This window comes from Dermacentor andersoni, chromosome 8 (assembly GCF_023375885.2).
Source record: "Dermacentor andersoni chromosome 8, qqDerAnde1_hic_scaffold, whole genome shotgun sequence".
In the NCBI taxonomy this organism is placed as follows: Eukaryota; Metazoa; Arthropoda; class Arachnida; order Ixodida; family Ixodidae; genus Dermacentor; species Dermacentor andersoni.
In genome coordinates, this window is record NC_092821.1 from 76,301,904 (window position 1) to 76,446,082 (window position 144,179).

Sequence of the window (144,179 nt, forward strand, 5' to 3'; positions counted from 1 at the left end):
CAGCAGCAAATGCAGCAGCTAAATCAAAAGATAGCCCTGCAAGACCAGAGCTTCCGCAACTACGTAAAGAATCAAACTACACAGAGAACAGTAAACGACGCCAGTGACCGCCTCTACAACGAGCGCAGGTTCGGATCAGAATCCCAGGGAGCAAATAACAACACCAATACCAACAACACCAACAGAACAAGCACCAGAAGTGGACAAACGACTCCTCAGGCCATGGGATGCACGACGAGGCCTAACCAAGCGGTGGAAGCGTCAGAAGCTAAATAGAAAGCTTAAGAAGAAAATTGCCGAAATAACTCAGCAAGCAGAGGAGTATGCAACGCAGCTGGCAAGGCAGGGGTGGCAGCAGTTTAGTACCTCACTGAATGGCACCCTAAGCACAGCCAGAACATGGCATATCCTCAGAACACTCATGGATCCGAGCAAGAGCAAGGCGGAAAGCAGCAAATCCATTCAGAGATTAGTCCACCAGTATGAAGGAACAGAAGAACAACTGCTCCAAGCAGTACGGGAAAAATGCTACGGAAAGATCTCGGTAGAAGGCTACCGAGGTGACTACCAGGATGAAGAAAATTCAACTACAGACCGACCTATCACAAGAGAAGAGGTCGTCGAGGCTGTAAGGGCTACAACGAAGAACATAGCAGCAGGGGCGGACAAAATTCGAAACTCGCTAATTCGAAACCTCAGCGACGAAGCAATTGATCAGCTCACCCTCTACCTCAACAAACTATGGGAGGAAGGCAAAGTACCAGCGGAGTGGAAACACGCCGTAGTGGTGATGATGCCCAAACCCGGCAAAAAACTCCAAATTGAAAATCTCAGACCAATCTCGCTTACATCATGCCTAGGCAAGCTGTACGAAAGAATAGTAACCCGAAGAATCCAAACGCACCTTGAAGACGGAGGATGGTACCCCAACAGCATGTTCGGCTTCAGGGCAAACTTGTCTACCCAAGATATCTTGCTACAGCTAAAGGAAGAGGTACTCGAGACAATGCCGAAACACGGGGAAAACGTGGTCATGGCCATCGACATCAAGGGAGCCTTTGACAACGTGTCCCACGCCGCCATTATGGAGGGGATCAACACCACTAATTGCGGGAAGAAAGTCCATGACTGTATCAGAAGCTTCCTAACCGACAGAACAGCGACAGTAGGCCTGGGAGACCTACGGAGTGACGCCTTTCAAACGCCATGCAAGGGCACTCGCAGGGCTCAGTAATCTCGCCAGTACTCTTCAACATAGCGATGGTCAACCTTACCAAGAAACTTAGCAAAATCCAAGGAATCAGTCACGCAATGTATGCGGACGACATTACGATCTGGACTACTCAAGGCTCACTAGGGAATAAACAAGAGGCACTACAAGAAGCTGCCACCTGCATCGAAGAATACACAAAGCAAAGAGGCCTCAGATGCTCCACGGAGAAATCTGAACTCCTCAGGGTGGGCAGACACCCCACTGATGCCCCGCTCGAAGTAAGGCTAGAAGGACAGAACATCCCGGAACAAAAGATGATTAGAATCCTCGGCATGTGGCTGCAAGGAAGCCGGAAATGCAGCCACACAATCTGCCTGCTAAACAAAGCAGCAGGACAGGTGGGCCGAATGATTAGCAGAGTGGCACACAAGCGATATGGCATGAAAGAGGAGGACACACTCGGGTTGGTCAACAGCCTGATAGTCAGCCGGGTCACATACTCACTGCCGTACCATGCAATCACCAAAACCGAAAAAGAGCAAGTGGAGATCATCCTCCGGAAAGCGTATAAAACAGCTCTCCACCTCCCAAGGAACACATCCAACGACAAACTCATGCAACTTGGAATCAGCAACACTTTTGAAGAACTAAGGGAATGCCAGCTCAACGCACAAGTACGAAGACTCAGCAATACAACAACAGGAAGGGCGCTCCTGACAAAGCTAGGTCGGGAAGTAGAAAAACCACAGAGTAGCAGGGCCACAATACCAGACCCACTAAGAAAGAAACTACGAATACAGCCTATCCCTCGCAACATGGACCCAAACCTCCATGCGAGTAGGAGACAGGCTAGGGCAGAGTTTTACGAAAAGACGATGGCACATCGGGACAATACGGTCTATACCGATGCGTCCCTATACTCACAAGCACACAAAAACAACGCGGCAGCGGTAGTAGTAAATAATCAAGGAGAATTAATCACAGGACTCACGGCCGAGGTGGCTAACATAACCGAGGCAGAGGAAATTGCTGTCGCACTGGCAGCGGAAGAAGGTTATAGAACAGGAATATCCCTCAATATTCTAACAGATTCGCAAGAGGCGTGCCGGAGCTATATAAGAGGCAGAATTAGTAGCACGGCGCACAAGATCCTCAGCAGAGTTCCAATCGCTGAGGGACAACCCACACATAACATTATCTGGATACCAAGCCACGCAGGGATCAGGGGCAACGAAGGGGCGGACAGCCTAGCTCGAGGGATGACCAGCCGAGCAGGAACGTCAACCGCCCCAGAGGGGCCACGGATCAACTGCGGGAACAGCTATTCAGAGCTATTAAACCTCTATAAGGGGCTAAGATATCAATATCCCCCACCACATAAAGCATTAACAAAGGAGGAGGCCGCAGGATGGCGGAGACTGCAAACGGGCACCTTCCCAAACTTACACATACTAAGTAGGATGTTCCCCACGCAGTATAGCGCAACCTGTCCGTGGTGTGGAGCTAAACCAACATTATACCACATTACATGGGAGTGTACAAGAAACCAGGCATTCCACAAACACAAAACACCAAGTGCGGAGCAATGGGAGAGCTGGCTCACCAGCCGCGAGCTAGAGGCTCAAAGAGCTCTAATAGCGCACGCGTGCGAGGCGGCCCGGCTCAGTGGAGCCCTGGACTAGGGGCCCATCCATGGCTGAAGAGGACCCAAGCTTCAAGAATGAAGACTTCGGCCTCGACCCGCTAAAACCTTAAAAGACTCAATAAAGTTTTCCCTTCCATTCCATTCCATTCTGAATAGCCGCAGGTTGCCCCATTCCAAAAGGAATAAAAGATGGCTGCCGCCGGTCGCTCAAGCACTGGCTACTCGATCCTGCCGAAGAGCATGGGTTTATTTGCGTATAATAAAACATTTTTGTGGCCGTGTAACGTTTTGGAGCACTTCCGGCACGTTTACGATCTCGTTATGCCAACTATTTTCAGCTGAGGATCCATTTAGCGTCATTGTTAGGCTTCCGTTGCATCATGCCGCCGCGATTTTCGACCAGCCAGCTCAAGCTAAGTAAGGGAAAGCGGACCAATCGCAGCCGCCGGCAGCACCCTCTTCATCCGGTTATCGATTTTCAGTGCAGTGGCTCGGCCCCATCGACTCCCTCTCCATTTGAGCGTGCTCCTCGCCTCCTGTCAGCCAATTAGATAAGACAAGTCGCTCAGTGTGAGCAATGTTATTCGTTTTTCAAGCAAACAAAAGTGAACTGCTATAAACGAGGAGAGCGTTTGATTGGTCTGTTCAGACAACCCTGCGGGTAACCGCCAGATGCTTGCGTCGACGGTTGCGCAAATTTGACTTCAGGAGATTGGAATAAAAACATATTGAAATAGTTTTACGTTATAGAGCCCAAGTTTAACAAAATACGACAAAAACCAAACGAGGTCAGTACACTAAGTATAGCGTTGTTCAAGGCGATTGAATGCCTTTTCCTGGTCTAGTGAAACCAAAAGACCACGTTTTGACATGGTAAGCATATACGTTATTATGTCGCCCATAACGAATCAGAGTCAATCTATCTCTCTGCAAGGGACCAAACATGCTTGATGGTATCCTATTAAGGAAGACATCAGGCTTCGGAAGCCTCCAGTGGTAACAGCTGTAAAGGTTTTGTAGTCAACGTTGAGAAGCATGACTGACCTCCATTCCTCTGGACGAAATGATGATGTAGCGTGCATAGGTATCAGCACAATGCCAACGTCACGAAAGCTAGCCGGGAATTCAAAGTTCTCCAAGCAGTGGCTGATAACGAACACTAACGCGGCACCAATGTCTTCCCAGAAGGTTGGATAAAACTCAACGGGTAAGCTATTCGGCCTGGGTGCCGAGCCACGTTTCATGGTAGGTAATGCTGCCTTCACCTCATCAGCTGCTAGTCGTGCACAAAGCCGATCAGCGAGCTCTGGTGGACCCTGAGGTAGCTCACTAATCATTGTACGAGATCCTTGGTAAACTCCTTCAGCAGAAAAATGAGCAAGTTATGTTAATTTACTCATTTCAGCAAATCTTCCGTTTTTGCTTAATACAATAGCCCGCTAACATTAGAGGATGATAAAAACAATGCAATTCACAATAGCCTGCAGGTATAGGAACCACTTAAGCTGGTACGTTTTGCTAGGCACTATATAGGTCCTTTCTACAAAAAAAAATTATTGTCTCTCGTTTTGCATTGCCTCTATATTGCGCTTGATATCAATATATAGCCACGATGTAAAAAAAAAAAGAAAGACAGGTCGCAGGATCTGGATGATGGAAACAAAAACCAGCTCTGTATTCAAAGACCGCAAGAGCCGACGCGCCGACTTCGTCTTCTTTCAAAAGGAGAATGGTCGCTGCTCGGGTCCTTCAATTCGTTTTCTTCTGTTGCTAGCCTTAATATGTGGAACTTGATTAGTTGTTAGTATGCAGCCTGATTTTTTTTACAATAAGTAATTGTTAAACTTTTTGGTGATTTCCGTTTTCGTACCTAAATTATTTTTTTCAATTAGCATTTCTTCGTTTTTAGCTGAGATTGTGGGATACTGGGCATTTAGCAGCAATGTTTCTAATGACGTCGCAATCATTAGGCAAACACTAGAAGATAATAGAAAGCCACTGCGCGGATAATACAGGCCGAGGCTATGTTGACTATTTTAGTTTGCCAGACTTTATACGTGCCTTGTACTTGCGCTGCTTCCTTGTAGGAGTAGAAGAAGAAGACCGTCACTGGTACCCATAGTTCGGTGGCAGTTCGCCGTGAACATTCTTCAAACGCCTGGGGACGCTCTAAGCCGTTGGAAGGCAAAAACATGGGTGAGCAAATTTCCACAACATTTGGCAGCGCCCTGTGGTGCTCCTAGCAAGTGAATGTAATCGCAAGGCATAAACCAAACTGCAGAGGAAAAAGCAGCTGGTCAAACGCCCATGCCCGGACAGTAAAGTTTGCTGTTATCTTTTGCTTTCGTTAATTTGCCGTGTTCGTTTCATAATATAACTGTAGGTGAAGCTAATGCTCCCGAGCTGTCAGCGTTTGAGGCACGGCGATGCTAGACATGTCTCTTTCACACATATCCTGATATACAAGATAGAGACTAAGCAAATAGCAGATAAATGTTTTTGAATGTAAGTGGGCATAGTAAACGCTATTTTCCCAATCACATAGCTTCCGTGGAAGAAGGTGCTCGTTTTTGTCACAATGTGTATAAAGGTGGAATTAACACGTATGAGATATGCAGGAGAGTACGATGTTTATCCTAACATATACACGTCTCTTATAGTGAAAGGGGGTTGATGCCACGTTAGTTATCGCTTGCTGGTGAGGGCATGATATGGCGCAATATGGCTTGACGTTCGCCAATAGAGAGTTCACATCTCTCCTTCCAGTTGATTTTTTCAGGCGAAGCTTGTATTGCCTCACTCGAGTCGGCGTCGGTGTTGCCGTACGACAAAACTCCCGCCACGCGAAAATAAAGATTGCTTGTCGGGCTGTGGATTCGAACTGCCACTTCCGGGTTGCGAGGCCAGTGTCGTTTTTTTTTCTTTATTGGCGACTTTGACATTATATACACGTACAATACACAAAGAACAAAACTTGATAGGAAGGAATTTGCTTTCACGACATATTAAATATTTTTCAATGCTGCCTATTTATCTAGCATGTCAATTCGTGTTGGTTGTTCAGGGAGCGCCCGATGGATATCCATGAACCGTACTACACATTGAATGAAGTGATCGCGTGTAATTCGCAATTTGACATCACCTTTGTAGAACTGCCTTCTGGCTTTGCACACACTGCGAGGGCCCAGGAGCATTATATCTTTACACTTTGTTTCTACCGGTAAGACGCTTATTCCATCTGGATCTAAAAGCAACTCTATCTTTAACGTTCTTTGTAGCACATCCCAGAAAAAGAAGGGATCCCAGCAATCTAGAAACGCATGCTCTATCGTTTCAAGTTTCTTGCATAACAAGCGGTTAATGGACCACGCGGCAAAAGATGCCTTTGTTTTTCATCCATGTTTTAACTGATAGTGTATTAGTGTGACTTTAAAGGAAAAAAAGCTTCTACCAAAGGGCGTACTGACATTCTATTAACCCTTTTGAGGACATCTTCTGGCCCTCTACGGTATGAAATACGATAAATTTGTACAGAGATCATAATGTCTTTTACGTCCTTATACAGTTTTCATGCCTAGTAATATTGGCGAGATACTACACTGAAAACCGCGCAAGCAACATATTGTACGCAAGCACGACTTCTCGTAGATAACCTTTAACGGCATCATGCATGCTTCACACGAGCCTACAACAAATCTTCGAAGGTGACGACACAAGAGCGCTTGCATGACTGTGAGAAGGAACACATCATTCTGATCGCGAAGGTACATAAAGCGCAACAAAACTTGCCGCACAAATAAATGTGCCAACCCAAGGACCCCTTTCTCTCGGAAAATGCGGCAGAAGTCATCTCACATGATGACTGTTTACGATAATCCGTGAGCTTTGGATCAATATAGCGACACAACGTATGGCCACTGTCGAAACGAGTTACGTATGAGGCGTGTGCTGTAGCGAGACTCCTCTTTCGCGCTTCCCCAAGGACACTCGGCGCGATCTATCGCGGCCGCTGCGAAGGCTGCTCACGGCATCCGAAATGAATAGTTGGCTGGTGCAAACGCCAAGAAAGGCGTTCTATCTGCACACGCTGCGCCATCTAGCGGCAATGCCATAAACTCCGTGCGTGAACACCGAAACGAGAGGCTCTTGAAGCTAGTGCCTGAGAACGCTGATAATTGCTTCTGCCCTTGCCCCACGCTTAGTGCCACAAGTTCAGTGACCCACAGTGGCGAGAGGGTCATTGATGAACTGCAGATACCCAGTGCATTCCTGGCGTAACTCGCTAAAGCATTGGCGCGAAGGGCGTTTTTTTGAAAAGTGTTCCATGCCCAGTGCATTTGTTTCACAGCCTGCTAATGTTTCGTGTTGCCTTCCTTGAGTAACCATTGTTGACTTGGATTCGATTTGGTTCAGATAGGAGAAACCTTGGGCATCTTTGTCATCATTGCAGTGTGGCACATTTCCAGGGGTACATACCTAGTTCACCAATTTGGCATCAAAGACGTTCAGTGAAGAGCGACACGCACCTTCTGGCACATACCTTATAAACCAAGTCGGCATCAAAGAGATTTTTTGAACAGCGGTGCCTAACCCGTGCCGCATCTACAGTGAGCCATGTCGGCGTGAAGAAGGTTCATTGAAGAGTGGCACGTATTTACGCAATGGTACACGGTCGTCCACTTCCAATTTGAACACGGCTCCGGGCGGCCGGCGAGGCCGGCGCTCCGCGGAGCGCCGCTCGTGGGCGCCGGGGTAACTAACACGCCGGCGCACTGGCAGCCACAGACGTGGCCTTAGCCGCGTCGTCTGCTACAGCGCGCCAGCACACACTAGACGACGCGGCTGAGGTCACACCTGTGGCTGCCAGTGCGCCGGCGCGTTAGTTACCCCGGCGCCCACGAGCGGCGCTCCGCGGAGCGCCGGCCTCGCCGGCCGCCTGGAGCCGTGTTCAAATTGGAAGTGGACGACCGTGTACATACTCAGTATTCCAAGTTGTCCAATGGTTGATTTCGTACCCTGTTATCCCAGCGTGGCAGCCCGATGCACTAACCACGGATTACTCATGACCCAAGTCATACATACATACATACATACATCATCATCATCATCATCATCATCAGCCTGATTACGCCCACTGCAGGGCAAAGGCCTCTCCCATACTTCTCCAACTACCCCGGTCATGTACTAATTGTGGCCATGTTGATCCTCCAAACTTCCTAATCTCATCTGCCCACCTAACTTTCTGTCGCCCCCTGCTACGCTTCCCTTCCCTCGGAATCCAGTCCGTAACCCTTAATGACCATCGGTTATCATACATACATACATACATACATACATACATACATACATACATACATACATACATACATACATACATACATACATACATACATACATACATACATACATAGCCGCGGAAAGTTCGTGAAGCATCCTAAGAATGCTAACACACAAAAACTATTCTCTCATTTCTCTGGCATTTACCATGTCCTTCACCAAGTCATCGCCCTCACCTACGAAATCGTACCTCTAGCTCGAACGACATCATCTGCTTGCCACCCTAAAGGTGCGTTTAGAATACGTACGTAGACCGCATATATGTCGCAAGAAACGCAAACGCTAAAAGCGCAGCTAAATTGTTCAGACTACAATTGTATGAAGCGCCAAGAGCGCGACAGTCGCCAGACAGGCTAGCGTATTTGTTCGAAGGCCCGCTACTTTTACATTTCATACAGATACGCCAGTTAAGACGTGATCAACAAGCGGCACAGTTCCGGTTCTAAATTTCTTTGACTCGACTTCCGGCATCTCCAGTTACAGCAACAGCCACGACTGCGGATTCGTATCTGCGTTGTGCGAGGTGCAACGGTGCCCGTATTTCTGTGGTGCCTTCTCTCAGGGTTTCGCTGTGGTTTCGCCATGTTCGACTCCACTAAGACGCAACTGCCAGCTCACGTTCTTATTGGCCTGTCTTACGAAGAGTAACGTACGCGACTTACAATGTGCATGACAAGCACTGTTAACGATCTTAACTCTTGCGTGCACCATAAGGGTTTACGACTGATTCGCGCTATGCTAAAATTACGATCGCAGTCTTAACATACCTTAATAGTGACGTTGTGTACGTTGTGCGCTTCAAACCATACTATGCTAGTGAAACGCATCCGCGCTAATCCTGGCTCCCAGTCCTCTAGTCCTTAACCAGCACCGAGTCCGTGCTCCTGCCGCTGAATGGATGTGTAACGAGACCGCCAGTCAGCAATACGCACAAGGACGCGACAAAGTGAAGACGATGACGGGGCGCCTAGGCGTGTGCGCGGGTTCGCCATATTGCGTGTGGCTGTAAATTATTCTTGTATATTGCATTTCAGTCCTCCTTCGTTACAATATGCACAAGAAATAACATCCAAAACATATGCGCGTGTGTGTATATTTGTGCATCCGAAAGAGAAAACGTGGGCGAGCAAAACTGCACACAGCAGAAAGCCGATAAGGCGAATGGAGCTTGTGTGCGGATTAAAGAGAGCGATCCTTTCGTGCAGGTATTTCTTCTTTGCCTTAGGCAAACTATGCCAAGCTGGTGGCTGTCAATGAAATCGTGAAGTGTTATTTATTTCTTGTTTTCTACTCATTCGCGGAAAATATGTGTTCACCGAGAAGGACTGCTTAGAAAAAAAGAAATAAAAAAAAAAGAAATGAGCTAAACAGGGCCACGCATTTCTCTTGTTTTCTTTGCTTGTTACCTTTAACATGGACTGCAAGGCAAAGCAGTAGATGTGATGTTCACTGTCTTATGGCGCCATGCTCTGCAGGATATCCCTGAGAGCACAGCATGAAAACGCTTACAGAAAGAGATAATAATATTAGGTACAATTGCGGAAAGGCACTTTCTTCAAGCATTTATCACAGGCAGCCGATGTCCATCTAAGGTGTGCAGCGTATATAATGTAAAATCAGGTCCTCGGTGGTCTTTGAATTCGAAATGGGTGAACGTGCACGTGCATTCTTATAAATTTAAGCTCTATATATGTGCTGCTGAATGCTATTCTGAGAGATACATTCTTCAGCATGTTCTGAACACAGTGCGCAGTTTAAATCACGACAATGGTAGGAACGAATGTCGAATATTTGTGGCTACATTCGTACACGAATATAACGTAAACCGATGAAGCGAATGAACCTCTGTACGGAAGCGTGCGAAACTTAATGACCGTCACTCAAACAAAATATTTCTTCATAACAAAGTACACATTGAATGTAACTCGGGTCGTCCACTTCCTGGGGAGAAGCTTGTGTTGACCGACCTTTGATTGCACACATTTACAGTGGAAGTGGACTGGAGAATGTGCACCGAATTAGTGACGACTAAAATGATTACTCTATTCAAATTCTTATGTATTCCTTGTGACGATGCATCGCACTCAAATGCACAGGCAAAATATTTGTCCAATATACGAATTTTTTTTTCATAAATGGGTACCTTGCTCACTTGGTTTCTCTATTAAAGAGAAGAAATTTGCATATGGCAAATGCATCACAAATGTTCATATAGGTTCGTCCTAGACGACCTTGGGTATAAGAAACACAACATACTTAATTCTGGACCGTAAGCCTGTTCTTAATAATCGGGTTCGACTGCAGGTCTTTTGAAGTATCCTCTAAACAAGTTACAGTTCTTTTAGGACTAGTCAAACACCTGGGCAAGTACTTGTTTATCCTTTTTCACACATAAAAGAGCGAATGACTCAGACAGTGAAAATCACAGTCATCAGCTTATATGCAAAGTGTATGAAAGTGAAGCTTGAAACTATTACTTTAAACAAACGCATAAAAAATTGAGCAGTGCAGTCCGCTCACCGTAAAACCAATTAGGAAAAGAAACTTTTTGAAGTAGAAGGTAGACTAACTATTCAAGCAGAGAATGTTCTTTTCACCAGTGGCGGCTCCAACTAAACGCTCGCCCCACAGCGGCCGCACCGAGAAACAAGCGATAAAGGTTCGAGCTTGAAACCAAAGAGGGCCTCCTATCACGGAATGCACTGAACACCTCGTAGTTCTCTAATCACCGTGATGTCGCCGCGCACAAGGCCGCAAATGAAAAAAGAAATGCGGAAGTAGAATGACCTTTGTGGCATACCATTATGCGGGTAATAGCGGTGCAAACACAGCAATCTATGATTTCATCTTTTCGTGAAATAAGCAGATGACGCGCATCGGAGAGCGACTTGGATAAACGTCGCAAGAGAAAAAGGGGACGAATGATACTCGACAGTTTTAGAATAGTGTTCGTCGTCTTACGCACGTTAAACGTAAGCCCGTTCTCCGGACGTTACGGTGCGCGTCTTTTCAAGACTTTTCGTTAACCGTACGGGAACACAAGTGAAAAAAAGGCATTATAAAGCAGGTTGCGAACTGGCGGCTACTGCCAAGCGTACCCAAGCCAAGACAATTTATTAGCAGTCGTCCTGCTGTTGCTATGCGGACGCGTCTTGTCAGGCCTACTGGTGCGGGAATCGCCGAACGATTTCATAAATTGCACGCGCTATGCGCTCGTTAATAACGTTTCAGGCGAGTTTCGAGAAAGTGAAAGCTAATTTCAATAGTTAATGGAGATCAGCGCAAGTGAGAGCGCAGCCATCACGAGTATTCACGTTGAAGCGGGAGTTCCGAGTGCCGCTATGTTCGGCAACGCTACTTGTTAACGTTCATAAACAACACGAGTAGTAAACTCGCCAAATACACGTACGTTATCATAGCGCCCGTAAACAACATAAACCGAATAACGTTTGGAGCAATCGCAGAGAAGACGATGCAATTTTTTACGTACTTAATGCGTTTATGTTTGGTTGCAAAGGCTATTCCAAAACTGTCTACTCTACCGGTTTGTTCGAAACCTTTCCGTCGTGCTTTCTTTCTTCCCGGCCAGTAGTACTTAGCTTTCTTTTTGTTTATTTAAATATCTTGGGAGCATTTCTAATTGCGGTGTCACTTTGTTTAGGCAGCCATATTTTTTTTAATTATAGTGACGTATGTTGAGGCTCCATTTGGTTTTCTTCGTTATTAGCTTCCAGCCTGAGAATTAATGTAATAATGCTTTAAACAGTAGGCATATTCCCGCTGATGTAGTTTTGTCAGCAGGCACGGTGACAGGAATGACAACTGCCATGGAATGTCAGAAATTGATCATGAAACATGCTATGTCGCTAGGCGACATGTCGTTTTCATAGCGTGCTTTACTTTACTGGTGCAAGCAGTAGATGCTGCTTTCTCTTTCAACGGGCTAATTTGTCAGTTTATTTGCTTGCAAGAAATTTCGAAGCAGCAGCAAACAGTGCTCGTTCCAGCTATGGAGCGTTCAACGTGCGTACAGTGCTCCTACTTGGCTTTTAGACGCTGCGCACAAAAGCAAGTTCTATTGCAACTGGCTCAGTTGCTTTGCAACTCGCGGATTTACACTAATACAAGTGAGTTTCACCAAGAGAAAACCTTCGCTAAATTGTGGAAACCTGTTGGAAGAAACGCAACTTGGTCCGGTTGGTTGTTATTCACTTCTCGGGTTTCACTAGGGTTTCAGAATTTTTGCGGATGCCGGGTGCCATCTGTGTTCGCAATCGCGGCCCCTGCGTCGAACACTGGGTACTGCAAGCATGAACAAGTACCAGTCATCGGACGCAGACGACCTTATCACACGTATCAGCTAACTATAAAAATAAAGGTGCGGCCGCCACTCACAAACGGAACTATAACTTATTTTTATCCCAAGACACACTCACCAAGTAACTTTACATACTTTAGCCTCATTATATCAGTTCGGAATGTCCGAATTTACCTCCTGAAAGGTAGACAAAGATTACTGCCTATTCTGAGATGCTATGTGCAATATACTACAACACAAGTCGCAGTGCAGAGTTGCCTGAAAAGGTGAAAGACAGTCAAGTGTGGTACCTACAACAGTGGAGCACTGTCGCGAACAAGTGTTAGCACCTTTCGAAGGCCCGCTACGCACAAACACCTCCTTTCTTTAACGTCCGGCTCCCTTCAAATGCTCTTTGTCTTTAAAAAAAACATCTTATGCGACTCGCTCGGCGCGCCTGACGTTGGCAGACACAATGCAACTATTTCCGCGGTTTCGTAGCTGAAATCCTGGACACCGGTCGGAATAAGGCGACCAGCATCGAGGACCCTTTCGGCTTCGAATAAACACCTCGATTTGAGGCCACAGACGAGGAACGCGTAAGCGCAGCATCAGGCGAAAGATCCTCCGAGGACCTGGATGTTGCAGCCATCTTTATTCATTTGGACAGTGTTGCCAGCACAATACCCGATTCTCCAGTTGCCAATAGAAAGTATACAGTGCCTGATACAGCGCTTTAGGTTCTTATAAAATTTGAAAAAAAAAAGATCGCTTCAATTGTGCATGAGCGAAGTGTTCAGCTTACACAGTGCAATGTGTGTATAGCGCGAAACAAATATACAGTGCTCTAGCTTGCCAGCTTTTCTTTTGTGAATGTGCAATGTTTCTGTATATGATCAAGTTTCTTTTGTACTGTTTACTCAAAAACTGCACATAAATTATTTCGCCCTTAAAGATACTCGAACTTTTACTTAAATGCATGTTTTTCAATATGCAACCTGTACTATGCAGCTTGTAGCGTTCGTAGACATATCATATTTTGCCACCTTAGTAGAAATAAAACTACTGATTGTTATATTGTGCTCCACAAAAATATGCGCAATAAAAGCATTCGTACCTATTATACTGTTTTTTCTGCAAATTTCAGAGGAATCCAGCTATGCATTCACCGAAAGTGAGTATCGACATTACGGCAGCAAGAATCACATTTGACCGATACATTTTGCAAGAAATTTGTTTTTCAAACGTTGTTTTAAATAATGCACGTTAACCAAATCTCTTGCTCTAGTTTTCTATATTGATGAATAAACTTCAGTAACATAGATTGTAGCAGAGGTTGGTTTTCCAGTATACTGAGTCGTCAAAACTAATATGTCGTTAGGTTGCAGAAAAATAATAGTTGCCAGGTAGATCTTGCTTGTATACAGATTCATGTGGTTTCGTGGACACAATTGTCGCAAAGAAGTAGTGCCAGCAAATACAGATTTATCAATTTTTTTCTGATTCCTTATTTAGTGATTATGATAGATCTTTGTGCCAAGAACTTTGGTACAGACGTATGCGAGTACAACTCCATGTTAATTTTCACTTGAAAGCGTTCGTATCAGAAATATTTACTATCCAGTTTGACGGCTACTATGCTACTTTTGTATTTAAAGACAAGATTCTTGAAAGAAAAGTACCTCTCCCCCTATGATTTAACTGATAACGTATAGCACGCAAGTATGGAAGCCCGGGTGGAGCAAATCACCGAGCTCTTCTTTCATGCTTATGGTTAGTAGAAACAAGGATGCTTGGGTGCTTCGTCGTCATGTCGAGCTTCCCACCTCTCGTTTGCAAATTAGGGCATACAGCGTTAGAGGTGATGACGAATTTTTTGGAACATGTACACTTTAAGAATGTCAAATAATATTGACTTCCCCTGGAGTACGAGTGTCTTTTAGTTTCAGATGATAATAAATACCGCATTCGCGTAATTGTACAAGTTCAATAAGAAGTTCATGATATTTATAAACTTTCTGACAGAAGTCATTTGCACAGGTAGCGTTTAACAGACCGCATAAACCACCTGTGCAAGCAGCATTTCCGTAGCTAGAACAGACTTCTCTTGATAAATGACTGGTAGTGTAACCGACTAACTGTGAGGACCCTCTATTCATGGCTATGTATGAATCTGTGATCAAATGAAATCACCATTAGTTAGCAAATTCGACTGCGCACTTTTCATTAATTTCGTTGCGACCTTGTTGTGCTTGGTTTCTAAACACAACTTTGGTTTCCTTTCTTTACTAAAGATAACAAATTGACGCTGGCTTTTTTCTCCAACAAAGATAACAAATTATATTAAATTAACAAACATATTGGAAACTTTCGTTTATGTTTCTTGTAAAGGAGCTTGGGTGAAAAAGTGTCACTTGTAAATTTTTCGAGCACCTAAGCCTGTTCTTTCAAGCAGGGTTCAACTGCAATTACATTCAAATTATTCAGTACAGTGAATTCTGTAAAGTGCAACAGTAACTTACAAAAAAAAAAACGTTTTTTTAATACTACCTGCCTTTTTTAACTTCAATGTGATCGTGAGTGAATCAAATTTCGCAGCAAGAATTTGTTGTGCTGGCTGTTTGAAGACAGAAAGTGGAAGAGGCACCTGTACCCTGGATCGGAGAAACTTAAACTTGAGGCACCCGTTTCGTTCGTGACATAAGAATGGTCAAATTAGGCGTTGGTTTCTTGTACTTTTTAACGTTAATACTACGATGAAACATTCAAGAAGGACTCGTACGCAGTTTCGACGCGTTTGCAAATGTAATAAAAGCACTCTCCCACATAGGAGTGCGCTAGGTTCGAAACGCTATTTAACTTATACAGCCTTATTGTGCAGTAAATGAATGGCCAATGGGACTTCTTTTCAGCTTGTTGCACTGTAATATATTCTTTTTTAATAGTAGTTACAATATGGTAAAGACTGAATGGTTATGGCAACCAAAAGGAAAGCTCCCCTGGAATGAAAACACGAAAGTGTGCGCAACAGACTTGTTGACAAAAGCGTCTGAGGAAGTGTTTGAAAGCTGGGTTGTAATGTTGGAAGTTAGTTAAAGTATTCTGAAATACGCTCCCCAGTAGATATAAACAATCAAAGATATTTGCACTCTGTCGAACGTTGCCTTGCCTGAGAAAGGGTTCCAATAGTACGATTTGGAAAACGGTAAAGAAACAAACATATGTGAGCCTTTCAACTGTGAAGCGTTTTATCTGATGCTCTGTGGCCACCTATGCAATTTCATTTCGTTTCGTTTATTAATACCGTTAGCCCATTCGGGCCATTGCAGGGTGGTAAGTATTCCTCAGATACAGAAATACATCGCAGATCCGAGCAAGAAAAAAAAGAATAAGGGAAGAAGGTTTAGGCACACACACACACACACACACACACACACACACACACACACACACACACGCACACGCACACGCGCACGCGCACGCGCACGCGCACGCGCACACGCACACGCACACGCACACACACACACACACACACACACACACCACACACACACACACACACACACACACACACACAAGAAATATATGCGGAAATGCCGTGCACGACTGCAAAAAAACAAGGCAGTGGCAGAACACACAGCAACACCGTTATTACTGAATAGTGAAACGTCGTTACAGGAGAACTGTCACAGTAACTTTGGAAGTTAGCGGTAAATATGTATAGACTTATCAAATGTTTGTTTTTCTGTTATAATTATGTGTTATGGCAGTGAGTTTCATTCATCAATTGTTCGTGGGAGGAATGAGTTTTGGAACGTGTTTATCCGAAATTGAAAAGGTGTAGTTTTTTTATTGTCACAGCTCTTCCGACTTCTGGCCCAGCACTGTTTAAGTACAGTCACGTGTGCAAATTAAAATAAATTAGTGCACAAGAAAGTATAGGAACTTCAGTCTAGCAAATCTTCTCCGCCCTGTCATTTGAGGTAATTAAAGTTCTGATAACACACCTAAGACTGAATGCGTGCATCTATGTCTAGATAAGATAAATATAGCCGCCCGTCTTTGTACTTTTTTAGTCCTTGCAATGCGGTTTTCCGTATGGGGGCTCCACATGATAATGCGATATTCCAAAGTGGGTATTGCAAGTGATAAATGAGCGGTTAGTTTAGCTGTTGCGGCTGCCTGCTTTAGCTTTCGGCGCATCGTGCACAATTTCTTCTCGACTGCAACGCATAAGCTCCCGAATGTGCCTATTCCAATTCAGGTTTTTCCTTATCGTCATGCCCATGTACTTGAAGTGGCCTTACATTCCTTAGTTTGTGTTCTTCAGATTCATAGTCAAACGGAAGTATATCTTTAATTGTGTTTGTTATTCCTACAAAATACGTATTACTATCATTCATTTTCATTTGCCAATTTGCACATCAGTCGCGAACGCCACTGAATGCCGTGTTTAACGTAACTTGACTTTTTCGTCTTATGTGGGAGTAAATTAGGCACTCGTCTGCGAAAAGATGAGCCGCGACATCCGAGGAAACTGTCTTCGCAATATTATGGATATAACATCGAAATAAAACGGGACTGAGCACGGAGCCGAATGCCAGATTTCGCGCCATTATCTTTTGTGCGTACGGCGTTCTATCTTTACGATGTGATTTAATCCAAGCGACAACAGTCTTATTAATAGCAGAAATGCCCAGATTCCTCAAAGATCTAAGTGTTGAACCCGATCGATCCTTTTGCCAGATAAAGGTTCAATGCATCGATCTGCTTTTTATCGTTGATTGCATTTGCTAACACATACACTGTTTCTACTAATTGGGTGATCGTTGATAATTTGCGACTAAAGCCATGTTTGTTACGATTCAACAGATCTTGGCCCTCAGTGTAACCGAATAAACTTGCCGATAAAAAAAAATTATATCGTGGGGTTTTACGTGCCAAAACCACGATCTGATTATGAGGCAGGCCGTAGTGAGGGACTTTGGAAAATTGGAGAATGTGGGGTTCTTTACCATGCACCTAAATCTAAGTACACAGATGTTCTTGCATTTCGCTCCCATCAAAATACAGCCGCCGTAGCCGCGGTTCGATTGCGCTCCATCACGCATAGCAGCCGAACACCATAGCCACTAAGCAACCACGGATGTTAAACTTGCTGATATTATATGTTCTTGTGTCTTGGAGCATATGGACGTGATTGTAATTGAGCTGTAGTTTTCAACACAACTTTTGCTTCCGGTTTTCTGAACAGGCGTAAGACTTGATCTTAACCAGTCCGAGGGAGATTTGTTGCTTCTGCAGCGAAGAATTGAACATAGTGTTCAAATATTTAGCCACCCATTCTGCGTAACGGTTTAAAAACTCATTAGAGAGGTTATCAGGAACAACCGAACTTTTTGTGTCGAGTTCTAGCAAGAGTGACAGTATCCCTTGCTTAAATATAATAATATCTGACATGACTTGCTGTTCACGCATATTTCTTACGCAGGGGTCGGCGCTTTGAGCTTCAGTAGGCGCGCGCGAACACAGACTGAAAAAGCTCATTACATTTTCCAGTGATACCTGTATGATCGTTAATCAACCATTAGTTCTAAAACTATTCATTGTGTGCTGTTCTTTGTCGTAGCTAGATGACCGCAAAAACGTTTTGGTTAAACTTAATTAAAGGAAGGCAACTTTTACGGAAAAAAAACTTTTCCTGAGAAGAACTTGTATTTAAACATAGGGGACACATGCGAAATTTCAAATTGTTTTCTTTTACTTTGTTTTCATGCTTTTTAATTCTCGTTACAGCTGAATTGTTTCCCGATTTACCAATGGGTCGCGTTTTCTGAGTCTTTCTTCCTTGGGCTACAAATGTTCCCGCACAACAATTCATTAATATCTTAAATCCGTCCACAACGTCATCCCGTCTGTCGACAGAGTAGAGTTGCATTCCAAAGTAATCTGAACTACAGACGTGGGGTCAGCCTTGTTCAAATCTCTGACAAAAATTTCTTTTGTCATATTTTTACCTATCAGGCAGTTTTCCCCACAAAGTCGAACAAGCTTGTGGTGCGAAAGCCCTTCAACATTTATTTCATATTCGCGTATTTTATCATTTGTTACCACCAAGTCTAGTAATGATTCTCTCCTAGGTCCACTTCTATTAATCCAGTGTACGATTTGCGTTAGGTTTTTATTAAAAGCGATATCCAACGAAGTGTCATAGCTGGTGATGTGAGAACTACTTTCACAGGCTATTCCATTGTATTACCGCAAGATTAGAATCTGCAGCTACTATCAGACGTGTGTTCGTAGGTACGTTACAGCACAGATAGTCTTGAGTTGATTTAAAAGTACGTTACACAGGTGTTTCTGGGCCTGTGAGCTGATCCAGGTACGCAGAAAGCCCCGTCGAGTTTAGGCTTCCAGCAAATATTTTTCATTTCAGGATACCCTTTCTTTCATTCGTTCCACGTCAGTTTATCCTGTAAAACGATTGCCACGCTACCACCACCCGTATCACTGTCATTGCGGATAAGCCATTACCAGGCGTGACTATCTCTATTTCAGGGCGCAAGCAAGCCTCCGTCACGACAACATGTGGATTGTGCTGTATAATAAAGTGCTCCAGCTGAGCTCTTTTGATTGCTACATTTAGCGTATTTACATTGATCAAGATAAAGTTATTTTAAGCTCTTTGCTACCTTCGTGCACGTGGTTTAGGTTAAGTGCCTAGTTCCTCGCGACATGCAGACTGGATTCGCCTAATTTGGTTCAACATCTCCTTTAAGCTCTTCTTGGACTTGTCGATAGTTCTTGCAGCGCATCGTCGAAGGGATCCGGCCCGCAGTTACACTCCCCGTCTACAGCCAGCATTAACAACATTTGAACACACATCGTAGCATTGTGAATACAAGCCTTTGGGAAAGGCATAACAATAACGAATCGGTTGTTACTTCGGAAGCACTTTCCGTACTTACTAACCTGAAAGAATAGGGCATGTAATTAAGGCTTCATTCCTTTCGCTCCGCGGTGCCCACAGCTATGTTCCTCATTGACTGGGCTTAGTTATAAGCGCAGTGCGCCCCGTTTTCGCTGCTGCGGCTCCTCGTACGTGCTCTTGCGTCGAGCCACACCAGTTAGCGGCGGACGGCGTAGGTAGGAGTAGCTGGTGATCTTCGTTGCTTGGGATAAGAAAGCACGGGCCCGGTGCCAGCGCCAGCGCAGACACATTGCAGCGGACCGCCTCAAAGAACAGGGTAGGCAAATGAGGCTGCATTGCTGTCCCTCTGCCATGCCCAATGCTAACTGAGGCACGCTTGACACGCCCAATCCAGACAGAACAGAAATACGCATTTACACAATGAAAACTAGCCTTGCGATTCACTAGCCACATAATGTAAAAGCTTCCCGATAAAGAACTAAGGCGTCCAAAGAAGCCAGCAAACGAAATACGACGGGGCCGAGGAGAAAAATCAGGCAAGAGCAGGAATGAGGAGGACACAGCCTGCGGAGTTCGGGATCTTCAGTTCTTTTGATGTGCTTGGGAGCGTTGCAGGTGTTTCAAATCTTCAAGGTTGACGCACTGAGCAATAATTTTTTTGCGATTTTTCATACATTAGAAAGCATACCTCTTTTTTCAATGAATACAATTTATAGATACTTTGTACACTCATATATAGATACTTTCTACACTCATATATTGCATAATTTGTTGAGCAAGGAAAGTCGAAAAGTAAAATCATTACATAAATTTTGACATGTCTGCATTTCATAGAAAGTCATAGCTTAGAGACGATCATCATTTTTTGGTTATTTCATTATCATGCTATGGGGATTCTCAGGTGTCATTAGTTTTGGTTTTTCGCGAAGATGAATGTACCTCCAACGCGGCTGCGAAAAATGGTTTTGTTATGGCAAATGATATTTAGGTCATGAGGATTAGACCAACAATCCCATTTCTTAACATTTTTAAAAAAAAATTGGGCTCCAATCGACGGTATGAACATGGTTGTCCGCAAAGCTGTGGTACCACCTGATCCAATAAATCAACGGGACGTAGCCTTGAGCAATTCAGCAATGCACTATGACATAATTGGCACTCAGACAATTAAATACGCTCTATCAAACCTTTATTTCTTTGAAACTATATTCACAACTGCTTTGCAATCGCTGTCGTGAACACCGAGGTTTTTCGTTCCTACTTCAGGGAGATTCTTAGCGAAAGTAAAATCTACAAACCTGTGCACAGTGGTTGGCTGGATTGAATTGAAGCACATGAGACCAAATTCTTCCATCACGAACTCGATAAACCATTTCATCTGTGGTTTTGAAATGTCCTAACTATGCGCGGCCTTCCAATAGCGCTATCACAACACAAATGAAATCAGTTGTTAGGCGGGTTATTTTACATATGAAAGTGTAGTGACGTCACAGCCTGCTGCGCATGCTACAGTAGCCGCTTCCAAGAAAGTGCAGCTCATGAAACCATAATCTTTATCGGGAAACGCATGCGGCGAACGCTCATGCTTCGTATTGTTAGAACGCGCCTTACAATATACCGTGTGGTTCTAACACTTGTTTTGTCCTTTCCTTTATTGAAGCAGATACTAAGGTCTGTCTTGGATGCATAATTCCAATGGAGATAGGCATTTTTCGATTTGATTCGTGGGGTGGTTTTCTGTTGACTGTTTTGTCGACGGAGACGAAGAAATCCCGAGATCCGAGTCATATACGGTTTTGCTATAATAATGTATAAGGCTCGTTATAGGGCATATAACACATTCGTTGGCCCAAAAAAATGTGTCTATAGCATTCACTAATAATCTGTATTCTTGCTCTTCTAGAAACTTTGTGATAGCTTGGTCTCATCCCTTCGGGCTTTGTAAGCCGCAAACTGTGCAAGCACTTTTGTGCCATTTTTTCCCACTGAAAAGCACGAATGACGGAGAAAGATACCAAATGTTTGTGACAATATAGCTTGCATATAAAGTGTATGAAAATAAGACATGAATGTTACATGAACAGTAATATACTAAACAGTGCCGTTGAATATGCAGATAGAGCCCCTACTAAAATAAATCCCGGGAAAACAGGAGGCATAAGAATGGAAACATTTCCAAATATAGAAGAACCAAGTATTCAAGGAGGCAATTTTCGTTCAGGTGTAAAAATGTAAACTATGCGTGTTTGTGATGCAGGTTCTTTTTGTAATGTTTGGAATGGGTCCCATATGAAGAACCCCAGAGAAGCCAATCAAGGAAAAATCCGCTCATTCCAGGAAAGCACACGAGATATAGTAATAGAAGGGGCCTGAAATAATAAATAATAAACACTTAAGGAAATATTAACAGCAAGATAAGATTACAACTCAAATTATATCATGACGTTCACACTAAGTAGAATAATGACATAACGCGAGTGCAAGCTTGCGGTAGAGTCAACGCAACAGGAGTTCGACGTTGAGAGGCGGTCGGCAAAGCGATGAAATAAACGGCGCTTTTCTCTTCAATACACTATGGTAGCCGGGCGACGAGTTGCTCGGCTACATTAGTTGCACGGCAGTTACGGCTTGCCAAGAGGACGCAGGCCCCTCAGCGGAACTTTCAGGTGGAAGCGGCGAAAGACCAGGACGTCAAGGCCAGACAGATGTATGCAAACTCGGGCCCGTAGCCCGTGTGCACACGTTCTGCCTGCGGGTACATGCATCGGCAGGCCTCAGCTATAAGTCCGCAGTCTGGCGTAGTCGCAGAGCACATGACCAGGTTTGCAGGATGCTTTGGTCGGGCGACGTCCTGGTGCCTCAGCTCCCGAACCCGACGGCCCATCTGCATCTCACAGTCCCGTGGTCCACATTGTTGCTGCTCTGCTTGCTGAAACTCCGCCGGGTTTTGCCAAGCTGCCTCATTTTGCTTATGCTCTGGCCCTTGTGTGCTTTTTGGATTGGTGATTTTCGGACCTCCGTGTTTACGAATGATTGGTTCTTGGGAGCTCTGTGGTTTTTTCCGATTGGATCATTTTCCCTTTATTTTGTTTACTCGCGTCGCGTGTCCTCTTGCGCACCGCTCTTCGATATCGTCGTCTTTTGTGACGTAGTGAACTCGCGTCGACGCGCGCACACTCTTTGTCTTCATCCTTTTATTTCACAATATTCGGCACTTTGCTTCACGCACCTCACCCATCATACTGATAACGTGCTTTCCATTTTTGAAAATGTTGACAGCGTTCGATTGTTGACATATTTGACGGCGGCATGAACCATGTTTTTGGCAACGCAAGTCTTGTACAATGCAAAGCTCGTAGAGTGAAAAAGCCGCCTGCAAATTTCTCAAGTTCCAACCTTTTTTTGCTAATGTACATTGCTTCTCATTGTGGTGTTGTGTTCTGTCGCATTTTCTAAAAAAAATACGCAGTATTTTCTTTGTCCTTGAAGATGTTCGAACGCTCACTTAACCAACTGCGTTTTGTCAATATTCAACTCGTAATAGGCTAGTTCTAGAACGTGTAGACATATTTTTTACCGCATTGGAATAAACAAAGATATTGATTTTTGATTGATGATATTGATTGATTGATACGCGGACGACACGAGTGTTTTTTTCACTGGTAATAATATTCAAGTTCTTATAGAACAATGCAACATTGCAATGAAATCCTTAGGGGAATGGTCGAGAGTGAATTTAATGAAGATAAAGTCAAACAAAACAAAAGCAGTTATATTCAGACCGAAAAACAAGCAAATACCTCCCCATCAAGACATTGTATTAAACTCAGACTATTGAAATAGTCGAGACTTTTAAATGTCTGGGTGTCTTCTTTTCAGCGAACATGTCTTGGGACAATCACGTCAAACACGTTCTAAGCAAAATAAGAATAACTGGTGTAGTAGGCCGTATGAGATACATTCTTACCACGCGTATTAAGCTCTTGCTGTACAATTCACTTTTCCAATCACATTTAAACTATTGCCAATTAGTATGGGGTAATACAACATCCACCAATCTAGAACATATTCACCTGTTACAAAAGAAGTATCTGCGCAACGCATATAACGCTTCCTACACAGCATCGACAACCTTCTTTAATAATTCTGATGTGATTCCAGCTCACAATCTCTACAGATATCGTCTGAGTCATGTATATAAACTGGAAATCCATCGAAATATCAGCAACCTGCGTACTCTAGCCCAACTTGAGAGAAAATCTACAAATTATGCTAGAAGACACTTTGAGGATTGGTTAGTACCAACACTACGTTCAAACTATGGGAAACAATGCCTTAAATACATAATACCAACACTGCTAAATGACTATAATTCGGTCCGATTTGATCTTTTCACGTCATCATCCAAGTAACTGAAACTGATGTATACGGCTTCGATGTAATATCTGGTGGCGCTATGTATCTGTGTTATTGCATTTTTTCGTTGACATGAAGCAAAGTGTGAGTGAGTAACATGTCATTGAAGCTATGTATACAGCTATATATATGTATGTATATGTATGTGCGCATATCTTATGCTGCCTCCCTGCAAAAACAGGGATTGTGGACACGTCAAGCTGTTGAAGGACAGCTTTTTATCTACAGTCCCTCCATCTGTAGATGTGCAGGATGGCAAATAAACAATTTCATTTCATATTCGCTGTGCTCCTAATATATGCGCAATGAGAGGACGTGTAAATATCATACTTTTTTTTCACAAAACTTTAGATGATCCCTCCAATGCACTCACGGGAGGTAAGTATCTACACTAAAGAAACACGACGGTGATTTATTTGATTACATTTGCACCAAATGCGCTAATTAAAAGGCTTTGTTTTAAACTATCTCTACTGTTCTAAGCTCTTGTTTTGGTTTTATATTAACTTGAAGTCCATCTTAAATTACTTAGCACGACATGACGAGTTTTCTAATGTGCAATACAGCACAGATCGGTCCGCCAGTATACTGTGTGCTCAACGTTAAAATATCACTAAGGAAAACAAAAAGAACTATGCTACATACGCGAATAAGGCCTCTATGTTCGTCTATGTGCTTTCGCGGAAGCAAGGTTTTTAGCAAGTACGTAAGAAATAGAGACAACAAATGAGGTAACAATACACAGGTAACAAAAATTTGCTACGTTCAGTATTTTCGCGATTATAATGTTTATAGTACAAACTTGAGGCCATACGTTTTGGAGAACCATTGCCTTTTACAATGATCTTCTAAAGCGTTTGTTTCTCACGATATTCATCATAAGACTGGACGCCCAATAGGCTGATCTGTTTATTTGTTTGGAATTGGTAATTTATTATATTGGAATTAGGAATTTATCAGAGATGAGACTTGGGACACAAAAATTAACTCCCCTGCCACTCCGTGGTGTGACATGACTGATATACACGCGACTATTCAAGACAATAGAGCTGATAACATCTACTCTACAGCTTTTGGCTGGTAATTATAAGAGTTGTCACATAGGTGCTTCGTCGTTGTGTCGAAATTCCTGCACCTGAATTCAAAAATTAGTGTACGACGTGATGTATGATGACTATATCAGAACCCAAACGCTTTTGATGTTTTAAAGACGGTTCTTTTCTTGCTTCGCATACAAATAAATAACAAACGATTACCTAAAACAAAGTACAAGTTATTGGATTGAATATGAATTGGCTGAGACGAGTCTTAGTTCAAATTTCGTGTCCGAGAGCGCACACACCAACATTTCAAGAAGAATTTGCATAGCTGGCGGTGCGTATTTAAATAAAAATTTTCCTAATACAATGTAGACGACCTTATATGTAGGGCTATGAATGAATTAGTTGCTTCATTTGAAGCAAGCACTCTAATAAAAATTGCTGACGTTAGGAAAATAAAACATTGACTGTAACATGTACAAAATTTACATAGCCTGATAAACGAACCAAATCGCAGTTCAAGCAAATTGCACTTTTAGGAGAGACATTTTAATAATAGGCATAAATCCGTAGTTCGCCACATTATATCTTCCATAAAAATATTTCACGTGCGCTCATGCCTAAATGTTCCACAAAGCCGGCCTATTCTTTACATGCTTTTCCAGTAAATGATGTTTATTCTTGATGAACATTTTGTTGAGCTGCCGGGATACCTTCACTCGGTCCCATATGCCATGCTGGAACATGCCGTATAATTTCTTAGGTCATCATTTTCTGTTTGTCCCAGTAAAATGAACATGACCCTTTCTAAATTTCAGTCCCATCTATCTTCGTGGATTCAGTAAACCATGAATCCATGGACCCTTATTGTACATGAAATACGCAACTGATTCGCAAGTTATACCAATCACAATTACTAATGCTGTGTGGAGGCCAGTATGAACTTCACTCACAATAAGACTGCGGCTGTACATCATGACCTTGCTTCGTAATACCTGCCATGGGTTACTGGGGCATCCATGTGATTGCAAATTGTCCAGACCATTTTTATGAATGATGTATGTGTAAGGAAGAAGAACCGCCGGTCAGCTAGGCGCATCACCAGTGTCTTAAATATAACGAAGAAGCGTCGGTTAGGCAGGCCCATCAGCAGCATTTTCCGTAGGGGCTGCCTCTGGATAATCGCGGGGCATTAATATCCGCATGACTTTTAACATTGCCCGTTTCCCGTACGCTATAAACACGTTTACATTTGGTAGGTGTTGCAGGGTACGACTTCATTAACGCTGTATCTGCAATGTAGAGCCCTTCAGCCACCTCGGCCCATACCGTCCGATCTAGCCCAGCAATATCTGACCGTATAGGACTATACTGTCCAGCAACCTGCAGGCATGCTGCCTCCTGCCATCTGTCCCGGCGTACAGCGTCAGCGGAATCCAGCGATTTTTGCAGCTACCGGAGATCACGACGTCGAGGACTAGCTCGCCTGGTGTGAAAGCGTCAGCGCACACACCCACTGGGATTATTCGGCAAAGCTCAATAACGTAATTTTCTACTTGAGCAACGTTGCCGACTCGGAGTACTGAAACATGAAATCCGACTTCCGAACATAGTTATTGTACAATACTACTTTTACAGAAGTCATTGTCCACCCTGCTTTTCATAAACTTCAGGCTGAACAACGCGTAGCCGGTCGTGCACAGAAACCAGCTATATCGAAGACATGGTTAACCTGTGCAATGGAGTCGACGCAGCGATGCGGGAAGCCAACAAGGTCGGGCACATCCTAAAAGGAATTGAGGACGGCGTCTTCCAGATGTTGGTCTTCTGAAATCCGACAACAGGGTCTGTCGTGATTGCGCTGTGCCAGAGCTACGATGAACTTCGAAGACAGCGAGTAGTCACACATCAGCCCTCACAATTCGCCTCTGTCTCACTTCTGACGCTAAGTGCTGTCGAATCGTCCTTAATGCTACAAAGACAGGAGCCGGTGCGCGAATGAGTTGCTCGGCAGCTTTGCTTAGTCGCCTTGACGAACGCGCAGTCATACTCTTCATTTACCCCGGGCTTGCAGACTATCAAGGCGCAAGTCGCCGAATGCCTGCGGGCTTTTATTGAACTGCCTACCGTCGCGGCGCCATTGATGTATACCGACGTCACTGCAAGCCATACTTGCTCGCCGTCCTTCCCTTTAAGCAGTTTCGCGACCACCCCCGATGCTCTTTCGGCCACCTGCACCACCGCTGCCATGCGAGTCAGATTCTCGACGCACACGGGACAGCCGTCCAATTCGCTATAAATGTGGTAGTCAGGGACACATTGCCCGGATTTGTCGATGTCGTATACTGATTCTCTAGCACCAGCAACGATTCGCACTCCTCGCTCCGGAAGCACCCTTTTCGTGTCTCAGCTTCTGAACGCCAGTTCATCGACGAAGAAGTGAGCGATATGCTAAGGTGTGGCATTATTCGCATGTCCCATAGCATGAGCACATCTCTAATCATCCTCGTGAAAAAGTAACATGGCTCTATTTGCTTCTGCGCTAAATACAGCCTTGTTAACAAAATCACGCGCCAGGACGTATATCAACTGCCACGCATAAATGATTCTCTTGACTGTTTGAAAGTTGTCGAGTGCTTTTCCTCTTTGAAGTTGAGATGAGGATATTGGCAAGTGCATATAGCAGAGGCTAACAGCTCAAAATCCGCATGCGTCCCCCCAGACAGCTTATACGAATGTAATGTCATGTTATTTGGTCTATGTAATGCACCTGCTACTTTCGAGCGCATGAAGCGCAGTGTCTTGCGTGGTCACACTAGCACAGGTGTTTGTACTACCTAGATGATGTTGCTGTCTTACCGCCTAGTTTACCAACTCATCTCCAGTGACTTAGAGAGGTATTAAGCTGTTTTACCAATGCTTACCTGCAACGCAATGTCAAAAAATGCTTCTGCCATGCTCGTAGGCGCAGAACCTTAGGTCATGTCGTATCCAAAGAGACGTGCTTCTAGATCGGGCAAAACTATGCGCAGTTGGCACACACCCAAGGCCACGATCCTGAGACTCGATGCAACTTCGTCAGCTCTTGCTCCTATTTTCACTGCTTTGTGAAAAACAACGCTATGATGACCACCCCCTTGATACAACCTCTCATTGGTGCAACGCCCTATCCATCTGCTCACGTTTTCTCGGATTCTACTAAATTTTCCCTCCACTTTTCCAACTGAAGTTCATACATATGCCTTTGCTGTTAGTCTTGGGCTGGTTAACGCCAAATCAATGCGTGGTCTTGGTGAATACGTTACTATGTATGCCCGCCGCATGCTCAAAAAGGGGAAGTTGACCTGATCTGTTATCGAAACAGAGTGTTTGATCGTACTCTGGGCCCTTAATTAATTTCTACCTTATTTTTACGACCGCCAATATGATGTAGTGACGGAGCATCACGCGGTGTGCAGGCTATCCACACACAAAGGCCCTACTGGCCTCCTTGCACGCTGGGCGCTCCGTTTGCAAGAGTACAACATCCGGGTCGCGTATGGCTCCAGACGCAAGCACAGCGACGTCTACGCTCGCTGCCACTCACCAAGTTCATCTGACGTGGACAGTCTTTGCCCACTCAAGTTTGTGCTTTTAGCTCTTGATGTCGATGACATGCGCTCTGAGCAGAGGGAAAGCGCGCCGACTTTCTCGCTTTTCGAGTTACTCGCTGATCCTCTAAGTGTACTAGTATGTGGGAGCCTACGACAGCAAGCACAACACTTTGTTATTCACGACTAAGTCCTGCGTCATTGCAACTATTTACCTGAATGCCGGCAATGGCTGCTGTTAACATCGCGTCAACATCATATCAATTAATGCTTGTCGTTACATACTGATCCTCCATGCGCCCTGCGGAGTTTCTTGACTACGGTACAACTTGCCTGGCATGTACGGGCGCCGTCTTCCCCTGTCCTCATAATTATTAGCGGTCAATATGATACGCAGTAAACGCCAACTAGGCCAAACTAAAGTTCTTCTGTAAAAGTTTGTTCGCAAGTACCTCCGCTGCTGTCTCGAGTGTCAGCGCCGAAAGACAGCGCCTAAATCTATTGGCGCACACTTACACCCATTTCCTTGCCCGACCCTTCGCTCTGATCGGAGGGGAATCAACTGCTACGCACCGCTACTGAAAACCACTGGATTATCGCTGCAATGGACCATCTAGCACGCTAAGCAGAAATTCCTGCACTACCATCTGTCCCTGCCCAAGAGGTTGCATCATTTGTACTGCGACATTTTATTCTTCGTCACGCAGCCACTTTGGAGCTGCTTTGTGATTACCGCCACGCTTTTGTATGCGAAATCATGACGTCGCTTCTCAAGGAGTGCCAGATTATCCACCGCACGACTAGCGCATACCGTCCATAGACGAATGGGTTGACGGAGCGTTTCACCCTCACATTTGGCGACATGCTCGCCATGTACGTGGCGTTTGGCTATTGCAAGTGGAGCACTGCTTCCGTTGGTCACCTTTGCGTATAGTACTGCCACTCAAGGCACCACCGGTTTTCGCTGCGTTTTTCCTACTGTGTGGCCGCGAACTTTCCGGCACCATCTATACAATCCTACCCTGCCAGCCCGAGTCATCGGAATACTTCCTTGTATCTCAATCTGAGCAGCATCCTGAAGGATGCAGACATGGCCGTCGCCTTACGGCCGCTGATCAGTCCCACCAGAAGCATCATCGAGCTGGCCCTGACTCTGGAATCTTTCATTCCAACTCTGGTTTAGTTGTAGGATCGACCGGCCTTCCCTCTATGTTGCTGCCGAGATATCATGGCTTTTAATGGGATTGTGCAAATTTCAGCTCTGAACTATGAGATAGAGCCTGTGCCGCCATCTTCTCGTCAGCGATCCCGTGGTTGCGAAACTGTTCACGTAGATCGGCTGAAGCCCTCCTACGATTGCTTTTTGTTGCCATCTTCTTAGATCGCCAGGATTGTGTCTGTCTCTCTGACGGACAAACCTAATGAAGAACCGCCCGTCATTTAGGCGTATCACCATCGTTTGAAATCTACCGAGGAAGTAGTGCCGATCAGCCAGGCGCATTAGCAGCGTTTTACGCTCCCCGTCTTCCGTACCCTGTAAATAAACACATGTACACATGACATTTACACAAAAGGTTATCTTTAATGTTGTACAGCGAAGCTGTATATGGATTGCCCATTTATCTGTCCGTCCGGCCGTCGCCTGTACGCCGAAAGCTCCTCCGGCGCAACCTTATGCACATGCGCGAAAAAGAGAAAGAGATGTGCGCGATTGGCTGCGCCAGTAGTACCATCATTGCTCTGCATCACTGGCTAACGCGTGTGCAGCAGCTTGTCTCTCTCTCTGAAATGGGTTGGACGTGCGTCATACGAACTCTTGAGGAGCAGGCAGCTTTCGATCAGCAACGCCGTGAGCAGCACCTGGAACACCGTGGCTATGCTGCCGCTCAGGAATAAGAGCAGGCTCATGCAGCCGAGCGCAAGAAGCCACTACGTGCCCGGGATCCGGCAGCCTACCAAGCCGTCCCTTAATGAACCGTCGTGCTTAACCCAGTGATAAAAACCGGGACCGTACGTTCCAGCTTCGCTGGTTAACCATCTGTACGGAGTGCCTGGGCGGTGATCTTCTTTCTACGTCAATAGCATGCTGCCACTGGCATTCCTTCATAGCGAAGACGTGCGCGTCGGCTCGATGGAACATACTAGCGCATGTAATCAGAAAAAAATGTGACCGCCGCACATTACTGCAGCTTCTAGAAATATGTACTACCACGTTGAAACCAGAGATCTTTGCTGTCACAGCTACTGAAAAAAAATTTAAGGAAGTAAATGAGCAATGACCTCAGAGAAATTAGAGTTTTCACTAAAATATGCCTTTCTTTTCCTTTTCAGATTCATCAATGGGAGACACAGGTGGGTTTGGCTTCCCCAGTGGTAAACCTTATGATAGCATTTGTTGCTAAACGCTCAATACACGACTTCGGAATGCACCGGTCGCGGAAGCTGATCCGTGTCACAATGTTATCTTCTTGGCTGCCTTTCGCGACACATCGGGGATATAATATAAAATTCGTAAATATAAAGACTAACTTTTGCGATGACCTGAGGCGTTTCTATGAAGAAAATTGGGTTTTTCCCGTGCGTTTCCAATAAATTTTTTTGTATATGCTAAAGTAAAACATTTTTTCACTGATAATCCTAAAGTGTGCAGATATTTCAAGATTGCCGAATGTCTTGCCTAATGGCTTGGGTGATTGCCGAAAGTTTAAGCCAACTGAAGTAAACGGTTCTTCGTACAGCGTTGCTTCTACGCTACATTCAGGTGAACTGGTTTGTAGCGTTCAAACTGACAGGCCTTATTTCACGGCTTTGATATGCGTGATATTTTTTTTTCAGTCTACGGAATTTAAAGTTGCCTCAGTGCTTCCATCATAGGCAGGGGAAGCATACAAGCAGCGGAAAGTTTGATGGTCAAAAAGGGCGAGCGTTATCGCAGCCCTCACGTAGTTTCCTTCGTTTTTTGCCTAGCAAGGGCGTCTGTGTGAGCAGGTGTTTGCTGTGTAGCGACACCACAGAAGCGAGAGCATGGTGGTTGTACCCCCCCCCCCCTGTAGCCGCGCTGGGCTTAGCCGCACTGGACTCCTTGTTGGGTTTCGTGTTGGGTGGCCGGTATCGTTGCCGAAGCAACTACGACTAATATTGTCGAGTTTTAGTAACGTTGAGGAATAAGGCTGTACAACTCCTAGTCACGAAACTATGTCTATAACTATGCCCACTATATCGTGAAGAGCAACGCATATAGAGCTGCGCTCAAATTTCACATTAGGGAGTACTGTAATCGTCGGTAATTTTTTTCGCAGTAACTTAGTTTTAAAGTATTCGGAATGTTGTGTGTCTATTGCGAGTTCTCAGCAAAAATCATTCGTCGGAAATTCTGTCACTCGTGGCTGCTGCTGCAATATATTTTTACTCAAGCACGTGCCTCCAAGCTTTTGCTTCATGGGCTCTGGTGGGCACTTGCAGTTTTGTAACACACGTGTTTTCTATTCCATTTTTTTTCTAATGCAACTTTTGTGTTGGCAGCAGGCGTCACGTCACTGTCCTCATTTTAATATAATTACGTTGTCACGCGAAAGCGTTAAGCGCCCTGTGTCACCGAAAATCCGGAGTCCGCGTCCGTCGTCGGCGTCCCATGAGCTAAAATTTCCGTACATGTTCGGGTGCAAGTACATCGCACGCGTTGTTTTACTACATGCGGTACATGCGGGTTACATTGCCGCACCGTTCTACCACGAAAGTTGCTCATACTTTGTCTCACATTGTTGACAAAATTATTCCCCGGAATTCTGAAGTCAGCCCACAAAGAAATTTCGTGAGTCATAACACCGACAACGCAAGTCTTTTATGTTACATCTTCTCAGACTGAAATATTAAAAGTGGGAAACATTACCAGAAATCTGAAAATGATGTCATTTTTTGGCGTGGCTGCGGGCTACCTCCAGGATCGGCCAACGCAAGAGGCCGCGTTTGTAAAAGAAAGCTCGCCTTCATTCATAGCGTTCGCCACCAGCGTTTCCCGGTAAACATTACAGTTACATAAGCTGCAGTTGCCGGGAAGCGTGAAAAGCAGTCAGGGATATTTGAAAGCTACCGGGCGTTTCATTTTTAAAGGTTGTGCATAAGCGTCGTCCAATATTTTGCGGCCTCTCAGCGAATAATTTTAGGCGTTTCTACATGCATATTACCTCTACTACTGATAACTCATTCTTTTTTTACATTGGCAACTCTTCGCCTTTTGCATGGCACTCTTCAAGATCTTGCCCTTGTGCCAAAAACATCCATAAATTATTATCATTTGTTTTATGTTGCCTGCAGCCATGCATGACTGCGATATAGTCATTTAACGCTATTTGCATTTTCTTGAAAATTAGTAGTTATTAATATCGGCATAATATTAGATGACCCCTGCCCAGAAAACGGAACCTCAACGTATTCAAGAGCATTTTTAGGCCGCTCAACTTTCTTGATAACTGTTTGCTGTTCCAGTGAAAGTGCTCCGTATACTTTTCAATGTGTACGGGTTGGCTGTAAAGCTTCATTTAAGGCATCATTCCTAAAATATATCTATCGAGTGATGACAAGTGTAGTCATCTGGAGACCTACTTGACACGAGCACAAATAAATTGAGAAGTAGAAACAGCCTTTGTGCAGAAGTGTTATTTGATAACAAATGCTTACTGCTAGTTGTGGTTGGTCCTTTTAATTACTTCGCAGTCATATCTCTACACATGGGGTAACAAAAGTGACACCATCAATTCGTAGCGATGACACTAGATTTAGGCATACTTGGATATTATAACAGACAATGTCCCATATTATGGTCTCGTTCCAATATGAATAGCAAGCTTTGATTGTAGCGTGCATCTTAGTCTTACAAGATGTATATGTCGCGCACCCATATATAAAGAGCTATGTATAAAACATACGCCCAATATGAGATTACATATGCATCTTATGCCTCTACTTATGTAAGCTACACGCATGTAATATTTCTGCATTTTCGCCAACAAATAAATTGTCAAATTCTGAAAAATACTTGAATTCTAAAACGTATACCAAACATTCTTTTGAATTTTCGCTTCCAGAAACCAAGAGAAGGTAAGAATTTACGATGCGACATCACACAAAATTTGAATGTACAAGTGAAGTTTGCCCTTTTAAATGCGAAGCATTTCTTTGCCTAGTCAGAGTCAAGGTCAAACGCGAAGCCGTCCAAGCTCACAGAGGTTGTCGCCAATGTGCGCGCCCCTTCGCGCCATCTCGCATGCCGCCATTGGCTTGGCGCCTCCTCTCCTGCATCCACTGGCCTGTGCGGGTGTGCCGTGCTCCGTAAACGGCGGTAGACATCAGCTCGTCTTCTTCGCGATATATATATATATATATATATATATATATATATATATATAAATACGGCTCAATAAACCGCATAAGCATTATATATATATATATATATATATATATATATATATATATATATATATATATATATATATATATATATATATATATATATATATATAGAGTTGCCAACTGATTTTTCTCTGTGTCCCCGGCGTTGAAGTTTGGTTGGGGAGTGCCGCATCATTCTCCTCGTCATCTCACACGCCGTCGTGGTCGTGCTACGTCATGAGCATCAGCCAAATCCCCACCATGTAGGGAATAAACATAAAACTGCGCCAGCATTCATCACTTGAGATCAAACTCATATATATATATATATATAATATTAGAAAACTGGAAGGGCTGCTCAGAGGTGCGTTCGATTGGACGGCAACGCTTTCGCATTCACAACTCGTAAGAAGTGCTTAGGTGCCCTCGAATTTTTCAAAGTACAGGTCTCTGCGAAGACTTTTCCCTCTACCGCTTGATACTATGTAGAGCCTAGAAATCTGCAAGGGGAAATCCAGATATAATTCAAGGGAAATTTGAGAAATAATAAACGCAAAATGAGGTCAGCTCGGATGGTAGAGCGGCTGCCCCGGAACGGCGGTGGTCCCACATTAGAGTCCCGGATGAGGACAAATTTTTCAACTGCGGGGCTTTTCTTTCGAGAAACCCGTATGGGTTTCCTTTGTAGCAACTGCTACAATTAGGTGGATGTCTCATTTTCACTTTATTAATTACCTTTCTCCACTTTGCGGGTTTCCGCATAACTATTACGTCAATCTCTTGCCTTTGCTTCGAGTAGTTGTTGACAAGTTCGACTTCGCCTTGCCATCTGCTAGCCGTCTGGTCAGCTCTGATGGTAGAGCGGCTGCCCGTAAAGGCGGTGGTCCCGGATTCGAGTCCCGGACCAGGACGATTTTTTCTTCAACTGCGAAAATTTTATTTCGAAGAACCCGCGTGGGTTTCTTTTGTAGAAAGTGCTATGATTGGGTGGATGTCTCATTTCCCTTTACTAATTACCTTTCTCCTCCTTGCGTGTTTCCGCAGAACTATTACGTCTACGGCCCTTTGAGTTACGCAGGTGTAGGGCTCTAAATTTCAACAGATGGCCAAAGTGGCAATGTCTGCTATTCCTGCCCATGACCGAGGTGAGGATTTCTGCGTCAAAAGATCATTTCATCCTCCTCTTCGCAGAGAACGCGACCGTGATGGCTGCGGCCCGATGTTCCTGCTAGCATGTGCTTTCCTTCTCTTCCTGCTCCTCTTGTGTGGAATACTAGTCTTTCGGCAGCTTTTTCCAGGTGAGTTCTTGCCGTTTCATTGCTCCTTGATGCTTTTCGGTATATGCGCCTAGTGTCACTTCTTTCAATTTAGTGCTACAGCTCCAGTTAAGAGTTGCCAACTGATTTTTCTCTGTGTCCCCTGCGTTGAAGTTTGGTTGGGGAGTGCCGCATCATTCTCCTCGTCATCTGACACGCCGTCGTGGTCTTGCTACGACATGAGCATCAGCCAAATCCCCACCATGTAGGGAATAAAGATAAAACGGCGCCAGCATTCATCACTTGAGATCAAACTCATAAGCATTTTTCATAGCTCTGATACTGGACTCTGAGGCTGCCGTTTGCATTGCGAGCGTAAGCATGTTACAGAGGCGTAATATGAGGCGACGATTGCGGAATCTCAAGGCCAGATCTTCATTGTGGATATGAACTGTGGGTGAACATGAAATACCGCTGGAGGGAAATATTAGACAAGTAGACTTTCCTGACAACTTACCGTATCGAAATATTAACACCAGTGTCATTCCTACTTCGACATCACATAACCACATCTAGCGTTCATATTCCTTGTAACATCTATGTTATTTATATTTTAATTAAGGTCATTTAACTTTGTGCTAACGACACAAGAATGTCGCAATCTTAATAGGCGGGGGGGGGGTACGCAAGTAACACACTTTGGCACCACGGTATGCAATACACACTTAGCCGTTCCCTATAGTACCTGCTTCAGGTCTCAGGCCTTACGCGTCGCCCTAGCAGTAATGTCCTTTACACTACCTTTTCACAATACCAAGTTTCATCTTTCCTTGGTAAGTGCATAGTACCGGGTAGCCCCATGTGGCAAGTCCCCTGCACAAGGTTGTACTTTAAGTTCTACTACCACGAAAGCAACCGGTGGCTACCTTGAATGTATGGTCCTGGCCACACAGTCCAGATCACACGCTTTATTCTAAATTTCTTCTCGTCTTGTGTTAAAACAAATGGTAAAATTCGCTATCCTTACATCTCATGTCATGCTGAGAATGATATATAAGGTGCCCTTCGTCGTTATTATTGAGATAACGTATTTATTTCTGCTATAAATTGAGATTAGCTATTAAGTTCGTGGGAGTGATTTGCTTTACACGCATCAGATGGCAGATCAGTTCTGCAGAATCTCGCAAGGTGGAGAAATTTCATGAAAGGAAAAACGTAGTCATCTGCCCGAATGTAGCACGAAGCTACAAAGAAAACTCAAACTGGATTCCATGAAATCCGTTCGGATTAACTTTTTAGCTTCAGGCTACATTGTGCGGGATTACAATTTTGCATTTCATCCGATGGCAACACAGCATTACGTTCGGCGGTGCGCAAGGGATGTGTAACACTCTCAGAGCCTATTCTATGCGCCATTAATAATTTAAGGCTCCCCTCTACCGTGTTAAGCCGTCGCGGTGCGTCTTAAGGTTGATCTCTTGTCATGTCTAGCGTGATGCTGCGGAAAACTGGCACATGCGCAGGAGGCCTGACGTGTCACGTGTCACAACAGCGCATCAGGTAAAGCTAAACACGCTTTATTTGCTCGCACTCTTTCAGAGTTACAGCCTTTCGGAATTCTTCGGCCACGTGCGAAATCGGAGTGAGGTTTTTTTCAATACTCTTCGCATTTTTGTCTTCATAGCAGCACGGCGCGCATTCGCTTTCATCGAGTTCCACCATTTCTTGAGTCTTAATCAAGGGCATTGTGGCCACACCGCACTCGTATAGCTGCGTGCACGCCAGCTACACGATGTCCTATCAAGCGTGGCTGACCTCCGCATGTGCGAGTTGATATGATTTTGGAAGGCAGTCGCAGCGCGAAACGCTCGGAGAATGTAAAATATGTAACATTGCCGTGGTTCAGTCTTTTAAGTTTATTATCACTTGTGCGCTCCTATTACCAGTGTTGATAAACATTGGCACTTTCGCCTGCAGGGTCAAGCACTGACTCCGATCGCAAGGTTTGGCGTTGCGCATGAACTTGTCGGGCGGTGTCCTAATTATGAGCGGGTGTGACACACGCGGACGTGACGAAAGCGGGTGTCGCAAAAGTTCTGGCCTCCCTAAATTGCATGTAATGACATAGCACAGGTGCCACTAGGCTGCCCGTAAAGATCGGTGCCAGTAAAATACATCACTTTCAGTTTTTAGCACTGATATTATTTGGAAATGTAGTATGTAATGCTCTGAAGAGTTTTGCGATAAAAGGCAGGCACTGTGATTGTTATATTTGCTAACATTCGTTTGTCGTTTTCAGAATGACAAACAAATACTGCAATTTTCAAAATTCTAAGGAATATTATAGTCAACTACGTAAGACATGCTATGCGCAACTTTGGCGATTTGATATTGCACTAATATAACCAGCATTTACGGAATGAATAAACATACAGCGTGGATATACCCAAATATACGCCGGACCCCACGGCGACGTCGACGGTGAGGACGACGGGTAAATTTCGCTTGGAGTGTCGATATATTGATTTCAGAATAAAAAATGCAGCAGATCCAACCAGTTGGGATCCACATACAGTGAAGCGCTGTGTGAGTGCATAAAAGGTCGAAAGGCGAATACACGCACGCACAAATTATACCCAGGCTTCTTTTAAAGCAAAGTTGCTGATTACTATACGGAGATCGACGGACGCCTTGAACGCATCATGGTTTCAGAGGCAGCATTCGCATACATATGTAGTGTAATTCGAGTCCATTCTATCCGAAAGGTGCGTTTACTTCTTCATTAACGAGCAGCCGCGGTTGCGCGAAGGCGAGCTTTCTGGTTCCTAACTGCGTAAGGATTTCTATGCCCGTTCTACGAGGAAACTCATCCGTTCATCGCGTAAGACGAGTCGCCATAAGCCCCGAGAGCGACCTACAGGGACGCTGCGAGCGACGCTCCCATGACGTCAAGGCACGGACTCGCGCCTGTCGTCTGCTACAGTTCAGGTGGTGTCCGGGCGCCTTGTGCAGCGTTTCCGTTTGTTAAGCTCTCGTTCCGTATATGCTTGTATACTTATGATGGACATCTCAAATATATTTTTACGACACATTCGTACGTGAAAATTGATTCAAAGAGCTTATTTTCTTGACAGCAACATATTTCTCGAAGGTTTCTCAAAGGCAACGCGACAGTGCCAGCCGAAGGAGCTCCGACCCGCCCACTGCAGGTTTTTCGTGCTCGGATCTACTATCTGCAGCGGCAGCTTATGTGAATAATAAAAGCATAAGCGCAATAATATAGCACGCAAAAATCCACATCTGCCACAGTGCAACAGGCACGTCACGAACACTGGATAAATTTATCACTTCTACAACATTTAGCTTCACTTTAACCCGTTAAAACATATTTGCTCACAACGAGCACTTCAAGGCTAAAGATTGAATTTTTGCATTTCTTCAGAGAACGCTCCGCAGTGACACGAGGACCACATTGAAGTTTGGATTCTACCAGCACCTTATTGTTTGTTTCATTAGTTCTCAAAATTAGGCCGTGTTTCCCTGGTTAAATTTAAGCGTCGGTAATTGGAAGAATAGCTTACTGAGGCCATCAGCTGTTTGCAGCATACAGAAATGAGCCCACCAATGTTTATTCTATTTACTGCTCTAGACGTTCAACTCATTCGAGCAATTTACTGGTGCGCGTTGCTTGAGGAACGGACATAACGAAGTTGTTTGGTCAACTGACACAGACTGCTTGGCATAAATATTTTAATTAAATGTGCCCTTCGGACCGTGTGGCTGCAGAGAAAAAGAATCCGAAGCCTTATTTATTTGTAATATACGATATATGGAAGATATCGATATTCCCAGTAAAAAATCAGCTGAATTCATGTGATTATTCTTGTGTCTTCTTTATGAGGCAGGCATTCGAGGTTCTCTTTTATATAGTGAAGAAGTGAATATTTCTCAGTTTGTATTGCTAAACAACGCAAGATCGTGATATGTTCAGGCATAAGGTGATTGAATTTTCCTTTTCAAGACAGCCTTAGCTGTGCTCTAGTGCCTAGAGCATACTTTAGGCATTGCCTATGACGCTGTAAAGAACTGCTTGAAGCTTTCAATTCAAAGTTCCGATGAAATTAGGAGTTTCGCTAGCGATACATGTCTCTCCATAACGACTGCTTCGATTGCTTCCTTTGGGTGAGGGATGTGCCAACATATTGACGATAAGGGCTACTGATAGGTACGATGAAGCATTTCATCACTTACAATGGATTGGCTTTCGATCTTGAACACGAAAGTTTTCTTTCATATGATTGCTGTTATGGTATTTGGGAAGTATATACATACTATGCGCGCAGTGCCCCACCTTTAGAGGCGCCACTGATAGCCACCTAGCGGGCACTTCCAACAATACGCTCGGGAGCAGTAGCACACGACAACCCTTCGCAGCAAGGATGGCTGAAGTTCGAGGCTGCGATTTCTCCTTTGTTAGCGTGCCAGACTGCTTCTTCTGCAGTGACAGCTGTAGGGAAGACGCTGGCCTCTGTGGGAGAGGGCCTGAGGTTACCGGTGTTTGGGACAACAGAGCGAAATTTCCATGCATCTTTATTATTACCTTGGAGGCAGTTGTCTCAATTGCAAATTTTAACACAGTGACATTTCATACTACGCATTTGTTTTCTTAATCTTGCAAATCGCATCTAATTACAGATGTTAATCATCGTTTTCCAAACCTTGATCGCGGCAGTATTGAGACCAGGCGTGTTCCGCTGCCCATCAGACGGCAACGGCCCATTAAGATACGGAGGACGACATTTGAATGATACCATCTCGCGGCAAATCCTTGACTCAGTACCAAGTGACTCATGCTTGTCAGGCCAAGCGAGCCGTACCAGTAGCACTCACAATTGCTCGAGACGTTCACTTTCAAACTGCCTAGCACTTGTCGTTACGGGGCGTTTTCTTCTGAGATGGTAACGGGCCGCCTTATCAGCATTCCCCGTACGCTCGGTCTCGTTATTTCCTGGATTGACCATTGAACTTCGGTGATGAATATTTTAGATTAGGTGCCACTTTCAAGGTTTAAATAACGAGGTTCACTAAAATGTTGCTGCCATCAAATTCGCCATTTAAGCAACAACCCCTAGACACCAATAAAAAGGTAGTTAATTTTTTGGGTAAATACTACTCGGAAACTCACGTTATAGCTGCAAGGTACATTCAACTCTCCTAGGAATTGGTCTGCAGCAACCTGCTTTATGAATAAAATTTATGAATAAAATTTGAATGATCGAAAATTAAACACCCAGTGTTTAGCTGGAACAGGCTGTCACTTTTATCGTCACGGTGCTTCGTATTGAAGGGGTGCGGATAAAACCTTAATTTTCATCTTGCTCTCCCATGATTTGTAAAATTTTGACCCCGCACGTTTATGAGCACCAATGGATGATGACCTAAACGCCAACTGAAAATGTTTCTACATGTTGTCTGCATGTTTTTCTCGTGCTCATTGGATGTTGCTAGCGAGTTTGTTGCGTTTGTTTGTCGCAACAGTAACACACGGAATCGTGAGATAGTCCCGAGGGGATCGCTGAACCTGTGAGGTTCTCGACGAATCGGATAACTTTAATGCAGATGTTTATTGCAGATGCGCGAAAGCATTAAACTTGCGCTGTTTTAAGGTGCGTCGGACATCAAGAATGAAAACCTTATGCAAAACGAGCGAAGAAACTTCAAAGTCAGACATTAATGGGGCAGGAGCATCCCTAATTCTCTCTTGCACCCACTTGTACTCGCGCCTGCGCACAAACTGCTGGCGATTCCTGAAATGAGACACCCGTGCACATCACCGCCGTGAATCCTCTCTCGCAATCTGAGTTACCACGCCGCGCTAGGGAAGCGTCAAGGCATCCGCGCTGAGGGACGAATATGCACATGAACCGTAAGAGGCACTACTCTGGCAAAGCTCTTCTCAGTCCCTAATTATGTAGGGCTTCGATGCGCGCACCCTTCTGGGCGTGTCCATCTGGGCACTTTACGCAAACAAGGAGGTTTATAAAAAATTGCTGGTGTTACTATGACGTCCAAAAAGGGGAGCCCGTGAGCCGCCACCTTACCATAGATATGAAAAAACGCTATCGAATAGCCGGGAATATACGATGCCCTTTCTTCCCACTCCCTGCTATTTAAAAAAATTAATCTTCCGGTACGGTTCTTGTTCGATATCTTTATTTCTATCACCGTTTTACAACGAAAGCTATGTATGACTAACTTTCAGTACTTTTTTTCGGCGTCCGTCAACAGAAAAAAATCATCATGTGTGCTGATCCTGGTGACAGTGCAGAAAGGGTCCCAGCTCAATGCCACATACCCTTGTGGCCTCGGGCACCTGTAACACGCTCTTGAATTTCATACGTGGGGCGATACCGAAAATAGTGCAATTTCGGGCCGAACCACGGCGGAGGTGAAGCTGGCGTTAAGCACTCACCATACGTCGGTCGATCCCGAAGATAGTGCAATGCCGGGCCGACATGCGGCAATGGGGAAGCAGGCGTTAAGCACTCCCCATACGTAGGTCCATCCCGAAGGTAGTGCAACGCCAGATGGACCCATTTCGTCTCAGAGCTTTGGCTGTGGTTAGCTTTCGCTGCCATTCCATCTTCACAGACAGGAATGGTTGCTAACTTTTTTTAGAAGGAAACCTAAACGGCGTGTCAAATTTTATGGTACGTCAATATGCAGCCAAAGGTAACAGCTTAACCAGAAAGAACGAGCTTTTCCGAAAAGCCTAGCATTTACAGTGACTGAACAAAAGAAAGTGAACAGATTTCAGCTGTCGTGGCACGCTTCCAGAATGCGCGTATAAGCAAAACCTGACTTCACATGTGCTGGCAAAAAACTGCGCAACCTGCAACTTCATGAATCTTTATTGCATAGGAATGGTAAGGACCCTCGAGGAGCATTCCCGCCATCATTTCCGCCGTCGTCGCCGCCGTGATGTTCTGTATATAGTCCAACTGCGATGACATCTTGCACATTGAGCGTATTCTGGGGGTGCGAGTGAAAGCCTGCGAGTGTGATGCGAGGATGGTGGCTGCGTCTAGTACGCGCAATAGAGGAAAGCGAGGCGGAAGCGCGCTGTTTTTCGTTGAGCGCAACACTGGAGGGGGTGGAGCAGGCGGCATTCTACTCTGCTGGCGGCTGTGTATGGAGCGATTGAACGCGGCCGCGCGGGCCTTACCTTGAATGTAATCTGCGATGGGTGCAGAGTCTAGGTACGCCAAGGACTGATGGCTTCGTCTGAGCTGTGTGCCCGCCGCACACTTCACCCTGTAGCGAGAGGCAACGCGGTCACTTTGCTCGCTGCTGCCGCCGCTCTTCCCGGCTTTAGTGTTTTTATGGCGATGGAATATGATCTCCGGGTAAAAAGTGTTTGTTTGCCATTCCGCACCTGACACCATGCTTGTTAATTCAGTTAGTAAGTGATTGTTTGGAAGTTTGTACAGCCAATAAAATATTATGCCTATTTTATACAGCTCTCTAACAATTTGAAATCGCCATTGAACCTTCGCTTTTCGGGCTAAACTGACAGACTTTTTTTACTTCTATTGGGCTGATGATGATGATTTATTGGCATCAGCTTTCAAACGGAGCACTGGCAAATAGTCACCTAGTCTGCTTGAGTAAATCAGGTATTGTATACATACCATTGATTATAGCATTTTTGTAAACATCAGCTTAATATTTTTCTCTTCGGCAAAACTTCTCTACCTTGTACCTCTGCCAATGCCTGTAAGGGATCCGGCCATACCAATATCTTTCGTTCTTTTTTCTTGCACCTATACTCTAAACGTCTCTTGCTTAACTGGACTGCAACCTGTTGATGTTTCCTTCCACTTCTGGAAGGTGTACGTTACCAGGGGTCTCACTGGGTGCGTCAGTCAAGTTAAATGGCACCTGGGGGTGTTACAGTGGAGGACCACAAAAATACAGACTCACATTCCTCCCTATTTACGGTTATTATGCTCGTTTTCTATCATGCCTTTTGCCCATGAGAGTTGCCCCGTGTTCTCGGCATGAAGAGGTATCATTCATTATCATTTTCCTGTTCATACGGCTTGTAATATCAACCAAACAACGCAACCCTACTTATTGAAGTGGTTACTAGATACCCAGATTTTTACTTACGGCCAATACGTCTCAATTGAGCTGAACAAGCTTGTTCCCCCCCCCCCCCCCCCCTTTAGAAGGTCCTTGAAAATTTCTCCCGTCCTCGGCGGAGGACGGGAGAAAACCCACGCTCCTTGCGGAATTCGCGGCAGCGCCGCAAGGAAGTGTAGCGTGTGCATAGGAAGTGCGTGAGTAGAGCGCGACTGCATATGCGTTGCTGCGTTGGAAATACGTTGCGTCAATAGCAACAGCTTAAATTTCGGCTTTCATCTTGATATAGGTTCAAGTGGACTTCTTTTTTTAAATGTTTCAAGTGGACACAGGAACCGCCAAATGGACAACAGGCGCCTTCTTTCTGGTGTCGACGATACGCACCCTACCACGCACTGTCATGCAAAAGTATGTTCTGCCCTTTCATGTACATGTAGCTACAACTCTTCACACTAAGGCAAACGGACCGACCATTTCCCTCGAACACTATGTGGACGGGAATAGGGAAGTGTGGTCGGGAAGCAGGATTGAGCAGGTGAATTTGTGCGCGATGGTCTTACTGTTCTTTTTGTCCAGGGGACACTACTAAAATAGAGGATCATGGGGGTGACGAAGCAACTGATGGGAATCAAGCTTTCGGGAAATATGGTGGTTCCAGAGGGACAAAAAGCGGTGGAGCGACCAAGAGCACACGAGGACGGCCGGTATGTTCTGTCATAAAACCGTATTCTTCCATCCGGAGAGCCTTTGATCACAGGAATAATAAGCAAAACATCTAGTTAAGGTGTCCCCCTGCACTAGGGCACTTGTGAAGAGAGAGAAAAAAAAAACGACACTCAATAGACCAACCCATTTCAACCCGGAGTACAAGTGCGCAGCTGAAGGCATGGTAGGTTAAAATATAAACGCAGTCATTTAGCTGATACCAACGGGTATTTAGGAGAAACTGTCATCACATTAGCTGGCGAAAATCGCAGCATCTGCGTGTGCTCGAAATATTAGATGAAAAATAAGATATCATTAAAAATATCTACAACGGTATTGTAGCAGAGAAATGGTGCAAATTTTTTGCCGACACTGAGCATTGGTGAAATATATGCCGCATAAGAATAGACAAACAAGTAGCATGTAAATACTGCGATCGGACAAAAGGCAGCAACACAATCATTACTAAATCCCAGGTCCACAAGAAAAATTCGTCGGCAAGATTTCTCATTTTTATCTTAGTCAGAAACGGTGTTCATATTGAAATTAAGGTCAAATAATACATGTTTAAACGACTCTTTTGGTGTATATTCACAGTATGTTGGCTCTAATGCTTGTTAAAATTGTTAGCTTGCTTGTATAATTTATTTTATTAAATTATTACGATTGTGGCAACATGTTCGCATTGTGATAGTATGCAGTGAATGCAATATAAACTGCCTACATTGTTTCTTTTTATCTCGAGCTGTGGCGTTCAAAAGGTGAGGCAGAGCTATTATCTTTGCCGTTTTTTTTTTCACAGGAGAGAAGCTCGTATAGTACTTTTTTATAGATGTAGCCGGAGTATTTGCAGTTTCCTTAGTTTTGCAAGTCACATCCGGTCACATTATAACGCAAAATTTGTGTGACTATAATTTCTCCCCGTTAAAAGACACGAAAATAGCGGTATGCATTAGGGAGTAAGACAGAGTAGCTAATGTTTTTGTGGACTATAGCGGGAAAAGATGGAGTTGAGGAAGACATGCAGTAAGTAGGACAAGGATCAGCTGGTATGACATCATTATAACATTAGTGGCAAGTAAGGGAAGGTCACTCGCGGAAGCACGCGAACGAGATGGTGTGGTTCAATTTGAATAATTGCACGCCTCTCAGATATTCTGTGGGCTGGTAGATGACAGAAGTAATTCGACGCCACTCCGGGAGGCCTTCGTCCTACAGTGCACACATAACGCTTAGTGTGTAGTCTATTTTGAGTGTGATATGTTTATGAACAAACGATCCTCGAAATCCGCCGTCTCTGCAGACACCAACTGCTGCGACATCTGCCGATGTACAGCCGCCCGCTACTAGGGGGCAGCACGTTTCACAGATGACACCCTCTCTGTCGTCGACTACCCCTCCGACACAACAAAGACCAAGTGTGCGCCCGTTGCCAAGTCCACCCGCACCGAAGATCACTCCAGTGCCTCCATCGCAAACATCTATCAAGCCAACTAGTACCCGAATGCCGCCATTGACGCCCAAGGCCATCCCAGTACCGTCAACGCCACCACCCAGAACGCCACCACCTACAACGCTGAAACCGTCTCCTCCTCCGCCAGCCACTACTACACCGAAGCAGCCAACTTCTACCACGTTGAAACGTATGTATCAGAGTAACCAATGTCCGCACCATATATATATATATATATATATATATATATATGTATGGTTTGTATGTATGTATAGCCGCGGTAACCCAGTTGGTAATATCATCGCACGCGTAGTGCGAAGACATGGGTTCGTATCCCACCTGCGCCAGTAGCTTTTTTATCCACTTTCATTTTCATCAACTTTTAATGTCTTGATTCATTTAGCAGAAGTAACTTCCCCTATGTTGTCCTTGGTGTCTTTGTTTACGGGCTTCTGATAATATGAATGTATATATATATATATATATATATATATATATATATATATATATGGATTCTAACACCGAAACGAACAAAAAGTGAAACGATGCAAGCCATAGTGAGCGAGGCGAAGTCAGAGACATTTGAGCAATGGGACGTTTATTCTAATCATAGAAAACTGGCCATAGATTATTTTTCTACATAGCCTCTCTGCACTTCAAGGCCTACGTTTCGTGAGTTTTGTATATTCCATCGGAAAAGTTGTTTGGTTGCACCAGCAAGCAATTTTGCACCGCATCAATGAGTTCTGCATCGGTCGCAAATCTTACCCTGAGCTCTTCTTTTAATACTCTAAAAACGTGAAAATCGCTTGGAGCCAGGCACGGAGGAAGGAAACTCAGGAGATGCCCTGACGTCACTCTTTGTGAAGCGAAAGTGAAGCGGGAAGTTGGCGTTGCTCATGGTGTTGCTCCGCCTATCGGGCCAGCTCTCCTCTCTTGTTTACATTTCTCGCGAAACCACGCCGCGCCGCGCGCAACCGTGCTGCTCGGACCCGCGCGCTCCGCAGCAATACTAAACAATCGTTAGCACGTTAGCGTGATTCCGCCAAAGAGGGCAAAATTTCTAGCGGATATTTCTTCGTCCGTTGCCATTGCCGTGGCGTGGTACATTGCGTACAGCGTTGCATGCGCGTCCATTTCACGAATTTTAGTTCCTCCTGTCCCACCTGGCCACAGCAACATGCGGTAGAGCACGCTTCAGATAACGCAGCGCAACAAAACACGGAGACCAATAAGACCTGCCCGCACGGCACCTTTCTCACGGTACGAAACCTACGGAGCAACACGCGTGAGCGCACAGAACAACAACAAAGCCACCATTGTGGCCCGAAAGGCGGGGCCACTACAGCAAAGAAATACAAAAAAAAACAGCAAAACAAAGGAGAACCTACTACGTCATTTCCTCCACACTTTTCTCCTAGCGCGCGGAGGGAGTAGGGCCTCTCCTCAGTTTCCTTCCTCCATGGAGCCAGGTCTGCAGTGTGGGGCGGGTGTTCGAGCAGTTCGAATCCCAACTCCTTTATTGTTTCGGCCGTCCGTTTGGCAGAGTGTGGCCCAGCGTTGTCTTGCTGCAGAATGACACGTTTTTTGCAGTTTTCCGCGATGGTTGGATCTGATTGCAGGTTCCAGTTTAGTTCGCAACACATCAAAATAGTTCTCAATGTTCACAGTTCTGGCTCTTGGGATGAAATGAACGGCTACCACACCTTCCATGTCCCAGAATAGTGTTAGAATAATCTTACCCGCTGACGCCTCATGTTAAAATTTCTTAATTTTGGTGATGATCAGTATTTCCAAACGATGCTCGCAGCCTTGCTTTCCGGTTCGTGACGATGTAGCCAAGTTTCTACAGCAGTAAAACGTCGCTTTAAAAATCTATCTCCCTCGCAACGATAACGGGCGAAATATTTGCGAGAGATGTCTAACCTCTTTGCCTTATGCTGCGCTGACGATTCTTTCAGGATCCTCCTTGTACACACTTTCTGAAAATTCAGCCTGTCGTGTAAGATGGAATACGCTGAACCATTACTGATCCATAAAGTATTGACGATTTCATCCGCTGTAATTCGTATGTTTTCCATCATGCTACTCTCAACGGTTTTCAAATTGCCCTGAGTCTTTGAGGACGATTGCCTTCCCGATCTTTCCCCGTCACGTAAAGAAGTTCTTCCATGTTTGAAACGCTCTATCTATTCATAGATCTCGCTTCGTATGTTGACGGTTGCTTATCGCATCGCGATAAGCAACTGTCACCATACTATGCTTGCATCCGATGAATAATTTCCTCAGGTTTAACGCCTTCCGCAAATAAAAAGCGACATACTGCCCTGATTTCTTCCTTGCTGCAGATCGACAATGAACATGCCATGTTTAACGGTGTGCTACACTCTAACCACTAACGCGGAAATAAAGTGACACGTTCCACAGAAGTGTTGCAGACGACACTAATTCAGCGCTGGAACTAGCAGTGTTACCAGACCCTAGTGCGAGAAATTGCAAAAGTATCTTTACTTTTCTACTTGCCCTGTTATATGGCTAACAAGCTTGGTGTCATTTTTCGACGATGGGATTTTTTAAGGCATTCCAAATAGGCTTAAAGTCCCTTAATTGGCATTTTGAGCCTGTGCATATGCAGTTTTTTTAGGTAACTAGAGCCAAATTTTTAAAATATGCAGATGCCACGAAGCTGAACCATACCGAGGTATTGTTGCCAGCAGTCACTTGGAGATGATCAGATAATGGTTTTATATTCCACCTAATTACAAGATTAGTCCTAATTAATTAATCAGATTATCAATTATTTTAATGAGCAGACTCCTGATACGGCTTTTGTTGCTCAATACGCGCTACATAAAAATATTTTTGCAAGCGTGAAAGAAGCCCGCGAATACACGCAAGACTGGCTGCTCGAGGCGCTTTCACTTGCTTGTACAACATATATTTAAATTAAGTTTACGAAATTCCTACTCAATGATGGTGACTTCGCAAAACATATCCACTTGGAACAAATTCTGAGCATAGCCATAGTTTCGCGATAATTACTCCAAAAAAAGTGCAACAATGTACATTGTAGTGCTACATGTTGTTATTTCTCTGCTTCTTTCCATAAAGAAGCGCTTGGTTGGTATAGTTAAATGAACTAAAATGCCTTATTACACGAACTTTTCTAGCACTCTTTATATCTCAACACTGCTGCTCTTTTTAAAATACGAAGTACATATGTCTTGCGAACGTACTGACCTTATGTCGTAAATTGCAAGTGTTCCGTGAAGCTTATAAGAGCAAGATATTGGATTACGATAATTTGACAATACATAATTTCAAAGTGATACTTTTTCTGCAACTTCCCATGACAGGGTCCGGTATTCTAAGGTAATAAAAATATTTATGATAGACCAAACGCGACTTTGAATGTAATGTTCGGTAAAAAGACGCCTATAAAAGTGAAGCTGGGGTTAATTCGTTATGCGTTGTTCTCCACAAAACCAAGAATGACATTAAAACAAGGCGGCACCCTGTGTGGTGTACAGTACGTAGACTTCTGAAACCGTTCTTAGTTTTCTGCGCAAAGCAGCGCCCTTTTTCCTCCCACAGAAAGCTTACACGCTGCTACAATTTACGCGTAAATCAAGATAACTCGTTGCGGAGGTACAATTTCTTTAAGTGTATAGGCCCCAAACAAAAGAAAAACTGCGTCAGTTTGGGAACTTCAGAAAAGAGATACCGCTTTATCGGCTTTACTATATATATATATATATATATATATATATATATTGCTATGGAACAATATGTGCGATCACGAAAAGGCTAGCAGTGCGAAGACGACGATAAGAAGCTAGCGCGGGCTGTTGCCTCTTGGCCAAGCACAGCGTATTTTCTTGTAAATATACTTGTACATAGTTTTTCGTCTGCGTCTTCCTACGTAACATATCTGGTGGAGGTGGACGTTCCCTGTACCTCATCACGGAGTTTCGCAGTGGACGGTACGTCGAGCCTTCCTTCATGGCTCCCGGCGACGACAACCCGACTCCGCCAGCTCCGACACCTGCTGCCACTTCGACGACCTGCATCACTCTCCCCGCTCCCCGTGATCCTGGCGTATTCTCGGGCAAAGATGGGGAAGACGTCGATGACTGGGTCAGCCTGTTTTAACACGTCAGCCGCAATAACCGGTGGGACCCTGCTATTATGCTCGCCAACGTAGTCTTTTACCTCGGTGGCACACCTAGAGTTTGGTATCGCACGCACGAAGATGAGCTCACCAGTTGGGATTCACTTAAGACACAGCTTCGGGATTTGTTCGGCAACCCCTACGGTCACCAACTTGCCGCGCAGAAGGCGCTTTCCGGCCGTGTGCAGACGTCAACAGAGCCCTATGTCACGTACATTCAGGACGTCTTGGCTCTGTGCCGCAAAGTTGATACCCACATGACTGAGTCAGACAAGGTTGCCCATATCCTCAAAGGCATTGCCAATGACGCCTTCAACTTGCTCGTTTGCGACAACGTAGCGACGGTGGATGCTGTTATAGAGGAGTGCCGCCACCTGGAACTCGCTAAAAGCCGACGTATTGACCAGCAGTTTGCCCGTCTGCCCAACACCCCAGCGACATCGTCCTGTGCCGACACTCTTCGTCCCAACAACACTGCCGATGTTACCAAGATCGCCCGGCGCGAGATCGAGGCCGGGCGATCCAACACATCTGCAGTCACGGTCTCACTGATCCAGGCTGTTGTCCGCCAAGAATTCGAAAACATGGGTCTTCACACCATCTGCTCGGCCCATCGTCCTGATACCCGCCCGGCTTCTTCGATTCCGCCCCGTCCCGCACCTCCTTACCCACCACGTTTCCGCAACCCATCTGAATGGCGCACTGCTGACGACAAGCCCATTTGTTTCCACTGCCATTGAATCGGGCACATTTCTCGGCACTGTCGCCGTCGCTGGAGTTCGCCGACCCGGTCTACTTATACCGCCTACTCTCGCCCCCCAGGTGGCCCTTCTCGTCCCTATGCCGCACGCTCCGATTACGCCGCCGCTGATTCTCCTGCACCGAACCGCTCCTATTCTCGTTCGCCTTCGCCCCAATGACGACAATCTCGCTACCCCCAGCCCCGTCGCTCCTATTCGCCGACTCCCTTCGGACGCCACTCACAGCCGGAAAACTAGACGATGCAGCGCCTCGAGGTGACGCTGCATTGCTCCCTACGCCACCAAATCCTCTCCTGACGTTGCCCACTCATCTGAACCTTCTTGACGTGCAAGTCGACGGTGTTTTTGTGTCTGCACTCATAGACACTGGGGCGCATTTGTCCGTAATGAGCGCTGACCTTCGTAACCGGCTCAAGAAAATTATCACGCCCGCCACGACGCCTGTTGTCCGTGTCGCCGATGGTGGAACAGCCCCAGTAATTGGTATGTGTACCGCACGCGTCTCCTTCGCCGATCGCTCAACAATCGTGCTATTCACAGTCATCGCCCACTGTCCCCATGACATCATCCTCGGCTTAGACTTCCTCTCCGCACATTCTGCTCTCACCGATTGTTCCGCCTGTACTCTCCGCCTTGACCTGCCTGTTCTGGATCCTGCTGAACCACACCCCAGTCGCCTTAGTTCCGTCGACTTCGTTCGCTTGTCACTTTCGGCACTGACCTACGTTGACCTAGTGTCTTCCCCACCAGTCCCCGACGGTCACTACATTGCGGCTCCTATGCAAGACGTCCTCCTTACACACGGGATCACAGTACCTCATACAGTTTTATCTATTACGGTGAATTGCGTCTGCCTGCCAGTGGTCAACTTTGGCTTGACGACACAAGTGCTGCCACTCGGGATGTCTCTGGCCCAGCTTTGCTCATTCGCGGATCACTCAGTGGCATCCATTGCAGTAGACGACACTTCATCCGATGCTCCTCTACCATCGCAGTCGGCAAATTGTACCATCGCTGACTTACAGCAAATGATTGCGCCCGACTTGCCGTCCGAGCACGCTCGTGAACTCTACCGTGTTCTGTTTTCCTACCACGATATTTTTGACTTGAACGATCGCCCTTTGGCCCAAACTACAGCTGTCAAACATCGCATTAATACCGGCGATGCCCCTCCTATTCATTGCCGCCCGTATCTAGTTTCACCAGCTGAGCGTCAAGTTATTCACGCAGAAGTTCGCAAAATGCTTGCCAACAACATTATTGAACCATCACATAGTCCATGGGCGTCACCTGTTGTACTGGTCAAAAAGAAGGATGGCTCATGGCGCTATTGCGTGGACTATCGGCATCTTAACAGGGTTAGCAAAAAGGACGTGTATCCCCTACATCGGATTGATGACGCCCTTGACTGCCTCCACGGTGCTCGCTATTTCTCCTCTATTGACCTTCGCTCCGGCTACTGGCAGATTGCCGTGGACGATCTCGACCGCGAGAAGACTGCTTTTGTAACAACCGACGGTCTTTCTCAATTCAAAGTGATGCCGTTCGGTCTATGTAACGCCCCTGCCACTTTTGAACGCATGATGTACTCCCTTCTTCACGGTTTCAAATGGTCCACGTGCCTGTGCTACTTGGATGACGTTATCATATTCTCCCCAACGTTCGCTCCGCACCTCGAGCGCCTCTCAGCAGTCCTGGACGTTTTTCGTCGAGCCGGTCTGCAACTCAACGCATCGAAGTGTCAATTCGGCCGTCGCCAGATTACCGTCCTTGGACATCTCGTTGACGCGAACGGAGTGCAACCAGACCCAGGCAAGATCCATGCTGTTGCGCACTTCCCTGTTCCGAAGTGTGTCAAGGATGTGCGCAGCTTCATCGGCCTTTGTTCATACTTCCGCCGTGTCGTGAAAAATTTCGCTACCATAGCACGACCACTAACCGAGCTTTTGAAAAAAGACGCCCCTTTCCAGTGGGGCGATAACGAGGCCTCTGCATTCTCACATCTAATCGACATAGAATATTCGTATAGTGTCACCTATAAATCTGGCCGTTTACACAAGGACGCCGACTGCCTGTCTCGCTACCCGGTCGAAGAGCTTTACGACGCCGACAGTAGTAGCGCCAACGGCATTTTCTCTGTGTCTGCCTTCGCTAACATCGCCGATGAGCAGTACCGAGACCTATCGCTACGAGCACTTATCGAGCGTCTGCGCTCAACACCTACCGACGAATCCGTTGGCCGATATGTCCTCCAGGGCGGCATCTTGTATCGAAGGAACTTCCTCCCTGACGGCTCTGATCTTCTTCTTGTCGTGCCAAAACAGCTACGACAGACTGTGCTCGTTGAGATCCATGACGCACCCACTGCAGGACATCTTGGGGTAACCCGCACGTATGACCGCGTCCGCCGCCGCTTCTATTGGCCTGGTCTCGCTCGCTCCGTTCGACGCTATGTTGCTGCCTGTGATCCCTGCCAGCGTCGGAAAACACCTCATGTGCTACCTGCCGGTCATCTCCAGCCGATCACCGTCCCTGTAGAACCGTTCCTTCGTGTTGGATTAGACTTGCTCGGTCCCTTTCCCACGTCATCCTCTGGGAACAAATGAGTAGCCGTCGCGACTGATTACGCCACCCGATACGCTATCACTCGGGCTCTCCCTACCAGGTGCGCCGCTGACGTCGCGGACTTTCTCTTGCGTGACATTATCTTGCTTCATGGCGTCCCGCGACAGCTGCTTACTGACCGTGGTCGAAACTTCCTCTCGAAAGTTATCGCTGACATTGTGCGTTCCTGCTCCACTCAACGCAAACTGACTACCTCATACCATCCTCAAACCAATGGCCTGACAGAGCGGTTAAACCGTACTCTTACCGATACGCTGTCCAAGTACGTTTCCAAAGACCGCCACGACTGGGACATTGCCCTTCCTTACGTAACATTTGCGTACAATTCTGCCCGGCACGACACCGCCGGTTTTTCTCCATTTTATCTACTGTACGGTCGCGAACCTACCTTGCCCGTAGACACGGCACTTCCTCCTGCTGCAATCTCAAAAAGCGAGTATGCGCGCGACGCCATCGTCCTCGCCGACCATGCACGCCAGCTTGCCGTGCTCGACTGACGGCCTAACAAGCCACTCAGCAGTGTCATTACAACGCCCGCCATCGTGACGTACAGTTTTCGCCTGGTGCGCTCGTGCTCCTGTGGTCGCCTTCACGTCACGTCGGACTTTCAGAGAAGCTCCTTTGGCGATACACAGGGCCCTACCGCGTGCTGCGCCAGGTGACGCCTGTGAAATTGCTCCTGAGGGTTCAACCTCGTCCTCTCTTCTGGCATCAAGTGATGTCGTCCATGTCAGTAAGCTCAAAGCCTACTACACTGCTTCCGAGTCCGATCTTTAGTCGCTCCGGGACGGTGCTTTTGCAGCCGGGGGTAGTGCTACGGCACAATATGTGCGATCACGAAAAGGCGAGCAGTGCGAAGACGACGACGACGATAAGAAGCTAGCGCGGGCTGTTGCCTCTTGGTCAAGCGCAGCGTATTTTCTTGTAAATATACTTGTACATAGCTTGTCGTCTGCGTCTTCCTACGTAACAAGATATATATATATATATATATATAGATAGATAGATAGATAGATAGTTGCTTCCATTTACCGCTACCTCTAAAGGCATAGGGATGAGCTTTATTTGTGAGCTGTCTGCATGTATAAAAAGCGAAATCGCGCATTTCTTTCATTTTCACATTATGATCACTGACCCGTAATTCAGAACGTAAACTACAGATGCGTAAGTGTTCTTTTCAACTTCTCTGAAATCAATCGGTAACAGTGATTTTCGTCTCCAATGTGAACATTGTGCGGTCGTTTCCTTGCGACCGTGGGAAATGCTAAGCCTCCCCCCCCTCCCCTTGCCCCAATGTCTTATACATATATACTTATCGACAGTGCCAATACAAAGAAACCGCAAGAAGGTGCGCCAAGGTAAAGTCAGCGAAAATCTTACCTTAGCAATGAAAACGCTGACAACTCGACAGGTGAATCCTGAAATAAATGCTCAAACACGCATGTCTCTTTCAATGCGGCTGTGATCGCCCATTCATTTCATTTTCGGTGATATTGTCAGGTCTGTTTACGCGGACTAGGAAAAAAAGAAGTGTTGTTCGTTTAACGAACTTAGTTTGCCATTGCTTAAATGCAAAAGCATTTAACGGTCAGGCTGTCTGATCGAAGAGACAGTTCCGTTAAGCGATTTCCATTTACCAAGATTCCACTGTAACCTCTAAGATGGTAGGATAGATGGCCAGGGGCGCCTGTAACAAACTAAATGGCGAATTATTCCTTATCTTCATCGCTTGGTGACATTTCGCTGAATGTTAAGCGTCTAATGCTTTTAGATGGCGACATTGTCCAAGAATAATAAATCTTCAACGGTACATTGTCCAAGAATAATAAATCTTCAACGGTAACCCCCGTTTATAAGCACGACTTCAATATATAGTCCATATACATTTGTTTATTTATATTCTTTCTTCTTAATCACGGCGGCAACACTTTCTTTTTAAGCGTGAGTTACTTTACTCAAGCAGCAAGTGCTATAACAAGTGTCAGAGTTGAACGTCACTGTTTGCTTGCTAACGAGATCACACGTATGCACTGAGCGACTGAGGATTTCTCGTGCGTCGTGTCCCACTTGGCGCAGCTCCCGGAGAACTGCCCCCGACTCTCGGCTCCATGATCTGCACCGTGGCCAGCGAAGGCGCGATGGAGCTGCCACCGGACGGGCTCTGCAACTTCATATTCTACGACTCACTGAGGGATCCCTTCGAGAAAATTGGCCGACCGTCCCGGGGAAACTTCAAGACTTTTCAATCGCTTGCAGCCGCAGGGAAGCAGACGCAGTTTGGGGTCTCGATATCTGCCGTGTAAGTAGACTGACCTGAGGCGTGATATGGCAGTAAGGCAAAACAAACACGAGACAGGACGCAGAAGGCGAGACGAGCAAGCGCTAACTTTAAACAAATGTTTTTTTTTTTTTTTATCAGAACAAGAAGTAAACGTGGTGTCCATTTTTTATCATTAACAGAACGTAAAAAATTTGCCCGTGTTTAACATTACTGCACTTATTTTGCACAAATTGTGGCATCATTTGTCCGGGACATCAGAATGAATATTTGCTTTATTGACAAGGCTTTGTTAATTAAATTTCAAACTAAACCTAGTGCCGCCCACCATGCAATTTAGGCAATGTACAATGCGACTTCGAAAGACTCATTTGTTCGAGTTGTGACACCAGTATCGATGTATCAATATACGCGCTCTAAAATATGCAATAGTATGCATCTGGCTTGTGTTAACTTTTGAGTCTCAACAAGTAAAATATTACTGGCTCTCCCGTAATCTAGAGTTGGTGTAAGCATGAAATGGCAACCGGCAAAGCAGACTGGTTGAAGATGATACTAAGCACAAATCTTAAAATGGGTGTAGTGCACGTTCTCAACTTCACACCGCACCACACCGCACCACACCGTACCACGCCATACTGCGCACTGGTCCACATGGACGCTGCCCAGCTAGAAGAAGCAATCCGGCTGAAGGTGGCACGGCAGGCAGTGAAACACGCCAGGGAGACAGCGCGCACTGCCAAGCAAGAAGAATGAATTGGATTCTGGAGTTTTGCGTGCCAAAACCGCGATTTGATTATGACGCACGCCGTGGTGAGGCACTCCGGATTAATTTTGACCACCAGGGGTTCTTTAACGCACCCTCACGCACGGGACACGGGCCTTTTACAGCGAAGCTGTATACCTCTACCGTCCTCGGAAATTTTCGTGTAATTGTGGTAAGCAAAAAGACTTCGCATACGTGGGCCGATCCCGAAGATGATGCAATGCCGGCCCGACCCGCGGCGGAGGTGCAGCTCGCCATTAAAGGGCCCACATACACATCCTCGCTAGTCATCCTTCTTCACAGTGTGTAAGGGCAGTGAGTTTTTTGCATTTCGTCTCCAACTAAATGTTGCCGCCGCCACTGAGATTTGATCCCGCGACCTCGTACTTAGCAGCGCAACAGCATAACCGCCAAGCCACTTCGGCGTGTAGAAGCGCCTGAAGAAAGTTCAACGCAGAGTGGCGCCATCTCTTGAGGCGACGCAAAATGAACGACGGCGAACTCACGAACCCCTGGCGCCAAACTATGACAATGAACTGTACGGTGCCCTGTTTCTGCCTTTTGATCGTCCCTATTGGAAATTACAAAATTTCAGCGCACTAGAAGTTACAGCTTGAGTGATACTGTGAACAAACATCAGGAAGAGCTCGGGAGCAATATTTTTTTGCAACTCGCTTGGGCAGTGACTAGCGTAGCTAACCTGGTTGTGTAAAAAGGTTTGGGGGCCAGAGACCGTACGTTCCTAAGTTTTACTGGTTGTCTGTATGATCTCGTTTTGTTCTCGCAACTTGCCCGTGTGCTCTCGTTTGAGCGCCCGGAGCAAGACTGGCTTTTGCGCCAAGCTCACTTGAAAATCGCAGACAACGGGGGCTAATATCATTTCACGCTTATAAACGTGTTTTGTTAAAAAAGCAACTTCGAAGAACGCATCTTTCTCGGAAGTTTTGTGCCAGCTATCCATAAGTGGGGCTGTTTCAATTCATTCCAAGTGTACGTTCCTCGTAAAATAACTGTCTACAAATGTGCATTCCAAACTTCCTGCGGCTGCATAGTTGCTTTCGCGTTGCGCTGCTAAACCCTCGGGCGCGGAGTAAACTCACGGCTGGGGGGGGGGGGGGGGGCAATTTCAGTGGGCGCGAAATGCAAAAACGCCCACGTACTGCGCATTTGGCGCTCTTTAAGCAACGCCAGCTTCTCGAAATTAATGGAGTCCCCCACTACTGCGTGCCTCCGAATCATATTGTGGTTTTTGCAAATAAAATTCAAAATACGATTAGGTCGCAACCAATATGGGCGCTAAAGTTGATGAGTAAGAAATCGACAAGTGATATCTTAATAATTAGTCGCATATGAATTTACATTGTCCAGTGTAATGAACTTACACTATTGTGAAATAATCTAGCTAAATGAGTTGATCGTTTCTATATGCAAAGAAGATGTTTAAAAATTCGATTAACGTTAAAAACATCAACATATACGCGAAATTTCGGAGCGAGTGCGCGTGCCACACAGGCGGGGCTTTAAAAGCTATATAATTATAATCGGCACGAGTGGACGGAAACTCTCATCTCATTACCCTACCGATAGACAACTGACGCATTAAGTGCCGAGCTTGTTGTTTATTTCGGCTTCCATTTCTTCTTAGACTCGCTTTTCTTTATTCTTGCGTACTACATCAGCTTCTTGTAAATGTGACTGGCATCCGCCTATGTTGCAATAAGACGCAGGAAGTCAATCCTTCCATCTGTGGACTTTACTGCTGTGCTTCATGAAGGCTTCATTTAAACATCTCGCGGTGTGCCCGATGTAGAATTTGGCTCAGCTCAAGGGACGCTCTATCCACCTATTTTACTCGTTTTTTCGTAGAGGGACCGATAAAACAAGCCAGCGTGCGCATCCGCGTTTTTCCTAATAAAACATTTATACAATAAACAAAAATTGCACGTATAATGTCAATTGAAAGTTTTTCCCAAAGCTCACAGTACTAAATGTGAGTTAGAATGTGGTATACAATCGCTTCGATTTTCTTAGGTTTTTTTTTTTTTTATGGGTTTGGGACATCAAGTATGCGTACCTTGTGAACCGATGCTTTGTAATAGCATGTGCCACGTTGACAAAATGGTTATCAAACTAAATGGTCTTTTGTACATCCCTTTTAGGTACTCGAAACATCTCTCGTAACCATTATTGCCTCAACATTTATCATACATTGTCTTTGTCCTCGTGACATCACTGCGTCGACGTCTCACATTGCACCCCTTGCGGAACGGCTGATTCCGTTTCGTCACAGCTCGTGAACAGTGTAGTACATTAGCATAAACATTGAATGAAATCGAAGCTGTTACAAATGCCGCACATAAGCATAAACTTTTCCGGCAGTGGGACGCTACACAAGAGGAAAATGTACGCATTTGTGCACTTCACATTGTGTTGTACTGTATTTATATAATCACTGCATGAAAGATTCGAATTACTTCAAACACACGCCATAGATTTATTTGCATGAGGTTCTTTCATTGCAGAGTGCCTTCTCCTGTTGAAACGTGCTCTGGTAGCATGTAGTTATTGTTATCGGCAAGTTGTATTCCGACGTGTTGATATGCCCATTTCGAGGTTTATGTTGCCAAAAACGCGGGAAGAACTGCAGCATCAACCTTTTAACTGAGTTATGAGCATTTAGTCTTGCGTATAGTGAATTGTACAGTGTGCGTGCAGGAAATTGTAGTGTGCATTTGTTCAGAACTGCCACGTAAGACGAGAATTGCAGTTTCATTCCCTCCCACTGAATGCTTCAGCAGTGCGAGCTGCCATGCTCTATCGCATAGAACTGTGTTGCGAACCTTTATTCTATATATATTTTGTGTGAAAAAAACGACACTTAAGGAGGGGCTACAACTACAATATCTAAAGTAAACTAAAACTTCTTCATATCTCAAACCTTTATTTTCAGCTCACCTGGAAGAATATGTAGATGGTTGCATTTTTTTTCCTTTCAGTGATATAAAACAATTTCTGACCCACATAAATAATCAGACTGCAATAGCGTGGGCAAAGGAAAAACTGTGGAACCACAACATCTACCACTGGGGTGTCATGAACATGCACCCAATAATTCTCGGTATACGAGGCTTTTTAGAGAATGCCCTTTTAAGCTTAAAGGTACGTAGCTTATGTTTCTTCCGCGCTCTTACTGCTATTTACCGTTCGTCCTCGGGGAGCGTATTTATTACGTATGTTAAATAAGATGCCTTACAGCAAAATCATGCATTCTACAAAGTTATGGGATAATTGACTGACACTTAAGAAAATTTTCATACTTTCTTTTGGAAAGAAAACAGTGTCAAAGGAAAGGGCACCTGCAGATGAATAAGCTCATCGACATCATGAGGTCTTTTATAAGATCAGTTCATGAATACTTTATTATTTTGACATTGTTAAAATATATGTGCAGTAAGCACCATTAATACAAAAGGCAGACCTCTTATGAGATTTATCTGTCCGCTATGAATGCGGACCGCCAACATAATTACAGGGCGAGCCATCGTGGTTCTTGTTAAATGTGTTTGAAGTTTACGACACATTGAGATTGTGTATGTGTATCTTCCAATCATAGCGAAATTTTCGGATAGCAATATTTTATAAAATGAGCAGCCGTGGAAGTGGTATTAGCTCTTGCAACCTTTTCGTGCTAGTTATTTTACGATAAGTGATGATGTAGTTGGCGTACGAGGCGTACGTTAGAGGCCCCTACGCATAAAGCTCAAAATCTCCACCGAAAGAATCTCAACAGTGTAAATAATGTAATAACGTCTCCTTTGTATGATTTCGCTTATCACGATAAGCTCAAATTAATAGTTACATTGTTCAAGTTTGCTCTTTGCTATAGCTCGCAATACGCTGATTTTCTTTTTTTGGATGTTGATGTCTTGTAGCTATTTCTTTTCAGCCGCAAAGCGGAATATCACCTAATTGTATTAGCACTTCTCCTGGGCTCAATCTACCTTCCCGTAAGATCCCGTGACACCATATTTCGGCATCTTAAGCTACTGAAGTCCTTATAAATGCAGAATATTCACTCAACCGCTCCTTACTTTTTTCGGAACGCCATTCCGTTCAGCCTAATTATTCAGAGCAGTTGATACGCTGTTCACGTGAGCAATCTTCCTACATATACAACTGGGCAATCGGCTCCACAACATAAAGCATATGATCTCACATTCGTGCATTTGAACAATATTGACATGACTTCAAGATTGTAATATAATTCGTCAAAGTTTAGACAATCTTCGTCAGTGTAATAAAATATTATCGCACATTCGTGCAAATGGAGAATATTGGTATAACTTCAAATTGTCATATCATTTGTCTAAATTTAGACAACCTTCGTCAGTCTAAGGAAATATTCAGTATGATTGTTTAAGGTTGTCACAAAATCAATACTAGTTGTGGTGTGTGGGCGCTTTCCTTGCATATTGGCAATCATTAATACACTTTGTAGCGAAAAGAAGGAAAGAACAAACGCCTACATAACGTCTGCACTCATAAAGACAGCTGTGGTATGAACGGCGTTTGCACGAAATTGTAATGAACCAACCGATTAAATGCTTGCAGTATTGTCGTCTCAACGACAATTAAATGTTTGCGCCTCAGTGGTTCGTTCGATATACCATTTTTCCACGGTGCACAACTTCGCACGCTCGATGCTTTGTCGCAGCTACTGCCTAAACTACATGTCATAAGGACCGCTCATAAAAGACAAAGACAAAAAAAAAACAGAAAACAACGACGCGGTCGATAACATTCAACTGATTTATTCTTGGGCAACACCTAGTATTATACAGACAAATATAACATTCGCAGAATGCCTCAATGATTGCACGAATATGTGTAGTGGGGCAGCCACTTATCCAAGAAAGCTAACTTTGATTGAAACAGCCTTATATTGGTATCGCTAACACAATTATAGCCTTCTATTCTTATATGATATGCCTCCATCAGATCGCGTGCAGTCGAGTTCTGGCTTCTCCACAGAATCCTTATCCCCTGGAAATGGGGTTTGCAGGGGCAGTCTTAGAACTGCACAGGCAAGTGCGTCTATTCTTCTTCAACATTTGTTCAAGTTCCCTCGCTAGACCACGCAGGCACCGCCCCGTACGCCCTATGTGCGACCTGCCACACGTCTGGGGGGTTTTATACACAACTACAACATAGCATTTGGCATACGGTTAGGCATGCTTGCTGCCACAACCTTGCCTTCCTTTAGGTTCACAGGAGGTGCGAGGGCAAAACCGCTCCAGCTTAAAATGCGCTGAAAAGACGCGGGGGACGCCATACTTGCCTGCCACCTTCCTCAGGTTGTTTTTTACCCTGTGAACATAAGGTGACACGTCAGGTCCTACGGTCATGGTGGTCGTCCTCATCCTTGCTTGCTTCTAGTACCTTCTACCTTCGGCAGGAAGGTTTCCACCACTGGCGTTGAAATCGAGTTATGGATACCTGCCGTCTTAAGACGGGAAATATGATTCTCAAATGTAAGCTGCATCCTGTGCAAACACGACTTCCGGAGAGCATATTATATCAGAGCATAGCCTTTACAGTCTTTGAATGGGAGAAGTAATATGGCATCAAACCCTTCTGCTCCCGAGGGAAATACTGCAAGCACAAATGGTCATTAGCAAAGGAAATGGTTAGGCCTCAAAAACGCAGGGAATTCTCAAGTGAAAGTTGGCGAGTGAAAAAAAAAAACACCTTGTAGGCGTATGCCTCAGGAGCGAAGGAGAAATACAGCTAACCCGAATCGATGCCGGAAAATAAGTGCGAGCCGTCGTTTCCCGTGCCACGGCCAGGCGCTGTATTTATTTTCCTCTCATGGAGTCACGCGCTCTTTGGTTTCTAGGCGCCGTTCAGAGGAGAACGCTACAGGGCCTCCCGCCTAAACTGGAAGTCGAAGCCGAACTGAGGGCCAGCTATGACACTCTAGGACGAAGTAAGGCGACGATGCGAGGCTTTCCATTGTGGTCTCCACGTAAGCCGCCTTAAGGCGGTCTAAACTGACTCTGTCTTCCACGTCGTTCTGTAGTAGGGTGGCGGTTTTCGGGGTGCGGTGGAGGACACGGAATGGTTCGTCGTAGGCCGGGGTTAACGGTTGTCAGACAGTGTTGCAGCGCCCAAAAACATGTGGCCAAGTGACCACGTCAAGGTTCACGAAGGTTTTAATCTGGCGGGAAGGACCTGGGCGGAGTAGGTCGGAGGTTTTTACACAGTCCAGCGCTCGTGTTGTGTTCTGCCTCTCGTCCTTCGTCCGGGTTGCGCTGCCCACCCATAGGAACATGTCCAGGAGGCGTTGTAGGAATGCTTGTCTCTGGGCTGGTAGCTGCGTTGATCTAAATAAGACTCCGAGGAGACGCACAGAACTACCATACACCAGCTCTGCTGCTGATCACTTTAGGTTTGCCCGTAGGACTGCCCGTAAACCCAGAAGCATAAGGAGCAAAGCGTCAGCCATTGTGCAGCAATTGAGGCGGGTAGCCAGGGCGGCCTTCAACCTTTACCGAGTTGAACAAAAACGGTTAGAATGCTGTCACAAGTAGTTAGATTACCTCGCCCGTTAAAATCAATTAAATAGTCATCCATATACCTAAAAACCTTCAAAATGTTTCAAAACACACGGCCCCATCTAATTTGACGCCATCAAGCGCTGTGTCAATTGCAGTTAAAAAACAAATGTTGCAGAAAAGCGACGGAATGCACGACCTGACGCAGATTCCACGTTTCTGGAGAAAGAGCTCTTCGCCAAAACTGATAAAAGCGCTATTCAGATATGTTTCTAACGGTGCTAAAATATTCAACCATGACACTATGACATGCCGTAAACACCCAACTAGGGCATACTCAATTTCTTCTGTACCGCATAAACATTGTGTTAGAATGCAAATGTTCACTTAAGTGCAAAGATTAGGATCCCAGTTATCAACTCCAGCTCGTCGAAAACCTTTCGGCGCCTCCTACTACAGTGCCGTCTACTACAGCACATCTTCTGGCACGCGTCTCAACTAGGGGTGTAAAACCTATCAAAAGCGACAACCATACGCAGCAAAAAGACGGAACCCGTTAGGTCTTACAGAAATTGCGAAGTATAGCGAATTATTATTCACAAAAAATTAAGATTTTCCTTGAAGTCAAACCTAAATAGTAAATTGACGTGACAGTTTAGGAGTGGACGGTTCCATTAATTTTCTGGTCGCCTGCATTGATTCCACCAGTCTAATGGTCTTCATGTCTGCACGCATAGAATGAATGCTATTTATAAGCTATCAGCCGTAGCTATGTTACACAATTTTTTATCGCAAACTCCTGAAGGTGTTCACGTACCAAAAGAAGGTAGTCTCTAAAAGCAGGTTCTGCTGAACTTCGAGCAACGCCGTTTGAAACGGTTCGCGATTGCAGTGATGTTTACGTAGGGACCGTCTGCCTCCTTTTCACAGAGAGCAGCTGAAATATCAAAGCCATCTCCTACAAAGAGAGTAGCGTCGTTCACCTTCCTTGGCTACTATGGGGACAAGCAAGTTGCCTGCGATGAGGCTGCTCAACACATGAAGTAAGTAACATTTATTCATATTTGGCCGCTGAGAATGTTGTATAGAGAAAAACAAGCGTTTTGCGCAACTTATATAGGGATGTGGCAGCTGTCACTTTGGCAACATAGGCGTTATGTATTTAAGTGTCGTAGTGCAGACGGCAACGAAAACGAAAATAATTGGGGCAAGACCTATCTCATGATGACGGCCGACGGTAACGCATCTGCTTTGGAGTAACATAGCTGTAGAGCGTATTGCCACCGTCGAAACGAAAGAAGCATGAGGCGCACACTGCAGCGGGACTCCTCGTTCGCGCTTCCTTATGACTCTGCGCCACCTAGCGCCGCTGCTACGAATCCTGTGCACGGCTTTCGAAGAGCATGGCGTGCCGGTGCATGCGAGCTTTGATAAATGCGTCATGCGACAACCAGGCTGTTCCCTCACGTGTCTTCTTGACATGCTGAGCCACCTAGTGACAGTGCTGAGAAGTCTGCGTCTGGCCTCCGAGATAGGAAAGTGGTGTGCCGGTGCCTGAGAACGCTGAGAACTGTTTACTCGCTTAGCGCGCAAGCAGTGGGAGATACTCTATGAAGCTATCAGGAAATTCATTGACGAGCGCCACATACCAAGTGCACTCATTATGCGCTCGCTAATCTGTTTGCGTGAAAGCTTTATTTCAAAAGCGGCACATGTCTACCGCATGTCTGGTGAAGCTTTCAAGGCGTCGGGTTACTGTGCTTGCGGAACCTTTGTGATGTGGGTTCGATTCCGCTCATGGTCAATGAAACTTAAGGGATCGTTTCGTCAATGTTGTGCGCCACATTCGTAGTACCACATGCGTAATTTACCCAAGTTGGCATCGAAGACGTTCATTGAAGAGCGGCACACCCCTTATGGCACATACTCGCTGACCCGCGCTGGCATAAAAGGTTTTCATTAGACACCTGTACAGATCCACTGGCACAAGCACACGCAAGTCGGCGTCAAAGAGTTTCTTTCAAGAGCGGCACCTACCAAGTCCGGCACCTTACTGTGACCCATGTCGGCGCCAATAGGTTTCTTGAACAGTGGCACGTGTGTACACACTGTCGCATACTGAACGACCTAACTTAGTCCGACACTTGGTTTAGAACCGTGTTACCTCAGGACAGAAGCCCAAATTGTCCGAAGCCCAACATATTGGACCACAGACTTATCAGTGACCAAGGTAGGCGGGAAAACGGTTAGATGCAAATAGGTGTCACTACAAACCTACAATGATAAATAGTCATATAGCCAAGGAAAATGCGTGAAGTACCCTAACAATTCTAACGCTATAAAATAGCGACAAATTTTGTCAATCATTCACATTGACCTTTCGCAAATCGCACTGCCAGTTTGCTCGCAAAACGAGCGATCGCTAGAAAAGTTTCGCACGTATTACCCTTGGTTGAAAAGTGACGGTTCAGGGACAGTCACCCGATGTTCAATTTTGTTCCAATGAGCGTTTTTGGTTACCGCAGACGCTTTCCGTGGATACACTGTCTCTTGAACTGTCTCTGTCTCTAACTGCTATCTCGCCACTCCGGCTCACTGGGCATTCCATGAACGGGCATCGCATCGTGCTGCTGTGCTGACGGATTGCGCTGGTGTGAAAACTAATTTTAGAGACAAGCGAAAACTATCTACGGCTACAACATTCCCTATGCCACTATTCATGCACCAATACCCCCAGAAGCATACTCATCACACTGTAAGACATGCAATACACCACGCGCAGACCTCCATCACACATTTAGAATAAAAACAGGAACAGCGCACCACAGTAGGAGCAAGTAAGGAGCACTGGACAGAGCGCTGAGTAGCAGAATGCTAGTCAGCGCTCTCTCCTGTGCTCTTTACTCGCTCGTCCTGTGTTGCGCTGTTCTTGTTTTTAGTCTATAGATGAACCAGCCAACCTCATTGAACACACTGCTTGCCTCCATCAAATTATATGGGCATGCCCATCAGCTCCAAACAATATCAGATACAAAATAAACAACAGTGCTAAAATAAGAACCCCTGAGCATTGGGCTCATCATTGGAAGGCTATACTGCTCAGCGAATGCTCAGAAGACCAGCTTTGGGCTGTCCGGCTGGCGGAGGACGCCACTACGGTTCAAGGCCTGGCCTGCGTCAGACGGAAACTGGAGCTTTACGGGGGCTAGCCTCTCAGCCTCTCCATTCCCCTTTCGGACCCAGCAGGGGCTTTTCAATAAAGACGTTTTCTATCTCTCTCTCTACTATCTCATATCGCGGGTCCAAGAGTCGAACGTTCCGTCTGAATACTTAAACGCTGCGCAACTTAACAGCGTGGAATCCTTCTTTGTAGGTGCACAACACTGTCACTGCAGTCCGTGGCTCGGGAACCGTGTGTTTTCAATACACTTGGTCCCCGTGCCGTGGCACGCAGGAATGACATAGTTGCTTCTGAGCATGCGCTGCCAAGCAGAGGGGGATGCGCAACTTGAGGCCGTATCCTTGCCTCTAGCGCTGTCTACATTTCTTCATAGAATGTGTAAGTACGATTGAACGAGGCCGTAGGTAGAAGCAGACAGACCGGAGACACCGCTGTCTCTGTGTGTCTGTTCCTTTCTACGTCCTTGTTTAGTCCCGCTTACGCATTATGTTATGAATTCTAAACAACTAGCCCACCAATGTGTTTTAGTCCACCTTTCTGTCATTCTGTCTCATTGCAGGATACACGGGTGCCTTGTAGTTTTCGTGTGCGTTGTTGTGCCAAAATAACCCTACCTGGTAGGCTGAGTTGGTGCAATTCCATCATTACATACAGTGCGAACGAAACATAATAGCGACTAAGGAAAGACGACATAGCACAAGTGCGAACGATCGATCGAAATCTTATTATTTAAGCACACATAAACTGTAAACGTCAAGCATTTCCACACTAGGAAACCTAAAGCGCCAACAGCCGCCTGCATTCCCCCCCCCCCCCCCCCCCAGAAGAATAAATAAAAATAGACACGCCTGAGAGAACATTTCGAGAATCACCAAGTACTCTCACCTAGAAACCTTTTTTTTCGGTGCTTTGTAGCCCTAGAGAACTCTTTTGCGCTTGTGTGGCCGCTTTCTTTTATCCAGTATCGCTGTGATAGGAGGATAACTTTTTCATCTTAGTTCCTCCGTAGTACGCTCTTAGAATGAAATACAGGCATACAACCAAACACTTACCAATCCGATAAGACATGTGCATGAGCTACGTTTTTGAAATCGGGAAGAATGTTCTTCCAATTTTCTATTCATGCATCGACGCGTATGGTCGATTTAACACGATCCACATGACAGCAGAATTTTATAATAAACACAACCTGTGCTTTATCTTGAAATTCTTGTACGCAAGACATTTTGGCGCCTGTATGGGTAAAGGTACTGCTCAGAAAATGCTGGACAATTTCTTCATTTCCAAAAAAAAAAACAGCATTTGCCGCGCAATGGTTCGCCAGATTTATTTCAGCACGTACCAGCTTATGCAGATAAGGAAAAACTGTTGCGTTTTGGGATCAGTATCAACGAATCAATTGTTCGCTCTATCAGCCAGCTTTATTACTTGAACCTAAGAAAACGTGCACATAATAATTGTAGGGATATCCTTGGGGCTAACGTCTGGTCCAAAGCATATTGCATGTACAAGTGGGATACATTGCCGTCATCATCACCAGAGAAACTTCCCGAGTGAGTGAAATATAGCGCTGACGAATGTGAAATGCCGCGTAACGGTGGTACGCCGTATTGTTGTTGCAGAACGCGCATTGATAAGAGCCGTTCCTCTCGCCTGGCGCGTGCTGCTGCTCCACCTGTGATCGGGCAGTAATATCAGAGACGCTGACGACGACATCCATGCGCAAAGCAATTGAATATGTCGGTTAAATGAGCCCTCTCTGCCTGGGAACGCACGCTCAGGACCAACGATGTCTTTACAGCGTGCTACGGAAGCTACTCTTAAAAGTATTGGGAGAGAGCACCGCTTCCACGCAATAGATGGAGGTTACGGTGGCTGTAGCCCAGATAACGCGATAAAATTAGCCAATAGAAAACGGGATTACGCTATGGTGGGGCTGCGACACATGTGTTATGATTGCGGAAAGGAGAATAGCAAATGATACATGTGTGATCAAAACTGCCTAGGCAGCCCGGACAAAAGCGTCGGGCCTGAGGAGCAAGTCAGTAGACGCCAGTGAGCTATCTAAGTGGCAAGAACGGGTCCCTCTTCGACGGTAAGATGCACCGTGTGTCGACGTTTGCCCCAGTATTCAGAAATGCATGTAAACTTGAAGTCAATGATGATATATATTATGCCTGTTGATAACACGCCGAAGGAAACCAAATGAGTGTCTTTGGCACGTTCATGCCAGGTGTCATATAGATCAAGCAAAGGATGACCTTCAAGATGCACATAAGGAATACGGGGGTACCGCGTCTCAAAACTAAGTGGACGGAGGAGGTAGGCCACGTTTTATTTGATGTACGCACACAGCAGTAAAGGAAATATTGCCTACACCTCACATATATACCGCACTGCAAGGCATTCCCTGTTAATTCCACCCTCACGTACTTCTTCCCGCTTAAGCCACAGTCTTCGAACAGCGGGCATTATTAACCGATTATCAGCCATGAGCACTTCATTCTCGCTCACCCAATAACTCTTTGGAATAGCCCCCTAGAAAACATCGTTTCATGCACCGACCCTAAATCGCTCCGCGAAATGTTAAATAACCACTTTGCTTAATTACTGATTCTTCTCACCCTCACTCTAACTCGATCCTTCCTTATTGTTCGCAATTGTTTCCAGCTTGTTTTTGTACGTTCTGGTTTCTTTTGCTGTTCTATTCACTTCTGCAGACATTGTCGCAAGGATTGAACCCCTCCCTTATGCAATGCCTCTGTGCCTTTAAGATGAAAATAAATGCAATGGAATGTGTTCGAGGGCGTAGCTCATGCGGGAGCTTACTGGGTGACGCGGGCTTTCAACGACCGCCGTTCAATACAGGGCTTAGAAACGTAGCCTAATGAATATACAATTATTAAAATTCGGTACACATTATTTGAAATCATAATTTTGTCGCAGTTGTTATCAAGAGCATTCTATTTGTACAGAACATCGCTAACAATTTGAAAACGCTTGGTCATTTTTTTTTCCAGGAAAATCTACACACCAAATGCTTTGGTGTTCCTGGGGCATATATCTTTTACAGAGCCAGAAGTCGAAGCTGAAGTATTTGATTTCGTATGCCTAATACTGCCGCCAACTATCTACAAAGTTCCATCAAGCGTCAAGAGTAAGCTGGTCTACGGGCACACTATTGTGAGTGGGAAGTTCACTATTTCCTACGTTTAAGCCAGTGCGCATTCATTCAATGATTCTTGCAGCCACAACTTTGCAGCCTAAAAACCAGAAAACAAACTGGTGTTATGCAATGCAGATATGCTATGAATATCGATAAAACTACCAGGAACACTTATCATATTGTATATATATATATATATATATATATATATATATATATATTATAAGTTATTACGGGCTACAAAGAGACAAGACAAGCTCCTTGAGGCCAGAAGTACTGCACCGGCAGAGACGAGCACTAGCCTAGAAGACTGCCGACTCCAAAATAACTTAGCTTTTTCGTGCCTGAATGCTGGCTCGCTCTCGCCGCGCTCGCCGTGCTGGCCGCACCTAGTGAGCTGTTGGCATTTTCCCTCTTTTTGGGTGAAGGCAACGGGTCACAATAAATGAAGGCAGATATAGGGCTCCAAAGCCGAGACCCCCATCTCTCTCTCTCTTTATATATATATATGTATATATATATATATATCTGCACAGCTGTGTTCAGCAGGTCGTTTGCTCCTACCCAGATTATCAGCACCCGAAATCTTCACCACGCCTCTCGCCAGCCGTTCTGAAACATTACTTTGCCCTACACGGCCGTTTGAGCGCATCAGCATCAAATTGTGTGTGCCTCTTCCTCTGACATCGGTTAGAAATGGCTGGGCCATTGTGCAATTCGACCGCCTCACGCGATACGCCGAGGCTGCCCCCCTCCCTGTAGCTGCTGCGCACGATGTTGCCTCCTTTCTGCTTCTTCGATTCATCCTGCCTCACGGACCACCTCAGGGACTGCTCAGTGAGCGTTAGCTTGTAGTTCTCTCTGAAGTAGTGGAAGCCATTCTTAAAGAGTGCCACGTGTATTATCGCAGAACTATGGCGAACCATCCTCAAACAAATGGCCTGAAGAACGCCTCAACTGCACGCTCGGTGACATGCTTGCCGTGAAGGTCGCCTCCAACCACGCAAATCGGGACGCCATTCTGCTCTTCGTAACCTACGCCTACAACACCGCTACGTATTGCACCAATGGCTTTTCAGCTTTTTTCTTACTGTAAGGTCGGCACCTGTCGCAATTCTACCATACCTGCTGGATGCATCTGAACGTACGTTCATTTCTGCCACGGGAAGACGTGCTGAAGAGTGCCGCGACCTTGCACGGGCCCTTACCTCTTCACGCTCTCCACAGGAGCGTCTGCGTCAGAAGGGATTTAGCGTCTTGCGTCACCGCATACACGAGAGTACGAGGGTTGGACCCTACCGCGGTTAACCGTGTGCGTCTTCGCCATGTTCGGGGGAAAGGAGGTCCTAGAGGTCGAGCCTGTGCTGAGTGCTTCGACCTTCATGACCTCTCTGCAGAGGCAACACATCCCTTTGGCTTCGGCTTCACGTAGACGGCACTCCCGGACTCACCCCTCCGGTAGAAATTGGTAGTTGCCTTTTTTCTCTCCTCCTCTCTAACCTTTGTCTTTCTCTCTCACTTTCGCTTATTCCTGTCTCCACCTCGTTTATATCACTTCGAATCTTCTAGGCAATAAAGGTCAACCCTGTGTTAGTAGCCAACGTAGGATACTTGATATTCGGTAATAGTAGTGACGTACAGATGACATCTGTAGAAGCTGTGTTTAAAAGCCCTGCAGCGCCCCCTTGTCCGGGTCCACGGTGAGCGTGGGCATTGCTGCTGAAAACTAAACATTAATCTATGGCTAGTTCCTTCCCCCCACAAGTTGATTTCACTTAGAAAAGCGGGCGCACTGATTAAGTCTTCCAGTTTTTTGGTTGTCAAAAAGAGTCTTTCCCCCATCAACACTCTGAAAAACCAGACAAACCACCGCGAATAATTTCACCATTCCCTGTTTCGAAGTCTCTTACGGAAGTTTTTGCTACAGGTTGTAAAGCATCGAGGATGGCAAGTGGTGATTTACTCTTGGAGCACCACGACCAGAAACAGTGTAACAAATTGTCCAATGTAGTCACATTTCGAGATGCCCAAGTAACAGTAACCCCGCACCGTACTATGAATACCACCTGTGGCGTTGTCTCAGATGATGATCTGTTGGAGCTGACTTAAGCTGAGCTCTGGGAGGGCTTTTGTGAGCAGACCCTCAACAACGCTATACGAATTAACATGAGACGTGACAGCAAGGAAATCCCTATCTAGCACCTGATACTTCCGGCTGAAGTATTCTGACCGTAATCCATATAATCCGCGTATACATCAAGCTTCGCGTAAGGCCATACATGCCAAGTGCCCCCCCAATGTTTTAAATGATGTCGCTTCGGCCACAATTCACCGAGCTGCCGAGGCCGCCAAACTTGTGCAAAATTCAATGCTTATGACGCACCTCTGAATCTTGTAAAAACTCTTGCAACGCTCTAAGCTGTGATCGAGAGCACGCCGAATACTCGCCGTCGAGCCCATCCCGGAAAAGAAGAAAAAAGGAAGACTGGCAATAAAGTAAAGAAAAATGTAAATTTCGAAAAGGCACCTGCAAAAGAAGACGTTTGACGATGTGAGGCGTCTGGGGGCAGCGGCACTACGACTTTCGGCCGCTGTACGGTCCACACGCAGTGACTCGGCGGTGACGCCATCTGTCCCCTTGGCGGCAGGAGCCAGCGCTGCTTCGCCGTCCCAAAAGAGGGGGCCATCGACTTCCGTATTGGTGACTCGCACGGTCTCTTCTGGCGAAGCCAGACTTTGAAGGCGAACAGCACGCTCGAAAGAGTGGGTGTCTGCAGCGCCCCTAAAGAGGGCATCGACACTTGTTCTGGCCGAACGGTGCAGTAAGCATCAAAGGGTCAGCGGGGATTCCTCGATAGCTCTGAAAAAGAGAAAGCCCGCATCACAGGGCCCGTAAACGGGCGGTAAGTAAAATCTGCGTTGACGTATTATACAAAATCACCATCCTTCTGCAGTGTGGACACACATATGTTTCAGTGGAACTTCAGCGGACGTCTACGCTATCTAGGTTATATTAATAACTTCATAAGACAAGTTCGAAATTGCTGTGTGTCCAGGAAACACGCTTAAAATCTACACAAACAATTTTCTTAAGCATGCCATTTTTCGGAGAGACCGCGACGAGGCTATGGTCTCATCCGGCAGTGTAGCGGTGTAGAGTAGTCATTGACAAGAGTGTTGCTTGGCAACATTTGCCCCTGCGGGTACGCCTTAAGGCAGTGTCAGTTCGGGCAATCCTTTTTAATATGCTGGTAAATGTATGTTCTATATGCATACCCCAAACTATCATCTAAAAAAAGCGCTTTCTGCGTATAACCAAATTCATCCGCCTCCGGACTCATGCATACTCGCAGGCGATTTTAACGCCCCCAACACGATGCTTTTCCCTATCGTTGGTATGAGGGCCATTGGCAAAAGATGACGGGTAAGTCACGAAAGCAGCAGTTGTTAGTTTTAATGGTCGATTATCTCCAGGAAACTATACTATAGCAGGGAAAACAAGTACTAATTGTTTATGCTCTTTCGGCAGGATGACGCGGTGAGTATGCTGACTTGTATCAGCCAAAAGGGAATCAACCCTCTGCCTGTCTACGCTGTTTCGGTCACCTTGAAAGGCCGCTGGTACAGGCCCAAAGTGGACGATTTCAATGAACCAACTATCGGCGCTTACGGTGTTTTCGAGGAGTGCGAGAGCTTCCACGAATACGGGATTCCCCAACTGGTGAGCACCATTACACAGGACTGGTCGATGCATGTTGCGTGATATTTAGAAGGTTGTTTAACCTGAATAAGGTTTTCTAAGGCCGTGAGATGGGGATTAACGAGGCGCTGTGTCAAATGCGTTACAACGAGCTGAAGCACTTGGATAATCAGTGAGAGTTGTAATTAGATCGCGTAACAAAACACGCGAATAGATGCCAGAATCTCACAAAGAAAAAAATTGCTGAGCAAGTAATGTCGCTGAGAGGACAACCTGACCTACGTCCCCACACAATAAATTGTTTCTAACATGCACGAATTCTCTTTGGAACAGGAGTAAAATGTGAATTTTTCGAAAATTATTCGTATACACGATGCACTCAGTGAGGGTGTGTTTGATTAGGAACGTATTTCTTTTGACATGTAATAAGCTTGCAGAAGTTCACTAGTTTTTGCATTACACTGTAACCAGAAACCTGTCGGACGCGACACTTGCCATATCCGAAAATTACACCTATAAATGTCAAAACGCAATGCGTAAACACAAAATGAAGTAGTGCGACGCACAGCCAATTTTTGCGAGGGATGTTAGGGGGAAATTGAGGTCTTAGAAAATTTATATGGGCAAAAAAATGGTAAGTTCCGCAGAAATAAGTCAGTGGTGAGCGTTTTGACGTTGCTTACCTTGGAATTTAGGCGTCGGATACAGTAAATATATCAATACATTCCCATTAGATATTCACAGTCATATTTACATTTTATATATACCCCCGGGTGATGCATCTTCTATTGAAACTGAAATCGCCATTGCGAGCCTGTTGGTCTGAAATAAGGAATAACCGTATTCAGAAAATCGGCGGTTTCTTGGATTCAGCGTTCTCGACCTAACTAAAAAAAATTGTTCGACAACAGCTATGTGGCAATTGGAGCTACCAATTCTCTTAACGTTGGAGAGGTAGCCTTATGGTAACCGGATAACGCGATGGCTTCAGGATAACAACAGAGACCGTCGTCCGCGACGTAACAGAAACGATTCACTGGCACAAGTGCCAACAAAGCAAACCTAATCTCAAGATTTCTACTGCTGCGGCAGTCCACGAAACCGAGGTGATGCTGACGTTGCTTTGTTATAGCACTGCCTAATAAGGTTTCCAACTCAGCGCCCACGGCATGCCAACGTCTGTCATGAACGCGTTAAGAGTAGTTGTGAGTGAGGGGCTAGGAACAATACACGGTATTATCGCTCGACTCTTATATAACAGCACTGCCGTGTTTCCTAACGAAGTTTTTGCGACTGGTGAAGGTGATGAAGGTGATGAAGGTGGTGAAGGTGATGAAGATGCAGCCGTATTGTGGTAAAGTGCTAATTCAATCTTCATGATAATCTGACAATGTTTTCTTGTTACAGTAAAAAGATTATTACTGAACGTACATGAAATAAAACAATACTGTTCTGCTACAGGAAGCAAGCAGTCACAGGAGGCAAAATATTACTAAATATGCTCAACTTACCACACTTTGATGAAGTTTAAGACGCCAATACAGTCAGTGTACATGCACAGTATAAGTTACTTCTGATATCCCAAGCACACATTTGTTGGCCAATATGTGACTATAGTTCAGTAGGAAGGTCATGAGGGCTACTTGGTTCATACTTGAAGGGACGTTTAAACTGCGCGAAAAGAGAAAAGACGAGAAGAAGCGAAAGAAACAAGTGAGCTTATGGTGTGTTGTGTGTTTCTGTCGCTTGTCCTCATCTTTTCGCGCAGCTCCAACCTCCCTTCAATGTGACTATAACCGCACTATAACTACTAAAGCACAACTTCAAGTTTACATACCTTTACCTAAACTCCTAATTCCCTAACACTAAGCAAGCGTTGTTTGGGGGCATTTTTTGGCGCGCTTGCAATCTGAGTCACACACAGTGGAAAGGTCTCCTATGCGTGATTTCTGTGGTGCGAAACACCTCGAATAGGCCATTAGACGTCACTTCCTGCACGCTTAGTTTACACATACGTTTCGGCCGCACCCATTCATCACACCTGCCATTGTTGCGTACTCCAGGGTAGCGTATCGTACTGCGTCCGAGAAGTAGCGACGCCTGCTTATCGAAGGTCGACCAACGTTACTTATTGGGTAGCGTGGCGTTGTCGGCGGGCTGGAAGCATCCGGTAGACCATGGCGACCAAGCAAGGGCAAGACGATTTCTAGTGTGAAACTTGCACGTTTTGTTCAAAGGTTGATGAAAATTGAAGAGAAGAGAATGAAGTGATCAAAAGTGAATTGCGGAGCCCTTTGAATAGGCTCTCTGCAATCGTGGGAGGGATCTTGCTTCCGTCGACGTCACGTGACCGGCACAGAAAGCCTGCTGCAAGGAGGAGGCCGTCCCGCCTCCTGGAATTGTAGACGCTTGTCCGACTCTTTTGCGCGTTGCTGGTTCGTGCAAGTTCTCCTGTAGACTTTGGCGTTCGAGGAAAGGCTCCCTCTAAAGTCGCGCGCGCACACACACACACACACACACACACACACACACACACACACACACACACACACACACACACACACACACACACACACACACACACACACACACACACACACACACACACACACACACACGCACGCACGCACGCACGCACGCACGCACGCACGCACGCACGCACGCACGCACACGCACACACACGCACAAAAGAGTCCTGTAAACACTGCGGGGCTTCCGCCAGACCCGCAGACACTCGAAATGGTTATGGCGAATTAGGAAGTCACGCTTCATTTCAACGAGGCAAGGTGTGTGAAGGTCGGGTGAGAGAAATTTTTTTCTGCACGTGGTGCGGGACGCCAACCGTAGCTGGAGCAGTCACGCCTCATTTCGACGAGGCATGGTGAGAGAAGGTCGGGTGAAATCCCTTTCTGCACGTGGTGCCAGACGCCAACCCCAACACCATGCCTGAGCACACTTTTGATGTCACACTGGCAAACACGACTTGCGCATCTCTCTGGACATCGCCGGTTTTTTACTTTACGGTCGTCCTACAACAAAGCCAGTTTGTTTACTTTGTACCGCCCACCGACGCCGCCTTGGTGCCGGTTGCGAAAGAAGAATAAAAATACATTTGCGCATCACGTGTTCGAGGCGCAAGCAGGGCACGCGCAGTGTTGTTCTGGAAGCTTGCTGTGCCGTTGTCTTGGTCGGGAGACTCACAACCAATGTTTCGTATTTCGAAACAATCAGTGTTCCGGATTTCGGGGCGAAGACCGATTTCCGTATATATTTTTTTCGTTTTCCTACAGATCTGCAGCCAAACCAATACGAAATATCTCAGCAACTTAGACATAAACCAAACGGGTCTATATATGCGGACTTACGATAAGTCACCTGGGAAAAAGCAAACGTTCGTGTATGACGACATCGAGACCCAGGGGAAAAAGGTGAGAAAAAGGAGAAAATATATACGTGGCGTTTTATTAGCGTTCATTGCTTCAAATCCGAGCTATCAATCGGTACATTTCAAAGGTACACGCTGAGAAAGCTAAGTTGAGCTTAAATAATCTGCGACGCTTCCGGAATACGAAAACATGTTGTTCCTACGTAGAAAGGCTGGTTGATAAGCCAGGAAGCATGCAACATTGAAATAACGATGGTGACACCACCTTGCATATCCCGCACCAGGTAGGCCCGGTGTCGTGAATTTCAACGTCACTGGCTCTTACCTAGTCATTCTGATACGTAAAAGCTGGAGTTGCTTGCATACTACAGTTGCCAAAAACTGACAGTTGACTATCGATAACAGTACTGTGCAACAGTGACCCAGGTATGAGAGAATACTTTGATATCCACGAATTTACGCCTATGTGTTGGTGTTGTGATCTTGGGAAATAAAAAGAAAATTGAAATAATGTGCAAAATTTGAAAAACTACAAAAAAACTTGTCGATATCTTCAGTTTTGGCCTTTCGTCTCACGCAGACCATGATCTTCCGTGGCACCAGTGTTGAGAAAGAGAGAAAGATAGAGAAAGGCAATTGAAAGACAGGGAGGCTAACCAGAGATTATCTCCTGTTGGCTAAGCTGTACTGGGGCAGGGGCAAAAGGATGCTATAGGTGTCCCTTTTCTGAATTGTCCAAGCTATCTGTGGACTTCCCTTATTGCAAAAGCACTGCATGCCCAGCACTCTTCCGCGAGGGAATATCTGCGTACCGTGCATAGCAAATCAGCTTCCGAGAAACGCGCGGTGCAAATAATGTGAAGCACAGCAAATCGCCGTGCTGCACTTGAGTTTCTCTAATCTCGTCATCACCACTCTCCGACCACGCACAACATGAGCCCGCCCCTCACTGGAACCTCATCACGCGAGGTCTCGAACTCGTGATGGTAAGGAGGTCCTAAAAGAACTTCTCTAGTGCCTAATTCGTGCTTACTTGACAAGAAAATATGAGTTAATGCACGCGCACACACTGCTCAAAGGATTTCGCGCGCACTTCTTGGACATCGCATAAGCACGAAGAAAGTGCACTGCATCAATGACCCTCGGGTTACTTTAACGAGGGAAAGTTTGTACCACCTTACTATAGCGCAAATATAAGAAGCAAATTACAAAGTAAATTCATATAATTTTCTAATAATAAAATCGTCCCAATTCAAGAAGCTATTTTAAAAGGTACAAGCTCGGTTCGGTAGCACCGATACGCCATGTTATTTTCGTTTGCACGCGAAATATATTCTACTTCTCGAGGCTTGTAAAGCCAAAATATTGGAGACCTTTTCATTTTACTGTTATCCCGCACCTATGCATGCATGTACCTCCCACGAACTGTCTATGTGTTTTATCTGTTAACATTTCTTTAAATTTTCTATAAAGAAGCCTACGAAAGTTACCCAGCCACTTCGCTATACAATAAATATTTTGAGTACTTTGCTCGCAAAATAACCAGGGGCATTCTATTCAAGTCCTAAACCAATTATGTCATTTAGCTTCATATTTACCAAGTTTACGGCACATGTTTATTGGAAATGTTGTTACACATACTGGAAAGTAGAAGCGAATCATCGTAAAACGCGTGTGTGTGTCTCTACATTCAAAGAGGCCGTGTGAATCGTAATTACTTGTATCAAATTATTAGTTCAATTTAGTCATGGAGGCAAGCAGCACTGCAAAGCACGCCCTTTAATGCAGCACCCACGTGACGTAGTAATGTGGCGTAAAATGGAGCTCAGCTGTACGCCGCTACAATGCGGTCCGTCTCGCCCGAATCGCTGAAATGACTGTGCATCGGTCAGAATTTTCGCACTGAGCGAATCAATATAACATCCGGCGATGTGCAAAGGCAGCTTCAATTGTCACCGCACTTACGTCTCACAGCGGCTTAGGAGAGAGCCCCGTGTACTGGTACGAGGTGGTGCGAATGCCATAAAGTTAGAAGGATAGAATGATTTGACACTACTTTTCGTTCTCCAAGAATATTTCAACATGTAAAAACTAGGAACCCCAATATTTTTGTAGATTACCTTCACCTTTTATTGTAAACACGTGCCGTCAACGTAATAACTAGGCAGTTAATTATTGTAGCTAGTGATATTTGTAAATGAATTCCTATGTTCTTTGTTTGTAAATGACGTCCAGCTTGGCAGGTAATCGATCTCTTGTGTGGTTATGCAAGCAAATTTGTACCCGTTTTTTTTTAAGAAAGGGTATTTCAGATAAAATAGGAACATCATCTATCTACGCAACTGAGAGAAGTGGTCCTTCCCTCTCTTTTTTTGCATGCGTGCACGTGCGTGTGGGTGTGCGTGATTCCGTTTCTGATTGGGCTTATTCCAGGTGAGGAAGTCTCCCCTAAAGTGTCTATGCCTCCTGACAACTTCGTCGCCTTTGTGTAGCTTGCAGAGTGTGTTATTAAAGTTGCGCTTTAAAGGAAACGCATCAACTAAAATCCCTCTATTTGTGATCGCACTCGTGCAGATCTGTCATGCCAGGTACAATGACAAATTGTATGCCTATACAATTGCTCCGTACGACGTTAACTACGACTACGCTCCCTCCGTGTGCCAGCAGAGGATTCCAGGTGGATTCAGCAGAATCCAGGCCTACAAGAAGCTCGCCGGATTTCTTACAAACTTCGCTAGCAAGCAGCTCAAAGATTGCCTTGGCGTTGTTAGCGGATAATATCCGACAGATGCCTAATCTGTATATTACCTAATAAAGTATGCTCAAATACATCTGAAACGATGAAATGTTTGCGTGAATACCAGTCTTAAGCAACATTCTCATTCTTTGTAATGCACTTCAATCGCTGATATATTCTTTATAGCATAAAACGGAGCACCATATTTCGTACAAGAACAAAACCTTTTATCTCACAAATGCCTTTTTACAGGAGACGTTCTATCTCCATGATGGACAACTGAGTCATTCCGCGAAAAATGATAGATAGGTGAGGCACGAATGATTCATTACCATCTCATCACTTTTTTATTTACGTAAAGAATGTGGTTCGTTTCTGCCCCGGAAATACAATCTCCTTGTTTTAAACGAAAGACGCATTTACATTCTAGAATGGCTACATTCGGCCTACTTCCTAAAATACTTTGACGCGTCGGTTCATGCAAACCTCTTTGTTTTAAAGGAACTCGGATTTATTGCGCTAAGGGGAATCAACGGTGTTGCTCTTAGTAGGTGCAAGCTTTGATAAATATACCATGGCGATATTAAAAACAGCATGGCTCTATAAATCTTGTCATCCAGTTTAATAGCCGTACGGAACCAAGGACATTTATTTAACAAAACGAGGAGGCGTAGGTGAAAAAGTATTCGGTCTACGACTACATAATGGCAGCGCATTCATTCATCGGACGTCATTAGCCACGCTAATGTGATTAGCCGTCTATCTTAGGACGAATTTGTCATTTTTGATGATACGGTGTATACAACATAATGCTAATTGTGAAGAATGGCACATGCGCATTGACCCACACACAGTGGGTCAAGTTTTTCTCTAAACGATCAAACACTCCGGGTCAATACTCATTGGTGTCAAAAGCTTGGCAAATAATTCATTTTCTAAAACTTCCATCGCCCACAATCGCCCTGTCCTTGTGAAAGTCTTACTGGCGCATTGGGCGGAAGAAGTATGGGCGGACGAACATCGTTCCCATTCAACACGACTGCCTGACACAGTACGTTCCAGTCTGCTCATTTGAATGGAAGAAGCCTTGAAAATAGCTTCAAAGCATGGGCTCAGTAAAAGACATTCATCCCTTGACGCTTAATTAATCTTCGCTTAACTACAGTGTGCGCTGCGTGGCATCCGCCAGAATGCCTCGCCAGGTCCAGATGCTGTCGAGTACAGCGTGCTTAGCTACCAAGTACCCACACGACTCAGTGCTTCGGAGGATGTATAACGGAAGCTGGGAAAATACGGTCGTTACGTCTTCATAGAAGGTCGCCAAGGTAGTAAAAAGTCACACAGCCTGGTAAGCCAGTACATTTTATATCATCACTTAAACCATTACACCTAATTAACTGTATCGGCAAGGTCATATACACCGTTAGCCAAATGTGTGTTTTGTGCGGGCTATAAAGATTTGGCCTAAAAGGACTGCTCCTTTGTTAGGTTGCAGATTCCCTGAGTCCACGTAGCATTTTCATGATGAACAGCAAAGCAAGAGCACACAGTTAGAAAGGCGGAGTGGTTAAGAAATCGTATTGAGCCCAATGTTTTTAAACATAGTGATGCTTAAAGAGGCCCTGAACCACGGCTCAGGCATGTTGAAATGACATAGTCCGCGGGTAGCGTACGCTGCTGTGGACGTCTCAGCCAAGTTTTCCTGTCGAACGCGGGGCGTGGGGCTCGCAAGCTAATCGCGAAGTCACCTTTCTCCCACTCTTTTACACAGAAGGCCCTGTCCTCACTCTCTTCTAGACGCACTATTTTGTCACCACACGCACTATTTCGTCATTCCCTTAGACCGCTGCTATTGGCCGATAGCTGACATCAAGCTGTGGTCGGCTACATTGCGTAGATACCACCGCCGTAGCGGCGCGCCGCCACTGGTCCTCCGGTTAAGCACACTGCGGCTCAAGGGGAGACAAATGGCATGATGGGGTGCCTACGTTAACACCCGAAAGTAAATTTTAACAGCCCCACGGTGACACTTAGAAGGCAGAGCGTTCTGGGCACGCCCCACTGCGCCTTAGAGTTCGCAGTGCAAGGCATTGAAGCAGGAACGGGAGCATAGCGGATGCAGTGTATGAATGCCAATAAATCCGCTCATGGGGAAGGCAACAAAGTACTTTTTGCTGCCAAGTATTTCTGAAATAGTCTATTTTCGCTTCAGATTCCTTTCTACACTTCGACAAAAAGTGGTTCACGATTCTTTGTCTTTATGTACATCGCTCACAATAAATGGTGGTGCTAACTTTTTATGTATCATTCATTTTCAAGTGCCAGCCCACACAAATTTAATTCGATTACTTTCGGCGTCTGGTCATGAGGGATTATACATGAATGGAATGACTGACAGTCTCTCGATAGCGGTGCTTAATGGTCCTGTACTGTCATTACTTTCTACATCAGCTTACCTGACTACTGCTAGATTGAGAAGGCATGCAATTGCTCCAGACCATTTGAACCTAGCTTTAGCAAACTTCTCAGAATATCGACACCCCCTATTTCTTTGGCACAAACATGCCTTTGATACCTGAAACACTACAGTAATTTTTGCCCGATTACGCTGTCGAACGCAAGTATTAAACGTTTATCGTCGTAGGGCTGTTGTGGCCCCTTCATTCTGTGCCCAATATGAGCAGAAGTTGAGATCATAGATCGTCTTTTTTTCTTATTCTGCAGCGATATTTTTCTTTCTTGAGGAAAAACATTTTAAAACGAACATCCAGGCAACTTACCTTAAATTTTTCGATTGTAAGTAAACTTTCTCTAGCAGCCTCTTGTACACTGCCGCAGGGATGTTTGCTCAGCCATGGAGGCATTCCTAGTTGTTTCAAGGGCATTCTCCTAATTTTCCAAACATCATTTATATCCAATTGCACTTGGCACTTCTATCAATTTTTGTAACATCTTCCCAATACCATCCAAATATTGGCGAATCCCCCGCAGTGGGTACGCGCCATCGAAGACGGATAACCTATCCTATCACTGATGCTCTGGCCTCTCATTGTTATGCAATGTTTTACGTTTTTGCTATTTTTACGAATGTCATTTACGAATGACTTCTTGCTTTAGCTGTGCATCTATATCAGCGTCGCGCAGCTGTGGGCTTTCATCTTCCAACTTGTCATCATTCCTGAAAAGCGGTATCTCTCGTTCACGTGGTGCTATTTCAGGTAGTTCTTCATGTTAGTAGAGGGATGACCATGTCGATTGGGTGTTGTCCGGCAGCGGTGCAAACTGCAGGCAGCCTGTAGATGACGCCACTTGTGTGAAGTGAGCAATAGTGCTACAGGGCAGCACAATAGCATTGGACATCCTTCGCCGCACGGTCTCCTGGCATCGCATCACATCACCCGTGCTAGGATGGTGAATTTCTGTTGGATGAGGTGGACGTACCAGGAGCCCAGCTTGAGCTGCCTCAAACGATTCTTCCTCAAGAATCAAAGGCAAGGGGTTTCTAGATAGAACTAGAACCTTGAGTAGTGCAGAAACAGGCCCAACAGTGATGCGAGTACATAATGAACCAGAAGGCATGACGGTATCACGACCTGCAACAGATATGGGAGGCTTGGTACATGGTAACAGGTTGGCACATCGAATGCCATTGTGCGAGAGTATGGTCTGTTTAGACCCACTGGGTGGAAAGGCATCAACATTGCCTATAAGTGGAATGTATGCTTGTATTAGAGCACACTGCCGAAGTTAACCCTCAAGTGGTTCTGAAGCCTGAAGACGCCACGGAAGCAAGGTTCGTTTGCTGGCTAGATGTCTGTGGGGCATTTGACTGGGGATGAGGGCATTTCGGTGCAAAATTGCCGGTTTGGTGACATTTATAGCATACAGCCTTGCTTACATCGTTCCCAGAACGACAGGCAGGTACGCCATGTTGAGAGCTGATTTAAGGTAGCGCGTATCTTGCTAGTACAACGGAAAGGAGAAAATTCGACTTGAGGCTGATGAATCAGCTGGTCTCATTTGTGAAGACGCTGTGCTTTTCAAAACAGCAGGATGCTGCACACGCAAGGGAGGTACTTGTGAAGTTGATCATCTAGCTGCAACAGGTGGCGGACTTTGGAAGACAGAGGAATGTTCCATAGTTATATCAAGCTGTGTGGCGATGGCAAGAAATGCATCCACATTCGAGGGAAGTTGCGCTGCAATAGTGGTTGCCAGTGTGTGTCACGCACTCCCTGTAGTGCATACTCAATGCGCTGATGATCAGTCAGTTGGATAGGACATCATTATATCATGCGGACTTTGGCCAGCGAATAACCAACACGGCTTTTTCCATGTGACTGGACGTGTCTGGTGACTATATGCTCCCACTGCAGGAGTGTAAGTTTGTCACCAAACTGTTCTTCGAAGGCAGTCTTAAAGTTTTCCCACGTGTGGCATGATTTCCTGCCACACTTATCCAACTGCAGCAAGTCCACGGAGTTTACCAAGCGCTACGGCGAGCAGAGCAGAACATGTCCATGAGGCTAATCCTTGCCTACGCTAAAGTTCGATCCACTGGCGAATAGAAATACGGCCGTAGCCACAAAAGATTGGGAGCGGCGCGGAAAGGTCGGGTGGCATTGTGACTTCAACGGGAACTGTCAACCGCTGTGAAAGTGTGAGAAACTGTTGCAATAAATCACTCAATACTTGCGTGATTTGGGCATACGTGAGAGCAGATGGCTGTTCCGGAGCAGCTGTGCACGAGTCAGGGCTGTTCATCAGCGGATGGTTGTCGGCGATGTCCGCAAGCAACCTTTCAATCATTTCGTCCTTCGAACCGGTGGTCTCAGGGCAACGACGCGACAGTTCATGGCGAATATAGTTGGTTGTGAAACCATAGAGGTCTTCCGGGGTGGATTCGTTTTAATTCTTGAGTGCCATGATGGAGTACGAGCAGGCAGCAAAGCTCAAAGGGGTCTAGGGCCAGCAAAGGAGCAAAAGCGGGTGGTGAGCTTCAATTACAAAATCAGGCGAAGCGGATGGCTGGGTTCAGGTTCATCGGCATGGTTCACCTTCGACTGCGTCAAATGTGGGGAGTGGACCACATGGACACAACGTTGGAGAGCATAAATGTGGTTTTATGGGCAAAAGAACGGCAAAATTACATAGATAGTGTAGGTCCTACTTGCGCAACATGCGACACAAGGTTGCCAGAATACGTGAAGGCTCACAGAAGAAAATGCGCCGTGTGTCGAGTGGGACAACTTCATCAAATCAGAGTGAGCAGAAATCCTTCATGGTTTCTTACGTACCGTTTTCGATGTCATGCAGCATACACTCCTCAGCACTCAATTTTTCATCGAATATTTTGAAAGTGTGGCGCTTGGCAAGAGAACGAGGTCAAGATGTCAAGTAGAACAATGTTTTTCAGAGATCTTACTAAAATATGCATGTTCCTGCATAACACCTAACCGGCACCGTCCAAGCTCCCGTGTGACTTTGTGAGTGTTTCAAAAAGTAATGGCGAATCCTACTGGGCGAAGAGGAGCACTAAAACATATCCTCAAAGTGCTCTCTGAAGAACAGCTGCGTTCCAACGGCATAACAAGAGTAGGAAAGCGGTGATCCAGCGGCACAACTTGAGCAGTCTCACAACACTGAAGGCAAGCGAGAGCAGTTCGAGCTGCTCCCACACAAAAAGCTGAGTGTGAAAGAATAAATGTGACCCAACGAGTCATATTCTTTTATTTTGGTTGTGTTTGTGTCGCTTTTGCTGAGTGTGTGGTAGCAATGGCAGATGGGAAGCTACGATGGTGTGACAAAACACCCCGGGACGGTAAACAACCCAGTCGAGTGATATAATTTCGCGCTCGTAAGTGCTTTCGGAGTGCATGGAACGCTTCAATAGGGCAGCAAGCAGTTGCACTTTCGCTGTACTACTGCTATTCTCCTCCCTGCTCTTTTCCATTGTTCCTTTTTTGCAGTGTACTGCGCCATTACTTCGTGGTGGCAACAAAAACGCCCCCCCCCCCCCCCCCCGGTCGTTATCGCGAGAGCAGCGCTACATGGCGCCTTTGTATCGAAGGGTAAAGTACAACCACCACCGACCGCGAAATAGGCGAATGGACGAAAGTGGCAAATAACGGTATTCCTTTCGAAAATCTATGGCGAGCAATCTTCCGTGCCTTGACGCCTAAGCGAAACGCACTGGTCACAAGGAGGAGTGGGACTCGCTTCTGCGTAGCCCCGCTCTAGAAAAGCAAATCCTGGCTGTCCGGCGTGCCCACGACCGGGCCGGTGGGCTAGACCTGCCGGTCCCGACGTGGGACTAGCCAGGTGCGCGACGAGTTCGCGTCCTCGCCGGACCTGCAATAAAAGTTTCTTCACTCACTTACTCACTCACTGGTCACGTGAAGCTCACATGAAGCCATCAGCTATATATAGTCGGCTAGCCTTCTAACCGAAGATTTCCTTCGAGAGGTAACGCTCGGCGGCAGCTCAGCCGCCGGAGCTGGAGAAGAAGGTGTGCTCACTAACCTAGCTCCTTTCTCCCTTTTCCTAGCACCCGAATATCACCCCGCGTTCCCCCTCGGGCACGTGATCCGACGGTTTCTCCGCTTCCCGCCTTTTTCTCTTGCAAGTGCTAGAAGACAACGCGACATCAAGCCACTATACTACTAGGTTCACCTTCGCAAGCTTTCGCTAGTTTCTGCACCATGCGGCGCATGGCCGCGATGTTATTGCACTTCAAGTGTATCTGGAACATCTCAGCGTACATCCCAGATACATTTAAAGATGTTCCAGGTACAGATACAGATTCGCTTGGAGTTTCCGTATTGGCCTACAATCGCTACCACAATAAAAGCTTCTAGAGAGAACTCGCGACAAACTTTACCATCGAGAGCAATGACGCGAGAGCATGTCCACTGCCATCGGTACGATACGACTGTCGTCGGCAAGGCATTTGTGTGCTACGACAGCACGGTGCAAGTTATACGCCCTCTTCACATTGTGGCTTCACAGCCGCCTTCACTGCAAACGCACCCGGCAAGGGAAAACACTAGACCTAACCTAAGCCTTAGCCACACATCTTGATACCATGGTCATGGGGTCATCATCGGAAGTCGAGGCACACTTTGAAAGGAGGAAATGGACGTTCGGAACATAAGCAGAGATAGCATTGTGAAAAGGAAGAGGCGCTATTATCTGCAACACTTTAGGGAGTACGACTCAGCGCCTTTGGGAAGGGAGCCCCGCATAAGGAAGATGACCCCAGCATCCTCACTGTTGCTCAGGAGCCGCAAGCCAAAGAATCGAAATGTGCACCGTACTCGGACGCAGTCGAGACGCAGGCAACGAGTGCCGGAGAGACCTTCAACGCAGACCTCGGATGCAGCCGACACACTGATAGCCAGTGTCACTCAGCGGCCAACTCTACTAGGCACAATATTGGTTATTAGAAGTGACAAGCAGAAACCTTCAAGTACTTGAAAGAATTACCATACCACGTCGTAGTCATTAGGCCTATGGCAGTGCCAAGCATTTCTTCATTTTCACGAGCCCCACTAGCCACTGCTCGGAACAAACTTGCTGTGCTAGGAACAATTGGGTGGAGTGGCGCTCAACAATGCTGACAGCAATAGCGAAAATCACGGGAATTTTGAAAGGTCAACAGTATGTTGTGGATATTCCGAGGCAAATTAATACACTACCTGATACGAAGTGAAGTTCTGTCAAGGTGACTAGCTACCCGGCGTCCCCCTAAACCCCCCCCCCCCCCCCCCCCCCAAAGAAAAAAACGCCGTGCAGTTCGTAATACCTCAGATATTTACCCAACCGGGGTATTATAGAGTGAGCAGAAAGTATTAAAAGTGAGCAGTTCGTAATACCTCAGATATATACCCAACCGGGGTATTATAGAAAGCATTTTCTCCCCGAATGGCATAGTACTTTCAGCGAGGATGTTTGGCAAAACGAACAGAACCATCCTCTGTTTCGAAGCAACTAGAATTTTTTGGAGAGTCTAATACTATATCTTTACACTCAAGACTCACCCCTTCATGATCCGACCAGTATTTTCTTTCTAGTCACAAAAGTGGCCACACGCAAGCCTTCTGTTCAATAAACCGATGAGTTCCCAGTGTTTAGTCAGGCATTAACAAAATACATATTGGGGAGCGCTCTTCCCTGTAAGATGCCAAGAACAACGTCATTCACCAACAAACCACACGTGCCTGCACAGAGCCTACCCGGCATCGTCACCTTCATCACTTACGGTCAAGGAGCCCAAGTCGACGGCATGCTGCCAACTCTAGGCCTAATACCAAAAAAGCAGTCATTCAATCAATGCATATACAGGAATTGATGTTACCAGCACCTAAAAAGAAAACAAGTGGACAGCCCATGCACCGGTGGTACAATACATCGAGTAGACAACGCAGTTGTCATGTCAACCGAAGCAGCACGCCAGTCACTATCAAAGCTTGACCACGACAAAGCGAAGGTGCAATCCGAGCTAGACAATGAGGATAGCCATAGGGGCTTGTTGGTAGGGCATGTCTTATTTTGTTCTAGCGTAAGCTGAACAAGGAAAACAGAAAGGCACGTCTGACACACACATCTCACACACATAGCTCTGTGTGTATCAGATGTGCAATTCTGTTGTCCTTGATTAGCTTGCGCTACAACAATATAAGAGCTAGACAAGGAACCATCCTTGATACTCACGTACAACGTACTATCAATGAGCCACTGAAAAAACAAATAGAAAGCTCGGAGAACCTTAAGAAAGCATTAGCTAGATTCTGTTCACAGAACATCCTGACAACCCCAGCTGAAGGAGTAGAAATTCCTTGAGCGTCTGGCAAGACAACCAGTGATCTTCGAAGCAGTGCACAAAAATACATACCATCGGCCACATCGCAGCCGGTATCAGAAAAGCGCGATATGCATGCGAATGAAAACATTATGCTAGAATGGGAGGATGTCACTAAAATACTTTGTGCCCAAGAGGAGACGCAAGCCGAACTCACTAACGTAAATACGCAATTTGCCACAATCATAACGAAGCTGGGGCACTTGACACGATTACAAATGAGCAAATATTGGACTCCCATGGTTCCTCCAAGGACAATATTAATTTTTACAGCGCCTGGATGCCCTTCTACACAAGCAGTCACCCCCAACAAAGCGCAGCTCCACTGGCAAGCAAAGGTCAGCACCCTATGAGAAGAAATATGGTGGCTGTTTCCCCCAAACATACACTTGACGCTATACAGTAGAATTGTCGAGATCTTCGAACCTGTATGACAGAATGGAATATTCCGTTCGAGCGTACAGGTTACTTCAGCGTTCTTTCGCTTCAAGCGACAAAGGAGACGTCTCCGAGTCTTCGTCATTGCAAAGCTTTCTTTTCTTCATGCACCATGCATCCTCATTAAGAACAAAAAAAAAAAAAACTAAAGAGCAACCGTAAGTTTTGTACACAAAGACACGCACGATGCTCAGCTGGATACCGCCGCCTTTTGCAAGCCACATCAACAAATAGTAGCAACGAGAATACATTGCAACAAGAAGCATTTAGTCATCGCCAGCTCATATTTCAGACCATGGGCAAAATCAAAGGACACAAATTAGGATTGCTTAAGGCAGAGATGTTGGTGATGGTCTGCAGTCAGAGCATTTGAAAAAGACACCGTTTCCAAAGAGGCCCTCATACTTCTTGGGAGCAAGGCGATCACGCACCACATGATTTATTGGTTTTTCACACATCAGGGTCAGATGAAGGGTGCTCCTACAAACCTCAACGAGTCGGCTCACGCGGCTGCGGGTGAACATGCCCACCGCGCTACACTCGACCAATCGGAAGCCGACCCCCCAGAGAACAGGGACACGCCCTCCCACCACAACGAGATTACTAAACACTACTATCTCAGTCGTAGACCCTACTTCGTTCTTCATCCGTGGCTCAACAGAGCTCAACCATTAACGCACTGTCTACTACAAACGAATACGTAACCCAGTCCGTCGCTCGTACGTAACCTCTATCCGGATGCTTACGCCAATTGAAATTGCCGCGATTGTGAAGAAATATCAACGTTAGAGCACATGTTCTCGCGGTGTGCCCGGTCACGCTCTATCGTCGATAACAGCTCGGCCAGATGGGAGGCGGTTCTCCGCAGCCGTCTTCTAGCTGACCAACTCTGGGCTGTCCAGAAGGCCCCCATGAGGCCGAGAGGCTCGGCCTCCCGATTCCCACGTGGGAGCGGCCCGCTTTGTGAAGACTCACGATCTGCAGGATTTCAATAAAGTTTTGCCGTACCTTACGATACCAAAAATAAAGCTGAAAAAACAAGAGTTCACACTGCAGCCAGAGAGAAAGCTGGACATTTATTGGCTAATGGTCTCCACAAGAGCACGCATTTGGGCTGGTTAAATTTAATATTACGAGCAGTAGACAGCACTAAACAACAGGACAAAGAGAGGGACACAGACCACAGTACTCTCTAGCAAACGGCTTTATTCTTTCAGTCAGCATATATAAACTCTATCCACTCTTCGTCCTGTTGTTTAGTGCTGTTTGCTTCTCGTGATCTCCACAATACTACAGGATGTGGCGTGTAACATGGACCACGTGACATTATTCGAGACCTGACTTGGCACGCTGGCAACATGATTAAAGATCAGCAATGCGGCCATGAGATGATCGGTAGGGATCATTGCCCATTCTTCATTTAGCAAAATTCAACTCCAAAAAACATGTACGCACTATTGCGACACTCCAATGAAAAATTTTAAGAGAGTCACTAGATGACCAGATAGAAAAGCTTCCTGTGGACGACCTCCTGTTAAGGGCCAGCGAAAAACCACCAGCTCTGCACTGGTGACAACCACAACACCATATACCCTCATCATCAACCTCTGGAGGAGTAGGGAACAGGCAGAGCGAGAAAACTACTTTCAAGAAAGGATTATAAGAAATTGGTGATTGCGCAGAAGAGCAGCCAAGACCATAATATTCCCTAAGAATTTCAGCCGGGATAGATGGCTAGACTTTTGTAGCACTGTGTTAAGGCTTCGTGGCGCATCTTGCGAGCTCCGGATGGTAAAGACTAGCAATAGCCTGGACAGCATACTAGGCTGCACCGACGTGACCGCCGAGAAAGTACAACATAAGGAAGCATGCACATTTTTCCCGTAATCCTTAGCTACCACTCTATATTTACACCCAGCTGCCGTCTGAGAACTCGGTAGGCTCCAGTGCACCATTTAGACTTTTCTGCTAGCCCTCTCGCAAGTGAAGCGGCACAGTGCTCCCGGACAAGGCGGGATCTCCTGGAGCATGTTTCAGAGCGCAGACACAGATACTAAACACGAGATCCTAGAGTTAACAAGCACTGGAAATCTAAGCACTAGGCGCATTATGTCGCCCTACTTATACCAAAGCCTGGCAAGCAACGGACACCGCTCTGCAATATTTGGCCAGTCTGGCTTACTGTAACCATTTTTACAGGGTGGAAAAGATAGTTATTGCACACTTCTCCCGCCATATCGAGGAGTCCGGCTACTTCCACCCCTTCAAAACCGTATTCCGGCCGCCGTTAGGCATACAGGACAGTCTCTACCTGCTGCCACCGCCATCAGTCCGCAGAAGAAGCTTTGTAGAGGACGACTGCACATTTTAGCAGCAGCTGACTTGAAGAAAGCCTTTAACACTATTGGCCAAGCTGCTATATTCAAAGCAGTCGAAATTATCGAGGCAAGCACCAGAATGGTCCACATTGTGAAGGTGTTCTTAACAGAAGACGTATGATTTCACCTCTCTCCCGATCATTTGGCCGGGCACTTCACGAACTCTGTAGGAGTCCCACAAGGGTCGCCCGTCTCCTTTACACTCTTCAGCCTCATAATAACCAGACCAAGATCGCATAGCAGTTAGACGTAGGTTAAAACCTTTGGTTGACTCTGTAGGCTGATGATATCACTGTGTTGATGACCTAAACACAGCTAAAGAAGTTACAAAGCTGCACAACGCACTGGATATAATTCATCATGCACTGAAAACTGCACGCATAAGCCTCTCGCCTGGGAAGACACACTATATCACTAAACATGTCAAACATGGAAGCTTCAACGCCATCTTTTACTTCAACAGACACAAATTTCACCAACAGGAAGATAAATACCTTACTATACTGGATGTCCCAATAAGCAAGGATGAACAATACGATGAAGGTTCCGGCAATTTGTGCGCCGCTACCGCTTGCTACATCGAAAATGGGCAAGCACACGTCGTGATCCACAGTAGCTATTCTGACTGACAGCTGCAGAACATGAACTACAAATAGTCGAAGAAGCCATTCACCTCTGATGGACAAGCAAAAGACATATTTCTCATCCACACTAAAAGTCGAGAGGCCCTCAAGGCTGAAATCCCAATCGTACACGACTACCCTAACGCAGCGCATAAAACACGTCTGCCGCCATCTGCAAGATAATGAACGCGTACGCCTTCTCGTATAGTGGGCACAAGGCCGCAACATGGCGGCAGCGGGGAAGAACATGGCCCATAAGGCTGCTGTCGTAAAATTTAGACAGGACCACCATCGCAGTCTTGAAGTGAGCGTCCCCCCCCCCCCCCCCATTGCTGCACCATAAAAATCGCTCCCCGTCATTGGTGACTGTACCAGACCACCAGATTGCCAGAGTGAGTAACGAGAAGGCTGTACTACGGGCTTTCATAGATTATGAAATTATGAATTCGATTCATTAGAGAGAACAGCAGTCATGGAGGCATTGCGCAATGAACGAGTACAGGAGGCATGCGTGAATTTCTTGGGAAGTATCTACAAAGATTCTACACCTAGCTTGGTTCTGTACGAAAGCAGAATATTACCTATGAAGAAAGGGGTCAGGCAACGAGAAACAATCGCTCCAATGCTAGTCACTACATGCTTAGACGAAGTATTCATGCTATTAATTAAACTGGGAAGGGGGCTTATCAGTGAGGTTCAACGGCGAATATCATGACAGCATTCAGGTTGCTGATGACACTATTCTATTATGCAACACTAAAAATGCATGTCGAAGAATGATTGGAGATCGTTAACCGATAAAGTGCAAGAGCGGGGTTAAAGATTATTATGCAGCAGCCAAAAGTAAGCTCAGTAGCCTGGCTAGAAAACAAGAATTCATTATCGCCAGTCAGAGTCTAAAGTATGTATAGGAATTAATTTAGGAAAATTACTGAACTGGCTACCCTGACCATGCAAAGCAAATTTAAAGAAGAAACGAATTAGGTTGGAGTGGATACGGCAGGAATTACCAAATCCTGACTGGGAACCTACCACTTTTGTTGAAAATAATAGTGTAAAATCATTGAATTCTACCGGTGCTAACGTAGGGAGCAGAAACTTGGAGTTTAACACAGAAGCTAGAGAACGAGCTACGGACCACACACAGAGTGATAGAAGGAAAAAGTGTAGGCGTAACGTTAACAGACGAGAATACATTTGGGTTAGTTACAGTGCAAATTGGGAATACCCGATATTGTAGTTGACAGAATAAGAACACAAAATAGAGCTGGTTGGGCTATGTATGCGTAGGGTAGATAACTGCCGGCCATTATAGTTACAGAATGAGTGGCAAGGGAAAGCAAGCGCAGTGAAAGACGGCAGAAAACTACGTGGGGTGATGAAATTAGGAAATGTGCAGGCGAAAGCGGTAATCACCTAGCGCAAGACAGGGGCAATTGGAGGTCGCTACTAGAGGTATTCGTCCTGCAGTGGGCATAAAAATAGGCTCCTCCTGATGATGATGTACATACATACATATATGCACGCATGAGTACAAGAAAAATCGAGGTGCTCAAATTTTGCTATCATGACCATAAAAAACTAGACAATGAAGCCACGGAACGCATAGATGAAATCCGCTGCTTTGGTGGAAATTGAAATCAAGCAATCACCTCGAGCAACCTCAGGGCACTACACGGATATATTTTATGGTTTTAAGCCTACATACCCCCGAAAGCCGTCAATGTGCAGGCGTCATTAGTATAACACATCACTCATAATGCACAATTAAACGAATAAAATTTAATGGGTAACGTCAAGAAACAAAGGTGAAGTTTCGCTAATTCACGAGCACGTAGATTGATTCTCAGGTGACTCATGAAACAGTATGCTATCTGTGTCAACAAATAATCTTAGCCAAACAAGGGGTGAACATCAGGTGCGGAACCTCGGGAAAATGCATGCTGCAATATGGCAATATCTTATTTCCTGTTTTTGGCCCTGCAGATCAATCGATTAATCGTAAATAAATCTATAACCGAGAAATTGAAGTTAGAATTACGCATTACTGATAACAAACTCACTTCGAACGCTTGTCGAATGGGCACCGCAGCGTAGGAGTTGAACTGCGGTGAGGGCCGAGCCTCCCCCGCACCCCTCCCTCATAAGAAATGTAGGGCAACCAGGCTCCCCTGACTTTCAGCTCTGGGATGCTCCAACTGCTCTGCGCTCCACGTCTGATCTCCTTCGGTCCCGCGATGGTCAGCTTCAGGCGCAAGCACACATGACCAGGAAGGGTGGCGTCACACGACTACTGGGTCACACCGGAAGGAGACACCGCCCAAAAAAAAATTAATGCTTTGCTTGTCTGCGCTACGGAGGTAGCCATCCTTCATTTCACCTGATCCCTTGCCCCCATCTTTGGCCACATGACATACTTTATAACAAACGCCTCAAACGGACAAACTGTAGCTTCCTGCCATCGCACAAGCGCACCCCAGAGTGGCCGAGATCGTACGAACTGCTTTAAAACGTGTGGCGCACTGCTCGTGTTAAGCCATAATTCTCGAAGTACATATTAAAAGAAATATTGACTCCTCATCCCGTCCCTGCAAAAGTAGATGCCCAGCGATGCTGTCGAGAACCATCGCTACAACTGCTGAGGGAAGTATGCAGTGGTTCATTTCTTGAGAGTAATAGTAGTAATGTTAATTTAGAATAATGGTAGTATTGGCAATAATGGTAATTTTGAGAGCAAGACGCCACAGGTTGTCGTGCTGTTGCTTTTTCTCTTGCCGCTCTTGTGAAATCTTAACTATGCGCTGCCAACGTATAGTGGTGCTTCGCTGCAACAACGATGAGATTAATTGCTTGGCTGATTCTTTTATGTACAAAATACTAGTGACCTCATTTCGGCGTCGCCAGCTGCCGTCGCCGTGGCAGGTTGCGCAGTAGTAATCTTTACCGGTGAAGTATGCTGGTATTGCTACGTGCTTCGCATTGTCATCAATTATTTGGTTCGGATGCCTGTTTGGTGCTTGTTCGGTATTAAAACGAACGCAGTACCGTATGTTGTGTGCGTAATTCCAAAGAATCTACGCACTTCTTGCCTCACTCTGCGGAGTTGAAGCCTGCGTCACCTGCACCGCAGGTCAGCCCGGCATTTCTCCAACTCAGGGATCGATCCGCATTTTTGCCCATGGATGGCGCCACGGAAATTTTGACAAAGGAGAATCTAACAGCCTCGCTGTGTAGGTGTTCGCGTCTTGATAAGAAAGAGTTTGTTGGGCTTAATCTCGTCGTCTGCTTGTCTAATGTTATCCATACTTCGCCTCATCTTGTGCCATTTTCAAAATCTCAAGTTGCTATTATACTGCTGCCTCCAAACTGACTACTCTTAATTTCGTTGCTTGTTTTTAGTTTAATTGGCCTAATTTAAACTGAAGGGCCTTGCCTGCTCCCGCGTCATTACTGTCCGATTCACCAACAGTGGGCATGTGTCAAAGTTGCAGTGGTCACAATCACCATCATTGTCGGAGTATCGTCTCGTGTCAGCAGCATCTTCGGTCTCGCGGCTACGTTCTCTTCCCATACCATTTTCAAAGCCTCGCCACATGAAAGACCAAGGTGAGTGGAACGGTGGTATTCGCATTTTCATTGTAACGCAAACAAGGAGTAAATGCAGCTTTCAGTAAATGCAGCTCAGTAGGCCCAACTGCCATGCTCTCAGCTTCATCCTGTTACCTGACGAGGCGATATGGACGAAAAAGTGACTCGCCGATGCAACGGTTCGCGTTACTGAGTGTTTACAGCCAAGCAGAACTACCGATATTTATTGACCAAGTAATGCATAATGCGATCAGAAAAAATATTACCTAATATTCTTCTCTAATACAGTCCAAACAATTTTGACAGAATGAGCACGGCCGCCCGATTCCACGCCGACATAATGAAGACGCCGATCTCTTGTCTCCAAGTTCTCAGCATTTGCTTGCATACAACAGCGTAGCTTCGTTTTTCCAGTAGGCTGTGCTAAGCAACCCTCCGTCCAGTGTCCGTTGTTGTATTGCGCTGAGCCACGGCGAGGCCTAGCAACCAGGAGCACGGCAAAGACCGACGCGAAGAGGCGTTAAGCCGAGGCGGCGTCTCCGGGGAAAGGATCTAAAAATTCGATGCGTCAGTGTCCGCGCCTCTATTCGACCGGGCAACCCGCCGTAGTTACCAAGGGCCCACATGTGATCGCAAGAGCCCCATGAGCGCGTACTCTCGCCCTGTCACACTAACGGGGTCATTGCGTCTTGCTCTTCCTCTGTGTATTCGACATGTCCCTTGCAAGTTAGACCTGTTTTCCTTGGCACTGCGTTTGTTTGGACCTACGCCTCCTTCGATCAAGTCTGGCGTGCGGCTGCCACTACAGAAATGTATTCAGTTTGCGCACACATATGTTGTCCGCTTGCATCTGCGTACTGGCTGTTCGCTAAGTATCATGCCGAAAGACCGCTAGAGCACACACGTAATAACAGGACTGTGCGGCGACATTTAGCGTACGCTTTAGCGGACTCAGCAAAGATTGTCAATACGCCACGACAGTAGGCAGCTGCAGGACACAACACCCATGAAGGGTAGAAACGTGGGAATCTGTAGGTTGACTAGTAATTATTTACACGAAAGCCTTATGAGTCTCATTAGTCGAACTTAAAAAAAGGCTACGAACCTTCCATTTTTGGTGGGAGCCGAACCACAACGTTTGTGGGAATCCAACCCATCACCTTTGGTGTTAAAGGAGGCGACGTTAATTCAAGCGACGTTAAATATTTATAGAGTTAAGGCAGTCGAACCCACGACTTTTGGTCAGAGTCGAACCCTCGGCCTTTGGTGGGAATCGACCCCTAGACCATTGGTGGTAATTAGGGCGAAGTTAATTAATGCACAAGTTTTAAGATATCGTTCAATAAGGTACTTGAACCCACGACCCTTGGTGTTAACGAAAGCGAAGTTAATTAATAAAGGAAAAATCAGACATCCACCCTTTCGTAGCAATTGCTCTAAAGGAAACCCCATACGGGTTCCTCGAAAGAAAAGCCTGAGAGTTGAAGAAAAATTCGTCCTGCTGCGGGACTCGAACCCGGGACCACCGCCTTTCCGGGGCAGCCGCTCTACCATCTGAGTTAACCAGGCGGCTGGCAGATGGCAGGGCAAAGTCGAATTTGTCGACAACACACGAAGAAAAGGCAAGTGTTTGACGTATATTGTTCTGAGCTATACGTCAAAGCGAAGTTAATTAAGGCACAGTTAATTTAGATATGCACTCGAACCCACGACTTTGGACGGGAGTTGAATCCTTGACCTTTGGAATTGAGGGATGATTAATGAAGTACACAAAGCGAATTGAGGGGATGAGTAAGTAAATTAAGGGGATGGGTAAGGGAATTACCATGACGTGCAATCGAACTAAGAGCAAGCTTCAGCTCGGGGGCTTGTATCTAAGTACATGGGAAGAAGAAATAGTTTTTCTCGGCAACCACAGCACCAAATTTAATTATGTCTGTTGCATTTATTAGAAAATTATAAAATATAGTGAATGCTGGTAGCGAATTTTCGATACAGGGCGTCATTGTTTTAGTAAAAATTCCGAAACCTCGCAAATTTTCATAAAGCTACGCTATTAAATTTACATCTCTAACAGAGCATTGAAACATGGCAGAATTCCGGAAATCGCATCCAATATTGCATCTAAAGCGGATAAATTTGACGCATTACACAGGGCTCTAAAATGTATCCCTAATGTTTAAGTAGGACTTTTGCAAAACCCTTGTAAACGATGTACCACTTTCACGTAAGACATAAACTGAAACACCTAATTTGTCGGCTTTGAATGCTCTAATGAATGCAGTTGACTAATCTGTTATATCTGTCCAAGGTGCAGAGCGACGAATTTGTAAACTTCGTACTTCTATGTTTTTTTACCCTATCAAGTTTAAAAACTCATTTTAAGGGTTCCCTCACCCGGCCCCTTAGCAAATTTTAGTTAAACGCTGGAAGTATCTACGTGTCCTCTAGGGAGTGCTCTACCGCAAAAATCTTTCAAATCGGCTCATTAATAGCCCCGATAGAAATATTTCAGTGCCGCGAACCCATTATTTCGGCAGGCGAGCTCCATTGCCAAGCGAGGCACCCTCTCCATTTACCCCATCTAGCCTACTCAAGGGAAATTCCTTCCCTGCGTTCTCCGATACCTTACCTCGAGGATGGCATGACGCATACGTCACGGGCACCGCCTTCATTTTTTTTTTGCTTCTTTTGCGTGCGGCGCGGCGCACTTCCGCTGAAGGCGTCGTGCGCGAGCTGTTGTGATTGTGTCCTTCGCGCAGTGCACGATTTTGCGCGCTGTGCAGGAGGACACCTGACTAGTGGTATAAGTTAGTGCGACGCGAATACTGAGGCACACACAAGCGGGTGAGAGAGAATGATCTAGCGTTGGAACACAGCAGAAGATGGCATAGTTTCGCTGTCCGCGTGCGCGACTGCACGAGGTGGGAACAAGCAGACGAAACGGTAGAACGTCTCTCTTGCTGCGGTGCCAAGTAAGGCAAAAGCATGCAGACATTCGGTTTGTGAGTTTTATTATTTCGCTAAGCTTTAATTCGTTCATTCAAGCAACATATTACACAAATACCAGATGTTGACTTGAATAATTATCGAAGTCATGTCTCAACACGAGCGACGTCTCAGTGCAAAGTAGGCGCAGTGCAAAGTAGGCGTGTACGTAGGCGCACTATCATTTGTGCGTCATCCTCCGGCTTGGAGTGCGGTGGCCACGAGGGGAAGGGAAACGGCGTTGGATTTGAAATTTCAGAACTTTCCGCGACGCGTAGCGATGTAAAACTTTGCAGACATGAACGTTAGCGCGCAATGTATGTTCTGCGTTTCTCAGCTCAAGATGGCCAGACTTGGTGAGGGGCCTTTTAAGATACTCAGGCTCTAAATCGAAATCCCGCTTACAACGCCAAGCAGAATTTAACTTTGTCTCGCAAATGCGACAAATTTCTTTAAATTTGGCCATGGGGTTATCTCAGAAATGAGTTTCTGCGTTTTACATGTATTTCAGTAGGCGGCATCGGAGTAGGGCCCGAGCTAAAGCTTCCTCTTAAGATAAGTAAGCGAATCAAGAGGGATGACTAAGCGAAGTAGACTAAGAGAATTAAGGTGGATTAGTAGCTCGTGTGTTCGTCTTTAATGCTACGGCACTTTAATTTTCGCCTTCCAGTCGTCTTACGGATAACATAAGAGGCGCTGTGAAGTTTCGGTTGAACAGAGTAAAAATTTGTATGAGGCGTGAAATCAGGTTGACACTGCGTGGAAGCTACTATATATGAAGAATTATTATTGCATCTGAACCCCTTCGTCACAACGCAAGTAGCTATCTGGAGAAAATATAGCATGGTGTCCTAGATTTTTTACTATGTCTGTTTTGTTCATGCACATTCAGCTTATATTACACACTACTTCATATTCTAGCATACCGTTCTTTTTACGCATTTGACTTTTCAATGTTCTAAAAGATATGTGAATATCAATGCGACTTCTTATCTCTTTTTCTGTACTAATTATTGCTTTCATAAAAATAGCCAACAGCCAGATAGTATTTCCTTCCATGAGTGCAGCATATTAAATGATGTTAAAAACTACGTATTTAAAGCGCTGTGTTTATTCAAACCGATTATCAGCACACGAAAGTTCGTATTGCGCCAATCACAATCGGTGAAGTGAAATCCAAAGAGACAAAACTCGGAAGCCCAGGCACAACGCAAGGATCAGTCTTGTCTCCCTTTCATTTCAATGTAGCTATAATTGGCCTGCCAGCAGATCTAGAAAATACAGAAGGATTACAGCCTAGCCTGTACGCCGATGACATCCCCCTTTGGGTAACAGATGGAAGTGATTGGCAGATAGAGGAACTTCTCCAAACAGCCATACATACGGTCGAGAAATATGTCGTGGATAAAGGATTGAGATGCTCGCCCCGAAAATCAGAATTACTTCTATACCGACCGACACGCAAGGGCCGTAAGAGTTCTACGGATAAACGAAACGTCACGCTTTTCGTAAATAGCAACCAAATACCCATTGTCGACAGCATCAAAGTCCTCGGATTCCACGTATCAGCGAATGGCCAGAACGGGGAAACGATCAGAATACTAGAAAACAGCGCACAACAAACAATGAGGTTAATTAAGAGAATAGCTAATCGCCATTATGGGATAAAAGAGGACAATCTCGCACGACTAGTCCAGGTTTTGGCATTAGCCGCATAGTATATGTAACCCCTTACCTAAATCTCCTAGTAGCAGAAAAGACAAAAATAGAAGCCATCATTTGACGGTCATTCAAACAAGCTATAGGTTTGCCGATAACCACATCGAATGACAGGCTCCTGGCCTTAGGTGTCCAAAACATATTCGAATAACTCATAGAAGCCCATAGGATAGCGCAATACGAAAGACTCACAAAAACACCTACTGGAAAACACGTACTTAACAAGCTTAGAGTAGCATACGCATGACAGTATGGCACTAGACATTCCCCAAGACATAAGGAAGCAGCGTATTTTCCCACCGCTACCAATAAACATGCATCCCGAACACCGCAGGGAAAGGCGGGAGGAGAGGGCACGGGCTATACGGAGGCAATTCCAACGCTCTCGGAACATTGTGTACGTGGACGTGGCAGAGTACACGACTAATCAGAACATGTCTATCGTTGCAGTGAACTCGGAAGGTGACCCTAAGGTCAGCGGATCTATTAAAACCAACAGAGCCGAGGTGGCTGGGGAATCGCCCATTGCTCGCGCAATGGCTTCCACACTGGCCCCGATAATAGTCAGTGATTCTAAAATAGCATTTTTAAATTACGCAAAGGGCGCGTTTCGTCACAATCACACCGAATCCTGGCACACTTCCGCTGTCAGCGGGTTGTCCATATCATCTGGGCGCCTGCGCACTCCTCTCTCCCCGGCAACTAGGCGGCCGACACCGTGGCTCGAGGACTCACAAGCCGCGCCACCGGGGCGCCGCGGCGTGGCCGACAATGGATCGGATGGTTGGCTATAGGGAGATAACTAACCATTACAGATTGGGAAGGGCGCGTTTTCCTCCCGCACACCCATTACTTAATAAGCAGCAGGTGGTGGCGTGGCGCCTCCTTCATTTGAATCCGGTGACTTATAATCATTATTACCCAGTCCAATATTCTGCCAAATGTAAATTTTGTCAACAAAGAGAGGACCTGGATCACATTATCTGGACGTGCCTTCGGGCGCCCCGACAGGGCCAGAAAATTATGGATCGGAAGCAGTGGGAGACCGTGTTGCTCAGCTCGGGCCCCGAAGACCAACTTTGGGCCGTCTAGCAGGCCGAGGATGCCGCTAGAGCTCAAGGGCTTCAGGCCGACATCTAGGCGGGGTTGCACCCCCTCCCCCCAATCTTTAGGCTGTATCAATAAAAGTTATTTCTCTCTCTCTCTTTCTCTCATACCTCGCATGTGAAAGCGATCTGGCCATTCGTGATCGTATGAAACCTCAGAGCTTGAGTCGACTTAAGTTCTTTGTACTGTTCTGTGAAATTATACGAAGAATGGTGTTCACATTAAAGCATTGCCTGTTTTTTGTCGTGAAGAGCAAATGGTGCGTTTTGAAAAAAGGTATTCATGCTTCATGTGGATATTTTTAGCGCTTCCTGCTGGCGTAAACGATTATGCGGCCTTTCTTTTCGCCAATTCAGCCGCAGCACAGGACCTTTCATTTTCGAAGCTTTTTTTGTCGATGTTTAGAGTGCATCTAACCGCATGACGTTTGCATTATTGGCACAGATCCATATTATTTCGCCGACGATGTGGCAACGCGTAAGTATGAAAAACAAGCATGCCAAGTCGTTCGTTCTTATTTATCGTCGTTTGAGCGCAACAAATTTGTATTCATGACCGAAAGGCTTGTGTGACAAGGCGCAGCGAGCCTGCCTGTGTCGTGCCCTTGAACGAGAAAACCAGTCAAAAACACAAAGGACAAGATGAGATGTTCACACCACCAGTCGTTGTGGTGTGAACATCTCATCTTGTCCTTTGTGTTTTTGACTGGTTTTCTCGTTCAAGTATGTACCAACTGGCCCAGATTTCAACCCTTCTGTGTCGTGCCCGTTGGGCTTAAATGCTTTGCTCGGGGATCGATGCAGGGGCTCACTGAAACAACATGGAGAGGAGGAACAGCGGGTGTGTTTAAGTAATTCATGCCGTTCGCTTGGCCCAAAGCTATGACTTCATCAGGAAGCGGGGGCAGTGTGTTTAAAGCACGCGTTCCTATGGGAATTGGTACAATGTTGTCTGATCAAAGCGATCCGACGGGCTACAAATGCGAGCGAAAGCTGCATTTAAATGAGATTGCCCCAGTGCGTGGCATCTTCATGACGGCCCGAAGGAAAGCATTCGTTTCTTATTGATGCAGAATTCATTAATATTATTATGCAAGGTTTAGTAAACGCAATCTAGATTCACCTGCATAATCATGCTTTTGACATTTGCGTTCTGGTTAAAATTTTTGTCGGGAAGCGGTCTTTCCATTTGGGTACAGTAAGGGGTCGCTTGAGACACATGCATGTCAGGAAGACCTATAATACAATTATTGCTCCTACCTTGGCAACTGAATTAACCAAGTGCCTTACTCTGATGGCGTTCTGTAGACGAAAAAAAAACCACACTCTATACGTGGGTCGCGCGCTCAAATGGCGCTGTTGTCCTGCCAAGCATGAGGCCATCGTAACCAAATTTAGCCTCTCGTTCTGTGTTTAGAGAGGTATAGCTTGACATTACATTTATCGATCACAGCTGCAGTGCTTGGGTTTTAGATAGGTTACTTTGCCAGCGTAGATATATTCAATCAAGCTGAAACCAGAGCACATTGGGTGTTGTAACGCTTACAAATGGCTTACAAATGTGGCATTTGTTGAGAAAGTTTCGCGGGTCCTCGGGCATGGCGCCCTCTGTTTAGACATGTAGGACCCAAAAATGTCGCCGAAAAACTCGGGTGGTGAGACAGGCAGATGCCCATTCACGCCGCTCACCTTTTACCACGGAGGCCTCGCTACATACAGGAAACGGGTACGATCGATAGATTAAACATAGGACTCACACTGTCTGTCTCATAACTTAAAAGTGGAATCTTTGCGAGGCGTGAATAAATGTCGCTCATGGTTAAGTCATTTCTGTGCCCTAGTGCCCATACACTCTAGTCGCACAAAGATGTTTTACTTACCCCACCGCGGCTTCATCACTGACAGAGCCTCCCCGGTTTTTTATTTTTGCAGTACATATCGTTATACATGTTGGGTACAAAGCTGCAGTCAGTATAGGAAAGCTCGCTTTAGTTTTCGCTGAAGATCATACATGATTCAGTAATGAAAATTAGCACTTAACTAATATAACATTGAATGTGAGATAGCTAACTTTTAAGGGCATTATACTTTTCATTGGCACTATCAGCGCGTATGCGAGTCATTGTTGATTTCTCTAACTTACACGTACAGATTTCGCACCACTTGGCCACTGTCGCTTTGTATCTCAACTAACGCTACATTTTTCATTGTACCACACGTATAGCCTACGGGGCCACACCATACACGGCCACACCTTATGGGGCTGCATCACAATGGGGTGCATGTAAGTACTGGCTGTCCAAGAGTACAAATCCTCAAATGTTGCTCCATCAATATTTTTAGTAGGTGCAGCACATGAGCTCATAGATCACTGTAATTTGCAGTAGACCATGGTACCGATTTGCTAATCACGTACAGTCTCGGTGAAATGTTCTCAGCTCGAGACGGTGACTTCTCCCCTTGTCGCGGGCTTTTTTTTTTATTCCATGAGCTCGAAGCTTGAGAAGAAGGAAATTATGCTCTTCCTGCCAATTCATCACTTCCGAGTGCAATAGTTACTAAACTTAACTTAGGAGCCCTTCCGCTCATGCAAAAATTAACTCTTTTGTTCATAATCTCCCCTCCCAACATTTGATAGGGGAACGTATACATCCAGAAAGAAAGAATGGTAATTTAAAGTCATCTTTTGTGTTGACGCTACACTTTGTGCATTATTTCTTTGATAAAGCACATAAATGCTTCGAGTAGACGGTAGTTGTCCCTATCTGTGTGTGAGACCCGAGCCGAAGATTGATTGATTGGAAAACGCAGGCATTTCGTTGAATGAGGCAAAAAGAAATCATAATGTTGTTCATTACTTTTCATCGAAAGGGGTCCTGCTGTGAGAAATATGCTCTTTGTTGTTCTCTTCGTTACGTAAAACTCCCTACCTTACCCAAAAGGACGAAGCAATATGGGGCTTACAAGCGCCTTTAATGCTTCAATCATATGGCCCGCTTATTCCTCTCAGCATGGGTCTGTTCGCAAAATGTAAAAATATATGTTAAACTGCATGCGCAACTCCAGAACGCCGGTGTACATAGATTTACGACCACTTCAAGATAATTTTCGTATCTTCAGTGTGTCGTTAATCTACAATACTTGAGTCAACCATCTATCAAGCATACTACGTGCTGAAACAATTGCTTCAATGGCCACCTATAGTCGCTTCTAATTCCCTTAACTTTCTTTACAGCCTCTCAATCACGCTCAAACCAAGGTGAGCGTAAATAACCAATGGAAATATCTTGTGAGCATTCTTGCGTATTTTTCGCGAGACGTCTGAATGGCGTTAGGAAAGAGAAGTAAAGCTCTCGTTGTAGTGACAGACAACGTGGAAGCCTGAGGATCCTTAAATGTCGGGCTATTGTTGGGCACTTACAGCATGCGATGCTGAAAGCGGTATTTCTGCAAATTGCACCACGTTTATCTCGAAAGTGGGAAGCGCAAAGTTTCGAACTACGTTTTCAGATGAATACTTTTTTAAGAAACGTCTCAAACATTATTAACAGTGGCTGCTTGACGGAGGGGCTGCTGGTGTAGTTGTCTTGCCAATTAGGCCATACGTAGAACATGAGTCATATAATTAATCGGCTTTTATACAGCTGCATCTGCACCACCAGCCCAGATGGGCCAGAGAAGGTGTCCCTTATCAGCGGATGTAAGCGATGAACGAAAAAACAGTGCTATAACATCCTTACGGCAAAGAATACACTATTTATTGCGCGGAATTTATTTAATACCACCAGGCTCTCACCATTATACTCCAAGGTTCGGAATACGTGGTCGGTCGGATTGTCTGCGTATAAATTGGACCTATTCCAGAGACAGTGCAATAGAAGACAGCGCCCATTGCAGAGGCAGTATAAACCACTCTCACTTGGTTCACGTGACTGGCATGGGCAAAGTCTCGGCGTCTTGCCCATTAGATGCATAACTTCTGAGCCGCCAAACACAGTGCAGTAGATAAAAATCTTCAGTAAACTTTATTGACCGCTTTTCTAAAACCTCACTTCAGATAGCTTCTAACGTGTGCTGTATATGTGATTTTTTACATCGCTTTATATTCGTAGAACTCTGCTTATGTGAAAGTAACTTACTTTATTTCCTTCGTTGACTGTCGGTACAGAACGTGTCATCCTGTGGGGGCCGCAGTAGCCGCAAAAGGCTCTTTATCCAATTATTTTGTATTTTTACTACAAAAGTAATAGGAATTATGCAATGAAGCCTGAGGAAAGAAAATTACTTACTATCTTGCTTATACAAAAAATACATGCTCGTTGTATGTTGTTAGAGTATGCGACAACAATGAATGGCTTTACAATGTGCTAGACTACATAAAATCAAAACAAGGCAACAAACCTGACACACGTGAAAGCTGTTCATGTTCTAGAGACCAAAGTACGCCGGTTTTCCAGCCATCGCGCTAGAAATCTGCTGCTTGCAATTCTATTTCAGAAGCAGTGAACGCAAATCTGTGTGCGTGTGTAACTCGATAAAATTCCTATGGTCTGCTTCTTGTATACCTCTTTGCAGAAACAGAACAAAGGTAAGCAAGGAAGCGATATTTTTATTTGGCGCATTGGCTTCATTCACGAGCAGTTGCGAAATTTTTCTCGCTTTCTAGGGTGTCATTAAAAGTAGCAAATTCAATAGCCTACACGGATACCTGCTACCTTATGAGATTTTATTTATTGCACAGCCTGTAAGATACTCATGCAAGAATCTGTACCAGACAATGAACGAAAGCTTCATTTGGAATCTATGGCAATGTCAATCGCTAAATCTCCAGCCATGGTATGCTTGGTATTTTAGCCGGTTTTCTTTTTTATTTGGAGGACACTTAAATATCACATCTAAGAGTGGTACGCGATATCAGTCAAAGATCCTTGACTGCTTCTCACACTTCCCGGCAACTGCAGCGTATGTAACAGTAGTAGGCTGCTTTAGTTGAGCGTCCTTACGCTACGCTCCACATCGAGTTGCCCCGCTAAGCCACAGTTGAGCGACGGGCGATTTTAACGTTTCAGTTATACATTTAGCCTAGAGGAGCGGATCTTTCGTGGTTGCTGTGCCTTTTGCCTAAATTCAGGGAAATGAAAGAAAATAAAAACACCCATTGATCACTGTTATAAAGCGAAAGGAATATACATAACTTATTTGTCGAGACGTGTGCATGTATTGCGTTACCAGTCCATTTTACCCAGTGGAAAATAAAGCGCCGTCTTGGGAAACGCCACATGATGGCCAGCGAGCTTGCTTTCTGCATCCAATACAATCCTTTCTGACGTCAAGGCTACGCCACGCGCTGCGCAGCACGCTCCGCTCAGGCAGCTTCACAGCGGACCGTGTTCCTTGTTTGAGTTTTCGTGTAACAGGATTACGTTTTCTCCTGTATTCAAATTACAATCCAATTGGTATCATGCCTGTAAGTTACGTGTAAGTCGTAGTTTACGATTTTTTCAGGCATTTTAGCTTGATTAATTGAGTTACTTCAATCAGTTGAATTCCTTGCGTCACATGGAAGGCCTGGGTACACGTGGTTCGAAAATATTTTTGCCGAAACGACGTCCGACGTTGACATCGGATTTTCTGCAACGCGGACTGCTTAACGTGATTGCATTAGTAACATGAAACCAAATTTTACGAGTGAAGACCGCATTACATTCTACCCTGCAGCCAGAAGACATGCTGCGCGTTTAGAAATGCACGCAGTGGCCAATGCCTCAAATAACAATGTGGATAAGAAAAAATGGCTATTTTTAAGAATGCACGCATAAAACACGACAAATCACAATATCACTGAATGCACAGTACGTGTTGCTTGTAAATAAAACATAATTTTGCTGATGTTGAAAGCACTGTCATCGAGACAACGCCCATCGACGCAACGTTCCCTTTGTGTAACTGCCAATTCCTGTGTGGCAATATTGAGTGAGTACGTACCACTGACAGCCACGTCCCCGTGATTTGTTTTGTCAGGAACGCAGTAAAAAGCAGCCACATGAAAATTCCGGAGAGAAGCAGCAATCATCTGCAGTGACCTGCTAGGTAGACCTGCGCAGCTGTTTGTTACAGATAGGCTGCGCTGTCTTGTCCTGTTAGTGAGACGTCATCCACTCTTCCCTCTGCAAATTTCCTTACAAGTCAGAGTAACAGTAAATGAAATTGAAAACGCGATCATTGAAACTTGTGACGGACGTAGGTTTGCACCACTTGTACTCTGCTTGTTTAAGGAGAGAGCAGATTTCGAGCTTCGCGGGTGACAAACACACGACGTTGATGGTGACTTGTACTTAGAGACACTTTTGATTGGTGGCGTGCGTTAGACTGAATATGCGGCATTGTAATTGCGTTTTCAACCATTCATCCTCCCTGTTTCTTGTGTAGTCCTTGTTTAGTTTTTAATCATGTCATGAGAAGCGAGCAAACAAAGACACCAAAGAAAACAGTTAAGATTACTTGGACTTACTTATTGAATTAAAGAAATGATAAACTAATGACAATGAAAGTGGATGAAAAAACTACTTTGCGCAGGTGAGGAACGATGCATGTCTTCGCCTTACGCATGCTGTGCTCTAACCAATAGCGAGGGTCTCGAATCCGGAAACACTGATGCCTTCAAATAGCATGTGCAGATTTATTGACTAGTTGCCCTCACGTAGAAAGATCACGCACTCGTGACGCCTGGGACACAAAGGATGTTCCACATCCGCCGCCAAGGTTTGTGAGTGGTGGCGCTGGCTAACACACCCAAGGCTAGTTCCAGTAGTAACACAAATACCCAAGCAATTGGATGGGGAAACCGCGCCTGTGTGGCTCAATTGCTTAGAGCATCGCATGCGTAATGCGGAGACGTGGGATCATTCCCCACCTGTGGCAAGTTGTTTTTTCATCTACCTTTATTGCCATTAATTTATCGTTTGTTTAATTCAATTATTAAGTACAAGTTTTTCCCCTGTGTTTTCTTTGATGTCTTCCCTAGTTGGCTTCTAATGATGTGACTAATAAACATCGCGCCCCTTGGTTAACCCCCTCTTTTTCGTTGTTTAGGTTTTGTTGTTTTCACTGCTTTAGTGAGAAGTTCTCAGATATCGCCCATCCTTGCATAACGAACACTTTGACAGTGCCGACACATGCAGTTGCTGTCGTTGAGTGCCCGTGGCTGCATGCACGGGCACTATTCTTAATTTTAACATGTAGAGATTGGTCTGAATCACCGCGCTGATGGAATACAAACTTAAACGAATATGAATTAACTTGAACACAATGAGAACGATTGCCCACGCAACTGCTGTAAGAGAAGTCGACGGTAAGTTCATTTCTAATAAAGCAACGTAGCTTAAAGAATCTCACGAGGTGTAAACCGAACATATCATGATAACAAAATTGAAAGAATGGAAATTAATAAGCATTTTCAAAATCCTTTTGCGCAAGAAGCGAGAAATAGTTCGTTTATGGTGCACTTTTAACGAGTGTACGATCGTGAACATGCGAAGAGTTATGCGATGGCAAATTTCTTCGCGAGCGTGACACGCGATAAAACCTGCAGTGTTTTATCTGGACTGTCACACAAAGGACAGGAGCTGCCGCCCTCCATACATAAAGCCAACGACAGCTTGAACTATTCGCTACACAGGTTAGTTGGAGGCGCTACTTCACATCATTTTCATATGCAAGGTAACAGAGGCCTTGTACTCAATAACCTCGGTCAAATCTCACAAGTAGCCTGACTGCATTTTCGTGTGCTGTCAATGGCCAGCTCAGCTCTACCTTCTTGTCTTTTTTTTACGTTGGCGTTCTCCTAGAAGTGCATGTCCACGCAGACCTCATGTCGTTTAATTTTTGTGAGCCCATACGGGTGCTCACTTTTGCGATGCACATTTTTCATGAATAAATCATTCAGCACGGGCGGCGCCAAATAATAATTGAATCTGCATGCCATTGAAACTGCTCGCATGGCGCATGTGGGGGTCAACAGTGAATGTACAGAACCTTTACTGAGCTTTGCTCGTAAAGCAGAGCGAGATGGCGTCATAAATGATCCCGTTGGCTAGACTGCTAACTTCTCTGTAACGTTTGTGACAGCGATTGTTGATACTGTGCGAGTCAGTTGCGAATAGCATGACTGCCCCGTGGCACGGCATTAAATGTCATCCACACATCTGATTTTCTCCATCTTCTGCGTTCTCTATGTATCTTGATCTGTAACGCCTCTGTTGTGTGCAATCTTCTGTCCTCGAGTTCGCGGTGTGCAGACATGTCGATTTTTAATCACCAACTCTCCCGAGCTTCCACTTTATCAAAAACATGCACATTTTTTTTCTATCGCCTTGTCATGTCTAGTTGAACAAGTGGTGATCAGCTTACTGAAGCACCCATAACTTATGATCAAGTGTCTATGCAGTGTCTCGCTGACCTCTCGAGTGACTTTCAAATATCTCCTATGGTCAGCAATATTTCTTACGTAAAATAATAAGTGATATCTCGCACCATGAACAAAGCATTATGGTGTTCAACTAAAAAAAAAAAACCATTATTCTCTCCTGCGCTATATTCCCTAGAATTCTTGGTAACAAAGTTAATATCAAGCCTATATGTTTCGTCTTTTACTCCGCAGTGAAATCGAGAGCGACATGCCGTGGAAAGTGCTCCTCCTCGCCTGCACGCTGCTGCTCTTTTGCTCTGTGCTGATCATAATGTTCATGGGCACTCTGACAACAGCCAGTAAGCAAAAGTGTATTTCTGCTCAGCGTAACACTGATTTGCTTTTTGTAGCTTCTATTTCAAATAAATACAATTATCTAGCCTTTTAAAGCACATTTGTGGGATTGTGCTGTCATTTGTTATCAGGTGAACCTAAAATAAGGCTGCATTTAATGGGAAGTTCGCTTACAATGTGAGCATTTTCCAGCATATTGCGTCCCACATGAGCCAGTAGATGGTCTCCCTCGTCGCTTAGCTAAGGTTCCTAATATTAACGAACTGCGGAAATGTACCTCATTTGACCAGGCTTACAGGCTCATAGGTATTTCGGTCCACTTTTGGAGACCCACCGTGCTCAAAACAGATAACCTGAGCACCATAACACTTGAATTGAGTTCTGGGGTTCCCCCTACCAAAACCACGATTTGATTATGGGGCACACCGTAGTGGCCCCCACTACAGCGTGCCCCATAATCAAATCGTGGATAAATTTGGACCACCAGGGGATCTTTAACGTGCCCACAATGCAAAGGTCCCGGGTGTTTTTTGCATTTCATCCCCAACGAAATGCGGCCGGCGCGGCTGGGATTCCATCCCGTGACCTCGTGCTTAGCAGCCCAACACAATAGCCGCTAAGCCACCGCGACGGATGGTGCACCATGAAGGTTGCCGGGCGAACACTTGTACAAAATGAATGTAATGAGGGGAATTTCATTGACTATATGGGGAAACCGCTCTTGAATAATAAAGGGCCAACTGTGTTTTCAATATTTAACGGCTCGCTGCAACAGGTACGGAGAAAAACTGATGGCTAACATTGGCCAAGCCAACCTCCAAAGCAATGAGTGAAGGTTTTTTAAACAAACGGATTTCAGCATAGAGTCAGAAGGCTATAAAGGAGATCATCAGGTATTTGCTGGATATGAAACAAAAATTTTAAATGGGGCAATTGGCATCGTTTAGTCGATTTTCTTCTCGATGAACCCAGATTTGTACATATGTGGCAGTTGGCCGAAGATCTATTCTTTTTTTTGTGTGTAGATTTATCGGCAGCAACAAAAAAAAAAAACATTGTATTTTGATAAACTCCTGATGCCACGCCAGCGGACGCCTTCTTTGAGTGAACAGTTACCAGCTCTCTTGTGTTTACATTAAACAGAGCCAGGGAAGAGGGAACGCAAATTTTGGAAAAGCTGGAAGATGCACCAAGCGTGCATTCAGTATGCTAACCTACAAACTGGGTGCAGGAAAAGGGGGAATAAAATATATTCGAAGAAGAAAGGACAGAATAAGAATGGAATAGAAATTAATACTGCGTGCACGTGGAGGGATGCACAGGAGGACTACAAAAAAGCACAGGGTGGTGCACTTCAAGAACTGCACTGGTGCTAGAACATTTTCCGCCAGGGGCGAGTGTTGGCTTTGACTCAGAAATGAAATATATAGAATGTTACATTATGCAACATTTTTAGCAGTCGCCTGTTGCAGAAAACATAATTCTAATGCATGAACTCAATAGTTCTAGGAGGCACACATTACCAGTATCATGGATGCAAGTGCGTATTTGATGAATTGACATGATTGCTGTATTTATTTTGAACATCTTACTTTAAGGCAAATACTATATTTTACAGTTTAGAGCCAGTGAGGTTGCAAGGCATATTCGCTTGGAATGAATTGCGAGCACGGCACTCCAAGATATGCACCGTCAAACTTGCTGTAAAAATCTAGTTTTATACAAATCGCTGTCTTATGCATTCAGGCTTCAAATAACTGCAGAGCCACTGTATTTCGTTGCACATTCTGCGGATGATTCCCTTGAGGCTGCTGTCATTCTGAGCATTCGTTCCAAGTGGTTACGCTTTGGGAACTCACCTGTTACTATTTCAAGCTGGAACCGTCAAACTTGCTGTAAAAATCTAGTTTTATACAAATCGCCGTCTTATGCATTCAGGCTTCAAATAACTGCAGAGCCACTGTATTTCGTTGCACATTCTGCGGATGATTACCTTGAGGCTGCTGTCGTTCTGAGCATTCGTTCCAAGTGGTTACGCTTTGGGAACTCACCTGTTACTATTTCAAGCTGGAACGTAACAAAAGACTTAATCAGTGAAAAGTTGTTTGCTTGTCTATTGTCCATTTCGATTTCTTGCTCATATATTGTCCCCGTCATTAATTCAGCTTAATGACTGCAAGCTACCCGTAGGTTTACAACGTATTCTTACATAACCTTATTATTTTATCTACAGAGATACACGATGCGTTAGAAACCCCAGTAATGTTGCCTAGCGTCGATAAAGCCCACATCTAAAATTGACTTGCTCCGTGCGGTTAGACAGCCCAAACATGTGACAAAAAGTCCGATCACACGTAAGCGTTCCAGAGCGGTTCCTGGAGTTATCAACACTTCGCAGGCAAGGGAGCTCGTTGAGACGCATCGCTAACGGTTTCTGAATAGCACAAGTCCGGTGCTCTTGGATCCGTGACGTCATGTAACTTGCCCGATTGCAAAATAATCTAATAGGGACGCTGTCGAGTTAGCTGCGCGCATTTTGACGTTACCGCTTTCGTTACGCCGAACTTAGCAACGAAAATCTTGGTCCAAGTAGCGTGACGTCATAAAGTAGGGTACGCAGGCTTGCTAGGTAGATGATGCTAGTATAGCACAGTCGGTAATACCTTCGGACCACTTCTGAGCGTGGGGTCGTGGCGTTCGAAACTCATTGCCACCGTTTTAGAGAGCAGGCCTTAGGCGGCCGTTCCTGCGTTGAGCGTCGGTGTACCTAGGCGTGCCTCGCCGTCCCTTGTAACCGAGTGAATCAGCACCGCGAAAGATAAAAGAGCGAACGCAGAGCGCAGCGACAGATGAACGATGGCGAGATCCAGGAGAGCGCGAGGAAGAAAGCGGAGGAGGATAGAGTGGCGAAATAGTGATGAGGAAAGCGGATTGCCGCACGAAGCATGCTCAGTCGTCGCTACCAGGCATGAGGCGAGCCCTATGGCAACGAAGCTCTGGCGTGGACTTCGGAGCCATCGCGCATGCGCTACTTCGCCTGCGCCTCCACCAGTAGAGGATGCGCTCCACACCATGTTCGCGCTTTCTTTCTGAGCAATCAGCTACTCAACATGGAAATGCTTCGTCTGCCGCTGCCGCTAAACGAGCTGCCCGAGCACAGGATTAACGCGACCGTCGAGAAGAACCTATCTTTCGCAATCAAATTCTTTGTCACAATACATCGCGTAGTAAAAACACCTAACTGCTTTGCTCAAAAGTCGCATTAGGCACCAACGTGGTCGCTGTTGAATGATCTTTTTTGTTATAGCGGTTACTGGGGCGTAGTTGGAATGCAAGCGAGAGCTAGCGCGCACAAGGAACGCGCGTCGATAACACAAACTTCCGGGAGCTACTGTGACGTGGCGTCACGGCGGTACCCTCTCCCCTCACGCAACACCTGGCGCGCTAAGACTCATCAGGTGTTCGCTTCCACATGCCCTTCACCGCCGAGGCCTGCTCGTGTCGCGGCGTCCGAGCCAAGTGGAATTTAGTTTTCGCTTTTCGCTTGTCCAGATGACAGGCACCGACATTTTTTCGATAAATGGACCAATTGACGCTTTCGCATATTGAGAATGCTCTTGAGAATGCTTTCAAAATTGAGAATGCTCGACATGTGAAGGCTACTGTCCACTGGAGGCAGGCGCATGGTCATACCCAGAACACTGACCCCATTGTTGTCCGTTCTCATTGCCCGAACATCAATCTTCCAATTCGACACGCCTGCACTCATTCCACGGTGAATCTTCTACTTTCCTCGCAATGTTTCATAGGTAGAGGAGTTCTCTTTCTGGTGACTGCGGGTCGGGGGGTGCCTCACATCAATCGTCAGTTGCGCTTGTGGGATAATCATGTGGAGACGAAAACTGTTTAAAATTATCCGCTCCTGCGTCGGCAGCGGATGCCCGCCAGCTGTTATGAACGTTCCTTTGACCCGTCGTGGTAGCTTAGTGGCTACGGTGTTGGGCTGCTAAGCACGAGGTCATGGGATTGAATCCCGGCCTCGGCAGCCGCATTTCTATGGGAGCAAAATGCGAAAGCACCCGTGTACTTAGATTTCGGAGCACGTTAAAGAACCTCAGGCGGTCAAAATTTCCGGAGTCCCCCACTGTGGCGTGCCTCATAATCAGAATGTGCATTTGGCACGTCAAACCCCATAATTTAAAATTTAATATATGCATTCCCTAGGACAAACAGTCTTCAGAGGGTACTTAGAGTGGTGAAGAGAGGACATGAGCAACCTCAACAATCTGAAAAATGTTTCATGGACCACATCACACCAGTAAGAGTGAAAGTATTCATTTCATCACTTTTCCAATTGGCTTGTAGTGCATTGCGCCCATGTGAATTTTTATCTGACTCTTGGGCGTAAGAGCCCAGCTGCCACCTTAGTTGCAACAGTGCAGTTCAGTCAGAGATTCCCGTCCATGCTGCTGAGCATAACAAGCAGAAAGGTCCTGCCGAATATGTCAGCCTGTTATAAAGTGATTATTAATGCACTGTTAATTTAATTGAACGCATGCATACGTCAGCGATGATATCACGTCTGAAGTTATAGAGAAGGCTGTTGAAGCACTCGACTACATTTTTCTGCCAGCAATAATGAAAATGAAGAGGTTATATTTTCGACCTTTATTTCTGAGGAGTAACTTAACTTCTAGTCATATTTTTACTAGACATTCTGGAATGCGTCCCACATATGCGCATCACGAGAAGCGGCATCTTGTGTGAAAGTGGTCCTACGTATACGAAAAACCTATCGTGAAGACGGTTAAGTACTCTTGCGTATACATTTTTTTTTATTTTTCTTACATAGCTACCGATGAAGACGCTACTGGCACCGGCGACGGCGACGACAGCAGTGCTCTAACTCACGTTATATATAGAACACCGAGCCGACCTGTAACCCGAGGTACCCCAAGTGGCTCTGGTGCGAGCTCAAGAACCATCCGGACAGCTTCACCAGTACGTCCATTAGAAAAGCGATTGTCAAGCTTCGCGCGGGTTCCTAAACTTAAAAAAGAGAAAAAATGTAAGTTTATTACCAGCCAGACACTCGTCTGCAGTTCTAGAGCCAAGTATCTAAATATTGGCCAAATGTGACATCTTGCACTAAAATTAGGCTTTCACATATGTTCAATAGTATCTTCACTGACCCGCGGTAAAACCGCGATCCGCGGCTCTTCAGTGGTACTATTCACATTTTGTACTTTCTGGGACATTTGATTCAAAACATTGTAAACGAAAACCAATAAACTATTTCGTTTGTGCATAGAGAGATAACGTTTGCCGCATAGACTATCCTTCATGTCATTCGAAATATACCACTTCATGTAAGTTCGCCGTACTTTAGCGGCATTGGATAGACTTAGTGACTTGGGATATTGTTGGTGCCAACCACTGGTATGATACCGTGTACAGTCGTCGTGGCCACCTTGAACTTGCCAGTTATGGTGTACAGGCACCCGATTTGATTATGTCCCGCCTCATCCGCCCCCCCCCCCCCCCCCAAGTGGCTGACCATAAATATTGTAGGCGTCATATCCAGAAAGCAGTCAGTGAAGCGTAATGTCTGTTTTGATACAAAGGGCACAAAATTCTTACACCTAGTTGTAGGCAAATTATACACAGCTGCGACAGCGGTAAGCTTGTGGCAAAAGAGATATCGAACAACGAAGGTGCATTCTATAAATAGCAGATGCACTGAAATTGAGAATACCAGAGATAACTAATACACAGGTGTGGCACTCTTCTGACGATGTGCCAATTCTGTCATTTGGTCACCATTGTTCATTTATTCGTTTTGTTACAATTAACCAGTCCTTCTAATCATTAGGCTCTCGTGTTAGGAAATGGAGCGTAGAAGTTAATTGTGAAAAATTCACTTACATGAAAAAGGGCGTTCTTTTATTATGCCATTAGGCACAAAATTATGCTTAAGAAGACTTCTTCCATATAATTAGGAGTAACAAAATCGAAATAACTAAATAGGCGTGCACTTGTAGGAAATGCCCGTTTCACAGTATAGCAGAAATAGTAACTTCATTGGAAGAAATTGCCGACGCGACGTGAGCAGCTATGTTAATGGTGTATTGGGCTTGCATTCGTTTGATCCTATAGTGCACTTTATAGCCAACATTAAAAAGTGCACAATCCCATTTGGAAAAAATTCCCCGAATATCGATACCCTTTACATGTGGGAAATATAGGCGCAGTGGCTCGATAACAGGTATATAAAGGCATGTAATTTATAGCTGCTAACAGCTAGAGGCCCGAAGTGTCGACTCACTTTGAATTTCTTTTTCATTTATTAAAAGACAGCCTAAAATTATAAACAGAGACACTTGCATAAAACAGTAGTTTCAAAAACGATGCTTACGAACAAACCACACTCTCCAAGTGCAACTAATGCCAGCCCGTACTGATTTATTGAATCATTCTGCACTTTTGCTTTTTTCTGTGTCTATAAGCATGGGGGACTTTACAGGATAATGATGCGCAAAAAAAGAAATTTAAACAGTGCCCATATATTACGATAAAAGTGTTCTCCTTTGTTGGCTTACCAGTGTGAAATATGGGTGTAGTTGTGTAAATTTCATTCGTTGCAACATCCATGTAACGAACCTCTAGACAGAGTAAACGGTACGAATAAAAAAATAATATACTCCTTCCCCAAGGCGAATGAAGAAGTGCTGCCAACGAACGCGCTTTATTTTTCAATATGAGGTCTCCTATATTTGTACTGTGGCACTTATTGAACCCAATCTGCGGTAACTTATCTCGGTCAAGCAGCGGAGAAAACACTGAAGGCATTAAAGGGAATTTACATACTCCCGAAATCCTGGATGAAGCATAATTTAGAACTTATTAGGCACTGATCGCACACTCTGCAACAAAAAATGGAAGAGCTGAAGGCTGATCCAAAATAGGTTAATAAACAGAAACCTCAGCACACCGTACTTAGCCTTATCAAGTTAGAACTCACCTGTTAAGATATCAAAAATCGCGGTGGCAGTAAGATGGACACCCTAAGTGCAATTTGGCCGTCGGCGTCGCCATGGCCGTGAGTGTCCGTATGAAGTCTAAGGACGATAACACCGTCGTTGCGCGTCCTACGCTATATGTACGACTCAAGGCGTGCGAGGGGATGCGACGATCACGGCTCAATCTCGCTCGTGCAGAACAGACGAAAGCAGGCACGAACGCCAACATTCCGAGGCACCAAGGGGAGGGGAGATGGGGGGGGGGGGGCGCCGGCGTTGCTCTCCGGCTGCAACTACACATGTGGCGGCATGCTCGGGGTCTCCCGACCGTATCTCGACAGCGATCTGTGGGTAGGGTAGAATCTAAGTGCTTTGACGGCTCGTAGTTTTTTTCGTGCTGTCTATTCTTCGTGCTCACTTTTCATCAGAACGATACACAGCTGGAATCTCACTTCGCTCGCTGCTGCTGCCGCATCACCTCCCACCAGCGTTTTGGCCGCGAGTTTCCGCACTCATCGAGTCAGATATCTTCGTGCTTCCTAGTGTGCGTGGGACCATGGTTGGTAATTTAGTTGCTGAGCCTAGGTTTACAAATTGATACGGCCGATGAAACTACTATCCTTACTTTGTATAGCTGTCCACTTGTTTGCTATCGCAATGGATGCTTCGCTTTTCGGGTAAAACTGTTTTTTTTTAATTCGGCAAATTATTGCGAGCTTTAAAATCACTCTATGACTGTCGTCAGCTTGATCCGACCTGTGATGACCGTCGCGCCTGACGGCCGAGCGATATCTGTCGAACGTGATGTTCCACACCTTCGGCTCACGCTGCTACATTCGAATCCCATCAAATCAGTAAGTGACGAAGTCCCCGCCGTTTCGCGATCTTTGAGAGTTGCACGTGGGTACCCAACGTTGACACTCATTTTCTTTTAGTCGCTTCGCTATGGGCCGATATAGAAGCTACCCCACTTGTTCCAAAGCGGAAGGTCGGTGGCAGTGGGGATGCAGTCAGTGGTGAAGTGAGTAAGAGACCGGTATCAGGGACGTCGGTGTTGACACCAAGAATAGATCGGGTTCATTAACAAATTAATTATTTAATTCTTATTATCTCTAGATTAAGCTAATGTCGACTAATGATGGGTGTTTGACGTTCCTGCTTGTGGGAAAACCTGTGAAACGGAAAGGCTCTTTCGAAGTAATATTTTCGTCGAGATTACAGTCGGTGGTTTGAAAACCTCAAATCACAACCACTTTGTTTTTTTTAAATCCTTTGAGACCTAGAAGCATCTCGGCTTAGATTACCTCCTTGTAGTCATCGCACCCTGCCCTCAAGTTCGCTTCCTTTATTTTGCAAAAGTGAGTGCGAGCTTTGTGGGAGTAGATGCGTTACAGCAAAAAAGTAGCACTGCGAATAGTGTCAATAACAAAGTATCCATAGTTTACTGAACAGCTTGTGAACCACCTTGCTATCGTACGTCAGCCATACACGTTAATTCAAGGACTTCTCGATGAAAACAAATTGTTTGTCGAAAACGTGTTGTAGTTTTTCAAAGGTGTAGTTTGCAGGAGTTTCGAAAACGCGGTAATGCGTATACCTTAGATGGTACGCTTACCTGGTTGCAGGAGATGTTTTAATATATACGCTTCCTATTCGCATTCCTATGCTTCGTGTGTTCGTGATGGCGGTGAGCACCTTGAAGTATCTGCACTATACCCAGCTACTTGCATTTCGAATGCCTTGGCAGCAAGACCGCCAAAAAGTTCCCGTCTGCGATTACCCCAATAGCCATCATAAAAGAAACGGCGCAGTCAATCACAAAATGACTCTGTTATGCCGCGTGACTTACTAAGTAGACGTTTTAGCATGATTTAACACCAAGCTAAGTAGAGTTATTTCTAAGGTCTTTAGCATCGAAACCGCCCACCAACGCTACAACGAGCTCAATATTTTGAAAACTAATGATGGTTTTTCAATGTCCGCATCATTAGAGGTTATATATTAAAATTCGAAACACCGAAGTACTCCCCCTCCCTTACGCCTTCTTAACCAAATGGAAGCTCTGTTTAAACATATAATCTTACAATGCTAATGACCTGACTGCTTTTGTAAAGCAGTAATTTATGCAAAACTGCATCTTAGTCTCTCTCCTCGTGTTTCGCAGAAATTTCTTCTGGGCGTATTTTTCACCCTAATGTAAACGGTATATTGCTATACGTTTAAATGATGGTGTGTGCAGTTGAAACTTGTAATTAATGTAATTCTTTGAAGTTTGCATTGTAATATTTTCGATTTTTTAACATTTACCATTGGGCAGGTGCTATGCTGATCTGGAACAACATGCAGTTCTCTTTACCATGTGCCTATATTTTTCTACGGAAGTCATCAAATTGTAGAAAAAGTAATAGTTTCTACCACAATGAAGAGCTTCAAGAATAGTATGGCCCCTCACAAATTGTAAGAGGGAGCATATCGTGCTATTTTTTGAGACCATGTTCCAGATCAAACAAGGGAAAGTGATCGCGCTGGTATCTAAAATCCTCCCGTGTTTACTACGGATGCGGTCACTGCTGGTATAGTCGATATATTTATCTAATGAGCAGCACAATCCCATACATACAAATATTGCCAGCGATTGCTCAAAGACTAACGTCTAAATATAGCTTGCCTCTGCTATGTCCGCTAGAACCACAAGCAGCCCTCAAAAATCGCGTCGGCGACGACAAGTGTTTGCCATCTGGAAAAGTAACCACCGTTTTGTAATTTATTCAAACCAGTCTACAACGCTAACCAGTTTTCCAAACAACGGCTTCGTTCAAGTATTTACGTTCATTTTTCTACAGCATTAAAGTTCTTTGGAAGGGTCAGCAAAGCGAGGACGACGAGCTTTGCTCATTGTGCACTTGCACGTATTTCACACTTGTCGTATCTGAAATATAAATTCATTTTCGCAGGTGACAACTCCGGCGGCTATTCCACCTCCAGTTGCCCCGCTCCCGCGTGAGTATACGGACATTACATAATGCTATAGTTGCTTCAGCAGCGCTACTCCTTGCACACGACACAAATTGCGAAACAAAGTGCCCTAAAACGCATCGTGAAACGGAAGAAAATACTGCTGCGACATGCCGTGTAGAGAACGCGTGGGGAATTTGGTGCTACAATAGCTTGAAATAATAGTGCAACAGAGCGTCCTTGATAGCGTTCAAGAAATAGTACTGTTTGAAGGTCAAAACAGAGGAACATCAAGACATACAAGAACCGGTGTTCTCTCCGCATGAATTAATCCACACACGGCCTACTTGCGCACACCTTATACTCATGGTGGTGTAAATTTGAGAATTAAATATATGCAAAATACTACATTCTAAAGAGACATTAACAAAAACAAAGCTTACGTAGCGTATCGTGGCGAAAACGAAGAATCCGTTTTCCACTAACTTCTGTGGTGGAACGTAAACTGCAACTGAAACACTGCTGGCTATTCGTGCTCTCGCTACTTTTCAAGGCGAAGCGTTCCTTTGTGAACGTTTGCCAGTTTGACAGTATCTGTCCATCTATCTACACACCTACATCTCGGTGCTCTCATGGTAGTTTCGTTAACTCGCTATTTGCCAAAATTCGCGGGATTAGTGGCGGGATTGAATCCCAGCCACGGCAGCCGCATTTCTAAGGGAGCAAAATCCGAAATCACCCGTGTACTTAGATTTAGGTGCATGGTAAAGAACCCCAGGTGGTGAAAATTTCCGGAGTCCCCAACTGGGGTCTGCTTCATAATGACAAAATACACTTGGCACGTAAAACCCCGTAATTTAAATTGAATTTATGCGTTCCTTTTGACAAAAACAGTCTTCAGATGGTAGTTATTGGGGTGAAGACAAGACATGAGCAACCTCAACAATGTGAAAAAAGTATCATGGACCACACCACACCAGTAAGAGTGAAAGTATTAATTTCGTCACTTTCCAATTGGCTTGTAGTGCATTCCGCCCATGTGAATTTTTATCTGACGCCTGGGAGTGTGAGCCCAGCTGCCAGCTTAGTCGCAGTGGTGCAGCTCAATCAGAGATTCCCGTCGTTGCTGCTGAGCATAACAAGCGGAATGGTCCTGCCGAATGTGTCGGCCTGTTATAAATTGATTATTAATGCAGTGTTAATTTAATTGAATGCATGCATATGTCAGTGATGATATCACGTCTGAAATTATTGAGAAGGCTGTTCAAGCTCCTGACTACATTTTTCCGCCAGCAATAATGAAAATGAAGTGATTATATTTTCGATCTTTATTTCTGAGGAGTAACTTAGCTTCTAGTCATATTTTTAGTAGGCATTCTGGAATGCGTCCCATATATGCGCATAACGAGAAACGGCTTCTTATAAGAAGGTGGTCCTACGTATACGAAAAACCTATCGCGAAGACGGTTTGAGTAGTCTTGTCTATACATTTTCTTTTTCGATTTTGCTTACTTACCTGCTGATGAAGACGCTACTGGCACCGGCGACGGCAACAGTGCTGTGACTCCCGTTATATATAGAACACCGAGCCACCCTGTAACCCGAGGTACTCGAGGTGGCTCTGGTACGAGGGCAAGAACCATCCGGACAGCTTCACCAGTACGTCCATTAGGAAAGCGATTCTCAAGCTTCACGTGGGTTCCTAAAATAAAAAAAATGTAAGTTCATTACCACCAGACACTCGCCTGCGCTTTGAGAGGCAAGTATTTGAAGATTGGCCAAACGCGAGAACTGACACTACAATTAGGCTTTCACATACGTTCAATAGCATCTTCACTGACCCGCTATAATACCGCGATCTGAGGTTCTTCGGCGAAGCTATTCACATTTTCTACTTTCTGGGACATTTGACTCAAGACAATGTAAACGAAGACTAATGAACTATCTCGTTTATACATAGACAGACATAACGTTTTCCGCATAGACTATCCTTCTTGTCATTCGGAATATACGACTTCATGGAAGTTCTTCGCGCTTAAGCGGCATTGTATAGACTTAGTGACTTGCGATATTGTCTGTGCCGACCGTCGGTATGATACCGTGCAACAGTCGTTGTGGCCACCTTCATCTAACTAGTTACGGTGTACCCGATTTGATGATGTACCCCCTCACCCCCCCACGTGACTCACCACAAATATCATAGGGGTCATATCCAGAAAACAGTGAAGCGTAGTCTCTGTTTTGATGCAAACGACACAAAATTGTTACATGTCGTTGTAAGCAAATTATGCACAGCTGCGACAGCGGTAAGCTTATGGCTGAAGAGGTATCGAACAACGAAGATGCATTCTATAAATAGCAGACGCACTGAAATTCAGAGCGCCAGAGATAACTAATAAACAGGTGTGGCACTCTTCTGACGTTGTACCAATTCTGTCATTTGGCGACCATTGTTCATATTATTAGTCTTGTTACAATTAACCAGTCTTTCCAATCATTAGCTCATGTGCTAGGAAATGGAGCGCAGAAGCTAAATATAAAAATTCACTTACATGAAAAAAATGGACGGTGTTTTTGATTATGTCATTACGAACAAAATTCTACTTAAGAAGACTTCTTGCGTGTACTTAGGAGTAACAAAAACGAAGTAACTAAATAGGCGTACACTTGTAGGAAATGTCTGTTTCAGAGTATAGCATAAATAGTAACTTCATTGGAAGAAATCCCCGATGCGACGTGAGGAGCTATGTTAATGGTGTATTGGGCTTGCATTCGTTTGACCTTAGGTTAAACCATAGGTAGGTAGGTAGGTAGGACCATAGGTAGTGCACTTTGTAGCCAACATAAAAAATGCACAATCGCATTTGGAAAAGATTCCCCGAATATCGACACGCTTTATATGTAGGAAATATAGGCGCAGTGGCTCGATAACAGGTATATAAAGGCATGTAATTTATAGCTACTAACAGTTAGAGGCCCGAAGTGTCGACTCACTTTGTATTTCTTTTTCATTTACTAAAAGAAAGCCTAAAAGTATAAACAAAGACACTTGCATAAAGCAGTAGGTTCAAAAACGATGCTTACGAACAAACCATACTCTCCAAGTCCAAGTAATGTGAGCCCGTACTGGTTTATTGAATCATTCAGCACTTTTCTTTTTCCTGAGTCTATAAGCATGGGTTACTTTACGGGATAATGATGCACAGAAAAACAATTTTAAAGCCTGCCCAGATATTACGATAAATGTGCTCTTCTTTGGTGGCTTACCAGCGCGCAATATGGGTGTATTTGTGTAAATTTCATTCATTACAACATCTATGCAACGAACCTCAAGACAGAGTTAACGGTACGAATAAAAAAAAATATTATACTCCTTCCACAAGGCGGATGAAAAAGTGCTTCCAATGAACGCGTTTCTTTTTGTCAATTTCAATTCTTCTATATTTGCAGTGTGGCACTGATTGAACCCAATCTGCATTAAATTATCTCGGTCTAGCAGCAGACAAAACACTGAAGGCATTAAAGAGAATTTACGTATTCCCGAAATCCCGTATGAAACCTAATTTAGAACTTTTTGGCCACTGATCGCCCAATCTGCAACAAAAAAAGCAAGAGCTGACGGCGCGACGACAAGTGTTTGACATCTCGGAAAGTAACCACGGTTTTTTAATTTATTCAAACCAGCCAACAACGCTAACCAGTTTTCAAAACATCGGCTTCGTTATACAAAGCATTTATGTTCATTTTTTTAGAGCTCTAAATTTTTTTCGAGGGATCAGCAAAGCGGAGACGACGTGCTTTGCTCATTGAGCCTTTGCATGTATTTCACGCATTTCGTATCTGAAATCTAAATGCAATTTCGCAGGTGACAACTCCGGCGGCTATTCCACCTTCAGTCGCCCCACTCCCACGTGAGTATACGGACATTGCATAATGGTATAGACGCTACGGGAGCGCGTAGAGCTCATTCGTTACACACGACACAAAGTGCGACCCAAAGTGCCATAAAACGCATCGTAAAGAAGAAGAAAATACTGCTGCGACATGCCGTGTAGAAAACGCGTGGGGCATTTGGTGCTACAAAAGCTTGAAATAATAGTGGAAAGGAGCGTCCTTGACAGCATTCAAGAAATAGTACAGTTGGAAGGTCAAAGCAGATGGGCATCAAGATATACATGAAAGGGTGTTCGCTCCGATTGAATTGTTCCACACACGGCCTACTTGCGCATATCTTAAACTCATGGTGGTGTAAATTTGAGAATAAAATATGTGCAAAATACTAAATTCTAAACAGACATTAAAAGAACACAGCTTACTTATAGCGTATCGTGGCGAAAACGAAGAATCCGTTTTCCACTAACTTCTGTGGAGCAACATAACCTATAACTGAAATACTGCTGCCTATTCGTGCTCTCGCTACTTTTGAAGGCGAAGCAGTCCTTTGTGAACGTTTGCCAATTTGACAGTATCGTTCCATGTATCTAGACACCTACATCTTGGTATCTCATGGTCGTTTCCTTATCTCGCGATGTGCGAAAATAGGCATAGTATGACAAGAGTGGATGACGAACATAAATGATAGGTGATGACCCGAATGTCATGAAATGCGTGCCATGTAGGTCATGTAGCAGACACCTACGCGTTCGTGCTCATATGGTCGGCAGAGCTCACTGGGCGTGGGATCTGCCGGCATTTTTTTATTTTTCTTCGCTCATTTCCACGTCTTGTACTATGAATGGCACGGATACTTCTTCCATTCCAGCTAAAAAGAATGGCAAAATCAGCGGTTGTTGAACAAAAAATATTTCTGTAGCCAATCTATGAACAAGGAATCTCAGAAGCGATTGTTGCCCTGGGTAAAAAAAGTCCTCTTGTCCAAGTGTTGGTTGCAGCGACAGCCCTCGTTCGATCGATAGACATAAAGCAATAAAAGGACCCCTCTCCAGGCGCCATTGAAAATTTTGGTTATCCACTGTACGTCACAAGATGACGTTTGAGAAGCATTTTAGGCCAAGGAATTTCTGAGAGGCCTATTACAGAAATGATCCAGAAGATTTTTACAGAAGATAAAAGAAATGGAACTGTCACATTGCCATGCTGCCTGTAGACGTAGATCCGTAGACCCTCTGTAATACTACCTGTGCATGTCACAGTACTTTTTCATGCTCATACACCGGAGCAATGAGATGGCTTCAAGTTTATGTCAAAAGCTCTGCCTTCTACTTTTCTTTGTTTCTTATCTTTTTTTTTCGTGAAGCAAACTCCCAGCGGTGGTACGGCGCGTACTGCTTGGATGGCTTACCGAGGTCACGTGCTGTAATCAGAGTTGTGGCAGACACTGCATCTTTTGTACTGGCAATTGTGCATTTGACCCTGGCGCCATGGAAGCAGCACTCGCTGGAAACGAAGGGCGGGTGGGCTTCTCTTTGACATTTCAATTGTTTTCATGCCGAGCATCAATTTTATGATAATAAAACATGGTTGCCACGTTCTGACTTTCACTCCGTGGTTTTGCATGGGCCAAACCTGGTGAACGGCTCTTTAAAAGTTCTCGCCTGTGCATGAACAACATACGCTTGCAGCAAATGCAGCACTGTTTCTCTAGATGTCTGCAGCGTTAGACGTGATAGAATTTATATAGACGCTCAGGTGAATACCTCAAGTCATTCGGTGCTGCGTCCTCTTCCTTATAGCCGTTAAGTACAGGCCACCACAGGCGTATTCTATGATATGCACCGTCGGCTGTCATGGAAAGTACGCAGTGGAATTCCCACCTGACGGCCTGTGCGACTTCATCTTCCTCGACTCACTCTACGACGGATGCCCAGACCAGTTCGCGCAACACAGATCGCCCAGTAGCAGCTGGCGGAGGTTCCAAGCATTAGCTGCGTCAGGCATCAAGACGCAGTTTGGAATTTCCATCGATACGCTGTGAGTATACAATTGCCTTCATTTACAGCGAAGCTGTTAACCGGAGCTCGGTAACGGTTTGTGCGTGGCTGCAGTGGCTGCCTACATCAACGTGCGGCGGGGTTCCTGGTGTCAAATGTTATAAAAAGTGTTGCCATATGAATCTGGGTAACTTGTACATCGAAGACAGCGAAACTATGGAGCGCTTGCAGCGCTTAGGCTGCGAAGCGGGAAAGATGGCGCTACCCCATTGCGACACACTTCCAATGCTTCTGATTGCTGCAGATTACGTTGTTAGCGCAGCTGAATGCCTGAATCGACGTAAAAAGGCAATCCATTCCTGCTAACTCCATTGACTGGATGTCAAGGAAAGTGTGGCTTGCAACACGTGGAAAAGTTGCGTACCACGCTATGCGGTATCACTGCTTCCTACAGGGTCCGTAAAGAGAAACACGAGTGCGCTTCTTGTGCAGACAGTGCCTGTTGAGAAACAAATGCTTGCCTGTACCCCATGAATGAGTGTTTCTATTTATTAGGCGATTGAGCTTAGGAAAATGAATTTTACTCCCACATAAAAAGCTACAAGTGTGAGTGAAGTAGGAAACATTTTGTGACCTTCTCTACAGTATTGAAGTCGTCAGAATAAGATGTCGCGTGCCCTAACCATCATTTTATTACCAGGAGGAGACGGCTAACCAGGGCATAGAGTCACGATAATAAAATAAGAACATCTCACGCACAAACCAAATGTCGCATGTTGTGGCACGTTCGGTAATTAAAAAGTTCGTGTTTCATTACGAAATATTTTCTCAATGTGTAAAGCGTAATGAAATTTCTTAACTGACAGCAATTTCGTGGAAGGGTAAAATGCCTAGGCACATTGAGCGAGACAATTTCATTGACAGTACTCCCCCCCCCCCCCCCCTTGTTTTTTCTCGGAATACCTAACTTGGTGATCGATGAGGTAATATCTGAAAAGCGCAGCTATTTATTAGTCAGACCATGATGTATATATAGCTCGGAGTGTTTTCTATGGTTATGTATCCCTGAGGACTATGAATCCTTTACATGGTCACGAGAACCAAGGATTCGGGGAGGCAGTGAGAACTAGAGACAGGAAAAGTGGGAAAGACAGGAAAAGTGGTCGAAGTTGCAATGAAAAACAGTCGTCTCAATAAAGCTGCAGTTATGGGCTTGTTTCCCAATTGCCCTGCCTATATATCGCGCCCCCAAGCGTGCCTTCGAGAAGCACCGGGTGCGAAAAGAGCGCGCTTGGAAGCCGCATTTTTAGAAAAAAGCAAAAGTACTTTCACAGCAAACCGAAGCAGAAGAGGACGCCAAAATGGTGGTTCATAGTTTTGCAGACTTGCTGAAGGCCTTGCCAAGCTTTCGGAGTTTGGACTTCTGGATAGTAATGAACATGGGCGCCAAGGTTTTCTTTTTGGACTTGTCACTTCAATCTGCTCCTGCAGTCCGTACTTCGGTGATGGTGTCCACAGACATGCGCGTCGAAGTATTTTTTGGTGAAATGGGTGTGAGGAAGTCTGGTGATGTGTTAGTTCCTGAAAAGCTGTGAGACTTCAGAGATTTGAAAAATGTGTTACAGATCATAACAGACACATAAGGATATCAACACTGAGCGTTCTGAAAAGGCCCGTCATCTATTGACATTGCTTTCGACGTTGCTAGAGGAAGTAAGTGGAAAGCATTTCGCATGCGAGTTGCAAGAATAGCATTTGGAAGTGCTTAAATTATTGAAGAGTCAAGTTTATCTTGTTTTGAATAATGCTGGCCGATATGCCCCCGTAAACATTGGCTAAAATTATTTTTTGTATTCTGTAAGTACGGTTATGCCGTACCTATTCTTTTGTATGACTGCATTGGGAAAACGCAGGTCCCTGTTCAATATTCCGATATAATGAAGTATATGAAAATACTGGGGCATAACGAATGAATAGCACCGTATGTAATGAAGCACTTGCAATGTCTTGGGTATACTTCGAGTAGTGGCAGAACACGCCCCTAGGACTTCCTAAGTGTCTCAAAACTCACGTATGCAGCTTAGCCGTCTTTCAAGAATGGGTTGATCGTAGTTATACACATTCACGACGGCTTTTCTTTTAAGACAACTTAAGTACTATAGCGTATCTTACCTGCTCTTGACTGTCCATGTTTCTGACACTTGATATAAATTATTTAAATTAAAAAAAAGGACCTAAATATCACCGTCCCAAACAGACATTTTCAGTTGCATTTCTGTCGCGAGGCTTTTCCTTAATACGTCTAATAACGCAGTTCCTGCGTAAAGTGAGTCAACTACTTTCCTACGTGCATCCATTTGATCACACGATCGCCGGAATTACGCGTGCTTTGTCGGGGAGCGTGAGTTATACGGAAAAGTGAACATTGACTGCTGTCCGTGCTTTCTTTTTGTTTGTGAAGCATATGTATAGAATTTTTGTATTCGAAGTAATACAAGCAATAAAACAATCGATAAATACTTTCGGGCCTTTGATGCGATGCAGTTTCTCCGATGTCGAGTTCGCCGGTCGCGTGGCGAGATGATTCTGGTTAACATTGATGTTAACCAGAAGAAATGTATCTTGTGAACTTATTAGTTCATGGCCTCTAAAGCCTGCACATAAGGCACTGGAAGAATTAATACCACCACACAGGCAATAAAATTGAATCCTAGAAACTATTTGCGCCAGCGAAACTGCGCACAGTTGCAGTGCGTCATTTAATGCTATAACTAGCGCGAGAATAATGTTTTCTATCAGGTGTGTCTGTGAGCTGTCTCTCTTGCCCGCGCTTTCAGTTGTAATCACAAGGCCTTTCTTGTCGTCACTGTCGGTGCATTCGTGACCGCTCAACCATCCAGGGCGCATGCGCGGCCGGAGTGACGCAGTGCGTAAACGGCCCGTGAAGCTTCCGTTGGCGATTGCGGGACCTGGTGCGGGTGCCAGCTACAATGCGAGCATGCGAGTGCGCGCCCAGTATTGTAGGTCGCGTAATCTGCTGAGTTTTGAAGGCACTGTGCGATCGAAAAGGAGAAAAATAAACACTGTAGCATATTCCCCGCTGCAAAATTTGTCATTTAGTGCAGTCCTTTAAGTCAATATTTCTGGAAATTATATTCTGCCCTTAAATCCAACAGTGCCGTATTTTAAGAGACAAGCAACTGCAAACTATGACCATCTCCCCAGTAAACTCGTTCGCACAACGGATCTTCTGTGTCGTAAACGAAAGAAACGAGGTACTGCTTTTCTTGTCGCATAATTTGCTAGCCGGCGTGCTCGCCTACGTTCCAATCCGTCATCTTCCAAGCATTCTCTGTTTTCCCACACACAATTCACTCGTACCTCTCCTGCGTTATAGCTGCAACTCTGTAAAGGCCATGTTTCGCATACATTTCCTTGTTGCATTGTGACGTCTATGTTGCTCTTCACTGAGCCATTTTCTAAAACGCCGTATAGTCAAAGAATTTTGGTATTCAAAGTAATACAAACAATAAAACAACCCATAAATAATTTCGGGCATTTGATGCGACGCAGTTTCACCGATGTCGAGTCCGCCGGTCACGGGGCGAAAAACTGTAACGACTGTTTGGGCCGTCCAGTTCTCTACAATAATTGCTAGAGAGAACTCCGGCGCCACGATGGTTTACTTAACATGAGAATGACGGTTATTGCGTGGCTTTTACCTCATCTTCATGCTTCTGGTTCAGGCGTCCTTTTGCGTGTGTTTATAGCACTTTATCTGCATTCATTGTGCTAACTTTAAAAGCAATCTGGGGCCCTATAACGTAATACCATTCCAATGTGTTTTTATTCCAATCTCCTTACGTGAAATTTGCCTAACCGCTGACGCAAGCATCGGGCGCTGACCCACAGTGTTGTCTGAACAGACTAAATGAAACACTCTTCTCGTTCAAAGCAGATCACTTTTGTTTGCCTGAAAAACGAATAACATTCCTTACACAGAGCGGCTTGTCTTATCTAATTGGCTGACAAGAGGCGAGGAGCACGCTCAATTGGAGAGGGATTCAATAGGGCCGAGCCATTGCAATGAAAATCGATAATCGGATGAAGAGTGTGGTGCCGGCGTCTTCGATTTGTCCGCTTTCCCTTAGCTTGCGGTGGCTCGTCGACAGTCGCGGCGGCATGCAACGGAAGCTTAGGGATGACTCTAAAACGGATCCTCAGCAAAGAAGAGTTGGCAGAACGAGGTAATAAACGTGCCGAAAGTGCTCGAAAGCTATACACGGCCACGCAAAAAGTTTTATCACACGCAAATAAACCAATGATCTCGGGCAGATGTGAGTAGCCAGTGCCTGAGTGATCGGCGGCAGCCATCTTTTATTCCTTTCGAAAGGGGGCAGCCAGCGGTTATAAAGAAGAAAATTCGGTTTTCTTCATCATATTAATGCATCTTTAACGAGCGCGCTTCACTTTTACGTGGTGAGTTCTTGCGTTTTGGTGACGTCGTGTGACAGGTTGGTGAAGTGGGTGGAGTTCGAAAATCTTGACCAATAGCCGAGGGCTAATGGCGCAATGGCGTCGAATCAGAAATAACTATTTTTCTTTCGCTTGGTCTAATCATGCATAATCAGTGTGTAGACGTCATATCAGACGAGGAGGTATCGCGGTTTTCGTGATGTCGCGCGACAGACAGGTGAAGTGGGGCCGGTACAAAAAAGTTTTTGAGCAATCGCGGAGGGCTGATTGCAGAATTGGAATAGAAAAGTTTCGAATAGTTTTACGTTATAGCGCCCCTGTACTTGTACAAATGCAGAAGACCCTAGGAGCATGCATGTTCACCACTACTTGCCAAGGTTCAAGCTATGGAGATGGCCAAATCAAAATGCACCAAGCTTGGCAGGGAACCAAGAGGCGGACAAGATGGCTCGAGAGTGCACTAACTAATCATTGACTTCACTAACTACAGTTAACTACAAATTAACTACACTAACACTAATTACCGAGCGTCCAGCGTCGACAGCCTCGAGGAACCTGCGCCTGCACACCGAGAGCACTGGGCCATTTTAGACAGTTACAGAGGCAGCAGAAAGTGCTGCCTCCCCCCCACCCCCACCCCCCGTTGCATAAGTCACTTAGCAGGGAAGAAGCTGTCGCATGGAGACAACTACGAACATGGCCGTACCCTAACTTTAACGTGCAAGGACGAATGCACCCCAGAAATTATAAGGACAAATTTACATGGTGCAATGAGAAACCCACATTATACCGCACAAAACGGACATGTCTACAAACTGACGTAGTGCCCGTCATACCGCACTCAAGTGCGCAACAATGGGAGGAACTGCCGTACAGCGACTGCTGCGTAGACCAACTAGGTTTAGTGCGGCGTGCACTATGCCAGCAGAGGCCAGCGGAGGCTTGGTCTGAGGGCAGCCGACCATTGCGAGAGAGGACGGACGAAGCAGCGGGTGAAGACCTCCGGGGAAGACCCAAGGAGGAAGAATCCCCTGAAAAATCCGCCCCAGCCGCAGTACAGCACAATTACTAGAGCTCAATACAGTTTTGACTCACTTACTCACTCACTTAACGCGCTCGCATGCAACTATAGAAAAATTCATAAGTGTGTTCTATGCAGCTTGCCAAGGCATGCGCCGTGGCGTAATCTTCAAGAAGCGCATCGCCAAGACGTGCTCAAAAGCATTGTTAAAGCTATACGCCAGCGAACGTGAAACCATTTTTTTTTTCAAGCTTCACACCGGCACTTTTGTTGCTAAAGGTTAAAGAAAGAAGAACTTATGAGCCATGGGGAAGCAGATTATTTCTGTGCAGTAAAGCTGGAAATATTGAACATGTTTTCACTGTTTTTGATAATGCCATTATTTATTTATTTATTTATTTATTTATTTATTTATTTATTTACAGTACACCCTGCAGCGCCGAAGCATTATAGCACAGGAGTGGGTACAACATGAAGTGACTAGCGTGAGAATATAATCACACAAAAGGGACGGATGACAAAGCAGCAATGCATCAAGATAAAGAAAAGTACACGAAAAAAGTACACGAAACGAAGTACAAGAAGAAAGCACTTGAAAAAAGTACATGAAAAAGAGTACAAGAAAAATAGTACAAGAAAAGAAGTTCATTCAGCCAGCAGTCATTGGTTTGGGATATTGTGAGATATACTTTAGAGAAAAATCAAGATGGACTTACTAATAAGTCATCATGGCATTGGTCTTTTCCGCATAAACGTGATTTCCAACCGATCAGTGGAGGTTATTTTCTTTAATCGGGCTGCATGCACCCGTGCGTTGCCTTTTCGCATAAAGACACTGGGATACCAGAGGTCGAACTGTGCATCAATTCCTCGTGGATATGGCTGGGGAAATATATGATGTGTAAAAGACGATTTTTTTTTTTTTTTTGCGATGAAGATGGGATTTCAGTGTTCCATATTATAACACGTAAAACGAGCGTGATCATAAATACCTATTCTGGGGCTCTATAACCTAAAACTATTTCAATATTTTCTAGCAACGGGTGGTGACCCACAGCCTTTTCTGAACAGTCCAATCAAACGCTCTCCTCGTTTATAGGAGGTCACGTTCGTTTCCTTTCAAAAAGAATAACATTGCCTGCATTGAGTTGTTTTTCTTGTCCAATTTGCTGACAGGAGGCGAGCTGTGCGCTCAAGTGGAGAGGGTTTTGATGGGACCGAGTCAGCGCAATGAAAACAATTAACGGGTGAGGAGGGTGGTGCCAGCGTCTTCGATTGTTCCGTATCCCCTTACTGCGCTTGCGATAGCTGGTAGAAAATTGCGGCAGCCTGCAACGGGAGGCTAAGGATGCCGCTAAAACAGATCTACAGCAAACAAAAGTTGATATGGCGATGTCATATAACTGAGAAAATGGCTCCATAACGTCATAATGCGACACAAAAAGTTTTATTATACGAAAATAAACTTGTGCTCTGCGGCAGGTGCGAGTAGCCAGTGCCTGAGCGATCGGCGGGCAGCCATCTTCTATTCATTTCCGAATAGGACAGTCTTCGACTATTCAAGGAAAAATTTAGTGTTGTTCGACATGCTGATTGATGTTTTGCAAGCATAGGTCACATTAAGGCGATGAGTTCTAGCTGTTTTTTTCACGTCGCCTTACAGACAGCTGATGTGGGCGCAGCCCAAAAGGTTTTGACCAGTGGCAGAGGGCTAACGTCAAAAAGGCGCCTCATTAGAAATAGGTAATATTTAGCTCGGTCTACTCAAGCAAGTGTGGCACGTTATATCAGACGGGGAGCTATTGCGGTTTTCGTGGCCTCCCGTTACTAACACACAATTGAGGGGTGGCCCGAAGATTTTTCACCAATCGTGGAAGGTTGATTGCAGAATTGGAATAGAAAAGTTTCAAGTAGTTTCACGTTATAGCGCCCTAGATTCCTTTCTAACCTGGAAAGTCATGCCCGTGGCGTAATGGTTTCAATATGCAGTTTTTTTACTAGGCATCCTATATTCTAATCTTGCCATCAAACTACTTCAATGGAGTTTACTTAATTACATCTAGCACATTACTTTGACGAAATAATCAGATTACAAAGTAACGAAGCTGTTTGAAGGAAGAATAACGTAGTTTAGGTAAATCCATGTAATGATTCGCACGATAGCTGAGCCACTCCGTTCAGAATTACAGATGACACTAGGGCAAGAGTCCCCTTAAGTAATTATTGTGGGAACCTCTAATGTTTGGTCCTTGGGCGGAAACGTGTCGGCACCTGCGACCTTTCTGACAAAATATCACCTCGTAGGCTCGTCCGCTGACAAGTCGGCGCAGCTAAATGTGGAGAAGTTTGTGTAGTGACAGAAATTCATCTATGTATGGAGTCAAGTACGCGAGAACCCAGCTGCTGCGCTCACCAGGCCAGCGTTCATCCCATGTACTTTGTTGCCGCGGTTCTCTGGGCGTGAGAACCATATGCATGCTTGGTTAGTAAGTCAATGTAAGCCCAATTTAAAGAAACCATGACACTAACAGCCTTTGTTTTGTGTTATCGTCTAACATATTCTATCGCTCTCAATGTTCCACGCTTCAGTCAATATTAGCTAAGACATTTATAGCTATGCTAATTTAATATATTGCAATACTGCCTAATGAGCATGTATTATGCAATCGATAATAGCAGAGCAAGGAAGTGCAATTAAAATATATCTTACTCCAACAGAGCGAGTTCTTCCAACGCTTCGAATATTTCGAATAGTGTTAGCCTCAGCACGTTAGCCATAGCACGATTCGTTTCCAGCAGAACATGTTGACACGGACAGAAAGGGACGAAGATACGCAATGGCCGCCATATTCTTTACAGACAGTGTATGTCAAACCGATGAATGGCACGGGTCTATGTCCGCGTAATAATCTCAGATGTATCAATCTGTGTGACTCGTCCCGTGGATGTTGCTGCAACATATTTTATCTTCTTTGAAACGTGTATATTCAGGGGAATTCAAAGGTTCCTGGGACACCTCAGGAACAGCCAGATAGCGGAAGTGTGGGCTTCGCAGAACCTTTGGAACAACAACATCTACCATTGGGGCGTCATGAATATCCACCAAGTGTACCTGCAGTCACGTCCGGCGTTACTAAAGGAGGCATTGGAAGCTCTCAAGGTTCGTCTTATTACTTTCTATTTTTTTATCTTTGAAAATAGCGGTACACGTTCGGAGTGCAGCTCAGAAGCTTTTCCATGGTTCAGTGGTGACTAGAATTTGCGATTTTCCCTGCCACTGAACTCATGCTTTGTTTCTGTTCGAATGTAACAACAGGTTCCTGTTTCCTTTTGCTACATGGATGCCAGTATGCTGTTCTATATCGCTCTCTATAATGTATTCAGGATATATATAGAGAGAAGGGAAGACCGTTTTCAATAGGAATCGCGTATATAAAGATATTTTTCTAAATTTCTGAGAGAAACGCAGCGGAGTAACAGTTAGTGCTCTGTGGCAATCTGCCTTTTCTTTCCAACGCGGCATTGAGGGCACATATGGCGTGTAATATTTTCCTCATCGCAAACATTTCATTAGGAAGGAATCGATCAAAGATGTTCGGTGTCAACAGGTTTAATTTGCCACGTGAGAGACTTCGGACCGGGTATGTTTTAGTACTAGATTACTATTCACGTTTCCCGACGTGGATTTATTGAAAGGTTAGTTATTTTCCGTAAGTATCCCGCGAACATGAAAGCGTTTCTACATCCGCAATAGGCTATTATCAACAAACAATGTCGCAATGCATGCAACTAATCTAGCTAAAACAAAAATAAATGTACAAATATTATCAAGGACGTTAGCAACACGATTGCTTAAAAAGATTCCTCTAGAAACCGGATCAGCATAATTGCCGACGTTTATCAGAATAGCACTGAATCGATATCACGACTGATTGTATTGTCACAGCCGAAGCTAGTCACCTCTGAGGCGTGTACTCCAGTTGGGCTCCTTTCTCGTCCTTCCCTTTGAGCCCATATCTACATAACCAGTGAGAGAAGTTGACGTGAAAAGATTTATTAAGGAGTAGGACATAACCATACCCACATACAGAGTGACCCAAGTTAACAAGTATTGCTGAACGAGTGAGTTTGTGCATCATAGTCTTGTCTTGTTTTAGTGCAACATAGTTGGAGCATGAAGGAAAAGGTCAGGTGACAGGATGATCCTGTCCCCTGTCCTTTTCCTTCACACTCGAACTGAGTTGCTCTGGAGAAAGACAAGAGTATGACCCAATTGGGCTTGCAAAAAGATTAATCGAAGAGCGGCACATGCCTAACGGCACATATCGAATGGCCGAAGGCTGCATTGTACAGGCTTATTGGAAAGTGGCACGTACCATGTCTTGCTATACGCAGCAACCCCCTTCGTTATGATCACGGTTCCCTCAGCACGGTAGGCTGATGCCTGTTGCTTTGGACCATGTACAGCCTAGTTGCCCACGCTGGTTTCTCAGGAAAAAGATACAAAGAAGCGGTATAATATAACCGTATAATAGCCAGAGCTTGGTGGCACAACCCACCACCTCGTTTCAAAGGGGACCCTCATAACGTCCATGCATCCATTCATCCATCCGCAGCAGCGGCGGTGCCATCCAGGCGGTGGAACGAAAAACAAGAGAACGAGAAAGCTCGCCTTCCTGCAGCGGCGGTTGCGTGATATCGAGAAAGTAAACGATTCTTGATGGTTGTATGAATTCGAATTGGGCTACGTGTGTAGACGCATGCTGTCCATGAAACTGTTGTGCGTTCAAGGCGACCATCGTACTTGTCAGTAGTCAGCAACTCGCTTAACAAAAGGCTCGGGTATAATTTCTGAATTTGTGTGTGTGTGTGTGTGTGTGTGTGCGTGTGCGTGTGCGTGTGCGTGTGCGTGTGCGTGTGTGTGTGTGTGTGTGTGTGCGTGTGCGTGTGTGTGTGCGTGTGTGTGTGTAGGCTCTAGATATGTTGTCACAGACAAAGCCACAAACGTCTTCGGTCGACGCTATAGATCTTTTATAAAGCTGTCCTGCGCCTTCGTCGTTGTCGTCTTCTGGGAGCCCCCAACGTGCCTAGCATGTGGCACCGAATTGCATTTAGTGGCTGTCAATAGTGTCATAGTCGTGGCATTACCCCACTCCCTAGAAGCATCGTCTTGATGCGGAACGTTGATGCACTGGATATTGCCACGGCGACTATTAAGGAAGACGTAGATAGCGAGAGAGGTGTAGAGCTTTTCGGTCAGCGGGAGTGGTATAGCTTGAACCTAGAGACGTGAACAAGATCGGACAGACGTGGGCGTCGGCGACGGCGAGTGGTGCTTTCTCCTTAAGAAATCACTTCGTATGTGACGTCGCCGTGTCATTGAACGATCCTATAAAGTCTAAACTGGCGGCGCAAAAGTTTCTCCTACCGATCACGCTAGCGGATTGGTGTCCACACGCATACTTTGTTTCCGGGATTATAAGTGACGTCGCGGTGACGAAGATTGTATCGGTCGTCGTCGTTGTGTTGCTGGTAGCGGATACGCATTCGTGCGAGCTGGCGCGGCTCTTCGGCGCATCGAGCGAATTCGGCAGCATCAGTGACAACATTAGAACTGTGGGTAGGTAAAAGCATTGCGTTCAACGTTGTGACAACTTCCCGGCCATGCATGAAGCGAAAAGGGGTGAAGCCGGTAGTTTCTTGAACGGCAGTATTATGTGCAAACGAAACATATGGGAGAACGTCGTCCCAGTTGTTGTGGTCGAAGTCAACATACATGGAAATCACATCCGCAATCGTTTTGTTCAGTCTTTCTGTGACTCCATTCGTCTGGGGATGGCAAGCAGTGGCTTTGCGGTGAACTGTACCACTGAGAAGCATGATATCTTCTGTGAGCCGCGCTGTAAATGCTGTGCCCCGGTTGGTTATAACCACTGTTGGAGCACCGTGGCGGAGTACGATACCGTGTACAAAGGAGGTCGCAATATTATTAGCAGTGCCTCGTGGGAGAGCTCGAGTTTCAATGAAACGTGTAAGCTGGTCTGTGGCAACAGCAATCAAACGGTTACCAGCCCTCGACATGGGGAATGGTCCAAGCAAATCTATGCCAACCTGCTGAAAAGGGATCCGCGGAGGATCCATGGGATGGAGAAGTCCAGCGGGGCGAACGGGGGGTGTCTTGCGTCTCTGGCAGTTGTGGCATGTCTTCAAGTATTGCTTTACGTCACGGCGAAGGTTAGGCCAGAAGAACTTTTGGCGTATGCGTGATAACGTCCGTGCGAATCCTAAGTGGCACGAAGATGGCTCGTCGTGAGAGGCCAGCAGGATGTCGTCCCGTAGTGAAGACGGCACTACACGGAGGCAGGCGGTTGCGGTAGAGTGAAAACCCAATTGTAGAGAACGCCATCGCGGAGAAAAAACGAGGATAACTTGTAACGAGGATAACTAACGAACATACGAGGCGGCTCTGGTAGACGGTTCTGAAGGCAGTCGATAAGAGGCCGGAGTTCTGTATCATCGCGCTGTTGCTTCCTGATGCCTCATACTGTGATAATGGAAAGAAATGCGTCCTCTTCATCAACGTCGAATGACGACGGTTGAAGTGGAGCACGTGACAGGCAGTCGATGTCGGTGTGCTTACGCCCGGACTTGAACACTATCGTCATATCGTATTCTTGCAAGCGAAGACTCCAGCGTGCAAGACGGCCAGATGGATCCTTCAGATTGGCGAGCCAGCACAATGAATGGTGGTCTGTGACAACCCGAAACGATCGGCCGTACAAATATGCTCGGAACTTAGCAATTGCCCACACAACGTTCAGGCACTCCTTCTCCGTAGTGGAATAGTTCCTTTCAGCTGGAGACAAAGTGCGGCGTGCGTACGCAATGACACGCTCGTCTCCATTTTGCCACTGCCCGAGGACGACGCCAAGGCTAACGTTGCTCGCATCCATATGCAACTCAGTGTAACTATCTTCATCAAAGTGTCCTAGAACTGGAGGTGTGTGCAGACGTTTCTGGAGTTCACAGAAGGTCTCTTGTTGGTCTTGCTCCCAGACAAACGGAAAATGATCCTTTGTTAACCGTTGCAAAAGTTCGGCTATCCATGAAAAGTTAGCCACGAAGCGTCGATAATATGCGCAAAGCCCTAGAAAACGGCGGAGTTGGTGTTTGTTCGAAGATGTTGGAAACGAAGCAACAGCAATAGTTTTGGTCAGGGTCGGCTCAAATGCCTTCGTATCTGACGACATGGCCTAAAATTTGAGTTCGTCATCCCCTAAATGGCATTTTTCAGGATTTAAAGACAGTCCAGCAGTGCGAATTGCGTCAAGAACTGCTTGTAAGCGCTGAAGGTGCTGCTCAAGAGTGTCTGAAAACACAACGATATCATCTTAATAGACAAGGCATGACTGCTACTTGAGACCTGATAGAACCGTATTCATCATGCGCTGAAAAGTAGCAGGCGCAGAGCACAATCCGAAAGGAAGGACAATGAATTAGTATAGGCGGTCAGGAGTAATAAATGCGATTTTCTCAAGGTTACGGTCATCAACCTCTATTTGCCAGTAGGCGCTGCGAAGGTCCATCGATGAAAAGTATGGAGCATTTCGAAGGCGGTCCGACGAGTCGTCGATGGGGGAAAGGGGATAAACGTCCTTTTTCGTAATGTTGTTAAGGTTGCGATATTCTACGCAAAAACGCAGTGTACCGTCTTTCTTCTCCACTAGAACCACAGGTGATGCCCATGGACTAGTGGAGGGCTGTATGATGTCGTCGGTAAGCATTTGTTGGACCTGATTTCGGATGGCGTCTTACTCTTTACGAGACACACGGTAGGCACGTTGGCACACGGGTGTTTCATTGGGATTTGTAATAATTCTGTGTTTCCGCAGTAGGCGTTAGGTTGACCTTCGATGTTGAAGCGAAACAGTCCGCAAACGATTGTAAAAGGCTTCTAATGCTAGCTTGTTGTTCACCTGATAATTTGGAATTCGCATCAATATAACTGTTGGCTGGTACGTCACAGTTACAATCTCCGTGATTTTGTCCTATAAACAACAGGAGAGTCACTGAAATTAAATTAAATTATGGGGTTTTACGTGCCAAAACCACTTTCTGATTATGAGGCACGCCGTAGTGGAGGACTCCGGAAATTTCGACCACCTGAGGTTCTTTAACGTGCGCCTAAATGTAGGTACACAAGTGTTTTCGCAATTCGCACCCATCGAAATGCTGCCGCCGTGGCCGGGATTCGATCCCGCGACCTCGTGCTCAGTAGCCTAACACCATAGCCACTGAGCAACCACGGCGGGTAGGAGAGTCTGGCTGTAAATAGCCGATGGCAGTTCGTCGGGTGAAGTGCTGGAATTCACGACTGAAATTGGTCACTAAAATTGGAGCACTCCGTGACGACAGCTTGCAAGTTGCCCCGGGCTACGCAAACCTGTCGAGCCAACAAGACTGACAGATTGCCTTCAGCGATTTCGAGATGGGGTGGATCACCGTCTGTTTCTACGGTGATAAGCGCAGTACCCCGGGGTGGTAAAGTAGCGCAGTCCCCCGAAACGCGTAACACTGTGGACTGTGGGTAATAGTCGTCCGAATGAATTGCGTATCGCTGCAAAAAGTGACAAGCAACTCGCGAAGGTTTACGATTGCGCCGTACTCCCGAAGAAAGTCCATGCCGAGTATGACCTGTCTAGAGCACTCTGCCAGTATAATAAGTGAACTGACAAATTTGGCCTCACGAATTTGTACCCTCGCAGTGCATTTACCCATCGGCGTGAGAACAGGACCGCCCGCTGTACGGAGCTGAGGTCCTGGTCACGGTGTCGTGACCTTGCGAAGTGCAGTAGCCAGTTGTCCGCTCATGACAGAATACTCGGCACCAGTATTGACAAGAGTGGTTACCGGGTGGTTATCTACAGAAACGAGTATGTCAGCTGAAACAGTTTGACGGTTTTCGCAGGAAGGTGCCAAAGGTACGCAGTCGTCGTTGTCGTCGTCGTTGTCGTGGTCATTATCGTCGTCGTTATCGTCTTTGTCGTTGACGTCGTCGTCGCGGTATCGCAGCGGAGGTCTCTTGAAGTGCGTTGGACAGTGGCCCCACTCCCGAAGGTCGCTGTTCTTAGTTTCCCCGACTTGCGCTCGTGGGCCGGTTGTGCACGGAAGCGGAGAACGCAGTGTAGTGGCTAGGTGACACCGATCGTCGAAGAGCTGGTGATAGTGACTGGCGTCTCTGCGGAGACAGAGATCGGGTCGTTGGCAGGCACTATTCAACGGGTGGGAACTACGCATACGGCAACGAAGGTTTACTGGCCAGATATTGCTGAATTTCTTTCGGGAGCTCCCCCCCCCCCCCTTGGGCGACGAGCACCGGGGCGGTAGCCCTAGAGTCCTATTCTTTGGTAGTAGCAGGCAAGATACAAGTGGCCTGCTTCGCCACAGTGGAAGCAGAGTGGCTGATAGTTAGGTGTGCGCCGCACGTCTCACTTTCGCGTACTTATTCGGGGCTCTTGGACCCGTACATATTTGTATGTGAAGCTTGGCCCTGGAAGTGGCACAGCGGTTCTTCAGAAGAAGGCGGGTTGCGGTGGTTCACGGTTTGCGAAGGTAGCCTGACTGCTTGCGCATAAATCATTACGGGGGCGGCTTCAGGTCTGGTTTGCACGAATGGCTGTGCTGCCTGGCGGACTTCTTCGCGGACGATATCTGTGAGGGATGTTACGGTCGGTTGAAATCGCACTCCCTGTAGTCGATCGGGCTCCTCACACACGACACTACGCACAAGCTCTCGAAGCGCATTTGTGTCACAGGGAAACCAGAGAGAAGGTGCTGATCCCAGGCTTATTTGGCAATGGTAAACTGAGGAGCGTTGCTGAAGGGCTCGCTCCATTTTTGTTGCCTCGCATATGAACACAGCTACTGTAGCTGGAGGCCTTCGCATCAGTCCAGCAAACAGCTGCTCTTTCACAGCACGCATCAGCAAGCGGACCTTCTTCGCTTCTGTCATGCCAGGATCGGCACGCTTGAAAAGCCGCCAAATGTCCTCTACGAACATGACAACGCTTTCGCTCGGCTTTTGAACCTTACTCTGAAGGGTTTGCTCTGCTCGCTCCTTTTTTGCGGGACTACTGTACGCATCGCGTATCTGCCGTTGAAATTCTTGCCAGGTGGTGATGGATGGCTCGTGGTTTGATCTATTTCTAACAATTTTTGCGCATTTGTACGTATGTTCGCTCTCTTCATCAATATTTTGCTTGATCGAGTCACTATAGCTCACTTTTCACTCCACAATGCAACACTTTTAATTCAAATTTGTTAGGTTGTTGTCTTTTAAAAACATGTCTTTCTTTAACCCGTATTTCTGTATTGAAATTGGAGCTTGACTCGAGCTAACATCTTCCTCCTAGAGAACTCCATATGGTTGAAATTATTCCTGAGGCTCATACCACTTAAACTTTTCTATAGAAAGCCTATAAAAAGTCTGTAGACATTTGTCTATGAAGTGTATAGACTGTCTATGGACATTTCTTTAGACTATTCTATAGACAGTCTATAGACTCAGACTTTATATAGACTAGTCTATAAAAAGTGTATGGCCATTAGTATATAGACTGTCTATAGACTATCTATATGCTGTCTATAGATTAATGAAAATTCATGTTTGTAGACAATTGTCTGCAGAATGCCTATAGACTATCTATAGACTATTCCTTTAGACCAGTCTATTGACTTATGGCCATACACATTTTATAGACCAGTCTATAAAAAGTCTGAGTTCACGTTTGTAGACAGATGTCCGCAGAATGTTTATAGACAAATGTGTACAGGGTTATACAGTTCTATTTTTGTAGATTGAAATCTATAGAATGTATATGCACTATCTATAGACATTTGTCTATAGACATTTTATAGAATTCAGTCTACAAAGTAGAACTATATAATCCTATAAACTTTTTTCTATGATATGCTGCAGATATTTGTCAACAAACATGAATTTTCATTAATCTATAGACAGTCTATAGAGAGACATTTTATAGACAAGTCTAAAAGAGTGTGTAAGGCCATAAGTCCATAGCTATCCGTTACCTACAAGTTAGTTTATATTTTTGTTTACATATGGCAGCAAAACATTTTGAATATTGAAAATGCATGTGCACCTGTTGCTTTTCATCTGCACTTATACATTAACGTTAGTAGATTATTAATGATCCTGAACCAGCTGTACTCATATATGCTGCATAAACAAAAAGAAGTGAAGTACTGAATCATGCAGTGCAAAAAAGAAAACAAGTGCACCGCCAATGAATTAACTGTTTTTATTGCGCGATATAATAGATGAATTTCTTAAATACATGTGTTATGCGATTATGGAAAGAGACTAAATATTTACACTACTTCCCCTTCGCAAGCAAGATCGCCAGGCTGGCCTTGACCTTTGTGTGAATAGTCCCAAAGGTGATGGAGGTGTATGCTGCAAATAATTAGATGCAGCAATACGAGGCAAAAATACGAAGTGTGTATTCTTTTTATGTTCATTAAGCAGCCTAATATATTTGCTCAAACCGTCCCACACAGTACTTCATGCGGTTTAACTATGACTAATGTCTGCGTATCAATACAAATCAGTGCTATTATACAGTGTTTTATTTTATGGGACGGTGAACAATTAAACAGTCACAACTGCTGCTCGCGCCAGCAAAAGTATGTTCCCTTTTATTACAAGTTCATATACGATTTAATAATGTACTTATCCCAAATGATCTCTATATTTATTGCTGAAACATTACCTAGTTGTACTGTCTGTACATATTCTTGTTGGTAGTTAAATATGCCCGTGCCGAGGGATATGCTCAGAAGACGTGACTGGAGTATTCACAGAATGATGCCAAAGATTGTAATTTATTTTGCTTAATACACATTTAAATGTCTTTCTCACACTCCTATGTGAATGGTATTGGCCATAACTTTAACAGAAGGCAGATGGATTGGTTGTATTGACGTGGTCACTTAGTTTCTTACAGATAATTAGGCCTCTTGGGCACGCTAACAGGCTTCAGGGTTATGTATACCACATGAGCACCCCAAATACCACGCGGGTACTTTGTGTCATGGCACGACAGTTATGCACCTCCTAGGAAACAAAACTGATACTGTAGTTTGAATGAATTCTATCACATGAAATTATTTAATGTGCTTTCAAAGATAAAAAATTGTCTAGGGTTTCGAGGTTCAGGACCTTTAGACAACGCAAAAAACAAAACAAATTGAGCAATAAATCTTCTGTCAGTATCCTTGACTTTAATATTTTTTCAAAAAAAGGGGCCAATTTCACTCAACTTTTTATGAGGTGAAACGTTTTAAAAATATATTTAACAGATTATCTGGAAACTTTGTATGACATATAACAAGACAGCATACCTATGCGGTCATTTTAATATTCTCCGATCTTTTTCCAAGCCTTACCTGGCTGTTTTCATGAAAATGTTCTGGCAATCTATGACGCCCGCAGCTTAAGTGCAATAAAAAAAATATTGTAGTTTAATGCTTGCCAAGTACTGCCAGTCCATAATATATAGATAAAACGAATAACACGTCAGTCACTTGACATGCAGTATTAGATTGAATTGAATTGAATCCATTGTTTAATAAAGCTGACAAGGGCTTGGGCAAGTTCGTAATGGATGGTCACACGAGTACAGCATGGAAGACAAGGAAACAGAGACACACGTAAAGCAAATGCAACAATGGGAGGGAAAATTATTCAATGAGGTATTTTTACGGTTCAGTAGTAGTTTTCTAGATAATTTGCTCTCGTCACTTAAGCCTCTAGTTAACTTTGTTTTCCTCTGACTAAAGACTACATGGCAATATGAATCAGTACCATTATGATGTTTTGTTATGTTACAGTATGATGAGCAGTTAGACAACCGTAATGGTCGCCGGTGCCAGCAACGGTACGTTTCGTTTCAAGACAGGTTCATGTGACACACAGAGTAATTATAAAAATAAAAGAAATGCAAGAATCCCCAAACGATACCTTTATAATAATTGTTGAAACAAAGACAGCCGGCGGGACTGTGCAAATTTTTCAGGTGCTAATTCAATGTGCCCGTGCCGAACGAACATGCTCAGCATAGTGACTGCAGTTTTCAACAAGCACGCTAAGAATTGAAATTTATTTCCGCTTAGAACAGTCTGCAATGTCTCTTTTCTCATACTTCGAGGTCAATAGATTTGCCACACTTCAAGTAGAATGCACATGAATGGGGGCGTATTGATAAGGTTACTTATCAACTAAACATGTTACGATCTCTTAGGTGTGTTGATAAGGGTAGAACAAATGCAATGTCCACTAAATTATTTGAATAATCTGTGCGTTATCTACTAAGAAAAGACCACCAAATGTATAATCTGGCTCTTTTTTTTTTTGTACAACGCATATAGTATGCAGTCTGTCCAAGACGACGGCACTACACGCAACAGTAATGAAAACCGGTGCACTTATTACGCACGCCAAGGGCTTCATACCATGCACGACTGCCACAATGCGAATCTGCGCCAGCAGCTGCCTAGTGATTAACAGCACATAACTGCATAACGCGGAAGCATCG

At 45.2% G+C, this 144,179-nt stretch overlaps 2 protein-coding genes across 2 annotated transcripts; both read left to right on the forward strand.

Annotated features, from left to right (window-relative positions):
• The first annotated feature begins 4,999 nt into the window (after positions 1–4,999).
• Positions 5,000–55,954, forward strand: LOC140212903 (uncharacterized). The gene is made up of 7 exons (XM_072284023.1): positions 5,000–5,054; positions 13,640–13,666; positions 30,801–30,821; positions 35,049–35,155; positions 43,835–43,962; positions 45,267–45,606; positions 55,050–55,954. The coding sequence occupies exons 4-7, from the start codon at positions 35,077–35,079 to the stop codon at positions 55,274–55,276; spliced, it is 774 nt and encodes a 257-aa protein (XP_072140124.1). The 5' UTR covers positions 5,000–5,054; positions 13,640–13,666; positions 30,801–30,821; positions 35,049–35,076; the 3' UTR covers positions 55,277–55,954.
• Positions 55,955–63,507: 7,553 nt separating this feature from the next.
• LOC129386814 (uncharacterized) lies at positions 63,508–78,819 on the forward strand. The gene is made up of 5 exons (XM_072284024.1): positions 63,508–63,614; positions 68,773–68,935; positions 72,448–72,639; positions 75,909–76,046; positions 78,578–78,819. The coding sequence occupies exons 1-5, from the start codon at positions 63,610–63,612 to the stop codon at positions 78,779–78,781; spliced, it is 702 nt and encodes a 233-aa protein (XP_072140125.1). The 5' UTR covers positions 63,508–63,609; the 3' UTR covers positions 78,782–78,819.
• The last annotated feature ends 65,360 nt before the right edge of the window (positions 78,820–144,179 follow it).

Excerpts from the sequence above, each read along its gene's own strand:
- LOC140212903 (XM_072284023.1), top strand. The coding sequence starts at position 35,077 with ATGTTCCTGCTAGCATGTGCTTTCCTTCTCTTCCTGCTCCTCTTGTGT. Across the intron at positions 43,963-45,266 it reads AGAGCACACGAGGACGGCCG|ACACCAACTGCTGCGACATC; the intron begins GTATGTTCTGTC and ends CCGTCTCTGCAG. Across the intron at positions 45,607-55,049 it reads AACTTCTACCACGTTGAAAC|CTCCCGGAGAACTGCCCCCG; the intron begins GTATGTATCAGA and ends CACTTGGCGCAG.
- LOC129386814 (XM_072284024.1), top strand. Across the intron at positions 68,936-72,447 it reads TGGTCTACGGGCACACTATT|GATGACGCGGTGAGTATGCT; the intron begins GTGAGTGGGAAG and ends CTCTTTCGGCAG. Across the intron at positions 76,047-78,577 it reads TCGAGACCCAGGGGAAAAAG|ATCTGTCATGCCAGGTACAA; the intron begins GTGAGAAAAAGG and ends GCACTCGTGCAG.